Consider the following 144,179-nt stretch of genomic DNA (forward strand, 5'->3'; position numbering starts at 1 on the left):
TTGACATGCTATGAGACAAGCTATGGAACATGGGCATTAGAGGCGCTGATTATGACCTAATAAAGTGTTATGTGAGCAATAGAAAACAGTTTGTTCTGCTTAAAACGGAAAGTGGTGTCTCCAAATCAGGGATCACTTGCATAAAATATGGCATGCGCCAGGGCTCGGTGGTGGGCCACCTTCTGTTCTTGATCTATGTAAATGATATTAAATACTGTACTATAAATTCCAAAATTGTTCTTTATGCCAATGACATGTCCATTGTGTGTAAAAAGGAATCATGTAATGAACTAGAGGCCAAGTGTAAAAATGTGACAAAAGAAATTGTTCAGTTTTTTAATGAAAGCCACTTAAATGTAAGCACCAGTAAAACATGTTTGATGGAGTTTAACAGAAGTAGTTTGAATAATGAAATTAAATTATACATTGGCAACGAATTGGTAAAGAAAGAGTCTAGTGTAAAATTCCTTGGTGTAACAATCCAAAGCAGCCTGAAATTGGACACACATATTGACTTCCTAGCAACTAAGTTGTCAAAAAATATATTTGCAATCAGTACTATTAACAAGTTCTATAAAGACACTGTAGTCCTAAAAATTGCATACCATGCTCTTTTCTCCTCTCACTTGAACTACAGTATTGAAATTTGGGGGGCAACAACCGAAGCTAATCTAGATAAGCTACTCATTCTTCAAAAAAGGGGTGTGAGAATAATCTGTGGGGCAAAATATAGGGAATCTTGTGGCAACTTGTTTCCAAAAACAGAGGTGTTAACTGTTATAAACACATACATTCTAAAAGCCATATTGCTTGTGAAAAGACTGCACCCAAACACTTATTCATATTTCCACCAATACAATACTAGAAATAAGGAAAGATTTTACATTGGCAGCCACAGAACAGCACTTTATGAAAAGGGGCCTCAGTATGCAGGTATAAAATTAGCTAATGCACTGCCTAGTGCAGTCATGGCTCTTCCTACAATTAAACTGAAACATCAGCTTAAGAAATGTTTAGTAAAACACCCTTTCTACACATTAGAAGGGTACCATACTTATATGAAGAACAACAAATGCTTTGTGAAATCGTGTGAGTAGAAATTAGTAAACATCTTATTGTAATTTTGTTGTAAATTAATGACGTATTCAGAAGAATGTGTCTTGTGTATTGTACAAATAACTTTAATCATTACTGTTTCTTTGTACATGTGCAGTGTACCATTCGATGTTGAATAAAGCTATTATTATTTCTTTCTTGTCTCAGACGTTATGTCTGGTTAAAAATGGAAGGTGACGCGGACCATGATCAAGCGTGACTTTCTTTTAACTGTATGGTATATGTTACATTGCATTTAGGAACTTTCGGGTAATTGAACAGGTGTCAATAATTACAGATTTCTGTAGTTGTATATGTAAGTTTGTATGTAGCTGTATTGCATTGATGTACTGGTGGATATTGTGTGGTATGACTCCTGTAGTTGATAGTATAATTGGTATAATGTCAACTTTATCCTGATGCCACATGTCCTTGACTTCCTCAGCCAGTTGGATGTATTTTTCAATTTTTTCTCCTGTTTTCTTTTGTATATTTGTTGTATTGGGTATGGATATTTCGATTAGTTGTGTTAATTTCTTCTGTTTATTGGTGAGTATGATGTCAGGTTTGTTATGTGGTGTTGTTTTATCTGTTATAATGGGTCTGTTCCAGTATAATTTGTATTCATCATTCTGCAGTACATTTTGTGGTGCATACTTGTATGTGGGAACATGTTGTTTTATAAGTTTATGTTGTAAGGCAAGCTGTTGATGTATTATTTTTGCTACATTGTCATGTCTTCTGGGGTATTCTGTATTTGCTAGTATTGTACATCCACTTGTGATGTGATCTACTGTTTCTATTTGTTGTTTGCAAAGTCTGCATTTATCTGTTGTGGTATTGGTATCTTTAATAATATGCTTGCTGTAATATCTGGTGTTTATTGTTTGATCCTGTATTGCAATCATGAATCCTTCCATCTCACTGTATATATTGCCTTTTCTTAGCCATGTGTTGGATGTGTCTTGATCTATGTGTGGCTGTGTTAGATGATACGGGTGCTAGCCATGTAGTGTTTTCTTTTTCCAATTTACTTTCTTCGTATCTGTTGATGTTATGTGATCTAAAGGGTTGTAGAAGTGGTTATGAAATTGCAGTGGTGTAGCCGATGTATTTATATGAGTGATTGCTTTGTGTATTTTGCTAGTTTCTGTTCGTTCTATAAAGAATTTTCTTAAATTGTCTACCTGTCCATAATGTAGGTTTTTTATGTCAATAAATCCCCTTCCTCCTTCCTTTCTGCTTAAAGTGAATCTTTCAGTTGCTGAATGTATGTGATGTATTCTATATTTGCGGCATTGTGATTGTGTAAGTGTATTGAGTGCTTCTAGGTCTGTGTTACTCCATTTCACTACTCCAAATGAGTAGGTCAATATTGGTATAGCATAAGTATTTATAGCTTTTGTCATGTTTCTTGCTGTCAATTCTGTTTTCCGTATTTTTGTTAGTCTTTGTCTATATTTTTCTTTTAGTTCTTCTTTAATATTTGTATTATCTATTCCTATTTTTTGTCTGTATCCTAGATATTTATAGGCATCTGTTTTTTCCATCGCTTCTATGCAGTCGCTGTGGTTATCCAATATGTAATCTTCTTGTTTAGTGTGTTTTCCCTTGACTATGCTATTTTTCTTACATTTGTCTGTTCCAAAAGCCATATTTATATCATTGCTGAATACTTCTGTTATCTTTAGTAATTGGTTGAATTGTTGATTTGTTGCTGCCAGTAGTTTTAGATCATCCATGTATAGCAGATGTGTGATTTTGTGTGGGTATGTTCCAGTAATATTGTATCCATAATTTGTATTATTTAGCATGTTGGATAGTGGGTTCAGAGCAAGGCAGAACCAGAAAGGACTTAATGAGTCTCTTTGGTATATTCCACGCTTAATCTGTATTGGCTGTGATGTGATATTATTTGAATTTGTTTGGATATTAAGTGTGGTTTTCCAATTTTTCATTACTATGTTTAGGAACTGTATCAATTTAGGATCTACTTCGTATATTTCCAATATTTGTAGTAACCATGAGTGGGGTACACTATCAAAAGCTTTTTGGTAATCAATGTATGCATAGTGTAGTGACCTTTGTTTAGTTTTAGCTTGATATGTCACCTCTGCATCTATTATCAGTTGCTCTTTACATCCTCGTGCTCCTTTGCAACAGCCTTTTTGTTCTTCATTTATAATTTTGTTCTGTGTTGTATGTGTCATTAATTTCTGTGTAATGACTGAAGTTAATATTTTGTATATTGTTGTTAGGCATGTTATGGGGCGATATTTAGCTGGTTTGCTGTGTCTGCTTGATCTTTAGGTTTCAGATAAGTTATTCCATGTGTAAGTGTATCAGGGAATGTGTATGGGTCTGCAATGTAACTGTTAAATAATTTAGTTAGATGTGAGTGTGTTGAGGTGAATTTCTTTAGCCAGAAATTTGCTATTTTATCTTTCCCAGGGGCTTTCCAATTGTGAGTAGAATTAATTGCTTGGGTGACTTCATGCTGCAAAATTATCACTTCAGGCATTTGTGGTATCATCTTGTATGTATCTGTTTCTGCTTGTATCCACCGTGCATGCCTGTTATGTTGTACCAGGTTTGACCATATGTTGCTCCAGAAGTGTTCCATGTCTGTTATGTTTGGTGGATTGTCTATTTTAATGTGTGTGTTATCTATTGTCTGGTAAAATTTCTTTTGGTTTGTGTTGAATGTTTGGTTTTGTTTCCTTCTATTTTCACTTTTTTTGTATCTTCTAAGTCGTTTGGCCAATGCTTGTAATTTCTGCTTCTTTTCATCTAATTGCTCTATCACTTCTTGTTGTGAGATTCTACCTAACCTTTTTCGTTTTCTTTCTGACATTTCATTTCTTATAAATTGTGTTAGCTGTCCGATGTCTTTTCTCAGTTTTTCTATTCTGATCTGTAGCCTGTGTTGCCATGCTGGTTTTGTGGGTTTCTTCTGTGTGTTGGTTGGTTCTGATCTCTGCCTAGTGTGTATATTTAGTGTAGTGAGTACTCCTATATAAACCAGTAGTTGTAACTTTTCCATAGTTGTGTTTTCATTTATTTTGTTGTGTATCATTGTGTTGATAGTTTTTATTGTTGTTTCGATTTGTGGGTTATTTGGCGGTCTATGCAAGAATGGTCTAATGTCTGTATTTGTGTCTTGTGTTGAATAAAGCTATTATTATTATTATTATTATTATTATTATTATGAAGACTCAGTGATACCGACTGGCTGCCATGTTATCCTCAGCCCACATGCATCATATGGAGGGGCATGTGGTCAGCACACTACTCTCCCAGCTGTATGTCAGTTTACGAGACCAGCGCCGCTACTTTCAGTCAAGTAGCTCCTCAGTTTGCCTCACAAGGAGTGAGTGCACCCCGCTTGCCAACAGCACTTGGCAGACCAGATGGTCACACATCCAGCTCCCTAGCCCAGCGTGATAGAGCTTAACTTCGGTAATCTAACCGGAACCGGTGTTACCTCTGCGGTACGGCCGTTGTCGCCATTCTCACTTACTGGATGACTACAATAGGGTACTTGCACGCAGTCAATCATGCTACCTTAAGACCAAAACACAGTTTGCAATTGTAATACTCACAGGTCAGCACTTCACATAATCTGTGAGCAGTTTAACACAATTTTTCAAATGGCAACACAGTGAAGTAGCATACTTCAATAGGTGGACAAAAATATGCGAACACCACAGCCACAACACATTACCATGCCTGTTGTCATATAGGAAAACCCTTGGCATTCGAAACAGCTTCCAGTCACCTCGGAATGGATAATACAGGTCCTGTATGGTTTTTAAGAGAATATCGTACCATTTGTCCTGAAAAATAGTGACAACTTTAGGCAGTGATGATGAAGCTAAATAGCGATCGTGCACCCTTCTCTCTAAAGTAGACCACAAAGATCTGGTGACTGTGGTGCCCAGGGGAGATGTGAGAGTTCATTTTCGTGCTCACAAAACCAGTCCTGAGCTATTCGCCACAGTCTCCTTCAATCATCTTCCCTCATGATCATTCAACACACGCTTTTGTCCTCACTGTGACTTAGCAGATGATTTATTTCCGCTTGCCCTTTATGCAGTATAAAACTTTGATACAGTGTCTCTTGAAACACCAAACACTCCAGCTCCCTTGGTTACAGAAACACTCATCATACTATCACCAACTATTTTCCCACGTTTGAGTTTACTTAGCTCTGACATAATGTACTGACAATAACACAGAACACTGTTCTGACCATGATTGACACTTGCAGTGTATTGAGGGCCTTGCACAGATGCCATTCATGGACAAATACAACAGCATGACATGCAGGCTTGGCTAGCATCTGCATTTATGTTCAAGGATGCATTTCTCACTGTGTTTCAATATTTTTAGTCCAATCTCTACACTTTACGCTATAACTGCACAATCACGACTTACAACAACTAAATGATTTTTACATACTGAATGCTTGCTAGCCACTGACTGTGGTTTTATGGATGATGTCTGAAAACCCCAGTTGACCCAAAAAGTTTCAGGACTGGGTTAATAGAAAAAACAGAGAACAGTTAAGATGGCAACTATAACATTTTAGACATTCTATGTAGTCTCCCCTCAGTTGACTACAACAAACAGAACATTCATACCACCATGTGAAACTGTCAGAAAAGTCCTTCTTAGGGATACTGTTCAACTTGCATATCACATTGGCTTCAATGTCAGTTATGACTTCAAAGCATTGATGCTTCATGTGAACTTCTGCACTTTGTCATACTTTGGTAGGTTGGTGTTGATAACACCAGGTCTTGTCACCTGTGATGCTTTTTTACAGAATAGAGTTGCTCACATCTTGCATTTAGCCAAGTCATGGCAGGCATCCATTCATCATTGTTTTTGTTTTGGAGTCAAAGTGTGCCTGTCAAAGTTTGCGCACATCTTTCTCTGCTTCAAAACATTCTGAAGAATATATTGAGCACTTGATTTATAGACATTGCTCCATCGCAATTTGTGATACAACATTGTTGACATATTGTGGCTGCATATCCAATATTGAATGCTGCCTGCTCAGTCACTTAGTTATAGTACTTGTTCCATAGATCAAATTCACGATAAATGTTATGATGTGGAATGTGTCAACAGAACAAACATAGAACACTTATATGCAACTAAGTAAAAAATAAACAATAATTATTATATTGTTGCATACTGGCCATTTATGGTATTGTCATAAGTAATTATCTCTACTCAAGAATTCTTCTATGGTATAGAAGGAGTTGTTAAGCAGAAAACCCTTTAATCTACATTCGAAGATATTTTTGCTATCTGCCAGACATTTTATGTCCATGGGTATATTGTCAAAGAGTTTAATAACTGCATATTTGTTGCTTTCTGTGGCAGAGCTAGATTCAATAAAGGGTAATGCAGATCATTTTTCCCTCTAGTGCTGTAAATACGAATATCTTTATTACTCTCAAACTCAGATGGATTGTTGATAACAGATTATATAAATGAATAAATGTACTGTGAGGCCATGGTTAATATTCCAAGCTGCTTAATCCTCATTATTAAACCCTTACAAAATTTACAAACGCAGTAGAGTGTAACACGACATTTTGTTCTTAATTTGGAGCGCTCATACTGGTAATTAGCTAACAAATAACCAATAAATTGACTACCTTTAATAAAATGCGGAGTAGCAAACTTTATGATAGTTTAGTAGCAATGTTCTAGGATTAGAGGGACACCTGCAAGATGTATGTGTATGAACTCCACACATAATATCTTCTTTTGTGTGATGAATACTTTTAGCCTAAGTGAGGAGTTGCCATACAATATTATCCCATAAGACATCAGTGAACAAAAATACGCAAAATATAGTAACTTACATACTTCTATATCCCCAAAGCTGCTTGGTCTAATGCACGTTTGTTGTTTACAGTTGTCAGTTTAAGCTGCTACTATACAGTAGCTGTGTCAATGTTGCTTATATGCCAGGAATAAAAAGATGCACATATTACAGAAATCCTGAGAAGGGAAAGGACTGTACCATTTAATTTCAGACATTAACATAAAAAAACAGACAAAGAGAAAGTTTCAAAGATACAATAGATTTATTTAATCAGAATCTGTATAATTTAAAAATGGTACTACTTTACTACAGGGAAGTTTTAATATGCTCAGGGGTTCCCAAGATTTGCCAAGCATTTTCCAGACAAGGCCTGCCATTAGTGAAATTTTCTAAGTGGAATAATTTATAAACTGTCAGATTGTTTCAATAAGAGTATACATTTTTTGAAGTAGAAAAATCAGGGCTACAAAATTATACCAGTGGATGTTGGAAAGTTTTTTAAAATCAGGATATTCTGGAAAACAAACATTTTGAATATGAGTAACTTTTGGAATATTAAGTTTTTAGAAATTGTAAAACATTTGCTTGAATGAGAAGAATAAGAGCTTTCAAATAAACGAAGTCAATTTTAAAACAATTTCCATCAGGATAGAATTTTGATGATTATTTCTTTAAATAAAATGTTCCTGTATGAACTCCTTACACTATTGACATCAACAGACTGTAAATTATACTGTGTATAACAAAATTTAATGAAATGCAAATTTCGTAATTTCCTGTAGATCCCTATACGTTGCTGTGTCTATATGCATTATTAATGAAAACGGTTTCTAAAAGAAAAAAATAATTAATATTAGCAGCAAGAGTGGTATAAGATCATGGAGAATAATCCACCTTTTTCTATTACTGGCTGCAGACTGTGCCTGACGTTATTTGATGTGTACATTGAGCAAGCTGTGAAGGAAACCAAGGAAACATTTGTAACAGGACTTAAAATTCAGGGAGAGGAATTTAAAATTTTGAGATTTACCAATAACACGAAGTCCTGTCAGAGACAGCAAATGCCTTGGAAGACTAGCTGAACAGAATAGGCAGCATTTTGGTTAAAGGTTATAAGATGAACATGAACAAAAGCAAAACAAGCGTAATGGAATATAGTCAGATTAAATGAGGTGATGGTGAGGGAATTATTTTAGTAAATGAGACACTAATAGTAGTAGGTGAGTTTTGTTATTTGTGCAGAAAAATAACAAATGATGACCAAATTAGGGAGGATATAAAGTCCAAACTGGCAATAGCAAGGAAAGCATTTCTGAAAAAGTGAAATGTGTTAAAATCAAATATAAATGTTAGGAGGTCTTTTCTAGAGGTATTTGTCTGGAGTGCAGCCTAGTATGGAAGTGAAGTGTGGATGATAAACAGTTCAGTCTAAAAAAAAAAGTGAAATGTGGTATAACAGGGGAGTGCTGAAGATTAGATGAGAAGATACTGAACGAAATTGGGGAGGGAAAAAAAATGACAGAGCTTGACTAAAATAGGGAATCAGTTTGATAGGTATCATGGAATCGTCAGTTTGGTAATGGAGGGAATTGTGGAGGGTAAAAATTCTAGATGGGTATTAAGGCTTGACAACAGCAAGGAGGTTCAAATGGTTGTAAGTTGCAGTAGTTGTGCACAGATGAAGAGCCTTGCACAGGATAGATTGGTGTGGGATGAAGCCTCAAACCTGTCCTTGAAGTGACAACTGCAAAACAACAACCACTACCAATACCATCAACTTAGCTGTGGTCCAAAGTTGGTAATTCATGTACTTTAATTGCTTTCATGCAGCTACCACACCTAACCCTTTATTTTTCTTGTGTGCAGTTTGTTGCATTTTAGTGCACTGTTTGTAATGAACAGATATAATTAATGTAAATTATCTCCCTTGGCTGCTTAATAAAGCTATCATCTCATAAATGGCTTGCCCAAAGTGGGCCTAACAAGGAACACTACAAAATTTGACATAATGTAAAATAGTCCTTACACATTGGTAGGAAACTGCACTGGGATTCAGTTTCTGAGCCATCCATTGTAGAGAACAGTGTTGTTAGATAGGCAAAACAATGCGAAAGCCATGATTTGACCTCAGCTACTTCTGTGGCAGCTAGCATCTGCAGGCTTGCACCCTGTGAGACTCTGATGATACTATACATTAAACATCTTCCAGTATAGGATCTGTAAGTGTTAATACCTCACAACAGAATTCCGTTCACCATGAGTTGATTAGGTTGGCAAAAGGACATAAAATCAGCCTGATTTCCAGACTGTGTCAATGGTAACAAGCTGCCACTTGTGATCTAATGGCATCTTCTCATGTTGTATCATTCGTATGACCTAGTATCAATTGCAGAGTTTCCAACATTTTACATTCTTGCTTAGCCTAAAATGTAATGATTATTTATGAAGTGACCATAACCAGTGAGGTCATTGGGATTCACACTATACAGAACTTAGAGGCATGTGGTATGGGTCATATCACTGATCATAACCCACTGTCAAGTCATTCATCAGTCTTGTTGATAAGGAGGCCCAGAATTAATTTAGATGTATTTGGATAGAGAAAGAATTGGATCACAGGCTCCATTTATGTCTATGTATTATAAAATTTGTTTTTAAATTGTCAGCTGAGAAAATTGATAAACTGAGAAACAATTTCATTACATTCACATTTTAAATAGTCAATTAAATGCCTTCATCTCTGTAGTTTACAACTATGAATAAAGCTAAATATTTTCTGCTCTGTTTCAGCTCTGCCACATTCCTGCTGGCTCCGAAAATATGTTTTCCTCTGCACAGCATGTGGAGGACTGTCTGTACTCTTGGGAATACTGTTTCTCACAGTATACTTCATGCTACGATCATACACTTCTTCACTGAATTACTTTGAGACTGTACCAACTTATGTACCAGCAACTATGGTAAGATGTAATTGAATGTGTATATAAATTTTTATCTGTCACATGGCTCCAGTTTGATCATAACATATGAGTGGAAGAATTTCACTAATAAATAAAATTTTAAACTAAAAAATAACATATGAACACAGTTTGTAGAGACAATTTAGACTGAGGTGACAAAAGTCATGAGATACCTCCTATTATCATGATGGATTTCCTTTTGCCCAGTGTAGTGCAGCAGCTCAGTGTGTCATGGACTCAACAAGTTGTTGGAAGTTCCCTGCAGATATATTATGCCATGCAACCTCTACAGCCATACATAATTGTAAAAGTGTTGCCATTGCAGGATGATGTGCACAATGTGACCTCTCGATTATGTCCCATAAATGACTGATGGTATTCATGTTGGATGATCTGGGTGGTCAAACCATTCACTCAAATTGACCAGAATGTTCCCCAAACCAATCACAAACAATTGTGACCTGGTGACATGAAACTGTTGTTTGAGAATGTGAAGTCAATGAGTGACTGTGAATGGTCTCCTAGTAGACAAACATAATCATTTCCAGTCAATGATTCACTCAGTTGGACTAGAGGACCCAGTCCATTCCATGTAAATACAGTCCAAACCATTACAGTGTCACCACCAGCTCATACAGTGCCTTGTTGGCAACTTGGGTCTGTGGTCAAGGGTCTGTACCACACTCAAAACTGTATCATCAGTTCTTACCAACTGAAATTGGAACTCATCTGACCAGGCCATAGTTTTCCAGTCATCAAGGGTCCAATGACATGGTCATGAACCGAGGTGGGGCAGTGCAGGAAATGTCATGTCGTGTCAGTTTTCTGCTGTCATAGCCCATTAACAGCAAATTTTGTCACACTGTCCTAACAGCTAAGTTTGTCATATGTCCCACATTGATTTCTGTGGTTTTTTCACACAGTGTTGTGTGAATAACTGATAATTCTGTGAAAGTGCTGCTGCTCTTGGTCATTAAGTGAAGGCTGTTGGACTGTGTGTTGTCCATGGTCAGAGGTAATGCCTGAAATTTGGTATTCTTGGCACACTGTTGACACTGTGAATCTCAGAAAGTTGAATTTCTTAATGAATACCAAAGTGGAATATCCCATCCATCTAGGTCCAATTACCATTCTGTGTTCAAAGTCTGCTAATTCCTGTTTCATGGCCATAATGACATGGGAAGCCTTTTCACATGAATTAGCTGAGTACAAATGACATCTCTGCCAATGCACTACCCTTTTATACCTTGTGTACATTACACTATCACCACCTGAATATGTACATGTCGCTATCCCATGAATTTTGTCACCTCAGTGTATGTTAGGCACTTCAGTTCACAAAAAATTTTTTAAAAATTCAAATCTTGATATTCTCAACAGTGTTGAATGTCCTTGTTCATCTGCAGTTCCATGGAAAACACATTTTGAGGAACAATTTTTGTAACTAGTGAACACACAATGTATTCACACCACATTCTGAGGTCCTGTTTTATTTAGTACTAATTCCACATGTCCTGGATTTTTATCATTTACCAAAACTAGTTAGGCCTTTCCTTTTTGTTCTCATTTTATTTTGATAGTATGAGATCTGAGAGCAGTTCTTTTGACAAACATTACAAAATAAAGAAGAAGCATATTACAAAAGCATAGCATTTCACAGAATTATTTATTTGCAGCAACACAAGAATCTTAACACTTAAATATGTTCTGCTGGTGGGATTTTATTTGGAAAACATATTATAGTAAGCATTACTTATGTCTTGACAGCTGGATGTTCCCATACAACAGGAAAACGTATTAACTTGTTTTTCAAGTCTTCAGTTGCAATGAGATGCCTTCCTTGTATTTAACACTAACAAAAAGCAAATTACTCAGTGCTTTAACATACATTTTCAAAAACTATGATGACAACTAAAGAAAAATTTTTATGGATAGCAAACTGAAGTGCTGCCAAAAGTATTATACTGCAATAACCAGTATAGTTGAGATTCTTCAGGTGGGACATCTCTCCATGTGAAAATGATTAAATAACATGAGAAAAGACAAAGAAACAGAATATAAGATGAGAAATTAAGTCTCAGAAACTTCTAGGTTATTATTTTTTGGTACATTTCGCAGATTGAACCTATAATCTGAAATACTGGCTACAGTTATGTTTCTTTATGCAAACGATTTAATTATTTTTTGTTAGATAACCTAATGTTTTAGTAGTGGCTGCAAGTGTCCATGGTCAAAACATATAATTAAGATTGAGCTATTTTTTCATATGAACTGAGAATTTAGTGATAATTTATTTATACCATTTTTGTCACTTGATTATGATTAGTGGAAAGTACACACAGAAAGTGTGTATTGATTCAATCATACATCAATTTCTTGATGTTTATTTTTGTTGGTAGGTTCTTTCACTGTGGAGAACAATAATTCATTAAATTTTACGTGACTGGTTACATCACATTTAAAATAACAGGAATATCACTTCATGCATAATGCAATACAACTAAAACAAGCTTCCTCTCTTATTTCTTTCCAGCTCATTGTCACTGGATTAATTGTGATGTGTTTGGCAAGTAGGAAGAATCGTTACGAATACCTGGTAAGCAAAACACTGCACTGAAGTACCTTAAATGGCAGGGAACTTTTCCTCCTTAGCACCAATTATTTGTATTAGAAACTCTTTAGAACTACTTAGCGAATATTATTAAGTGTACGTAAAGGTACTTATAAATGTACATTATTTATATTGATCTGCCTAAAGCTGTGAGTGATTGCAAACATACAAATGGAGCCTGTGCACATGCAGGCACATGCATGTATGCATGAGCACATTCACCCAAATCTAATTTGCATTATATGTGAGTGTGCTGCATTCTGTATAAGAATGAAAGTTGGAAACTTGAGTTACATTGTTCAGCATTTTGTACTGGTCTTCCCATTACTAATATGTTTCACTAAAAGATGAGTAGTTGTCACCATAACATAATTTGTAATTGTTTGTATCCCGTCCTGGTTTTCTGTTATTGTGACAATGTGTATGATTATAATTGTTTCATCAAGTCTTTTAACCACAAGAATTTCCTAGTGGAAAAAATGTGGCCTTTCAAATTCTGACAATTCTACGAAAATCATGTCATTTCTGCTTCAGTTTAACAATAATGGACAGCTCCCATTGTATTTGCAATGCTAGTGATGTGGATACATGAGTAGGTAACTAAAGAGGCTATTGCAGCAATTTATTGATGATATAGGGAATGCACAAACAAGTGTAGCCACTATGTGAAGTACTGGTACTAATAAAAAATATTTGTCTTTAAATGCTAATAATTAAATAACTGGGGAATCTCTCATTGTTGTCTTCATTTGTATTGTGAGCTACACACAGTATAAATTTAAATTCCAACTTTATGATACTACTGACAAGGGAACATGGCCTCATATTTTGTGGAGAAAAAAGTGCCCCTGCAAGATATCAGCCCCGAGCAGTTGACCCCATGCAAAAAGTTGGGCCATAGTTTTGATACTACGTAGTTATGATGTGTAGTTATCATGGCTGTCAGCGCTGTCTGTGCAGTGTGATGCATGTGTGGTGTGATTTTTATGTTTATAAACTTTGTGCTGTTAAAACAATTTTTGCGCTAGCTTCCAGGACTGCAGAATTCCTATTATGTTTCCTATGTTCTGTTTATTCTCAGGCCTATAAGTTTTATGTTTTGTGTACACTCTTTCTTCAACAAAGAATTATCATTGTCTTGGGTCATTTTAGTTACGGTAAACAGAGCAGTTTTGTTCATTCCTGACTAGCACATATATCTGCATTCATGATGCTCACGAGTTTCACTGTTCTGTCCAGATTCAACAATGAACAAAGTTATTATTACTTCAGAATGAAGGTGTCATTTGTACAAATTAATCATAACTCTATGTGAGATTTACAGTTGGATTGGCAGGATCACAGCTCAATGGCTAAAGTGATGACCCCAAAATGATCTGCCTGCATAATGCATGAATTTGACATGTTACTATCAAAGGTAATTTGTGAGATGATGGAATGCTTGGTAGTGATGAATCCCCCTGTGTTAAGACACACAGCTCGATTGCTGCCCTTCTGGTCTCACAATCCAGCCCTCTGATTCACACAAGTTGAAACTAGCTTCTTCTACTTGGGTATCACTGCGGAGTCTGTGAAGTTCACATTGGTCAAGTCAACTCGACCACTGCTATGTCACTGAGGTGCAGGAGAACCAACAGTTCAAGGCTAACTCCTTCAAGGAAATTATTTAAACAGCTGAATATTCTACCCCTACCGTGCCTCTATATACAGAAAAGCGTAATTAATGTAAAACGAAATATTAACAATTTCCAATCCAACTCGGATCTACATACTTACAACACAAGAAAGTGCAATGACATTCATATAAAAAGAGTTAACAAGGCTTTGGCGCAGAAACAAACAAACATACAAGGAAGCAGATTGTATAACAAACTACCGGTAAAGATAAAAGAAATAAAAAAATTGTCTTCATTTAAAGAAGCAGTATTCATATTTTTAATGACCAACTGCTATTATAGTGTAAAAGAATACCTGGAATAGTTTCATCCTAAACAACTATATTGATGTACTCTGTGCCAATAGTAATTTTTATCTGACTGTTGCTATGATCTAAATAAATAATATGTACAAAAGTGCTAGAATTGTATGTGTTATATCTAAATGTCAACTGTGTATTCCATGTAAAAAGTCTTTCTCGTACATCAATGTAAATAATCAAAGTTGTACATGCTATTTCAATGTGGTCTGATGTTATGTAGTCCACTATGCACATCTGTATTTTGTATAGTATTGTTCACCCTATATATATATATATATATATATATATATATATATATATATATATATATATATATATATTTTTTTTTTTTTTTTTTTTTTTGACGAAATCCATGCAATGTAAATTGTCTCTGGATGAATAAACTACTACTACTACTATTACCACACCACCTGAAAGCAATTCATATGACTGGCTGAAGACATAGTTAATCAGAAAGTATCAGCTTCACTAGAAGAATGCCTCCATCAGGTTTTAACACAAGAGGGCATTGTGGACCACAAACCATCCCAGTACCTGCAGAGTAAGATCAATGCTGGTACAGATCCAGACAGCCTGCTATGAACTATTTGGAGTATCTGTTTGCTGTCTCCAATTAAGGGGATTATAGCATCTGAGTTAGATATCTCTCCAGATGCAGTGGTGGACCTGGTGGATAAAGTACAAGATGCTATGTCTGCGGCGCCCATCAATATGGTAACCATACAGTGCACAAGCACATGAACAACTGCATCGTGTGTAGACTATGATGCACTGACAGCTAAAGTGGACGTGTTGACCCAGCACATGAGTCAATAATTATCTCAGTGTGATGCAAGTAGTGATCGAGGCTGGCCAAGTCACTGAGGATGCTCCACCACTTCTGCACCAGTCACTGAACCACAACAAAAATTTGTTGGTATCATAGTAAATTTGGAAAACAGGTGTGCCACTGTATGTAGGTACTTCATCTGATCTATGCTGCAGCATCTGTTCAAAACTGCCCAACGGACAGGTTTGAAATATTTAGTGGACACAGGGTCCAATCTGTGCATCTGCTCCTGTACACCCGCGTACCATGATATGCCGTTGTAGGCAGCCAATGTCGTTCTGACTAACTGTTATCAACAGTTTCTCCATAGCAACATATGGCATGCAGTGTTTTTAATTGCATTTGGTTCAAAGAAGTGTGGCCCATGGCAGCTTTATGGTGATTACAGAGCATTCAATGCCCATACAGTGCCAGATTGAGACCCGGTGCCATTACTCTGCAACTACAACCATGTGATGAGTGGCACCTGCCTGTACAGTGTGCACCAAGGCCTACATACAAATATTCTGAAGACAGCCATAATAACCTTGTTCAGCCTATTTGAGAGCTAGTTCATGATATTTTGCCTCCAGAAAGTCATGCAAACTTGGGAGAGATCCATCAGTTCTATGTTACAAGGGCTCTCCTTTTGTTTCGCCTACTTAGATGACATGCTGATATTTTCAGTCTCACTAGAACAGCACTGTCAACATATCGTTGAGGTATTCAGGTGGCTAGAACAGTATGAGGTGGTACTGAACATGATAAAATGATCTTCAGTCAACCGCAAGTGGACTTTCCTGGCCATCATATTTTCCCGTCTGGCTCCTTGCCACTACCTCACAAAGTGAAAGCCATCCACCAGATCTCTTGGCCAACCACAGTCAAAGAATTACAGTATTTTCTCAGAATTCTGCATTTTCACTGCTGCCACGTGCTATACCAACCCAGATCTGGAGGGGTGGGAGGGGGGGGCACAAACGAAGGTATCTGCTCTGGGCAGCAATTTCAGGGGGTGCCAAATTAATATTCTTGAAGAAAAAGAAACCTTTTTTTGCAAAGCGCCTAGCATCTAGCACATGTTGGTCTATCAGTTGTTCATACGATATTCAAATGCATCCATATTGGATTTTGAACATCTGTGAACACATTCTAAGTTACTATCTGAACAGATCATAAGTTAATTTTTGAATTTGTGCATAGTTTATGTGACATCTCTGCCAAGGGAATCCCCATAGCATCTAGAAATAAAAACTTTCCTACAGACAAAAGGGGTAAGGTCTATAAGAGCTGAGCTGAATAAACCTGCATGGGTGAATGCTAATCACTGTTTGTTTATGTGGTTGATTGGGTATGAGAATGATCAACATTGCTATAATTACTAGCGAAATCCATAGATTCAGACTACTGAATGGAAATTTTAAGATTTAAGAAAGATTACATATGAAATGAAATTTTGACAGAAAATTTTTGCCAGATTGCTACACTACTAGGCCCCAGTTATACAGTCCATGGTTAGCAGCCACTTAAGTTCTATTCTCAGAATAGCATGGAAATGTGTTGTATGAACACATATTAAAAAAAAATTAAAACAAATGGAGAATAAATGCAGGATAACTAAACTGGTGATTCTGGCAGGGTTAGTGAAGCTAACCAGAGAATAAGTTTTGACAATGGCAGGAATATTACAGAATCACACAAATTGTATGGAAGAATTATGACAATTCCAAATTTATATAAAATTTTGTACTACTACTTTTTGATCTCATGCTTGATAAACTGGAGCATATGAATGAAATCTGAAACTGTTTCCTAACATAAAACTTTTTGCTTGTAGTAGGTCTATTAAGCATTTGATATTGGTACTTCATGAATTATATTCTATCATGTTATTTATGTAAATATGGTAGATAAAAATGACCATTTCTTCTGAAACAGTTTCGCTTATTTGGCATGTGTTACAATTGCTGCAATATTAGAAAGGCCTACTTCATTTTATCTAGCAACACTGAGAAAATAGACATAATCAAATTGAGAAACCACACCAGTCTTCGGTACTATTTGTATTAACAGCTTTTTCAGTATTAGACAATGACATTTTGATTTTTCATGTAGAAAAGTGTTTGACAAATGTTGATGAGATAAGAGGTTCTTTCACAGAAAGGAAAGCATGCTGTATAAAGCTGTAGCAAGATTACAGAGAGAGAAAATGCTGGGACATAAGGATTGAAAAAATGTCTACTGCCTTACCTGTCTCTTGTCTTTGCTGGTTTAATCTTTCCTATGAGGGTTTCCAGGAAGTAATACACTGCATTTTTTTCTCACCCAAAAACGATGCTAGAAATGCAAAACATTATGTATGTCTTATTTAAAGTCTCCTGAATGAGTGGACCAAGTTTTCATCACTACTGACAAATAGTGAAGCTGCTACAGTTTCAAAATGGCATCTGTAGGTGATGTATGTTACAAGCAATGTGCCATCATTAAAGTTCTCACTGCAGAGAAAGAAACTGTGGGGAATATTCACAAACACTTGTGCAAAATCTATGGAGCATCTGCTGTTGACAGAAGTACAGTTAGTCACTGGGCATGAGGTTGAGATCATCAGAAGGCAGTTTGTCGGAGCCCCACAATTTGCAATGGCTGGGGAGACCATCCACGTCCATCACACCTGACATATTGCTGCAAATCCTTGGGCTTCCACTTGCTTTGGCCATTAAAGGTTGCCATTTGTGGAAGACATTTTGAGGATGATGAGGAGGTGATTCACACAGTGAAGCACAGGCTCCAACACCAGGACAAGGATTGGTACCGACAAGGCATAGATGCCCTTGTTTTGCGCTCGAGAAAGGCTATAGAATGGGAAGGAGATTACGTGGGAAAATTGAATGTGTAGATAAAACATCATTCTTTCATATGTGTAATTCTCATTACATTCAATAAAGGATTGTTGAAGAAAAAAAATCCGTTCATTACATTGTGGGCAACACTCATATACTAAATTTTATGGCACTCAAAACAGAAAGTTGTTAGCTAACAGACAATAAAGAAAGCAAAGTTTCTGAAGATTTATTACTCTCCTGGTTACAAATAATCCCACCCAGTATTAATTATTAGTTTTTTTTAAGGGGGTTACAATGTCAGACCAGTCAATGGGAGCAGGAGAGGCACTATAGGACATTTTAATTTCCACTGTCCTGAATATAGGTTTCATGGCTTCCATTACAAAATATACATGCTTGAATTCCACAGAGTGAAATACAGTGATGTGAGATAGAAGAATGTTGTGTGAAGAGGCATAGCACTGCACTTTGGCACACTTAAGACCAAATAACATCTTCCATTTTCTTGTTTTATGCATCAAACTCTTCAGGAAGAAGTGGGCTACAAAGTGAACATATTTTTGAAAAATCAAATTTTTGTTAAATTTTGATGTCCTATCTCAAACACTCGAGGGGAAAGGGGGGAGGGGGGGGGGGGTGCCACTATCAAGTTTTTGCCCTGTTCTGAAATATACTAGATCTGGGGCTGCTGTCACATGCAACAAAAATGCAAGGACCTGTAACAATAGTGCTCACATGTCATAAATCCAAAGGAAACACAGCAATTTCATGGACAGACCACATGACTGCTGTATTCCTAATTACTAATGAACATGCTTTATGGAATGATTCACAGTTATTTCACTATAAAGAGTTTCCAACACTAATACTATTTTACATGGAAGTTGTTGGTGATCAAATATTATTAAGCAACATGAATAAAAACCTTTTTACGAATTTTCTATGTCATAACTTGCCGCAACTAAGAAAGTAATCTCATATAGTCTTTGAAAACTGGATTATCCACACCGAAAATTCACTATTATAACCATTAGGAGGCAAAACCACAACCTAATGGTCTGTCTCTTCATAACAGTTTATGTTGAACTGAGCTTTGTAAAGTCTGCAAATAGTACACTAGAAAATGATGGACTATATCAAAGCTCACATCATACAAAGTAAGACAGACACTGATCCTGGTGTTATCCTAGATTGTTATAAAATTATATTTACCATATGCTTGTTACATAAGTACTGCCAGTTGTGTCTGTAAAACAACCTGGGAAATAATGTACAAAGACTGTAGGAAAAGCAATATCATAAACACAACAGCGCAGTACTAAAAGCAAATGATGAAATAATAAATGGCCTGAAAGAAAGTTGTAAGAAATTCATACAAAAGTGCAGTATAATGGGCACAAATTAAGTACAAGACTTCACACCCAATTTTGAAATTTTTTTGGAGTCGTTAGTCTCCTGATTGGTTTGATGCAGCCTGTGAGGGATTCCAATCCTTCACTAATCTCTTGATATCAGGCTAACACTTGCACCCTATGTCCTCAATTATTTGTTGGATGTATTCAAATCTCTGTCTTCCCCTACAGTTTTTACCCTCTACAGCTCCCTCTAGTACCATGAAGGTTATTTCCTGATGTTGTAATACATGTCCTGCTGATGTGTCCCTTATTCTTGTCAATGTTTTCCATATGTTCCTTCCTTCACTGATTCTGTGAAGAACCTCCTCATTCTTTATTTTATCAGCCCACCTAATTCTCAACAGTCCACTCTAGCACCACATCTCAAATCCTTTGATTTTCTCCTGTTCTGGTTTTCCCACTGCCCATAGTTCTCTACCATACAATTCTGTGCTCCAAATGTACATCCTCAGAAATTTCTTCCTCAATATTTGATACCAGTAGATTTCTCTTGGCCAGGTATGCTCTCTTTGCCTGTACTAATCTGCTTCCTATGTCTTCCTTGTTTTGTCTGTGTTGGTTAATTTTGGTTCCAAGATAGCAGAATTCCTTAACTTCATCTACTTCATGATCATCAATTTTGATGTTAAGTTTCATGCTATTCTCATTCCTGCTACATCTCATTACCTTTGTCTTTTCCTGGTTTACTCTTAATCCATATTCTGTACTCATTAAACTGTTCATTGAGTTCAACAGATCCAGTAATCTTTCTTCATTTTTATTGAGACTAGAAATATCATCAGGGAATCTTATCATTGATACATTTCATGCTTAATTTTAACCAACTCTTGATCTTTTCTTTTATTTCTATAACTGCTTCTTCATTGTATAGATTAATACCTGCATATCTGTCTTACACCATTTTTAATCCAAGCACTTCGTTCTTGGTCTTCCAGTCTTAATTTTCCCTCTTGGTTCTTGTACATACTGTGTATTACCCACCTTTCCCTAAGACTTACTCCTGTTTTTGCCAGAATTGTAAATATATTGCACCATTTTCTTCCAGTCTTAATGTTCCCCCTTGGTTCTTGTACATACTGTGTATTACCCACCTTTCCCTAAAGCTTACTCCTGTTTTTCTCAGGATTGTAAATATATTGCACCATTTTCTAGATTGATGACCCTATAAGCATGCCTTGATTTTTCTTTGGCCTTGCTTCCATTATCAACTGCTCTGTCAGAAGGCTTCTGTGGTTTCTTTACCATTCTTAAAGCCAAATTGATCATCATATAATGAATACTTGATTTTCTTTTCCATTCTTCTGCATAATGTCCTTGTCAGCAGCTTGTAAAAATGAGCTGTTAGTGTGATGGTGTGATAGTTCTTGCACTTATCTGCACTTGATATCTTTGGCACTTTGTGAATGATATTTTCTGAAAACCTGATGGTATGTTGCCAATTTCATAGATTCTACACACCAACTTGAGTAGGCATTTCCCCCAGTGATGCCTTACAGTCCAACATCTAATTTTGGGTCTGACCATGACATAATCCAGCTGGAACCTTCCCATTTCTCTGAATCTTTTCCATGTATACCTCTTCCTCTTGTGATTTTTGAACACAATATTCATTATTATGAACTGAAATTTATTGCAGTACTCAATTGGTTTTATCCTCTCTCATTCCTACTGCCAAGCCCATATTCTCCCATAACCATTTCTTCTGTTTCTTCCCTTGCGACTGCTTTCCAATCTCCCTGGACTATCAGATTTTCATCTTCCTTTACTTAATGAATTATCCATTCATAATCGTCATATACTTTCTCTCTCTCTCTCTTCATCTGTGGCTTGTGACATTGCTTTGTGCACTGGAGCTACCACTGTTGGCATTGGCTTGCTGTCAAATCTGATGACAACAACCCTATCACTGAACTCTTCAAACTTGAGATCCACAAACATTTGAAATGATGATAATAGATAAAATCTACACATAAATACTTAGTTTTTTTATCATTGTTACTTACAAATACTTTTATCTGTGGCTGTTATTAAGTGTGTGTTATTGCACATCTTGAATTACTTCATTTACAAATGGAAGTCAGTATGCTGAAAGAGTTGTTGCTGAAAGGTATATGAGAGTTAAAAAATGTAATACATTTTGTTATACCCTTAGGAGTCCCCTAACAGCCCTCTCCTACCTGTTGTATCCTTTCTTATAATGAAATACAATCTGTAATTTACAAACTGTTGTCTTGTTTTAGATCAAGCTGTGTGGGATATGTTGTTTTGTTGGCGGTGTGCTGTGTATTGTGGTGACCATTAGCACAACAGTTATACATATGAGTAGGCTCCAAACTCTACGTGAATGTATGTACACACAAAAGACACAGACCTGCACATGCTATTCTGCTTTGCTACAGTCATCAGACAAAACGGAGGAGGGTGAGTTCCTTTAGTTTATCCAATATTTTAAATTTTTTGTATTTGATTGAGTAATATTTTATTAAACTTAAATAAAAAATTTTAAATGGTTTTTGAGTTTAAGAAGATATATAATTAATTCTTAAGGTTTATTTGTATACACATTGTCCATTATGTGAAACTTTTTTTTTTTGAGGGGGGGGGGGGGGACTCTTCTCTTGTTCAAAAAAATCTGCATCATCCAGAAAAGAATGAGTAGAATCATTGTTAGACTGAGTCCAAGAATATCTTGTAACAAATTATTTCAGCAGTTGGGGATGCATACCATTGCTTGTTTTCTCTCATGTGCTTTGTTCTGTATCCAGAAACATCCACCACATACAAGAATGACATGTACTATGAATCTAAAAGAAGTATTAAGTACACTGGCACTGAAATTTTCATCTCTCTTACCACAGAAATGAAATACTTGAGAAACAAGGGATTTATTTTCTAACCAAAATTACAGCATTTCCTACAGTTCACTTTTGCTACTTTGTCAAAGTATTTGTAAATGTAATCTTATAAAATGAATAAATATCTTAAATGATATTGCATTTATAAGTGCTAATATAAGTATTATATAGGAAATTTTGGGATTGCTGATTCATTCATTTCTGTGTCCAGTTGGCATTTCCAGAACACAGTAATTCTGATGGCCTTGATATTTGCCTTGATCAAGTCTTGCATTGTGCAAGGTTGTTCCAGCAGAGGGCATATGAGCAAGTGATCCAGATCTTGTGTTGTTCTGCTATTGCGGGGCATGTCTCCACCACCTGGAAGGATGCCCCATTTTTACATTTTCGTCTGTCATTGGGGAACATCCACCTTAAGATGACTGTGTGATTTCCAAACATATCATTTCCTGGGGCCAGCTCGTCCTCTGCAGGGTTATCCAGTGGCAGATTGCTCTTTCAACTGGTGATACAGCTAGACTCGGGTGTTTGCTCGAGTGGCTGTGTCCAAGTGATGAAGCTCTTTCTAGTTTTCAATCGACAGACTGCAGCTTGATGATCATGCAGTGGATGATGGATATCATTGACCTGCTTTGCCCTCTCAACATTGCCAGCAACAGCCCTTCTGACAGAGGGAGGAAACTATTCCAACAATCCTTGAACATATTCTGAGTTCAAATATAATAAATTTTCCTGAGGCTGAGAAGATCATGTCCACAAATCAGCATGGCTTTAGAAAGCACCACACATGCAAAACTCAGCTTGGCCTTTTCTCACATGATATACTGAGAATTATGGAAGAAAGGCAGAGGGGAGAGTCCATATTTTTAGATTTCCAAAAAGCACTTGACATGGTGGCCTATTCCAGGCTGTTAATGAAGGTATGAATAATGAGTGGCTTGAAGACTTCTTAAGTAATAGAAACCAGTATATTGTCCTCAATGATGAGTGTTCACCAGATACAAGGATATTGTCAGGAGTGCCTCAGGGAAGTGTGATAGGACTGCTGTACTTCTCTATGTACGTAAATGATTTAGCAGATGGGGTGGGCAGCTATCTGTGGTTGTTTGCTGATGATGCTGTGGTGTATGGTAAGGTGTTGAAGTTGAGTGACTGTAAGAGGATACAAGATGACTTAGACAGAATTTCTAGTTGGTGTGATGAATGCCAGGTATCTCTGATTGTAGAAAAACTATGTTAATGAGGAGGAGTAGGAACAACAAAGACTTGATATTCAGATAAAGCATTAGCAGTGTCCTGCTGGACCCGGTCACCTCGTTTAAATATATGAGTGTAACATTGCAAAGCAATATGAAATCAAACAAGCATGTGAGAACTGTGGTAGGTAAGGTAAATGATCAGCTTCAGTTTATTGGGAGAATTTTAGGAAAGTAGGGTTTATCTGTAAAGTAGACTGCACATAGGACACGGGTGTGGCCTATTCCTGAATACTGCTCAAGTGTTTGGGATCTGTACCAGGTCAGACTGAAGGAGGACATTGAAGCAATTCGGAGGCAGTCTGCTATGTTCGTTACCAGTAGGTTTGAACAACATGTAAGTGTTATGGAGATGCATCGGGAACTCAAGTGGGAATCCCTGGAGGGAAAGTGATTTTTTTTTTTTTCTTTTTTTTTTTTGAGGAAAACTGTAGAGAAAATTTAGAGAACTGGCATTTGGCATTTGAAGCTTACTGCCAAATGATTCAACTGCCACCAACATACGTTGCACATAATGACAATGAAGTTAAGATATGAAAAATTAAGGCTCATACGGAGGCATATAAACAGTTGTTTTTCCTTCACTCTGGTTTAAATGGTTCAAATGGCTCTGAGCACTATGGGACTTAACATCAGAGGTCATCAGTCCCCTAGAACTTAGAACTACATAAACCTAACTAACCTAAGGACATCACACACATCCATGCCCAAGGCAGGATTCGAACCTGCAACCGCAGCAGCAGCGCAGCTCCGAACTGAAGCGCCTAGAACCCCTTCACTCTGTCTCCAAGTGGAACAGGAAAGAAAATGACCAGTAGTGGCACACAGTACCCTCTGTTGTGCACCATACAGTGGCTTGCAGAGTATCTAAGTAGATGAAGATGTAGATTTACACAGGATTTGGACAGTCTCATTGACTAAAGTGTCAACCAACTTTTTGAAGTTATTATCAAGCAGTCATTGTGTGTAATGTATACACTATGTGACTAAAAGTATCCGGACACCCCAAAAACATACATTTTTCATATTAGGTGCATTGTGCTGCCACTTACTGCAAGGTACTCCATATCAGTGATCTCAGTAGTCATTAAGACATCATAAGAGAGCAGAATGTGACACTCCGTGGAACGCATGGACTTCGAATGTGGTCAGGTGATTGGGTGTCACTTGTGTCATATGTCTGTACATGAGATTTCCACACTCCTAAACACCCCTAGGTCCACTGTTTCCAATGTGATAGTGAAGTGGAAACTTGAAGGGACACATACAGCATGAAAGCATACAGTCCGACCTCATCTGTTGACTGGCAGAGAACGCTAACAGTTGAAGAGGGTCGTAATGGGTAATAGGCAGACATCTATCCAGACCATCACACAGGAATTCCAAACTGCATCAGGATCCACTGCAAGTACTATGACAGTTAGGCCGGAGGTGAGAAAACTTGGACTTCATGGTCGAGTGGCTGCTCATAAGCCATACATCACGTCGGTAAATGCCAAACGATGCCTCACTTGGTGTAAGGAGCATAAACACTGGATGATTGAACAGTGGAGAAACATTGTGCGGAGTGACAAATCATGGTACACAATGTGGTGATCTGATGGCAGGGTGTGGGATGGCAAATGCCCGATGAACATCATCTGCCAATGTATGTAATGCCAACAGTAAAATTTGGAGGCAGTGGTGGTATGGTCTGGTTGTTTTTCATGGAGGGGGCTTGCATCCCTTCTTGTTTTGCATGGCACTATCACAGCACAGGCCTACACTGATGCTTTAAGCACTTTCTTGCTTCCCACTGTTAAAGAGCAATTCGGGAATGGTGACTGCTTCGTTCAACACAATCAAGCACCTGTTCATAATGCAAGACCTGTGGCAGAGTGGTTACATGACAATAACATCCCTGTAATCGACTGGCATGCACAGAGTCCTGATCTGAATCCTGTAGAACACCTTTGGGAAGTTTTGGAAAGCCGACTTCATGCCAGGCCTCACCGACCAACATTGATACCTCTCCTCAGTGCAGCAGTCCATGAAGAATGGGCTGCCATTCCCCAAAAACCTTCTAGCACCTGATTGAATGTCATGAAGGCTAAGGGTGGGCCAACACCGTATTGAATTCCAGCATTACCAATAGAAGGCACCACGAACTTGTAAGTCATTTTGAGCCAGATGTCCAGATACTTTTGATCACATAGTGTATGTATTACTCTGCTGACAGGTGAGTTTTCAATTATAAGAGTACCAAAATTATCTTTCTAAAATGTATATTCAGTGGTAGTCTGGTGAAGTATATAGTGCTATATGAGTTACATTCAAATTTTATAACAAAAACATTGCCATATTCCACTTGCAGAGAAATATATGAATTTATAGAATGTGAATTCCCTGTCATTAATTACAGTTTCTTAAAAGGCTGAGAAACTTGACTGGATTACATTCTTCTTCAAATCTGCCTCCACAGTTTACTGAGTGGTTATAATTAAAGTGCAGTTAAAAAGGTCCAGTGTATTCTGTATTTATCATGTGGCAGAAAAACTTGATAGATATTCTAATGCATTAATGTGGACATGATTTATACTGGAAAAAAATTGGTTTCAGTTTTAGCCATCAGTTGCAGGTCTGGCACTGTGAATGCAAGAAAAGCATGTAGGAATGTTTCCATATGTAATGGATTAAGAACAGGATGTGAACAGGAACAGCCGAACCAATGAGAAAGGCATAACATTGATTTTACTGTTAACTGTCATATATACAGTTTGGTCAGTTTGTGGACAGGAGATGATGATGAGATGCTGCATCCATAGAATCTACATCTACATCTACATCTGCATCCATACTCTGCAAGCCACCTAACAGTGTGTGGCGGAGGGTACCTTGAGTTCTCCCTTCTATTCCAGTCTCGTATTGTTCGTGGAAAGAAGGATTGTCGGTATGCCTCTGTGTGGGCTCTAATCTCTCTGATTTTATCCTCATGGTCTCTTCGCGAGATATACGTAGGAGGGAGCAGTATACTGCGTGACTCCTTGGTGAAGGTATGTTCTCGAAACTTTAACAAAAGCCCGTACCGAGCTACTGAGCGTGTCTCCTGCAGAATCTTCCACTGGAGTTTATCTATCATCTCTGTAAAGCTTTCGCAATTATTAAACGATCCTGTAACAAAGTGCACTGATCTCTGTTGGATCTTCTCTATCTCTTCTATCAACCCTATCTGGTATGGATCCCACACGGCTGAGCAGTATTCAAGCAGTGGGTGAACAAATGTACTGTAACTTACTTCCTTTGTTTTCGGATTGCATTTCCCTAGGATTCTTCCAATGAATCCCAGTCTGGCATCTGCTTTACCGACGATCAACTTTATATGATCATTCAAATTTAAATCACTCCTACTGTGTACTCCCAGATAATTTATGTAATTAACTGCTTCCAGTTGCTGACCTGCTATATTGTAGCTAAATGGTAAGGGATCTTTCTTTCCATGTATTCGCAGCACATTACACTTGTCTACATTGAGATTCAATTGCCATTCCCTGCACCATGCGTCAATTCGCTACAGATCCTTCTGCATTTCAGTACAATTTTCCACTGTTACAACCTCTCGATATATCACAGCATCATCCGCAAAAAGCCTCAGTGAACTTCTGATGTTATCCACAAGGTCATTTATGTATATTGTGAATAGCAACAGTCCTACGACACTCCCCTGTGGCACACCTGAAATCACTCTTACTTCGGAAGACTTCTCTCCATTGAGAATGACATGCTGCATTCTGTTATCTAGGAACTCTTCAACCCATTCACACAATTGGTCTGATAGTCCATATGCTCTTACTTTGTTCATTAAATGTCTGTGGGGAACTGTATCGAATGCCTTGCAGAAGTCAAGAAACACCGTATCTACCTGGGAACCCGTGTCTATGGACCTCTGAGTCTCGTGGACGAATAGCGTGAGCTGGGTTTCACACAATTGTCTTTTTCGAAACGCGTGCTGATTCCTACAGAGTAGATTTCTAGTCTCCATAAAAGTCACTATACTCGAACATAATACTTGTTCCAAAATTCTACAACTGATCGACATTAGAGATATAGGTCTATAGTTCTGCACATCTGTTCAACGTCCCTTCTTGAAAATGAGGATGGCCTGTGCCCTTTTCCAATCCTTTGGAATGCTACATTCTTCTAGAGCCCTATGGTACACCGCTGCAAGAAGGGGGGCAAGTTCCTTCGCGTACTCTGTGTAAAATCGAACTGGTATCCCATCAAGTCCAGCGGCCTTTCCTCTTTTGAGCGATTTTAATTGTTTCTCTATCCCTCTGTCGTCTATTTTGATATCTACCATTTTGTCATCTGTGTGACAATCAAGAGAAGGAACTACAGTGCAGTCTTCCTCTGTGAAACAGCTTTGGAAAAAGACATTTAGTATTTCGGCGTTTAGTCTGTCATCCTCTGTTTCAGTACTTTTTTGGTCACAGAGTGTCTGGACATTTTGTTTTGATCCACCTACTGCTTTGACATAAGACCAAAATTTCTTAGGATTTTCTGCCAAATCAGTACATAGAACTTTACTTTCGAATTCATTGAACGCCTCTCGCATAGCCCTCCTCACACTACATTTCGCTTCGTGTAATTTTTGTTTGTCTGCAAGGCTTTGGCTATGTTTATGTTTGCTGTGAAGTTCCCTTTGCTTCGGCAGCAGTTTTCTAACTCAGTTGTTGTACCACGGTGGCTCTTTTCCATCTCTTACGATCTTGCTTGGCACATACTCATCTAATGCATATTGTATGATGGTTTTGAACTTTGTCCACTGATCCTCAACATTATCTGTACTAGAGACAAAACTTTTGTGTTGAGCCATCAGGTACTCTGAAATGTGCTTCTAGTCACTTTTGCTAAACAGAAAAATCTTCCTACCTTTTTTAACATTTCTATTTATGGCTGAAATCATCGATGCAGTAACTGCTTTATGATCGCTGATTCCCTGTTCTGCGTTAACTGTTTCAAATAGTTCGGGTCTGTTTGTCACCAGAAGGTCTAATATGTTTTTGCCACGAGTCGGGTCTCTGTTTAACTGTTCAAGGTAGTTTTCAGATAAAGCATTTAAAAGAATTTCACTGCAGTCTTTGTCCCTGCCACCCGTTATGAAAGTTTGAGTCTCCCAGTCTATATCCGGCAAATTAAAATCTCCACCCAGAACTATAACATGGTGGGGAAATCTACTCGAATTATTTTCCAAATTATCCTTCAGGTACTCAGCCACAACAGCTGCTGAGCCAGGGGGCCTATAGAGACATCCAATTACCATGTCTGAGGCTGCTTTAACTGTGACCTTCACTCAAATTATTTCACATTTCGGATCTCCGTCAATTTCATTCAATACTATTGCACTTCTTATCGCTATAAACGCACCTCCCCCTTCTCCGTCCAGCCTGTCTCTGTGGTATACATTCCAATCTGAATTTAGAATTTCATTACTGTTTACATTTGGTTTCAGCCAACTTTCTGTCCCTAGTACTATGTGGGCATTGTGACCGTTTATTAATGAGAGCAGTTCTGGGACCTTTCTATAGATGCTCCTGCAGTTTACTATTACCACATTAATATTGTTATTCCCTGTTGCATTTTCCCTACTCCTACCTTGCCACATCTCAGGAGGCGTCTTGTTGGGCCTAGGGAGGGAATTCTCTAACCTAAAAAATCCACATGTGCACCCCACACGTACTCCGCTACCCTTTTAGCCACTTCCTGTGTGTAGTGCATGCCTGACCTATTCAGGGGGACCCTACATTTCTCCACCCGATAGCGGAGGTCGAGAAATTTGCACCCCACATCTCCGCAGAATCGTCTGAGCCTCTGGTTTAAGCCTTCCACTCGGCTCCAAACCAGAGGACCATGATCAGTTGTGGGAATGGTACTACAAATAGTTAGCTCAGATTCCACCCCACGAGTGAGGCTTTCTGCCTTCACGAACTCCACCAACCGCCTGTATGAACTGCGGATGACCTCTGAACCCAGACGGCAGGAGTCATTGGTGCCGACATGAGCAACAATTTGCAGTCATGTGCACCCAGTGCTCTCTATCGCTGCCAGCAGGGCCTCCTCCACATCTCCGATGAGACCCCCCAACAAGCAGACAGAGTGAACACTGGCCTTCTTCCCCAACCTTTCTGCTATTTCCCCAAGGGGCTCCATCACCTGCCTAACGTTGGAGCTCCAAATCACTAATAAACCCCTCCCCCAGTGAGCCTGCTCAGACCTTGCTGAAGGAGCAGCCTGGCCACATGTCAACTCACAGGCGGAGTGGGCGATGCCACATGGCCAGCCTCCACATTGACCCTCCGCATCATGCGCCGTGCGTGCCGCTGAACCCGCCACTCCCATTTGGGAGAGGGTGGCCCAACCACGCCCGGTACCCGCGAAGCTGTCTCGACAGCAGTGACAGTGGGTGAAACATGTAACACCTGGGGTGTACCATGTGATGCAACAGACTCCCCACTGCCGCTACACTCCGAGGCAGCAGCCTGAAGATGGCTGACTGTGGCCATCAACACATTCAGCTGTTCACGAACAGTGGCCAGCTCCTCCTGCGTCCGTACACAACAGTCACACATCCTATCCATCCTAAGAAATCAATTTACTGTTGAGAGTTAATCAACTTTTAACTAGACTGCTAATTCACTAAAGGCAGTTGACAGTTGACTAAACTGTGGTTACTAGACACTTCTTATAGAAAACAATGAAAAGAAGCAGTACCTGTCTCTGGACTGTATTCAAAACAAACACTAGCACTACTGGCTGACTAAAGGGACTCTCTCTGACTGTATTCAAAATGAACACGAAATCTGTGGAACACTATCACTAGCACTCGACAATTAAAGCTTCCTAGAAGCAAAAACACACGGAAGAAGAAGTGACAAGTAAGAAAAATACAGTAATACTTAAATTAATGTAGCTCGCTGCACAGCAAATGTGATGCAGATGGCAGTTACGACGACACTGACACTACTGGTACTATGGCTGACTAAAGGGACTCTCTCTGACTGTATTCAAAATGAACACAAAATCTATGGAACACTATTACTAGCACTCGACAATTAAAGCTTCCTAAAAGCAAAAACACATGGAAGAAGAAGTGACAAGTAAGAAAAATACAGTTAATACTTAAATTAATGTAGCTCGCTGCACAGCAGACGTGAAGTAGACGGCAGTTACGACGACAATGCAATCAACAGTTTCTCACAGCAGATCCAGTAGAATCTGAGTAATTAGTTCCTTTACACTGGCCTATGGAACAGGGAGAGGCCAAATGTATCCCTGGTAAAGCCATTCTTTTAAATATCTCCAGCACCAAAAGTCACACGGATTTAGATCAGGTGATCTTGCCGACCATGCATGTGGAAAACCTCTGGAGCTAACATATTCGTGGTAGGTATGCATTAAACAGATCTCTCCCCAGGCATGTGACATGAGGTGTTGCCCCATCTTGCATGAAAACAGTGCTTTCAACACAGCTATGCTCTTCCAAAGCAGTAATCACCTGCTGTACAAGGAGGTCTCAATAATCACCAGAAGTCATGGTGCATCTGAGAGGCAGATTGTCTTCAAAGAAGAATTAGCCAAGAATAAAGGTGCTTGTGAATCCACACCACACAGTCACATACGCTGAGTGCAGTGGCTCTTCATGCACAACACAAAGTTTAATAGTGCCCCTAAATTGACAGTTCTGTGTATTCACTGCGCCCTGGAGTGTAAAATGTGTCTCATTACTCCATAGAATATTTCCTGACCACCCACGTTATCAACTTTGATCCATGCCAGAAACTGCAGAAACAGCAAATTCAGAACATTGTGCAGATCATAGGGTTTCAGTTGGTGCACCATCTGGATCTTGTACAGGTACCAGTGTAAAATAGACCACAAAACTTTTCATGCTATTGGTCGTTGGTTGGACAGTTTTTGTGACACTGCATGAGCACTAGCGCTAATCAGGGCATGTGCTGTGTGGTCAATTACAGCCTTCCTTCTCTAGGTGCCACACCAAGCTTGTTTGTGGATTTTGATTTCATTATCATCTTAATTCATTTAATGATATTGGGCCTCTCCTCAGGCCTTTCAGTCAGTTATACTCTCTCAATGCAACACTTTAATTGGTGCTTTTCACATAAAAAAAATTCACTAGCTGTGCACAGTCTCTCTTCTTGATTTCTCAACAGCCATACTTTCCACTCATGTTATGGCTTATCAAATGTCAGCATGGATGTCATACCGTCAAACAAACTGTGCATAGCAGCAGATTTGCACCTGATGACCAAAACTGGAACTAATTTTTTTCCAGTGTAAGTTACTCCACATTAATGTATTAACATATTTACCAAGTTTTATTGCCATATGATAATTAAATCCTGCACTGGACCCCCAAGAGTAGCTGCACTTTAATTATAACCACCCTGTAGATAGTACCATTCTTAACATACTATAACATTCCATGTGTGTCTGTATTTATATATGTTAGAATTTTAAATGGCACTGTGTAACAACAAAATAGAATTATCATCTCAAGTCTATATAATAAATGACAATACAAAATGAAAACTCAGATGCCAAACTTTTTATAATCTAATTTGTACATTTTTTCAATGCAAAGGCTCACTATCAGGAAGCAAACACTTTTTTTCTGTTCTGTCCCCCACACTCCTCCTCTCATCATGCTCTACATTGCAAACAGTATCACTAAATAGCTGGATATTGATGTACAGTTGATATGTTTACACTCTCTAGCAAAATTAATAATTCAACTAAGAAATATGTCTTAAAATGATTAAAGAAAAACACTACTGGTTGGTTTGGACAGTAACTGACACTGTGTGAAGAATAATGTCATATTTATTAATATCTATATGGAAAATGTTCACAAAAATTAAACTACAATTTGATTTACATAGAAAAATTTTTAGCTTCCAAGCAGCAGCACAGATAGGCATCAAATAGCTTTTGGAACCAGAGGATCCTTCATAGGATAGTGCAAAAAAGAAGAAATTATTAAATTAAACAAGAATAACCAGGATTTCATTACGAAAATCACCCACAGGTTTATCTCACTGTGTCCAGAGTCCTGGGTAATGTTTCTACTGATATAGGGCTTGATCTTGTTTCCTCTAACCGTTTCTTCACTTGGAAACCTCTGATTTTCAACCATAGTGTCTCTGATACTTCTTGGCAGCTAAGCATTTTGCCTCTATATATATCCTGCTAACAAAACTGCTTTAATGTGGGAAACAACAATTTCTTAATGAGCCTATATGAGCTTTTTGAATGATTTTTGGCATTTTTTAATTCATTAAAAAATTAAAATTAAATTTCCTAAGAACTAAGCAATGTTGGTGAGTGATAGAAATGTTTGAGTAGTTCTTTTATTGAAAAAATTAATTAGAAATCAATTTTTCCTTTCATGCAGGTGTACGGTATGTTTTCAACTCAACACCAGACTGTGATGTCATCCATGGAGCACTCTACTCATGCTTACGAGCTTTATTTGGATTATCTGTTATTGGAATTCTAATATGTATTTTTTCTTGTATGCTGGTCTATCAGCTTCTCAGGTAAATATAACCTGCACATACACAATTTTCTCATTCCCCCTCCCCCCACCCCTCACACACTCACACAATATCCAATAAATCCTACTGAAAATAATTTGGGCTGCAATGCTATGTAAAAGTAATTGAGTTTTAGGTCTTTACCAAAAAATGAAATTACTGCTTTTGAATTTTTGTAGCAGCAAACAAAGTACACTCCTGGAAATTGAAATAAGAACACCGTGAATTCATTGTCCCAGGAAGGGGAAACTTTATTGACACATTCCTGGGGTCAGATACATCACATGATCACACTGACAGAAGCACAGGCACATAGACACAGGCAACAGAGCATGCACAATGTCGGCACTAGTACAGTGTATATCCACCTTTCGCAGCAATGCAGGCTGCTATTCTCCCATGGAGATGATCGTAGAGATGCTGGATGTAGTCCTGTGGAACGGCTTGCCATGCCATTTCCACCTGGCGCCTCAGTTGGACCAGCGTTCGTGCTGGACGTGCAGACCGCGTGAGACGACGCTTCATCCAGTCCCAAACATGCTCAATGGGGGACAGATCCGGAGATCTTGCTGGCCAGGGTAGTTGACTTACACCTTCTAGAGCACGTTGGGTGGCATGGGATACATACGGACGTGCATTGTCCTGTTGGAAAAGCAAGTTCCCTTGCCGGTCTAGGAATGGTAGAACGATGCGTTCGATGACGGTTTGGATGTACCGTGCACTATTCAGCGTCCCCTCGACGATCACCAGTGGTGTACGGCCAGTGTAGGAGATCGCTCCCCACACAATGATGCCGGGTGTTGGCCCTGTGTGCCTCGGTCGTATGCAGTCCTGATTGTGGCGCTCACCTGCACGGCGCCAAACACGCATACGACCATCATTGGCACCAAGGCAGAAGCGACTCTCATCGCTGAAGACGACACGTCTCCATTCGTCCCTCCATTCACACCTGTCGCGACACCACTGGAGGCGGGCTGCACGATGTTGGGGCGTGAGCGGAAGACGGCCTAACGGTGTGCGGGACCGTAGCCCAGCTTCATGGAGACGGTTGCGAGTGGTCCTCGCCGATACCCCAGGAGCAACAGTGTCCCTAATTTGCTGGGAAGTGGCGGTGCGGTCCCCTACGGCACTGCGTAGGATCCTACGGTCTTGGCGTGCATCCGTGCATCGCTGCGGTCCGGTCCCAGGTCGACGGGCACCTGCACCTTCCGCCGACCACTGGCGACAACATCGATGTACTGTGGAGACCTCACGCCCCACGTGTTGAGCAATTCGGCGGTACGTCCACCCGGCCTCCCACATGCCCACTATACGCCCTCGCTCAAAGTCCATCAACTGCACATACGGTTCACGTCCACGCTGTCGCGGCATGCTACCAGTGTTAAAGACTGCGATGGAGCTCCGTATGCCACGGCAAACTGGCTGACACTGACGGCGGCGGTGCACAAATGCTGTGCAGCTAGCGCCATTCGACGGCCAACATCGCGGTTCCTGGTGTGTGTCCGCTGTGCCGTGCGTGTGATCATTGCTTGTACAGCCCTCTCGCAGTGTCCGGAGCAAGTATGGTGGGTCTGACACACCGGTGTCAATGTGTTCTTTTTTCCATTTCCAGGAGTGTATTTAAATACATTAAATTAATTTGGAATTGAAATTAATCACATCATGCTTCAGTTAATTACTAAACTGTGGGAAGTTCTTTTAATAATGGTTATAAATGGTGTAAGTTAATTTCTGAAAAATAATTTATTTAGTTTATAGAAGAAATTATGTATTATACTCTAATGGTTTCATGCATTACTTTCCCATCTTATATGAGACACAGAGCTTTTACAAAGTTTCCTGGGTTGAATAGGTCATTTCTGAATTTTTGGGAGTGGTATAAACCTACTAAGACAATTGGTCTACATCTAGTGCTATGGCTATGCATATCCTACCATCTAAAAAAATCTTAATGTTATTTGCTGAAAATATGACTAGTCACTGCAAGATGCTGGCCTGTCCCAAAGTTGTAATCAATATCACTGAAGATGTATTTTCATTATGTTTGTAACTCTGGGGCCCGTCTTTCAACTTATAGGTACATTTTGATCCTCTCCTGATCAGTTATGGCTAAAATCATTTCAGCAGGCCATCATCATCAATTAACTTTCAGCTGATCCTCTGTTATTTTTATAATGACCTTTTGACATAGCTTGGATAAGGGATAGGAATTGGGGAGTTCAATACTTCTTTGATTGTTGGAGTGCACTATTTTGGCAATGTAAATACAAATTGTTTGTCCTGATTACAAGTGAAGACAGCAGTATATAAAGTGTAAAACAATAAGGTAGTGGATCAGATAATTTCAGTGTAGAAACAATCAAAGCACTTGACGAGACTGGTCAGGAGTTGTAGTACAGAATACTCAACAAGGTTTGGAAAGTAAATATAACAATCATCCCTCTCTTCAAAAAGGGTTATAGGAAAAAATGCACTGACAGAGTTGTTACTTTGATTTTACTTCCTCTAAAGTATATGAGTCAATTCATGTGGTCAGGTTAAGAAAATCTATTGAATCTACACTGAAGGTGGAATAACACAACATTAGTCCTAATTGGTAAATTGTTGAACATGTTTTTCTGAAAACAGTGCATCATGAGAAAAGCTGGGAGACAAATAAATTACTTGTAACTATCTTTCTGAACATTGTGAAAGTATCATGTAAGCACATATTGGAATAATTTGAAGAGGGAAACAATTTTACTATGATAATAGTTAAAGAACAGAAGATCAGATACATCTGAAGCACAATCTCAGGTCTAACTTATAAGTTGTTTATCATCATTCCATAATGGATGAAGTACTAAAAGCATTCAAAAAAAAAAAAAAAATCTCCAATACCTAATCCCTTTAGCTATCTTCACACAATACATGATAGCAGATGTTATTCACATGATTTCCAATAACATTTGTGAGTGCTCAAATATCATCACTTTGTGGATGTTCATCAATGTGAGCTGCAACACCAGGTAAATTGTCCGTTATACCCAGAATTCCAACTATTCAGATTTGACTTCTGTAAATCAATACATATGAAGCTGCATTAATTTTAATCATGATTGCTGAAGATGCGCAGAGAAAATTCCAAAGGACATTGTGGATACATCAACAGATTCAAGACTGCTTAACATATTGAAAATGGGAGCTTTAAAAACACTCCATCTCCTTCTAGAAAAAACTGCTTTCACGAGAGATCTGAACATCTATGAGAAGTTAAAATTATATAGCCACTGGAAAATAGAACTCAACTCGCTGTATTTGAAGACAGTATGCTACCAAGATGTTTTTTGTGCACATCCCTTGAATTACTCAAAGTTTGTGCTTCTCACTTGTTTCACTCCAAACTTTCCAAGTTTAACTCAAACAAAATTTTAACTTCTACAGTCAAGATACATGCACCAACTGAGGGAGTAAAACACTGTGGGAGGTCATATTTCCATCCATATTTTTGAATGTAGTGATTCTGTAACACTTTCAACCACTGATGTGTAAAGTTTTTAATGCTGTATTATAAAATGTCATACTAAAAATGTGTTCAATAAGTCTTTATGTGACAGTGTTTTGAAATGCTTTGTTTTCATACAACACAAGTTCTGGTAGAAAAACCATCAAATAAACCCTTTATATTCAGACTGATGTATTCCAATGAGGTATCTGCTCAGTTCAGCTCCTAATGTAGAAAACTATCTTTTATTGCATTGGTTCGTGATTCACACAATATTTACAAAATCTGGCATTTCCAGTACTGCTGTTGATGCTTGGGAATACTCTTCATTGTGAAATATTGTGTTATCAAGTCACAAAACTAATCATGATGTGGTCTTTACTTCACATGTGCTGACAGAATACACTTTATCTATGATATAGTGGTATAGGGTGTGACACAAGCTGAAGAGATAGCTAAATTAAATCTATGACATGAAGAACTTATTGGGATGGGTCTCAAAATCAGAAAAACCAATACAATTGGTTTAGAGTTTAGCCAAAATTTACCAACAGTCTGTTCTGAAATTGAAAATGACCAGAGAGAGAGAAAGAGACAGGTAGGTAGCATTATAGTTTTAGATATACCATACACTAAAAGAATGGAAACAAAGTACAAATGTTTCCATATTCCCCCATCTAGCATGTTAGATATTGCAGTATTGCTTATGCAGAACATATTTTCTACCTATAGTGATGTTTGGATATAATCAAAAATTACTAGGCCACCAAAGAGTGATCTCAAGGCAACAATAGCACTTCCACTTTCTCATATACAAAGGACAAACAATGATAATATAAACTTTGAAGATATCCAATAACAACTAGGACCATAAAAAAGACTACTGTAAATCCTTGAAGTAGAATGACTGTAGTGGTATGTTCATATGACAATAGTGGTTCTATGTACATCTCCTTGAGTATGCTTTTATCAAAATGCACCTGAAAAGACAAAAAGAGAAAGACATTATGGTGATTTCAAGGAGAATCAGATCTTCAAGGTCCTAAAAATTATATATATAAATTGGCATCAGTGTATGAACAAGAACATAAATTGTGTATTAACTAAGCATAATACAACATATACTCAGATTAATGTGACCACTGTCTATGTTCAACATCATCATGCAATAACTACTCACAGATGGCATGTGGCAGCACTAACTGTGGAGGGTATAAAATGTGTGCCAGAGGAATGTGAAAAACAGTGCAGTCATTGTCATAAAGCGGAAATGTAGCAATTTACCTGATGTCAAAAAGGGCATTATCATTGGCTTTTGGATGAAGGGTGGAAGAATTTCCAAAATGGCTAAGTTTGTACACTGTTCGCATGCAGCCATGGTTAAAATATACCATGCATGGCAAACTAGTGCTATCCAAAACTGGTAATGAGGCAACTGTGATGTACCATGGGGCATAGATGACAAGGGTGAACAAAGGCTGTGGAAATGTGTATGGGTAAATACACATGCAACTGTTGCGCAACTGACTACCCAGATGAACCAAGGGGCTACCAATTGTGTCTGCTTAACAACCATTCAGCTAATGTGAATGGGACTAGCAGCAGGCACCTGATTCACACACCCATGCTGACTGCTGTTCATCAGTGACAAAGGCTGGAATTTGCATGCCAGTACTGTAATTGGACATCCACTGAGTGGCAACAGGTGGCCTTTTCAGATGAATCATGTTTTATGCTCCATTGGACAGATGGTTGTTGGTGTCTACGGTGTGAAATGTCTGAAGCCAATACTCTCCAACTAGGAAGGAACATTATAGCCTGGTAATTATTTTCACGGCATTGCCTCAGTGATGTCATCATCCTGAAAGGCACAGTGGATCAACACGAGTATGCATCTATCCTTGGAGACCATGTCCCCCCCTTACATGCAGTTTGTTTTTCCTCAGCACATTCACGTCTATGAACAGGGTATTGTAACATTTCACACAGCTCACAGTGTACATGTGTGGTTTGAAGAACACCAGGATGAGTTTACCAAACTCCCCTGGGCAAAACACCAAACTCCCCAGATTTAAACCCAACTGAGAATCTGTGGGACCACCTTGACTGGGCTGTTTGCACCATGGATTCTCAGCTGAGAAACCAAGCACAGGTGGCCATGGTACTGGAGTGGCATGGCTCCACATCCCTGTTTGTGCCTTTGAGAGTCTCAGTGACTCTTTTTGTGTATGTTTGCAGTGGTCTGCATTGCAAAAGGTTGTTATTCAGGCTTTTGACAGATGGTCACATTAACGTGACTGAACAATGTTGAAGAGAGACACATAGAATCTCACCCAGCTTGCTGGTCAAGATAAGTAATTATGATTACATTGAAAATATGTTGGTAAAAATTGCATAGTAATATTACTCAAGTGTCAACTTAATCTAGAAAATAGTTTTACTCATACAACAATTTAAAATGTCCATGCATTGTGTGTTTCATTAAAGTGAAAATCTCATTCTGGAAACATCCCCGAGGCTGTGGCTAAGCCATGTCTCCGCAATATCCTTTCTTCCAGGAGTGCTAGTTCTGCAAGTTTCGCAGGAGAGCTTCTGTAAAGTTTGGAAGGTAGGAGACGAGGTACAGTCAGAAGTAGAAGCTGTGGGTACCGGGCATGAGTCGTGCTTCGGTAGCTCAGTTGGTGGAGCACTTGCCCCCCAAATGGCAAAGGTCCCGAGTTCGAGTCTCGGTCGGGCACACAGTTTTAATCTGCCAGGAAGTTTCATATCAGCGCACACTCCGCTGCAGAGTGAAAATCTCATTCTGGAAACATCCCCCAGGCTGTGGCTAAGCCATGTCTCCGCAATATCCTTTCTTTCAGGAGTGCTAGTTCTGCAAGTTTCGCAGGAGAGCTTCTGTAAAGTTTGGAAGGTAGGAGACGAGGTACTGGCAGAAGTAAAAGCTGTGGGTACCGGGCGTGAGTCATGCTTCGGTAGCTCAGTTGGTAGAGGACTTGCCCGTGAAAGGCAAAGGTCCCGAGTTCGAGTCTCGGTCGGGCACACAGTTTTAATCTGCCAGGAAGTTTCAGACCTGAAAGTTGTTGGCAATGAGGAAATGATAGGGATCTGAGTGTGAACTGGTTGGAACATCCACCATGTTGACAACATTTGGCATCTTCTGATTTCTACCAACTATGATTGTGCCATGACATGTCCATTGTTAGAGGTATGAGGGATAAAACAAGAGCAAAACAAAATGCCTCACATGCAAGTGCAACATTAGTAGCAAACTCCAAGTGACAAACATCAGCCCTCTCATTGCTAGTGTGGTAGGTGGACCAATTCTGGTAGTTCAGGATGTAATGTTGGAGGTAGCTGACTTGCTTAAAAACTGGTGTAACATCATCTGGTGTGCTTATAGTACTCCCAGACCTAAAAAGAAATTGGCATGGGAAAATATTTTGAGTCACGGGAAGAAGTTAGAGTAGACATAAATGGGTTTATTGAGAACTTAAAAAATCACACTTCAGGGATGTAATCAACACACTGTGGAAATCTTGAACAAGGGGACAAATCAATAAGTGCATGATTTTTGATTTAAAAAAATCTCTCACTGGAAGGCCAAGAACCTTTTACCTTGCCCTCATGCAAATAAGAAAGTGAATGCCCACTGACCTGCTAAGAAAGCTACTGCAGTCAGCAGCCATACTTGCTCATATATAATATGCCAAATACAATCCTGGAAATTGAAATAAGAACACCGTGAATTCATTGTCCCAGGAAGGGGAAACTTTATTGACACATTCCTGGGGTCAGATACATCACATGATCACACTGACAGACCCACAGGCACATAGACACAGGCAACAGAGCATGCACAATGTTGGCACTAGTACAGTGTATATCCACCTTTCGCAGCGATGCAGGCTGCTATTATCCCATGGAGACGATTGTAGAGATGCTGGATGTAGTCCTGTGGAACGACTTGCCATGCCATTTCCACCTGGCGCCTCAGTTGGACCAGCGTTCGTGCTGGACGTGCAGACCGCGTGAGACGACGCTTCATCCAGTCCCAAACATGCTCAATGGGGGACAGATCCGGAGATCTTGCTGGCCAGGGTAGTTGACTTACACCTTCTAGAGCACGTTGGGTGGCACGGGATACATGCGGACGTGCATTGTCCTGTTGGAACAGCAAGTTCCCTTGCCGGTCTAGGAATGGTAGAACGATGGGTTCGATGACGGTTTGGATGTACCGTGCACTATGCAGTGTCCCCTCGACGATCACCAGTGGTGTACGGCCTGTGTAGGAGATCGCTCCCCACACAATGATGCCGGGTGTTGGCCCTGTGTGCCTCGGTCGTATGCAGTCCTGATTGTGGCGCTCACCTGCACGGCGCCAAACACGCATACGACCATCATTGGAACCAAGGCAGAAGGGACTCTCATCGCTGAAGACGACACGTCTCCATTCGTCCCTCCATTCATGCCTGTCGCGACACCACTGGAGGCGGGCTGCACGATGTTGGGGCGTGAGCGGAAGACGGCCTAACGGTGTGCGGGACCGTAGCGCAGCTTCATGGAGACGGTTGCGAATGGTCCTCGCCGATACCCCAGGAGCAACAGTGTCCCTAATTTGCTGGGAAGTGGCGGTGTGGTCCCCTACGGCACTGCGTAGGATCCTACGGTCTTGGCGTGCATCCGTGCGTCGCTGCGGTCTGGTCCCAGGTCGACGGGCACGTGCACCTTCCGCCGACCACTGTCAACAACATCGATGTACTGTGGAGATCTCACGCCCCACGTGTTGAGCAATTCGGCGGTATGTCCACCCGGCCCTCCGCATGCCCACTATACGCCCTCGCTCAAAGTCCGTCAACTGCACATACGGTTCACGTCCACACTGTCGCGGCATGCTACCAGTGTTAAAGACTGCGATGGAGCTCCGTATGCCACGGCAAACTGGCTGACACTGACGGCGGCGGTGCACAAATGCTGCGCAGCTAGCGCCATTCGACGGCCAACACCGCGGTTCCTGGTGTGTCCGCTGTGCCGTGCGTGTGATCATTGCTTGTACAGCCCTCTTGCAGTGTCCGGAGCAAGTATGGTGGGTCTGACACACCGGTGTCAATGTGTTCTTTTTTCCATTTCCAGGAGTGTAGTTTGAGTTTACTGTCAATGAGGAGAGTAGTCATTGCAGAAAAGAAGAGCTCCTAGACATGGTAGGGGACAATGAGGTAGTAGAAGAATATTAATTTGCAAGTGAGGTAACTATAAATGGAGCACTTGTTCATTTGAAGAAGGTTGTATGAGGGTCTAAGCCATTGATTTATAAAAGGACCATATTTCAAATTAAGCCATGTCTAAAAAAAACTATGAAGAAACTGAATCAGGGTGTGATACAAGGATTTAATCCCTCTCCAATATAAGTCTATGGGCTTAAAAATTATGCCATGTTGCTTGATTGTTGCTTAGTTATAGTTTAATGTCTCAGTCATTACTAGAGACAGCTGGAGAAGGACATGGGGAGGACTCTGCTGTAGTCTTTACACTTTACAGAAAACCATTCTGGCATTTACAAGAAGTAGTTCAGGAAAACATAAATCTGAATAGACAGACAATGATTTGAAGCTTACTCCTTCTAAATTTGAGTCCAGTTTGGGTTGAATACACTTGAATAATGCTCCTGATAACTTCATACATTTCTATGCTAACAAAAAACATTATATTCAGAAACAAAAATTCAAATACAGAAGTAATAATTCTGAATGGTTGTGTAGTAACTTCATAGTATGTGTCATGCATATGACAAATGCCATTAACAACCTCATTAACTTACTCATAACCATTGAAACAGCAATTCAACTGACAAATTCTATTATGGATAATGTTATATTTCATTTCCATAGAGAACAACATTCAAGTAATATAGCACAGTATATAGCCACTTGAATTGTAGTCAAGAAATCCCTATCTCAACATACTGATTTACTTTTGTCACTTAAAATGAAGGCAGAGGTGCTTTCTTTGACAAACACTTGGCTAAGACCCTTTCACATCCTTGTACAAATGAACTGGTGTTCCATCTCTAATACCTTGCTGACAATGAGATATTGAACCATAGAGTACACAAACCTTCCTATTTGTTGACTGTAGAGAAGTTAAATGACTCCCAGGAATGAAATTATTCTTATTTACTGAAGCAATATCATGACAGTGAATATGAACTTTCTCATGTTGTATTACTTTCAGTAGCAATTTATAGTATGTAAATGCTTTCCTCAAAATATCATTAAATCATTCTGATTTCATGTGCGACATGAGCACATAAATACACTACTGGCCATTAAAAATGCTACACCAAGAAGAAATGCAGATGATACGTGGGTATTCATTGGACAAATATTATACCAGAACTGACATGTGATTACATTATCATGCGCTTTGGGTGCATAGATCCTGAGAAATCAGTACCTAGGACAACCACCTCTGGCCGTAATAACGGCCTTGATATGCCTGGGCATTGAGTCAAACAAAGCTTGGATGGCGTGTACAGGTACAGCTGCCCATGCAGCTTCAACACGATACCACACTTCATCAAGAGTAGTGACTGGCGTATTGTGACGAGCCAGTTGCTCGGCCACCAATGACCAGACGTTTTCAATTGGTGAGAGATCTGGAGAATGTGCTGGCCAGGGCAGCACTTGAACATTTTCTGTATCCAGAAAGGCCTGTACGGGATCTGGAACATGCGGTTGTGCATTATCCTGCTGAAATGTAAGGTTTTGCAGGGATCGAATGAAGGGTAGAGCCACGGGTCGTAACATGTCTGAAATGTAATGTCCACTTTTTATTTATTTATTTTTTATTAATTTATTTATTGTTCCATGGGACCAAATTAAGGAGAAGTCTCCATGGTCATGGAACGAGTCAATACATGAAATTATAATACGATATTAGAAACAGATAAAATGAAATATAAAAAAACATATTCAAGTGACAAGTCGTAAATTTAAATAACAAAAATCAACACTGTAACACTGGAATTTGCTTAATTTTTTAGCTCTTCCAGGAGCTCCTGGACAGAATAGAAGGAGTGAGCTATGAGGAAACTCTTCAGTTTGGACTTAAAAGAGTTTGGGCTACTGCTAAGATTTTTGAGTTCTTGTGGTAGCTGATTGAAAATGGATGCAGCAGAATACTGCACTCCTTTCTGCACAAGAGTCAAGGAAGTGCATTCCACATGCAGATTGGATTTCTGCCTAGTATTAACCGAGTGATAGCTGATAACTCTTGGGAATAGGCTAATATTGCTAACAACAAACGACATTAAAGAAAATATATACTGTGAGGGCAATGTCAGAATTCCCAGACTATTGAATAGGCGTCGACAAGAGGTTCTCAAACTTACACCACATATAGCTCGAACAGCCCGTTCTTGAGCCAAAAATACCCTTTTTGAATCAGAAGAATTACCCCAAAAAATAATACCACACGACATAAGCGCATGAAAATATGCTAAGTAGACTACTTTTCGTGTTGAAGTGTCATTTATTTCAGATACTGTTCTAATGGTAAATAAAGCAGCATTTAGTTTCTGAACAAGATCCTGAACATGGGCTTTCCACAACAGCTTACTATCTATCCGAATGCCTAGGTACTTGAACTGTTCCGTCTTGCTTATAATATGCCCATTCTGTCTGATCAAGATATCGGTTCTTGTTGAATTGTGAGTTAGAAACTGTAAGAACTGAGTCTTACTGTGATTTAGCATCAAATTATTTTCCACAAGCCACAAACTTATTTCATGAACTACATTATTTCATACTGTTTCAATATTACACACAAGATCCTTCACTACCAAGCTGGTGTCATCAGCAAACAGAAATATTTTTGAATCACCTGTAATACTAGAAGGCATATCATTTATATAAATAAGAAACAGCAGTGGCCCCAGCACCGACCCTTGGGGAACGCCCCACTTAACAGTGCCCCATTGGGACTGAACATCACTACCACTCTCAATATTGTGGAGAATTACCTTCTGCTTTCTGTTCTTAAAGTAAGAGGCGAACCAATTGTAAGCTACTCCCCTTACTCCATAATGGTCCAACTTCTGCAGTAATATTTTGTGATCAACACAGTCAAAAGCCTTCGTTAAATCAAAGAAAACACCTAGCGTTCACAACCTTTTATTTAATCCATCCAAATCCTCACAGAGAAAAGAGAATATAGCATTTTTAGTTGTTAAACCATTTCTAAAACCAAACTGAACATTTGACAGCAAATTATGTGAATTTAAATGCTCCAGTAACCTTGTATATACAACCTTCTCGATAACTGTAGCAAACACCGATGGCATAGAAATAGGTCTATAGTTGTTAACATTGTCCCTGTCTCCCTTTTTATAAAGTGGCTTCACTACCGAGTACTTTAATCGGTCAGGAAACCGACCACTCCTAAAGGAAAAGTTACAGATATGGCTAAGTACTGGGCTAACATACATAGAACAATACTTCAGTATTCTGCTAGATACCCGGTCATATCCATGAGAGTTCTTGGTCTTTAGTGATTTAATTATTAACTCAATCTCCCTCCTGTCAGTATCATGGAGGAGCATTTCAGGTAACAGTCTCGGAACACTTTTTTCTAAGAGCACTATATGATTCTCTGTTGGGACTAGGTTTCTACTTAGTTCACCTGCTATATTCAGAAAGTGATTATTAAATACTGTACATATATGCGACTTATCAGTAACATGGACATTCCCACTATGCACTGATTCTATATCCTCGACCTGTCTCTGCAGACCAGCCACTTCCTTTACGACTGACCATATGGTTTTAATTTTATCCTGAGACTTATCTATTCTATCTGCATACCACATACTTTTCGCCTTCCTAATAACATTTTTAAGCACCTTACAATACTGTTTGTAATGGGCTGCTGCATTTAGATTTTCACTGTTTCTAACGTTTTGATATAATTGCCACTTTGTTCTGCAAGATGTTCTTATCCCTCTAGTCAGCCACCCAGGCTGCCTGTTTGTGCTAGTACCCTGTTTTGAACATTCTAACGGAAAGCAACTTTCAAAGAGCACGAGAAAAGTCTTGAGAAAAGCATTATATTTATCGTCTACTGTATCAGCACTATAAACATCTTGCCACTCTTGTTCCTTGATAAGGTTTACAAAGGTCTCCACAGCAACTGGATCAGCTTTCCTAAACAGCTGATGACTATATTTAACACGTGTTGCAGCACAAAAATCTTTTAGAGTTAAAATTTGTGCATCATGATCTGAAAGGCCATTCACCTTTTTGCTAACAGAATGCCCTTCTAGTAATGAGGAATGAACAAAAATGTTGTCTATGGTTGTTCTACTGTTCCCTTGCTTTCTGTCATCAGCGCACTCCCAAGTCTCATGTTATTACGCCTGACGGCTGTATTAAGATGAAACCGATCGTGACGCTGAAACAGTTCCACGAAATGCACATTCATGTTGCCAGTCTGAGTGGCTATCTTTTCCAGGTCACCATCTATGTCATACTCCCCATCCCTATCAATACTATTACCAGCCCCACACACAATCACTACCTGATCCTCTTTAGTAAAATCCCTACATAACCCCCCCTATGTTAACAGTCACCTGAGCCAATCCTGCATTAGGCTTCACAATGCTGGTGACCTGGTACTCACTCCCCAGCACTTCCTGCAACTGCTGGCCTACACCTCTGCCATGAGAACTACCTAACAGCAGAACCTTCTTCTTCCTCTTTGACTTTGCAACTGTTCTAGCCACCGCAACTACTGAGGTCTGCTGCATACTTCCTACATCTACAGCTACTAGAGATTCCTCTCCACTAGACTCTGACAGCTGGTCATATCTATTGTAAACACCAATAGTAAAACTATCTGAAAATCTTCTTCTCCTAGCAGATCTCTTGCCAACAGCCAGCTCCCATTCCCTGACCCCCTTCTCCCTCATCCTATCTAGCTCCTCCTGTGCGTTTTTCAACTGCACCTGAAAGACCTAGATCTTACACTCCTGCTCCTCTATCAACTTACTCTTGCTACATAACCTGCAGTTCCAGGAGAGGAATTCATCAGAATGCCCACTGACTTCCCCACTGCATTCCCCCCAGTGAAAATACTTTGAACAAGTCTCACACCGCAATCCACTACTCATGAACCTACGGCAAAGCCCACACTTCTCACTCATGGTAAAATTTTACTTTTTCTGAGTTCCGTTACTACAATAAGAAGATGTTAAGAACCTGACTGCAATAAACACAAACTTACTCTACAAGGGAAGTAACTACTATTATTAACAGTATTAATAAACAACAAATGTAAATAAAACAAAAGACTAATACAGAAAGAGAATCGAACATCTAATGACACAGTAACAAAGCTGAAAACAGTTCCCAAAAGGTTCTTCTGAAATTATTTCACCAGAAAACACAAAAAACGCCGGTTGAAGACTACTAAAGTTCCTAAATAAACCACTATACACAAACAGTTAATTAGTACTTAGCTTTCGATGCGCCGCTACAGCTGCAACTGGTCAGCGCTGAATGTAAACACAGGTAAGAGGTTATGTTGCTTGGTACGAAACACTCACAAATATCAGGTCACAACACAAGAAAGGCAGAGATGAATGAAGAAACCACTAATAAGTCATATCTATTGTAAACACCAATAGTCAAACTATCTGAAAATCTTCTTCTCCTAGCAGATCTCTTGCCAACAGCCAGCTCCCATTCCCTGAGCCCCTTCTCCCTCCTCTTCCTATCTAGCCCCTCCTGTGTGTTTTTCTTCTGCACCTGAAGCGCTGGCAGTTCGAAGAAGAGGTGACTGAGATGTGTAACCAATGGCACCCCATACAACCATGCCCAGTGATACGCCAGTATGGCGATGATGGATACACACTTCCAATGTACATTCACCACCATGTCACCAAACACGGATGTGACCATCATGATGCTGTAAACAGAACCTGTATTCATTCGAAAAAATGATGTTTTGCCATTTGTGCACCCAGGTTCGTCATTGAGTACACCATCACAGGCGCTCCTGTCTGTGATGCAGTGTGAAGGGTAACCACAGCCATGGTCTCCGAACTGATAGTCCATGCTGCTGCAAAACGATGTCGAACTGTTCATGCAGATGGTTGTTGTCTTGCAAACGTCCCCATCTGTTGACTAAGGGATCGAGATGTGGCTGCACGATCCGTTACAGCCGCATGGATAAGATGCCTCTCATCTTGACTGCTAGTGACACGAGGCCATTGGGATCCAGCACGGTGTTCCGTGTTACGCTCCTGAACCCACCGATTCCATATTCCTCTAACAGTCATTGGATCTGGATCAACGTGAGCAGTAATGTCGCGATACGATAAACTGCAATCGTGATAGGCTACAATCAAACCTTTATCAAAGCTGGAAACGTGATGGTACACATTTCTCCTCCTTACATGCGGCATCACAACAACATTTCACCAGGCAACGCTGGTCAACTGCTCTTTGTGTATCAGAAATCGGTTGGAAACTTTCCTCATGTCAGCAACCTTGTGTGAATGCTCTGAAAAGCTAATAATTTTCGTATCACAGCACCTTCTTCCTGTCAGTTAAATTTCGTGTCTGTAGCACGTCATCTTCATGGTGTAGCAATTTTAATGGCTAGTAGTGTAGATCATCTGTATCATTAGTAGTAGTTGCCAGAAAAGATGCTCTTTATGTTACATTACATATTATATTATGGAGCAGCATCTATTGGAAGAAATAGTGTTTTCCCTTAGAAGTAGTGCATAAAATTCATTTATGTGAGTTCTTAGTTGTCTAGATGCAACAGATGTGTACATTTGCAGTTCTATTGAACAGACAGTGTAGTTTTTCTGCTCACTATATGCTTAATAGCCAGTTAACACTCTTTTCCACTTGTAGAAATGCCAAATTTTCAAGTTCTTATTATCTCTTAAAGTCAGATGATTCCAGTTCTCCTATGTGTTGAATATGGAAGGACAACTTTTGTAAATAATCTGAAGAGACTGCTAACCAACTCCATATGAAACACCTGTTCATCATGAGAAATTTCACATGTACCACTTTCCCCACATGGAGACTCTGAACAACCCTACACAGATGTTTTGAATCTTCACATTCTTGAACACCCCTCACTATACTAAATGATAGAAGCAACATGTTACATTTGCACATTTGGATTTCCGATTATATAACTTCAATTTAATGGAGTGTTGAGCTCCAATTTAAAATGTCAAATGCAGAAAATTAACCTAAATATTCACAGCAACAGTAATGAACATTACTAACAGCCAAGTATTGCACACCAAAATCTACTCACACTTGCTACTAAATGCAACAGTTAGAAAACATGTCTAAATAATAACTGGGATTCCCAGAGTGCTACTTGCATGTAAAAAAAATAATACCTATCATGGCAATGTTTTCATTATTAATGCAATGTCCAGCATATTTCTATACATTTCTGTGAGAAGTGCAGCTTGGTTGTAGTGAGATTTTATGTTTTATTGATGTTTTTGTTTCTTTTGAACAGTTTCTTTTGGATTTCCCATTACAGTGATAAAATTTACTGAAAATGTTTCTTTAAAATTATGACTTCATGACTATAATTGTTGAAATTAAATAAATACAATCTTAGGTTAAGTGTGCACAGGATCAACTTTGATTTAAATCCAAAGCTGCAGCTCTTTCAGCCAATCTCTGTCACCTGAATAAATACAAAACAATCCAAGCCTTTGGAAGATGTTTTCATCAGCATGGCTAAGAAAGCAAAGTATCTGAGAACCACAACACAGTTAACCAATATTAATAAGATCACTGTACAAAATATTAGTCAACTTCCCCACTCCTCTCCTCCTGCCCCACCCTCCATGTCAAGAGAGCGACACTTTCGAGCACTGCAGAATTGGTACCAGGTCATCCACTACTGACATAAGCTATATCAATGAAGTGGTGTATATGTGCCAGTTGGTTGAATGGAATCAGTGCAATTCCATGGATCACCATGGTGACATGACAGAAAGGAGCTAACATGATGATTCCCACACATAAATGATGCTGCCAGATCTGTTAGTGTATTAATATGGACTGTACAATGTGTCTACAAGGAATGATATACCATTCAGGGCCATGTAATATGGTATAAATCAATGATCATAAACAGATCGTAACTGAAAAATGTCACACCTCAGCAATGACAACTAGTTTCAAACTCTACTGACATTTTGTTGCTGTCATTGACTTCAGAGCCATCTCAACCAGTTTCCAAGGGAACCTTGTGAAGGGAACTACATGTAATATGACATTTAGAGTTGGGTACCTGGCAAAAGACCATCACTCAAAGCATTTCATAAAGCTGCCTATCTTCAGTGTGCCAAACAACACACAAACTGGATAGTAGCTGACTGGAAGCAGATGTTTTTGAATGATGCAAGGTGACAAGTGAACTGATAGTCCAATAATGCATTTAACCTGCAGTGTGAGGAGAGTGTATACTATGATCAAAATAATGAAGTAATTGACTGTTCAGCATGGGAAGAGATGATGTTGTCAGTTCACCTAAGCCTATGCATGCAATATGGCAGTGACAGCAAAAGCTGGGCAATTCCATTCTGAATACATTCACATGCCGCTCATTAATGTGCAGTACTGGGTTTATTTAAAAGAAAGCAATGGAGACAATGAAAATTAACCATGATTATTACATTACTGGTTGCAAGTATCATCCACAGCTGGCTGTAGCAACTAGAAACTGATGATACAGCAGAGAAATACAACAACAGTGAACAGAACGCATGACTGAGCTCATTTTTTGACTGATTGTTGCTGTCCTGTAATCAAACAGCTGTCAGACACCTTTTTTTATTCTGATCCAGACGTAGTTCAGGTCAGAGTTAGTTCCATAGTTTTTTGAAGATGTTTTTCACAATGTGACTTTAGCCCATTTATTCAAGTTACTGTGAACATTCTTGGTGACCAAGGATAGCCTTTTCTTCTACATCTTCATGATGAGTATGCTGTGGATACTTCAATCCTCCAAGATGACAACACCCATTTTCACAGAGCAGCATGTATAAATTCTGGTTTGATAAACACTCAGGCACCTTATTGAATTTCAACTGACATATAAATTACCCAATGTTAATCCCATAGAAAATGTCTGGGACCATTTGAAACAGCAGGTGAAATCTAGCAGTCAACATCCCCACAATTTTGTAGCTCTACAGGTTCTAATCACAAATGGGTGGTTTGAGTTGGATGTGACATACCTAAAGAAATTTGTGGACTCTCTTCCTCACTTTTTGAGCCCATTGTCAAGATCAGAGACTGTGTTACCCAGTATTAGTATAACACCTTCCGAGAGTGACTAGTTTTTGTCCAGTGTGCGTACCTTCAAATACTAAAATGACTGCTTGAGCCAATACAGCAAAAAAATTGTCCACATTGTAGTGATCCAAGGTTCCTCCAAAATGACAATGTTCTTGATCCTATGTCATGAAGTATTAGACAGTTCATGGCCGAAATGAAATGCCCAAAATTTTGCACCCACCTTACTCAGCAGGTCCAAACTCCTATGTGACCTTTTCCTCTTCTGTAGAATGAAAAAGGCCTATAAGGCAAAAGTCCTCAGAACTTAGAAGATGTGAAATCAGAATACACATGAAAAAGAATTTTTGAAAACAAGCATTGAAATCGAACTTCATCATTGATGGGATGTTAAACTCTAATCTTCCTTTCTTTTTCTTTGTAGCATGGCTTCATTTATACCTCATTTAGGATGAAAGATAGGAAGTATAGGGTTTAACATCCCATTAACAATGATATGGGACCAATGACCAAGCAGTTTGGTCCCTCCCCCTGCCTTTAAACTGACCAACCAACCAACAACAAAATCATCAGAGACAATAATACTGAGTCCATGTGGCTCAAAGGTTTGGTGTGAGTCTTTCAATTGGATGACTCTTCAGAAACTTACATGTCCCTAACCTACCCTAGTAATCATATGAGGGAAAGCTGAAGCACAGTTTAATGTGGAATCCAAACCACCTGTCAGTCCTGGTGAATCTTCACATCATTGAGAGGTGAAGGATAGTTAAAGGCAGATGGAAATACTTTGTGGTCTGGCCGAGATTTGATCCTGCAACCTTTCAGTTTCCAGATATGTCCTTCACCATTAGACCATCAGGCATGACTATTATTAAAAATGGGCCATTCTAGGAGAACATTGAATTGCAGATGGATGGAAACCACTCACTCCATTGTGGCCACCCATTGTCAAGAAATGAAGTTAACAACATTAAAAAAATACTTGTTTTCTGGTTGTCATGGTGATTAGAAATAAACCACAAACATATGCCATCAAACCACAAACACAATTTTTTTAATTCATTCAAAATTTCATGTATCTCAGTTACTGTCATAAAAGCACAAAAAATCAACATCCACCTCATAAAGTGGAAAATATGATTATTTGGAAAAGTCATCAGTCAACACATCCCAATTTCAATACCATAGAGCTAATTCAAATCTTTTTTTCTGTGTGTATGGACATTGAAGTGGTGAATGAGAATTTGTACCAAGGCCAGGATTCAAACCTGGCAAACCTAGGCAGATGCACGACCACTATGCCACACTGGTGCAGTGGCTTTGCACAACAGCATGGACAACCTAGCACACCTCCCTCCTCAATCCAAATTCCCATTCACACCTCGGCCCACTTGGTATTCCCCCCAAAACTTGAACAACATTGCAGAGTCTCTCCCGCTGTATTGGAATAATACCTCAGCATCAAATAAAATGGAGAATCCTGTCTGAAATCCAATCATAGGTGCTTTAATCAAATAAAACTGTTTTTCATTCATTGCTTCAGTCTGCAAATATACATCATAGATATTTGAGACTTGAAAAAAGTTGCCGGAACCATATGGCTTCATTTGATCAAATTTTTTTCTGTTTGTGCACCATTTTTAGCATGGTTAAAGTCCATCTGTCTCCTTCAGTAATCTATATACAGCAGAATTCACCAAAAAAGTGTGGTATACATGACTCTTGTTGTCTCCTGGTTGTCCCTCTATAGTATGGTGGTAGGTCATAATGTATTAGTGTAGGCAACATAAACTGTGGACATGGTGCCCTGCAGTTTTCTCAAAAGCTATTCATGATGGTGCTGCTAGCCCTCTAACAAGATATTTTCATCACAGAGCTATGCAAGCAGTTCACAAACTTCACTTAGCAAAGCATATAAACTGACAGTTAGGGTCAAATGTGCCTCATTTGTAACTGAATCTGGATTATAAATTTATAGGCAAATAGAAAAAGAAATGAAAAAGTTACAATTCTAACTTAACATTTATTGGAGTGTGTTTTAATTTTTCAGTCATGAAAAAAAGAAAATGTACTGGGAACAATTGGAGATGAGGTGTCGTTATATGTATCGACAACAGCACACAGCACGCCACTGCAACTGCTGCGATGATTGCCGCTACCCACTTCCACATGAAGGATTCCCTTGGGAGGTTATGGATGAGAGGTAACAAACCTTTAATTGAATTTATGTGTTAGAATAAAATATTATTAAAAGTATACAGAAATAACAAAACCATCTACATACAGATTACACCTACAGCTCTTAAAATATACCAATACAATATTCCCCTTTCACAGTGGCATGAGGGACTGTTGCCAACAACTTTAACATGGATAATTACTTGGTTAAATTGTAAAATATATTAAGTTACATATAAGTTACTAACAAAAACTGAAAAATTTCATTTATCATCAGCAATTAAGATATGAAACATATAGCAGTGAGTGAAATTCATACGAATACCCTGTCCATTCCCTTATGTACCTACTTGACCAGTGGGCATCAAATAACCTTCATCATGAACTATGTTTCCTAACATCACATCTAGGTGGTGATAAATGTAATATGATTGACAATGTATAGTAGTTCTGCCTTTATATAAAACTGCCAATCCCTAAGCATATAAACTGACAGTTAGGGTCAAATGTCGTTCATTTGTAACTGAATATAGATTATAAATTCACAGGCAAATGGAAAAAGAAATGAAAAGGTTTCAATTCTAACTAAAACACCATCATCAGCTGTTCAGTATATTTTGATACAACTAAAGAGTGGAAATGGAAAATGTTCTAGATGCCAAATTTCACATATGTCAGGAGAATGAAAAATCAATGTGTATGCAGTTCACTTGCAGGTCTCTGGTTCTGCAATGGTCCATTTACTTTGTAAGTGTATTGTACAAGAGTATTCACTGTCGCCCCTTATTTTCACTAAAATGAATTACCAGAACACAACCCTTGATATAAAAATATGTTTATTCTCGTAATACACAAGATGTGCACTCACTGTTGCTCTTGACTTGACTGAGACACACCTGTGACGGAGTCTCCAGGCTACCTGTTACTCTAACACATGGCAAGATAACAATGCTTGCTGCTCACTGCAATACTTACCAGGATGAGACATAAATCTGCTAACTGCAGTCTCCAAAGTAACTTATTCTAACATAAGGCAAGACACAATGCATCCCACTCAGTGAAGTGCTATCCAGGCTGAGACACATCTGCTTGCTGCAGATTCTCCCAGATAACTCTTTTGTTACCTTGATGTGGCCCCTCAGCCATACCTGCCTGTCCCAAGCAAAATGACAGGTAGGTGGTCATAAATGCAGGAGGGAGGAAGGAGAAACCATTAGGTAGAGGGTGTAGGGACAGTACCTGCATTTCAGCAGCTGCCACTCCTTGCACACCAACAAATCACTCCCATACAACCATGGACAGCATATCTGCACTGATGAGAACTTCCTTGCCCAGTATGCTTAAGATCTCATGAGGGCCTTCACAGGCAGGCACTACTCCCCAAACCTACTCCACAACCAGATTTCCCATGCCATATCCCCACACACCTAATGCCTCCACCACCTCTGAGAATCAACCACAAAAGTGTGCCCCCTCATGACCCATTATCACCCTGGACTGAAACAACTGAAGCATAATTTTTGCCAGGACTTTATCACAATGCCCCAAAATGAGGGCTATCTTATCCAGGATTCTTCCCACTCTCCCAAAGCCGTACTCCATTGCCCATCCAAACTACATGACATCCTGGACCAACCCTATGTCATTCCTACTCCCATCCCATTGCCACAGGCATCATACCAGTGTGGAAGGCCCAGGTGTGAGACCTGCCCAATCCACCGACTCAGCACATCCAATTCCAGTACTGTCACAGGGTTATCCTATCCCATCAGAGGCAGGACCATCTGTGAAAGCAGCCGTGTCATATACCAACTCTGCTGCAATCAGTGCACAGCATTTTATGTCAATACAGTCCTTGGCCAATTTATTAGATGCACTACAGTTTTTAAGTAAATTTTTTATTTATGTCTAACAAAATTTGTTTGTTTTTAATACATAAAGTGTGATAAAATGATTATGAGTTGTCTACTTCATAATTAAGGTGATATAACAAATAAATAAAATGTAGAATTTGTTGAAAATATTTTATTTCAATAATTATAACAAAAATTAAAATATTGTGAAAGTGAAAACATTAATTTTAATATCTTGTTGAGCCAACTTTTGGAGCTATGAGAGCCTTAATATGACATGGCATGCTGTCAATGCAGGACTGTACAGTTTCCTGTATTTGCAGATAATGATACCACACATTGACGATCTTCTCAAAGAGCTGTGTTTTGTTGTGATGACATCTTTTGCTACCTCCCTCTTCATTAGTTCCCATACTTTTTTTCTATGGGGTTCATGTTGGAACTATTACCAGGCCAGTCTAACAGAGGGATATTTTGTTCCTTCAGAAAGGATTTAATTGACCTGGCTGTGTGACAGGGAGCTCCATTCTGCATAAAAATAAATGGTTCCCCATTCGGGGACCATTCTCTGAGCTGTGGTATTAACTGTTTTTGTTTTTGCAGGACTTCCTTGAACTGGTCTTGCCTCATTATGCCTTTAACTATGTAAAGACATCCTGTACCCTTGCCACAGATGACAGACCAAATCATCAACTTAGTTGCATGCTTTATGGTGTGAATAATGCAGTTGGGATGAAATTTTTCTCTTGTTCGATGGCGCACATACTGACATTTGTTAGCTAAAATTTCAAATGTGTTTTCATCGCTGAAGCATACCTGTAAAAATCAAGAAACATAATTAATATACTATGAATAAATGTACATAGGTTATATCATATTGTAAATAATAATTTTAAAGTTAAATTACCAATCTCCAGAAATCCACATCCTTATCTCACCACTGTTTAACCTACTTCAGATGCTTTACTTTCATTGTGGCTGTTAACATTGGTTTTCTAGTGGGTTGACAGGCCTTGAAATCAATATCCTTCAACTTTCTGCAAACAGTGCATCAGATGCATTCACATTAGCCTCTTCCAGTTGAGATTTTATCTGAAACTTCCTGGTAGATTAAAACCGTGTGCTGGATCGAGACTCAAACTCAGGACTTTTGCCTTTTGCAGGCAAATGCTCTACCACCTGAGCTACCCAAGCAGACTCATGTCCCATCCTAACAGCTTCAATTCTGCCAGTACCTCGTCTTCAACCTTTCAAACTTCACAGAAGCTCTTCTGTGAATCTTGCGGAAGTAGCACTCCTGGGAGAAAGGATATTGCACAGACATGGCTTAGTCACAGCCTGGAGGATGTCTCCAGAATGAAATTTTCACTCTGCAGTGGAGTGTGTGCTGATATGAGACTTCCTGGCAGATTAAAACTGTGTGCCAGACCGTGACTCAAACTCGGGACCTTTGCCTTTCGTGGGCAAGTGCTCTACCATCTGAGCTACCCAAGCATGACTCACGACTCGTCCTCACAGCTTCAATTCTGCCAGTGCCTCGTCTGCCAGGAAATTTCATATCAGTGCACACTCCACTGCAGAGTGAAAATCTCATTCTGGAAACAACCCCTAGGCTGTGGCTAAGTCATGTCTCCGAAATATCCTTTCTTCCAGGAGTGATAGTTCTGCATGGTTCGCAGAAGAGCTTCTGTGAAGTTTTGAAGCTAGGAGACGAGGTACTGGCAGAATTGAAGCTGTGCGGACAGGTCATGAGTTGTGCTTGGGTAGGTAAGATGGTAGAACACTTTCTTGCAAAAGGCAAAGATCCTGAGTTCGAGTCATCATCCAGCACACAGTTTTAATCTACCAGGAAGTTTCATATCAGCGCACACTCCACTGCAGAGTGAAAATCTCATTCTGGAGATTTTATCTGTTTTGTTGTTTGAAATTTGTTTTCTAGGCAAATTCTTTTGAGAAAACTTTCTGACCTTGGAGTGAAAATTGGTTTTCTTCGACATTTATTCTTCCTTTTGGGGCTCAGTTCTTCACCTCAATCAATTTTCTTCTTTATGCGCCTCACACTAGCTTCTGATGTTTCCAACCTTTGTGAAATTTCATGACTGGAATACATTTTTGTGTTAATAAGATTTTTTATGTGGTGGAATATCCCCTCTTTTACCTATTTTTAAAGGTCACAGTTAGTAATATCTGTTTGTTAAACAATCAATTGTGATGTCGATATTACAAAATTGATAATAAAAGTGAGCAAAATATTACACCAGTTACATGCAAGGACACTATTGAGCAGGTCCTTTCCTGTATGCTGTACTCTGCACATTAATACCTACAATAAGTCAACAATCCAATGTCATGAAGCAATAATAGATACAAAATTCAACAATGTAATAAGTTCCCTGAATAGCTGTCATAATTTTTCTGATTAATCGCATTAAATATAGTACTCAACATGTAATTATTACAAACGACATTAAAAATGTGCAGTTCGTCTAATAATTTGGCCAGGGACTGTATGTCAACCAACCAGCTGTCCACCAGAATGACTGGTCACCACCAAACTGTGGCCAAGAACAACATCGACCACCCAATGGCACAACATTCAGCTGAGCACAACATGCCTGAGTTCAATGGCTGCTTCAAATCTGGGTCATCTGGAGCCATCCATCCACCATCAGTTTTTGTGAACTACACAGCTGAGTGATATCTGTGCAACACCTCCTCTGATCGCATAACCCTTCTGTCATCAGTTTCCATTAATCTCTGTCCGCTATTGTTGACAATAATTATTTCTCTTTTTCTCTCTATTTCTCTCCTTTTCCACTACTGCTCCCTCCTCCCTCCCCACCTCTCCCTTGCCCAGCCCACCGCCTAACCTGCAGCATCTCACTGTCTGCCATCCCCACCATACTATCTGTCTCCCTCCCCGCCGCAGCCTCCTCCTTAGCCCCACCCAGTTGTCACTCCCATCATGCACTGGTGCCACTGCTCGCAGTGTGGTTTCAGTTGCCTGAGACTGCAGTCATGGCTGAGATATGGACATAACCATGCACAATAAGTTTTCTACATCAAAATCTAAAAATACAACTGCACCCTGAAAATAACTGTGAAGTGCATGTGAAGAATGACTGTTTAAATACTGCTGTACACTTTCTAATATATATATAATGCTGTCTTTACAATCCATTTCAGAGGAATACATGGGAGTCTGTAGTACTTTCCGGGAACCTTGTTTAATTTTAGTGATTTCAGCTGTTTCTGAATGGCACTGATACTAAAATCTATATACCATTCACCTTGGCGGTGTTACCTGAATTTAATAGGGGTAGCACTGATGTATCTTCTTCCTCTGTAAAGGAATACACTACTGGCCATTAAAATTATTACACCAAGAAGAAATGCAGATGATAAATGGGTATTCATTGGACAAATATATTATACTACAACTGACATGTGATTACATTTTCACGCAATTTGGGTGCATAGCTCCTGAGAAATCAGTACCCAGAACAACCACCTCTGGCTGTAATAACGGCCTTGATAAGCCTGGGTATTGAGTCAAACAGAGCTTGGATGGCATGTACAGGTACAGCTACCCATGCAGCTTCAACACGTTACCACATTTCATCAAGAGTAGTGACTGGCGTATTGTGACGAGCCAGTTGCTCGGCCACCATTGACCAGACGATTTCAATTGGTGAGAGATCTGGAGAATGTGCTGGCCAGGGCAGCAGAGGAACATTTTCTGTATCCAGAAAGGCCTGTACAGGACCTGCAACATGTGGTCGTGCATTATCCTGCTGAAATGTAGGGTTTCGCAGGGATCGAATGAAGGGTAGAGCCACGGCTCGTAACCACGGCTCGTAACACATCTGAAATGTAACATCCACTGTTCAAAGTGCCGTCAATGCAACAAAGAGGTGATCGAGACGTGTAACCATTGGCAGCCCATACCATCAAGCCGGGTGATACGCCAGTGTGGCGAAGATGAATACACACTTCCAATGTGCGTTCACCGCAATGTCGCCAAACACAGATGTGACCATCACGATGCTGTAAACAGAACCTGGATTCATCCAAGAAAATGACGTTTTGCCATTTGTGCACCCAGGTTCATCAATGAGTACACCATCACAGACACTCCTGTTTGTGATGCAGCATCAAGGGTAACTGCTGCAATGGTCTCCGAGCTGATAGCCCATGCTGCTGCAAATGTCGTCGAACTGTTCGTGCAGATGGTTGTTGTCTTTCAAACATCCCCATCTGTTGACTCAGGGATCAAGACATGGCTGCATGATCCATTACAGCCATGTGGACAAGATGCCTGTCATCTCGATTGCTAGTGATACGAGGTGGTTGGGATCCAGCACAGAATTCCATATTACGCTCCTGAACCCACTGATTCCATATTCTGCTAACAGTCATTGGATCTCGACCAAAGCAAGCAGCAATGTCGCGATACGATAAAGCACAATCACGTAGGGTACAATCCAACCTTTATCAAAGTCGGAAATGTGATGGTATGCATTTCTCCTCCTTATACGACGCATCACTACAACGTTTCACCAGGCAACGCCGGTCAACTACTGTTTGTGTATGAGAAATCGGTTGGAAACTTTCCTCATGTCAGCATGTTGTAGGTGTTGTCACCAGCACCAACCTTGTGTGAATGCTCTGAAAAGCTAATCATTTGCATATAACAGCATCTTCTTCCTGTCAGTTAAATTTCGCGTCTGTAGCATGTCATCTTCGTGGTGTGGCAATTTTAATGGCCAGTAGTGTATATCAATGAAAATAATCAACTTTTGAAAATATAATGTAATTGGATAGATATAAAATCGACTCAACAAGTGGCAGCAGCAGAACACATGTATAAAATGTATTCAGAGTTAGCAAGCTTCCAAAGCTAGTGGCTCCTTCTTCTGGCAGAAGAAGTCTTCCTTCCCCTTCAACCCTTCTGCCAGATGAAGGATCCACTGGCTCCAAAAGCTTGTAAATTGCAATACAATTGATAAGTGTGTTTTCCTGCTGCCACTCCACTTGGTGAGTTGATTTTTTATCCATCCAATTACTTTATATTTTCTGTGAAGGAATGTTTGGAAACAATGAGATTGACAACCTCTACATTAGAATGGAATTTACACTGATATATGACTCTGAATATCAACATTGAGGTGATAGTCTGTTTGGCAACAGCACAATGAATCAACAGTATTTTCAGCACATGCTTCTGTCATATCAGCCACTTCTTTTCCCAGAATTCTCATGTGTTCTGACCCAGTGGAATAACACCTCATTCTAATCCTTTGTAGCTGTATAATGTTGACCAGTATTGTCTGGACTGTGTAACATATACAATGGAATCAGAAATTTAGAGCATGTGAAACATTTTGCTTTACAAATACACATCATCTGTTCCAGTTCCTCTAGGTTATATGTAACTACGCATGAGACAGAGTACACCAATTTCGTAAACACATTTTAAGAACATTCTCAGGAGAAGTTACAATGCAGCTATGAAAACCCATCTGTTTAGATCTATAAGTGAATATACCCGTTTAGTTGTGGAGTTTATTTAAAATTCTATAAAATAGAATTAAAAATGCTAAACTTAAATTTTTTTTGGCCTCTTCAATAGAGTGGTTAGAAGTCAACTCCAACTCTGGGTTGCGGGTGATATTTTCCTTATGCCACCTACCATTAGGCCCTGCTTGGCATACATATCAAATGGTTTAAGTGTTCATGGGCGATTCATTTAATGAGGTACAGTTTGGAATGTAGATGATCATGAAACAGCAAAACATCTATAGACATAACACACCACAAGGTGCTACCACCAGATTCCTAGTGGAGGCTGCCCAGCCACAGAATCTGGATGGAAGCAGCCATAGGTAGGCTCATTCCCACATGGTGGATGATACTGATGGTCTTGATATATGTAGGTCTCACAGCTCTGTATAATGTGAATGCAGAATTAAACTGCAACTGCAAAGAATAATTCTAAAACTGAAGCAAATGAATGATATCATCATCCAAGATCTATAGCTGAGGTGCTTAAGATCTTCAGCATCTTTGGTGATTCTTCCTATCAGACCCCTTAAGTGCTGTAACCATGAGAACTTCTCATCATTATGTCTGCCTTTGGACATCCAAGGAAAAAGAGACAACAGTTCTTCATTTCCTGCTGTCACTTATAATGAACAGAAACACAAAAGCACATCTCTTTAATTTTCCCACATATGTCTCAGTGATGAGAAGCACAATTTCTTAAAGAAGAAGCGATTGCATTTCATTACTTTGAAAATGAATGAGCCATGTATTTTCTTTGCTGCAAACAGAGATTTATTTTCCTTTTCTTGCCTTAATGGAATTTCCAACCAGCAATCTCATTCTGTAGAACCTCTTACTATTTTTTTAAAAAAAATCATCTAATGTTGCTTAAGATTAATATTGTTCCTTGGTACTGGTTATATTTTCAATACTTTGTGTTAAAATCAAAAACCCTTTTTTAATTATTGTTTACTATTTTTGCTTCTTCCTTTTCTTTCTGTTTAGTAAAGTAAATTCTGTGGACAGACATGCATATAAAATGGTTTTACACATTTTCCTCAGTTCAGTAGACAATCCTGATTAAGATATAAGATAATTTAGTAATCATTTTAGGCACCGGCATTTTCCTAGGCATATCAGTTATGTTGTATGGAGTTTCTATGCACCATTACCTTGTGAAGCTACTAACTTTGAAAATGGCCTTGAATCTGAATATGTAAATTGCAAAGCAGTGAACTTAGTTCACATCACCAATTGATACACCAAATTACTGTTGAACTGGTTAAACACAAATGCTGGATGTAAATATGTAAGTCTCAAAATTCTTAAATACTACTCTCATGATTACATCAGTTCTTTTCGATTTTGTTTGCTTTGTTTCTCATCAGTATTGTCATGAGCTGTGGTGCATGCAGTATGGCATAATTGTTAGCATCACTGACTGGTGTGCTTAGGATCACCAGTTCAAATCCAATCATCAGGAATTATTTCTCATATAATGTTTATCTGTTCTTGAAATATGTTATGTTTGTAATGTTTGTTTATTTTGAAATATTCAGTATTTGTATAAATACCAGCATTTGGGAATATTCAGTGTTTGTATAAACAGCTGCATTCTCTGTCCAGGAGTTTAGTTCTGTTCTGCCTATAAGCTGGTGTCAAGTGATGCTAAGTTTTGAACTTTCTTATTATCCTGCCTTCATATTTGGAGTTGATTATGGTTTCAATGTGACATTGTTTGGTGAAGGTAGGCCAAACTGATGAAAACATTTGGCAACAATCTGCAGCAAGTCTGATTATTAAAAGAACAATTTAAGAACAGGACCAACATAATGGGGAAATGACCTGCTCATACATATAGATATTTTGGCCCTATGCCCCATCATGAACCCCAGTATGACAGAAGTCAACAAAATCTCACACTTGATGAAAGGAGTCACAGAAGACATTTGCCAATATCTTCTGGTAAAGTATGTCATAACAGAGGAATTCACCAAGTGGTGCCAGCAAATTGAGAAAATGCTACAAAGAAGAACTGGATGAAAGAAATATGGTCAGTTGCAGAATGTGGTTTCTGTGACAGTTGTGGAATACCACCACGAATTCACCTCTCTCATATGCCAGATAGGAAGACAAGGGATACAGTAGTGTATGGCAGTCACAGTAACAAGAGAAAGCAGCCATCCATGTGGGCCCCATGCATTAGGAGGTAACAGGGAATGTTAAAGAAGGGTGTATTGATCTTTAGCACCAATCTCTGCCACTAGTCAAACACTCCAAGAATGGACTTGACAAACTCAGACTTACGCAGTGGCCAACTCAGACTTATGCAACAACCATCAAATGACAATGCAACATCTGATCACTGCAGATATGACCAACTCCACTGACAAGTACTGCATCCCATGGAAGAACAGATATTTGGAGGACAAAGGACATCATGCCAATATGTTTGCCCCATGGATGCGCTGGATATATTGTGCACTACTGCAGAGAGAGAAGACAAGTGCTTTATCACTATTACATGGCAATACACCAACCATCACAACAGTCTTCTCCGTGCCAGTCATAGTTGACCTGTGGGACAAAGCCCATTGTCATTCCCTGGATGTTGTCACTCCCAATACATTGCAGCTTTTTCCCATTGCCATACAGAGCTACCAGCCACATGCGTAGCCACCAACTTCAGGAAAACTAAGTAAGGTGACCACCTGTGAAGGTGAGACTGCCAGAGATGCAAATCCTCCATGGACAACAGTCACCAAAATGTCAGGAAATCTCATTGATGTCATCACTGATGACCAGCCTATCCAGGCACTTGTGGATTCAGGAGCTTCTTTTCTTGTAATATCAGGCAATTATCACAGTAGCTAAAGAAGATGAAAGCAATTGTGCTGAAGGTCACAAATGGGAAATATGTCCAGCTAAAAATAAATGTAAATGTCATGTGACTAGGGCCTCCCGTCGGGTAGACCATTCGCCAGGTACAAGTCTTTTGATTTGACGCCACTTCAGTGACTTGCATGTCGATGAGGATGAAATGATGACAATTAGGACAACACAACACCCTGTCTCTGAGCGGAGAAAATCTGTGACCCAGCCTGGAATCGAACCCAGGCCCTTAGGATTGACATTTTGTCACACTGACCACTCAGCTACCAGGGGCAGACATATGTCCAACTGACAGTAAAACATATTGCAAGAATAATTATCAATGACAGAACACAGCCGTTTAAATCTGTCATTCCAATAGAAAGTAGTCATAATGTTATTCTCAGATGGGACTTCTTGCAGGCACCATAAGCAGTCATAGACTGTGGAGGATCAGAGCTCCAGACTGATGAAGGAATTCCAATAAGCACACATAACAAAAATTGCTCTAGCTGGCTGTTTATCCTAAAGACGTTATCCAGCCATCATCAATGAGACAAGTGGTCATTTGAGATGCTCAGTTAAACTGTGAAGCTTTTGTCAATTGCACAAAGCTACCCAGGCTCACAAAAGAAAGTGACAATCATAAGCATTGTTAGGTGGTCTTGGAAAACTGTGAATCACCAGTTGTCACAAGCAGCCAGAACTCATCTCTAAAGGTATGTGTGAAGGGACAGCCAAATCAATCCATGAAGGACAGCTTAGTGTCATCAACAAAGAATCATTCTCTGCTACCATTAGAGATAATTCAGGGGGAGAAAGCTTCAATCAAACTACCCATAGGAAATAGCCTGACTGAGGAACAATGTTGGTGAGTGATAGCCATTCTGTGTAAATTTTCAGATGCTCTCAAATCCAGAGTGCAGAAAAGGTAGACCAAGCCATCCAAGGTATAACACTTTATCAGCACTGGGGATCATACACCAATTAGGCAGTGGTCATATAGAGTGCTGCCTGCTGAATGAATAATACAGGAACAAGTGTAAAAGATGCTGCAAGATGACATCATTAAATCTCCAGAGGGCTACTAGTCTTCTCCTGTGGTCCTTGTGAAAAAGAAGCATAGCACATGACATTTCTGAATCGACTATGACAACTGAACAAAATGAAGAAGAAAGAAATCTATCCATTGTCATGCATTGATGACACCCTAGACTGCTTGAAAGAAGCAAAATATTTCCAAACTATGGACGTGCAGGCAGGCTATAGGACTGACATTGATGAGGCTGACTCAGAAAAGACTGTCTTTATAATTTATGACAGACTCTGTGAGTTTAAGGTTATATAATTTGAAATGTGCAATGCTCCAACCACCTATGAATGTATGGTGGATATCCTCTTTAATACCTTAATTGGAAAATATGTCTCTGCTATCTAGACAACATTGTTGTTTTTTCAAGAAATTTGAAGAACATCTAAGCTGCCTGCCAACCATGTCAAAGTGCACTCAGGCTGCAGGCCTCTGTACGAATCCAAAAATATGTCTCCTAACTTCCTAACTGCCCAAGAAATAAAAATCTTGGGGGAGCTAATTCTAGTGCAAATTCAAGAAGGTGCTGAAAAAATGATAGTTAACATTTCCAGATTACCCTTAAAATCCAAAATGATCTATTTTACAACTGAGAAAGAGAACCATGGAGTTGTGTGGGGTAACAACAAGTTGCAGCTCTATTTATTTGGTAAACCATTCATCTTTGTGATGCGCACCTTTCTCTATGCAGGCTGACTAACCTAAATGATCCATCAGTTTGTCAGGTGAGATGGACACTGAGGCTTAAGGAGCACAATGTCACTGTGGTGTACAAAGGTGGATGCAAACACAAGATTATGACTGTCTTTCAAGGAATCCTTTGCTGGAACACAGAAGTGTTGATGGAATCTCAGTCATCACTGGATTAAATGGTACTGCTGCCCAGCAGAGGGAAGATCCAGCTCTGCTGAAAACCACAGAAGCCTTGAAAAAGGAGGAACCAACCAAAGGAGAATTCCAATTAATAAACGGAGCATTGTATAAGAGGAAATATGATCCATTGGGGCAGATATTGTTGCTCATCATCCCAGCTTCTACAACCAGCTATCCTGAAGCATTTCAATGTTACTCCAATGTCTCACAGAATGCTTTCATAAGATGTTGGCTAGTACACTCTTGGTGTATGTTGGTGTCAGATAGAGAGATAGGGATACAGTACTTCCTGTACTGACATTAACATACACCACAGCAAAGCAAGACACTACATGATTCACACCATTCTTTCTGCTCCATGGTTGTGAAGCCGAAATGACAATGGATACATTGTTCCTGTTTTAACCGGGTAATACTCAGGATGAATATGTGAAACACCTTATCAACAGCATCAAAGAAGCAAGGCAGATAGCTGGTTTAAGGAACCTAGACATGTAGGAAGAAGACTGAGAGCACTATAATGTGAAGCACCAGCCAGTGAGATGCAGCCCACGAGACTGGGTATGGATTTTTACACCAGTGCAGAAAGTAGGACTTCCACAAAAGTTACTAAAGTGCTTCTTTTGGCCATATCGTATCCTTTGTTGCTCGTTGGATGTCACATATGAAGTCAAGGATTATGATTCTTCATCAAGACGACAAAAGGACAGAGACATTATTCACGTCCTCTGCATGGAGACCCACTTGAGAATCACTAAGGTTCTATGGAATGGGCTACCTTCTATGCTCACAGTAGTGAAGACAATATAATGGCATGACCAGAGCACAAGGACCCACCAGTGCCACTACATAGAGAACCATTGACAAGATCTAGGTCAAGAGCGCTGTAGTTGGCTCCAATGACAACATCTGAAACAGTGGGTTGCTGTTTCTCCAGGAGAGTGATCAGTGCTATGAGCTGTGGTGCATGTAGTGTGAAATAATAGTTACCATTGCTGGCTTATGTGCTGCAGCTCACCAATTCAAGCCTGTTACTTAATATTTATCTTTTCTTGAAGTATGTTGTGTTTGTAATGTTTGTATATTATGGAATATTTAATCATTGCATAAAGAGCAGCATTCTGGAGTATTTGATGTTTGTATGAAGAGATGCAATCTTCATTCAGAAGTGCAGTTCTGTTCTGAATGTATGTTGGTTACAGTTATAAATGTGCTTTCAGTGTTAAGTGCTGTACTTCATTGATGACCTGCCTGCAGATTTGGACCCAATTGTGATTTGAGGTGAAAATATTTATTTGCAGTGAACTGGGTACTTTACTTGTGATACTTAACTCATTTTTATTTGTTTCCTACCTCTAGTTTCTCTTGTCATTTTTTCTCTGCACTTACATTCAAATGCAGAATAAATAATCCAATCTTTTAACTTTACACTATCTATGCTGTTTTTTGAAATCCTAGCAGATACTGGACACCACGCAGAGTGGGTAACCTATATTCACCAAACCCAGGTGAAGATGGGAATTCAAATACACACAGGCCTACATCTGGCTGGAGCTGGTGTCGTTTGCCCTGGGCTCGAGGCAATACAACCAACCAAAATACCAGGTAATGTCTGTTATGTAAGGCAGCAAAATAAATAATTCAGGTTTTCGGGTTGTAAAATTCCTGCTTTAATAAAATAAAATTATATATGTGTGCTAAAGCATTTTCAGTCACTGGTGATTTTGAAAATATATTTCACTGAGAACAAATAGGATTTCTCTTTTTAAACCAAGCTGCCACTGTCATACCAACAAATAAGCTCATTTCTACGAAAGAGAACATCATCTGTAAAGTAGCAAATGAAGCTCTGTGGTCTTGAGGTTGTTAGATGTTGTTTTGAGGGGGGTTGGGGTTGTTGGGGGAAGGAGACCAAACAGCAAGTTCATTGGTCTCATCGGAGTAGGAAAGGACAGGGAAGGATTTTAGCCATGCCCTTTCAAAGGAACCATCCCGGCATTTGCCTGGAGGGATTAAGGGAAATCATGAAAACCTAAATCAGAATGGCCGGACGCGGGGTTCAACCTTCGTCCTCCCAGATGCGGGTCCAGTGTGCTAACCATTGCGCCACCCCACTTGGTTTGTAGTTTTGAAAATCCTGTTCTGCAGAGTAATGCTTATTTTGGAATTCTAGTCATCTGGTATGAGCACAAAAAATGTTTGCTCGTAGTCCTTCTCATGTCCACACTGAAATTATTAAATAGAAAAACCCTTTCAGCAGCATCCATTCATAATTGCAGTAGCATAGGCAACTTACAATTCAATTATCCATTATCTAACAATAAAAGTACTTGATTACATCTCAACAACAGTCATATAAGTAGAATAATTCACAACCATTCATTTTTCCATATCTTTTGCATGTAAAATGTTAGAATAATCCAAACGTGAGATTTTTCTGAACTAACAGAACATTTCATATAGTATTAATAAGAGAATGATAAAAATTCATTTGGCTTAAATATAATTCATTTAACTCTGTTTTTATTTAAATTTTCAGAGAAAGCAGTCAAAATTACCGGAATACCACTAGCAGTCCAGACAGTCAATATGGTTTCAGCAGCCGTCCAAATCCAGACGTGCATAACCACCAGGCAGAGAGGAGAGTTGGTGTTGCATCTGTACAAGTGGAGAGTTATGGTCCAGGTTACTACATGTGGGGACCACCACCGCCATACTCAAACCATAGTAGTCCAGCTCATCGTGAACCTATCCTTGGAGTGCTCCCACATTCTAGTTCTATGAGCCCACCATGTGTCAGTCATGTTCACAGACACTGTCATGTACAAGGCCAGTTTCTTGGAGAGCAGAACTGCTTTGGCAATTCACAGCTCCAGGCAGCAGGCTCCAATGACACAAATGTGGAAGAAGTTAGGAAAAATGTGCTTACTGAAAATTATACAAATGCAGATGAATCAAAATTACCTGCTTCAGCTGACAGTAGCAGTGAAAATACTAAAAATTCATCAGTTAGTAGAGAAAGAGTAAGTAACACACTCCCAGTACGAAAAGCAAAGAAGAGGATAGATATTTCATCTGTGAAATCAGTTGCTAACATACCATTTTCTATTGATCAAAAGAAACAGCACACATCTCCAACTCATGTTGTTGCTATTAATACAACAGCCAGTTTCCCACGAAACAGTATACAAGTATTATTTGGTCAACAACGTCAGATAACAGAAGCATACCGCAGTCAAAGTATGTCTGAAAAAATAGCATTAAACGATTTTAATGTTGCTGATAAATTGACTCCACATCGTTTGGAAACGACTGATGGTCATTCAGAGCCAGAGGATGATGGAAGACTGCCAAATCACAGCTCACCACAAATGCAAGGTGTGGCAAGTTCAGCTTTTACTGTACATGAAGCTCCACATGGAAATGGAAATGAACCAACTGAATCTGAGGTTTATTTTGCTGATGTTTCTTCTTGCTGTAATGTGTCTGTTCACAATGATGGGCCAGATTCATCTTTCTATGATGAAGCTTCAGCTCCACAGAAACAAAATGTTACAGCTTCTTCAGCAGAAGAGCCTATTGTTCCCAAACCAGAAGTATTGCACCAAGTATCACAGTGTTTTGCCACATCAGATAAAAGTCATCATCTTAATATGAAGCAAACGGGCATACAGCAAAGAAGCAGTGTCACAACAAAGCATGTTAATTTAAAAAATACTTCAGAAAATGAATTGGCATTATCAGAAAGTACTAATCAATATCATAACAAGTGCAAGCATGAAATTATTGATTCTGAATGTAAAAATTCAACAGCTGATATTTTTAATCACCAAAAACATACTTTATCAAACAGTTGCTTTCATTTCATATTAACAAGACAGAGGAGCCTGTCAAAAGATAATTTGTCAGTGGGCAAGCAGGAAGCATCACATCATAATAATTTATTATGCAATAAGCAACATATTGAACTAAAATCTCATGATGATTATGACACTTCACAAAATATCCAACAGTCAGCCATGTCACTTTCAGACTGTGAAGCTGGTGTTACTTCTCATGTACCAGATAATAATGAAAATTGTTATACATGTCAGGTAACACACTCTCTGCCACAATGTGACAATTTTGTAGCAACGAACAATTACAGTCACAATTCAGTATACTGTAACAATGATGTTGTCATAGGAGATACCATTACAAGCCCAGAGCCCTCATCAGTTCTAAGAATACCCAATGATGAAGTATTAGTGAGCAACAAGAATAACCAGGATGAAACTCCTTGCATCTCAGCAGTGCTGCAGCTGAGTAAGCTTCACATACATCAGCAAAGGAACAGTATTCATAAAGCTAACAGTGAGCCTCTAGACAGCTTTCCCTTGCTACAAAGAAATAAACATTTTCTGGCTCCTGATGCACAGTATGAAACAATCCCTGAACAGCCACTGCAAATAGCCAAACCCCAGCTTTTACACACTCATAGGCATCACAAAAATTTTATTACAGTACATGACACCTTTAATGGAAATAATGTGGTAAACACTACAGGAAGACTTAATGCATCCCACTGCACAAACTTTAACTCCCCATCATCATCATCTCCTAGTGACAGATGTTTAAATTTTTTGGTCCCTACAGTGACTAATGTGGATAGCTCCATGAGACTGTCAAATAATCCAAACAACATCAACAGTAGTAGGAGCTTCGTAGAAGGATTGTATCAAGTAAATGCCAGTACTGAGGAAGAATCTGAGTCTCAGACACAGCAAACTTCAACCTGCTACAGTGATGCTACTTTGGACTCTGGATGCCATAGTGGATCTGAATTTGCTGCCAGTCACCAGAGTGGCAGCACAAGAGGAAGAAACCATAGTTCTAGATCAGAATGTGGAGGAGAAGTAATGGGTGTTGTCACAGTTCGTTCAGTTAATGTATAAAAGTACAAGAAGAGGAGCAGCTGTTTGGGTCAAAAACATCCAGCTGAATAAATTGTATATAAGACTAAAATGCAGATTTCTTTCAGTCATGAAATGATTCTTCCTAGCACATCAAAACTGAGATACAGATTCTAAAACTGTAACATATTCTATATTTCTGTGAGTCAGCTCAGTTTTTGTTCAGTGTATCATTTGTTATTACATATCACATTGATATTTTTGCTGCAGCTGTGTTGTTTCTATGTTGAAGCAAATAGGAGGATAATTCAGATGCCATTTTAAGTACAAAAATGCAAAAAAAATTATCTACACATGTTAAAAATTGTGTATTACATACTGTGTAAAAATGAGTATTTTTTAATGTTTTAAACAAAAGAATTTCTTATTGTTACCTCTATTTTGTTATTTACATGTGATTTTTTTTCATTCCCATCATTGTAGTGTAGGAAGAAACAAACCTGCATTAATCTGGTGAGTACATTTAGTAGAAGATCTATCAGTTATGTCTTGACTTGAATTTTGCAGCAATGGGTCTTCAAATATATGAATCACTACCTAACACAAATTTATGTGACAATGTTTATCCTGCACTTATTCATAAATTATGACTATGGAAGTCTGTCAGAAGTTATTTATATCTGTAAAGATTCATGATATTTTTAGTGTTGTAAAAAACACTGAAAATTGTCAAAGTGCTTAATGACAAAAATAGTACTAGCAAATGCCAGCTAAGACTGTTCTCTCATCTAAGTTCTTATACTGTGTTACCAATCCCTGTAACACTTATGAGCAGTCAGATTTGTCTGATTTTACATGACATAACAGAATTTTTGTGGAGCAGCCAGACAACAACAGTGACTGTGAGAAAATGTAATGAATAGTAGATTGTTGTCTCTAGCTGGACAAACACATAAAAAATTGTCAGGTTTGAAATGAAAGGGCTTGCAGAATAGCAATAACATTAGCAATAAATAAAAAAAATAAAGAGCCAAGATATTATAGGTCTGCAATTAAATATGAGAACATCACAATGTATCAAGGAGTTTAATAAATAGACTAAATGAACATTTAAATAATTGTAGGATTAGTGGGATGTATAGTGATTGTTGCTATGGTGAGTACTAAGAATAATAAAACAGTACAGTAGGAGGATTAGGGTTTAAAATCCCATTGACAATGATGTCATCAGAGATGGAGCACAAGCTTAGCTTAGGGAAGGATTGGTAAGTAAATCTGGATGTGCAAATGAAGATTTAATTGCCATCCTCCAAAATATGAGTCCAGTGTCTTATCACTGAACCTCCTCACTTAATGAAACAGAACAGGGGAATGGCTGAAGGTCTAGAGGTAAGGCAATGAACGTGAATGTGAACTAAGATGTAGTAGAAAAGCACCAAAGATCATCTGAATCTGGTGTGGCACAAGGAGAGAGGATGAGATGGATATAGGAGATGGGATAGAGGCAAGTATAAACCAGGGGCTAGTGGAGACTGAGTTCAGGAGGATGATGGGAATGCAACTTACGCTAAGAAATATATTTCACAATTTGACGTTCCAGTTGATCCTTGGGCACTGTATAGTGGTAACATTCATCTGGGTAAATAAATGGTCAAGAAATTAGCTTTTCATATCAATCAAGAGTTTGAAAAGCTAAGCAAATAACCTACAAATGTCTTGTGTTACTGTGAACTTCATTGAAAATGACAAGTATTTATCTTACACACTAACAGTGAAGCAGAAATATATAATTTTGGCAATTGAAAACTGATCTTACAAGGTCTGTTCAAAAAATTCTGGGACTTTGTCCACAAAATTTTTCTACACTTGCCTTTTAGTTATTGTGCATGGTCTCCTTTGTAATACTCTCCTCCACAATTGGTACACCACTCCCAATGCCATTTCCACTTTTAGAAGCGGTCTTGGTACGCCTCTTGCTGGATCATGTGAAGCGCCATCTGCATAGGGTTTTCTGCTTTGGAAATAGAAAAAACATCTGCAGGGACCAGGTCTGGAGAATATGGAGTATGAGGCAGCAGCATGATTTTTTTATGCAATAGTCATGCACCAACATGGATGAATGTGCAGGTGCATTATCATGATGGAAGAGTCATGAACTGTCTTGCCATATTTCAGGCCACATCCTTCTCACATTTTCTTGCAGGTATCACAACACATCCCAATAGTATCATTGATTAACAGTTTGTCCTTGTGGCATGAACTCATGATGAATCAATTCGTCAAAGTCAAAGAAAACTATCCTGAATGAGGGTCATCTTTAACTTCTGTCTGGCCATTTTTAAACTGTGTGAACCAATCCTATCACAAAGTGTGGCTTAAGCACTCATCACTGTAGGCTTCCTGCATGCATCATTTGGGGTGTCTCTGTAAAAGTTTTATTGAGTTTCACGGAAAATTAATTGCCGACGCGTTGCTCCTCGAACTCTGCCATCTCGAAATTCGCAAACTGTGTGACACAACAGCAGTGCATGATAACTGACTTACAACAATGAAACTTCTTGCGGTTAAACATCAAATACAGGTGTGTGCAGGGATGCCAACCGCATTTTGCTCCAACATGCCACCGGAGCGAAATTACAAATGTTCTGAAATTTTTTGAACAGACCTCATGCTTAGCAGTGACAAATATGAAAAGTACAGTAAACACAGAAAACTGTAACACATGGAGAAAGTTCACACACTTACTTGTTAAATTGTGGTAAAAAGCAATATTCAATACTTGGTTGACATTGTTGACTGAGTTCAGAGTGCTCAACATTATGAAAGTTATGAACTTCTGTTCAGTGCTTGCTGAGGAAACAGTATGCAAGCATATCCACTGCAAATGCCCTGGCCAATTTACAATCTATCTGGCCATTTGAACTTGTAGTAAGTATTTGCTAGAAGGTATATATACATTCTCATTAGTGGCCTTGCTGCAGTGGTAATACTGGTTCCTGTCAGGTCACTGAATTTAACTGCTGTTGGGTTTGGCTAGCACTTAGATGGGTGACCATCCAGGTCTGCTGAGCGCTGTTGGTGAGAGGGGTGCAGTCAGCCCCTGTGAGCCAGTTGAGGTGTTGCTTAGTTAAGAGAAAGCAGCTCTGATCATGAAAACTGAAAATGGTCAGGAAAATGGTTTGCTGAACACATGCCCCTCCAGATCAGCATCCAGTGATGTCTATTGGTCTAGGATGACACGGCAGTAGGTTTGTACCATGGGGCCTTCTGAGACCTGTTTGGACAGAGAGAGAGAGAGAGAGAGAGAGAGAGAGAGAGAGAGAGAGAGAGAGATGTAGACATTCTCGGAGGTTTTCTATAAAACTATTCCAAACATGGTCATTGATTAGTAAATTTAGTGGTTTTTCTATCATATTCAACAGTGACAAAGTTCAGAACATGGTGAAGACAGCATAGCTATTTATGTTTGTAAGCACTGAAGTATCAGTGGTGATGCACAAGTTTGGCTCAGAACAGCAGAACTATGGAAAGCACGCTTCCAGCATGAGTGATAGTTGCTAGCAAAAAGGCAGAAGCTACATTATCATAACAGAAGTTGAGAATCCAAAGTGAAATCCATAATGTGAACAAAAGAGAGCCAAGCTATATACAGATATCTTAATTTTATGTACTTACAGCTTCATAAACAAGGACTTAAGTGTGTATCAGAGGCTTGAAGCAGCCTTCTTGTTGTGTGCAAAGTGTCATAAGCCCGACATATCATGCTTAGTTAGTTAGTTAGTAACATGTTCCATAGATCATTTGGACAATTCTTTTACCAAAATTATGTGGAAAAAGTCAGTTTACACTTTACAGGATATGCATACACAATTAGTGTTAAATTTAATGTACACATTATCTTTTTTTTTGTCTTACTCACACAACTACACTTAAAAACATTATATGTGGACACAGGAGACACACACACACACACACACACACACACACACACACACACACACACACACACACACACATAGTGCGGGATTTGTGACTGTACACACTTGTACCTCTGAAGGAAAAAATCAGAACTGTAGATTTTGAACTGTGGTACAATAGAACTTTCACTGTGGTTGAAGTGATATAAAACATATGTTGTACTCACCTTTTTAAAATGCTCAGAAAAGCACTAAAATAGCGTTTTAAGAAGTATAAAATTGAAAAAAAAAAAAAAACTTGGAAGGTCACAGTACCGGTTTTTTTTTTTTTTTTTTTTTTTTTTTTTTTTTTTTTTTTTTTTTTTTTTTTTGCACACACACACACACAAATCAAGCATTATTTAAGATCACAGTATCGCAACTTTTTTTTTTATTACAAATCAAGCATTATTTGTGTTGAGACCCTGTAGGATCACACAAAGCATTTTGTCTCATTTGTTGTCCACTATGTCCCTTGTTTCTTTGGGACTTCATTCTCTGACCTAACATTCAACTTACATATCTTACCTCTGTATATGTTTCTGTCTTCAATATCTATAGGATTGATTTGCAATTTTTCTAGTGATGTTTAACTTCTATGATCCTTGGTATTGTTGACTTGACCCCATGTATGTAAGCCAGAATTCTGTTGGTGAGTCTTGTTGATGGTAGCCTGCTAATGTGCCTCTAGAACTTTAACCTTCTTTTTCTGACATCTGCTGCTACTGCTACGTTTGACATCTTTTCTGTGGTTTTCCTAGAATGTAATCTGTACCCCTCTTCTGTCAGCTTTGGGATGAGAATTTTCCTCCTGATTTTGTGTTCTTCCTTCAGTATGCTTTCCACATAATTTTTCATAAGGGAAATCACTTCCATACAGTATTTCAGGCTTAATGACTGTGTTGCAGTGTGTGACCTTTGTTTGAATAGACATGCATTTCTTTTATATATGTCTCACACTCTGCAGTTAGCTCTCTTAATATTTTTAGTCAAGTTTTCTGTGAGATCTTTTCTCCTCCTGTAGATTTGAGAATTTCGTGTAGATATTTGAAATGTGTAACTCTGTTTATCTTGCCATACTTTGCATCTAATTTTTATATATTTAATTTTGAGTAGAAGAATTCAGACTTCTGAAAAGAGATTTGCAAGCCAACTTTTTCTGGACATTCTTTTCGTATTTCTATTTGTTTGGTTGCTATTGCTTCATAATTAAAGAGTATGAAGTTCCATCAGTGACACATGAACATTTGTTTTTTAGTATTTTTGTATTTTTCTTAATTTCTGTGAAGGATGTTGGTGCTACTTCTAGCTGCTTAAGGTTTTGTGGAATGATATTTTTAATATATTCTCTTGCTTCTTGAAGCAAACCATTTAATCCTATACAAAGTGACTGTTAAAAGTGCCTGCTACTTTTGAATTATCAGTTACAACATTATCATTTAGTGTAATTGTTATGGTATCTTGTACACTGACTGGCTGTCCTGCCTCCCATTTGACAATATCCCATATGGTATTAACCTTATTATCTACTTTGTTAATTCCTATCAGGACACAGATTTCTTGATGTTTTAATGACTTTCCTTAAAATATTATAATATTTTTCCCTAGTATGCAGGTAATGTCAGATCTTGACTTATTTTGGTCTTTATATAAATTTCCCTCTTCCCTTTACATGAGTTTTCAGTTCCCTTAGTTATCCTTGGATTACATTATTTCTTTCATGAATCTTCTGGAAACTTTTTAGAAAAGCAACTTTCAAATATTTACACAAATTTACTGTGTAATATCATTAGCATCTCTTATATGTATACCCCATCCCATACCACCTCTTTTAACTTACTCTAAAAAGATTGTACAATTCTCATAAATAAGCTTCACTGCCTTTTATGAACCTGCCTCAGATTTTTAAGTTGCTGTATTGTTTACTTCCATTACATCAGCATCATGATCAGATAGTATATTAATAAATGGGTTCACATTAACTGTTGCAACCTGAGCACTGTCTACAAAAATGTTATCAATCAGTTTCCTATTATCTTGCTGAAAACTAGTTGGAAAATTGACTACTGAAATTAGATTGAAACACCCTAATAATAATTCCGGTTCATTTTTCTGGTCTACATCTTTTGAGAAATCTGCAGTGCAATCATCACAAACTACTAACTGTTACTTCTTGTCTGACAGGTAGCTCAACAATGCATCTAGATTTAATATAAACAGCTGAAAGTTTCCTAGAGGGGATCTCTAGACTGTTAAAATTATCAGAGAGATATTCTGCAGTAGCAAATCACAAGCACATGCTTCTACATTCTGATCAACACAAAAATTATTTGTTTCAAGATTTTCGACTTTGTGTCCACCTTTAACATATGTTGCAGCTCCTCCTTTTTTATGATAACTCTACACAAAAATGATGTTAGTCTATAAACGCTGATATTGAACTTCTCCATCCCTGTGAATACTTGGTGTTCAGAGAATTTAGAATTCTCGACATCTTGTAGGCATACAAGAAGCTCATGAACCTTGTTTTCCAACTCCCTAATATTCTCATCAAACAAATTAATTTTCTTTTTCTGGAAACTTTAACAAATATTATGGCCCAGTTCTGCTCAAATTTCTTTCAGTACTGTCTGTCTGTGGCCAGAATCTGACCTAAGAAATGTGCCCCTTTGACTCCAGTTATAACAGGGATTTTGTCTTGAGTGCCCCACAAAAGAATATTTCAAAGTCTTAAGCTTTGAAACAAATAATATTTCTTGCCATCTCATCTAAGTAGATATAACTGTCATGTGATATTAAATCACTCCTCCCTTAAATTAGCACATAGGATTGATGTTGCCTGGGGTTTTGCCAGGACCACTGGGGAAGGGTATGGCTGACACTGAGATCCTCAGCCTCATGATCTAGTGGGAATTCAGTGTCTCGACAGGTCAGTTGCAGTGAGGATGGTGGTGGTACAGCTGGTCAGTCTACACAGGTTGTGCTGAATTGCTAGGGCCTGTTTCCATTAGAGTGAGTAGTTAGAGTTGCTATGATGACAGATCAGAAACTACCTTCATTGGTGAATATCTCTACTCTGTATATTCCATAGAAAACATTCCTCTAGCTAGCTGGACTGGAGCTGGGGTCATAATATGGGTTTCCAAGTCTTTGACAGTCCTAAACAGGAGTGTGGTTTGTATCAAAGCTGTTTTGTTGTTAGATCAGCTGATCATATTCAGCGGCCATCTCAAAAACATGGCACTCACTGTGGTACCTACTGGCTGATCAACATAAGTATAATCGAACTTAGCTCATGCAATCTACCTTAGTTTTAACTGTTCCCTGCATTGCAAATTGTACTGGACATGCATGCCAAGTATACGACTGTTTAGCTGATTTCAGTAGAATACTTGCTTAAAATTTTTTTTGCACATCCTGCTCTGGGTGTAAACAATTATTAATATTCAGCGCAAGACTTTTCTAGGTTGCTAAATTGAATGGGAGATGGCTCTAATGATAGTGATTGTCAATTTAGTAAAAATGACCAACTCAAAATATTAGCTGTCACTAGCGAGTTAACTACATGAAGTATTTGTATTCTAGTAGCAGAATGCGTAAATACTTTATGAGTCATTTTGGCCATTTTAATGCACTCAAAATCTGAAATTAGTTTTGACCATCATATGTATTTTATTCTGCCTTATGCATTTTGGCCTTACACCATTCTACAAGAGAAATATATGAAAGGTATCAGTAAAATGCATTGGTACAATTACATAGAATGTACATTGTAAATATGGAGAAGCAAACACACAGTGAAAACCATTGATAAAGTACACATCGTAAAAAGCTAAGGAAGCTAAAACTCACAAAAATACAGAGTGTCTCAAACATTTTGGGTCAAACCAAAAGAGGTTATATTGGGTCCACAACTGATTATACTGAATTGGGGAACCAAGTCAGAAACATATGTTTATTGTATTATGGACATACACAGTACACATCATGTAACAACAATGTAGCTCATAGTGATTGTTGAAATTGATAACCACTGGTCTCAACAAAGGCATGGTAATGGTGCATGAAGTTCTGCTGCACTATCTCAAAGGTCCCTAGTGCCTGTTGGACCAGGAGGCAGGCATCTTGGACATTGGGAAGCAGGTCTTCAACCATTTCTGTAGGGGTTTCATACTCCAACATCTTGATGTAACATCAGAGGAGAAAGTTCAGAGGTGTTACATCTGGCAATCACACTGGCCATGGGACAGGACCTTCCCTCATAATCTAACGATGACTGTACATGTTAATGGCTGGGGCACCATTGTGTTGAAATTGCATCCTTTCATGGACAACAAGGGGTAAAGTCTCCAAACAGTGGAAGCACATCTTGCAGGAGCACATAATGTGGACCATTCAAATGGGAAGGCAGCAAATAATGTCCTGTTAGGTGATCTTGGAGAATGTCCGCCCATACAGTGACAGAGTCATTGCTGATGGCCACCAGTATGGATGGTCTGGGGATTGTCCTCACACCAGAAATGGCTGTTGCGACTGTTAAAAACACCATCATGGGTAATGAGGTCTCATCCATGAACAAACAAACTGTATGATGTTTGGCACTACAGTGGATAATCCATTCACAGACATGAATGCAGTGCTCAAAACCCATTGGTCCCAGTGCTTGTACATGCTCTTTTTGATAGGAGTGTAATACCTGTTCCACCAGTACTCTCTACACTCTTTCCTTTGAAGTGTGCATTTCATGGGCAGGTTGATGGGTACTTATTGCTGGATGGTTGGCCACATGATCCAACACTATCTCCTCAAAGCCTGGAGTTTGGGTGGCACTCTGTGCTGTGAACAATCCTGTCTCTTGTAAGTTGGTATCCAAAGAGATAAACATCTTCCAATTGGGATGGTGCCTGTTGGAAAAGCATTCTCTGTACATTTGAGCTGCTTTAAGGACACTACATCCTGCTGCACCATGCATTAAATACACGTCTGCCAACTCTCGTGATGTATAACATTCCATCTTTGACTACATGTTATGCACTGTACACAGTAACACACCTCACCATTGGCACATCACAAGCTGTGTGATGCAATGGACAGCTGACACGAGGGATATGGTTAATGTGTTGGAGCAATGCATGCGGTTACCACATGACATATATGCTATGGGCTAAATTGAGTGCAGTATGTCTATCTGGTGATCAGAGGTGTATGCTGTTTATTATATGCTGCCTGTTCCAGTAATCAACAGACACCTGAGATACTTACAAGAGAGCAACAGAACTGCATGGGCCATTGCAATACATGCATTGAGACTGGCAGTTGTCACTTTGAACAATAACTATGAGCTAAGTTGTTGTTATGTGTTGTACATTGTGTGTGTCCATAACACAATAAATATGCATTTGGTGCCATTGGTTCCCTATCTCAATACAATCAGTTGTGAACCCACTATCAACTGTTTGATTTGGAACCAAAAGGTTTGAGACAGCCTGTATATACAATGCTTTCATATGTAAAATGTAAAGTGAAGTTGTCTACCTTACATGATGTCATTTGAGTGTAAACTGACTAACTGTACATGCCAAAGTATTGGGTAAAGAAGATCGCTAGAGGATGGTACTGTTCAGCAGTTATGAAAGTCATATTGTTTTAAAATACAGAAATACTGATACAATCAATTCATATTATATAGTATTTATATACATTATATTTCATGTACTTTTACAATTTTTTTAACTGTGTGTTTGTGTCTTCCATTTTTGTGATAAAAATTTTATGTAATTTTACCAATTTTTCTTCACTGATGCCTTTGAGAATGGCACAAGTCTGAAACATGTAAGGCAGAATAAAATAAACATGGTGGTCAAGACTAATATCAATTTTTGAGTTAGTATTCTGCCTACATGCTTACATCTTTCTTTTATATTGATCTAGCCCATTAGTGGAATTTCTTGACACTTGTAAGTGACTGTCTATCGCTGAGATTGCAGTAGTGACAGGGAGCTGCTGCATCAGTATCCTAATTAATCAGGGACACAGCTGCTTCTGTTACAGCCTGGAACTCTACCTCATATTTATTAACAATCACCTTGATCACTATGTTAGTTGGAGCTCTGTTGACTGTTGATATTAATGTGGCAATGCACACAATCATGTTACACTGTTTTGTGTATACTACCTAACTATGCACATGTTGGCCAAGTGGCCAGACATGTGACAGATAAAGCACTCTGCATCCCATTTAGCCAATGACTTCTCTTGTGTTTGTTGTAGAAGTCAGGACATTACTACAGTAACTTATGAGTATCTGAAAGTGATAACATTGTGTGAGCCATGTCTTTCATGTGCTGCTTGTGCTGGAGATTGATGACACATTATAATTTATGCTCTTGTCTTTGAATGTCTACCAATACAGTGGCTTAACATGATTTGCCAACTACCTTACTTTTTAATTTAGGTCTTGTGACAGGGATGCAGCAAAATTGTAGGCTTGTGTTGGTATCCCCTGACAATAATTATGACTTTTGCATGTCATCAGACGCACTGCTAATTATCAGATTTGGCCACAAAGAGTTTGCTGAATAGAAGAAGCAATGTTGAACACTCATACTATTCGTAAAACTTCACAAAGAGGTGGTCTAATGTTTTTAGTACTTTAGCTCTTATATGTTTTTTGGGGAGTAAGCACTCAACTTCATTAATAAAACACATTGCATGATTCACATGAAAAATTATTCTGTCTGAATAAAGCCTGAAGATCAGTGACTCATGCTGTGTAAGATTTACCCAGTTACTTCATACACTGATTAAATTTCATAGTAGTGGCTATGCTATTGAGTTTTCTTACTGTACAGGCTAGAAAGTATATCGTAAGTTTCAGAAATTTATAGATTGCTAGGCTCAGCAAACAGCTGTAATTTTTTAATTAATTCATATATTTTACTACCTGAAGAAACGAAGGGTACAAATACTTCCCAACTTACATGAATTTAGTTGATACAGATAAATTTTCCACATTTCTTCTGCTTGGTAAAAACTGTCAACAGACACTTGTTGTGGTAATCCTGACATCAGTCTGTTGCTGAATTATGGAACATGTTTTATGTTCATGTATTACAACATGCCCAGAGAACAGAAATCTCCTCTATAAAAATCATCATGGATTCCACAAAGGAGACCCTGAGAAGCTCAACTCCTTATTTTTGTCCAGCTTGATTCAATGTTCCTTGAGTTCAGGGATGCATTTGATGCAGATCTGGACTGTTGTTTGGTGAACAGAATATGACATTATCACATACTGGACCAGGTATGTGGTGTATTTAGAACTTCCTTGGAGATATAACTCATCAGATGATTCTTAAAAGCACAAAACTGACAGATGTAAAGCTAATTTCAGGAGCATCCAAAGAAGTGTGATAGGTCCATTCTGCATACAATATATGTAAATGATCAAGTGGTTAACATCAGAAGCTCAATGAGGTTGTTTACAAACCATGAATTTGTCCACAGATAAATACCAGATCCAGAAGACTACTGAAATGCAGGAAGACCTGCAGAGAATCAATGATCGATGCAGGGATTGACAGTTGGTCTTGTGAGAGTTTAAAACAGTGAAGGTGGTCATTGTGCAAGACACAACTTGCCTGCATAACAGAGTTAAAAGAAAATTATCTTGTGTCATGTAGAATAATCACTGACCAGTATATGTGACCTTGGTCAGGCCTTATATACTGAGAAGAATAATGCATTGTATGTAATAAAGCTAGTACGCCAATGAAGTGTGATAGGGCTGCTACTGTCTACAACATGTATTAAAGATCTCATGGACAACATTGTAGGCTCTGTGAGGCTATTCGTAGATAATACTGTTATCAAAAGGAGGATTGCAATGTCATAAGACTGTAGCAAAATGCAGAAAGACATGCAGAGAATTGACATTTGATGCAGGGCTGACAGTTGACACCAAACAAATAAATGTAATGTATTGTGCATAAATAAATGAAGAAACCCACTACTGTTTGATTACACTATTAGGGAGAAATCACTAAAACATTAACTACTGTAAAATAGCTAGGGGTACCACCTGGAGTAACCTAATGTAGAATAACAACGTAAAACAAATAACAGGAAAAGCAAATGCCAGGCTCGAATTCATTGGAAGAATTTTAAGGAAATGTAGAGGAAGGTGGGATAAAGTATCCAGGATGGCAAATGTGGTCATTGCATGTTTTTTTTTACCTGGACAGTGCTGACGTCTAAAAAGAAGTGGTCAAACTAGTTCTAATATGCACCATCACTGTTGTCAGTGAGTTTGATACAGGAAGTTTGTTCCACTATATTTTAGTAAAAACATTTCTGATTTTCAGTTGTCTGATGTAACATACATAAGTTATACTAGTCTTGTTACCTCACTTATATTTACAGTAATACTTTTTTACTATATCAATGTTTCAACAAAGTCTTTTGGACTACAAATGTAGTTCCTTGTTGCCTTATTATATTTGATAGTTTCATCTGTAAACCACTAATGCCAGCATGGCATCTGATCAGGAAAAGTGGTCACATTACATGTCAGGAAAAGTGACCAAGTTGTTTACCCTGGTAAGTGTTAGATTACTTCCACATATCAAGCATAATACTTCAGGTTGACCGAGCAAGGTGGCGCAGTGGTTAGCACACTGGACTCGCATTCGGGAGGACGACGGTTCAATCCCATGTCCGGCCATCCTGATTTAGGTTTTCCGTGATTTCCCTAAATCGCTCCAGGCAAATACCAGGATGGTTCCTTTCAAAGGGCACGGCCGACTTCCTTCCCCATCCGCCTCTAATCCGATGAGACCGATGACCTTGCTGTCTGGTCTCCTCCCCCAAAAACCAACCAACCAACCAACTTCAGGTTGGATTCGTCGTTAGCCCATTTTACATTAAAAAAAATTATCTCCTGTCATTCCATCTCCTGAATTAATTTATATTATTTTAAACTGCATCAGTTCTATTATATGTGGCCTAATACAAAAATCGGACTGAAAACAATGTGGCCAAGGCAAGTCGTATTGTATCAGATACTAGGACATCAAAAGGTCTAGAAAGTAAGTCCAAAAATAAGAACAACAAACATGGGATTGCGATGGAACTTGCCAGATTACCCTGCTAGGTAGGGGAAAGTGGTCGCTTCATTAGACTTCAGAAGCATATAACTCCTATATATTATTTTTATTTTCACTTACAAATATTTGGTATGAATATTTACATTCGGCAGTAAGCTTCTATTGATAAGCATAATTTTGTGAAAATTCAATTTCCCATTTCCCTTACCCCACCCTCCCCCAATTCATTCATAAAAGAAGTGGCTTAAAAACACTTGTTTGACTGATTCTTGAGTATTACTCTTCAGTCTGGAACCAGCTTGAATTAATAGAAAAGACAGAGAAGGTCCAAAAAGAGTGATTCATTTCATCATAGATCATTTAGTTGGTTTAAGAGCATTACATAGATGCTCAACAAATTCCAGTGGCAGATGCTACAAATGAGGCATTATTCATCATGGAGGGGCTTACTATTGAAATTCCAAGAGGGTACATTCTGGGAACATTTGGGCAACATATACCCTCCTCCCCACCCCCACATATGCCTCATAAAATTAGCATGGTAAGAAAGTTAGAAAGCTCATACAGAGGTTTACTGACAGTCATTCCTCCAATATGCCATTTGCAGGTAGGGGAAAAGGTATTGACACCAGAAATCCCCTCTGCCACAAACTGTAAGGTGGCTTGCAGAGTATAGATGTAGAATTTGTCACAGCTGCTGTTGTATCAGTAGCTGTATCAGCTGCCAGTTCTACTCTTGTTGCTAAGCTAATCACAGCTGCAGCACCTGTTGTATTTGCTGCTGCAATTCCACCTGCTGTTTCCACAAATCCTAAAACTGTGGATTTATACTGAAATAATATCAGCAATTTAGGAGCTGTCATTGTTGCCACATTCTTTCATACTCAACAGTAACTAAGTCTGGAACATTGTGAAACCAATGAAGGTGTATAGGTAAATGAGTGCCGAAATAGTAGCAGAAATGTACAACTTTTGCTCAAAGCAGAGAATCTGCAAATAATAGAACATTAATGCAAGTGTTGCTTGCTAAAAGAATATTCACAAAGTTAAAAAAGAACTATACTGGTGTCCAAAATTAAAGCAACAAACTGTTCTTTCCCTGTCCTGTGTCTAATCCATAATATAATCATATCAACTGTTAACCACATGTCTGTATAGTCGTGTTCTGCATGGTAAGATGGCATTCTGGTCAGTGGATAACCAAGCCAACAATGATATCAGGGCACCAATGAAACGAGGTAGCATTTGCTGAGTAGCCCCACATCCACAATTGCTGTGTACACTGCCACAGATGGTGCATTATGTCACAGAGAAGTTGCCTACCAGGACTCTCTGCAGTGGAGGGTCATAGAAAGAAAGGGAGCAGAACAATTGCAAACTTATTTGGCCCCATGGCTTAATGTGAATCATTCTGCTGTTTCTCAGATGTGGCAACAGTTTATAGAGACCAAAACTATATCCCAAAGACTAGGTCAGGTCAGACCACTTGTGACTTCAGAACAGAGGACTGTTATTTGGCTGTAAGGGCACGACATTACTGTCTTAGTGCTGCACAGTAACTGGAATGTGAGCTTGCGGCATCCACTGGACATGTTGTAACAGGACAAACGGTGTGCAGAAGACTGTGGAAGAGTGGCCTTTATTGTTGGAGACATGCTGCAAGTGTACCTCTGCCATGTCTTCACAGAAGGGAAGGCCTGGCCTGGAGTCATCAACCTGCCACCTGGACAGACAAACAGTGGGCCAATGTTGCTTTCACAGATGAGACCTGATTTAGTCTGGAGAGTGATTCTGGATGGATTTTCATCTGAAGGGAATGTGGAACACAATTTTGGGACCCAAACATTGTGGAAAGAGACTGAGATTGAGGAGGATTGCAGGAGGTGTTGTAACAAGATCTTGGGACCTCATTTAAAATTGTTGCAAGAAGCTGTGGGCCCAGACGTTTTATTTATGGACAATAATGCTTGACCTTATGGAGCACAAGTGGTTGACGTTTTCTTCAAAATGGAAAATATTGCACACATGGTGTGGCCTACTCACTCTCCTGATTCGAATCCCATAGAGCATGTCTGTGATGCACTAGGGAGACAGTTTGCATCACGTCAGCATCCACCCAAGACTGTGAGTAACTCTGCAGGAAGAATGGGCATTAGTGCCACAACATGAGACTGATGACATCATTCACAGCATGCCCCATTATTGTCAGGCCTGTATTGCTGCCAGAGGTGGTCACACCCCATACTAAGCACATTAACCGGTTGTTGGAATGTGTGTGCAAATCCATCAAGTTTGCCAGCAGCTGTGGCCAAGTGGTTCTAGGTGCTTCAGTCCGGAACTGCGCTGCTACTATGGTTGCAGGTTCAAATCCTGCCCCGGGTGTGGATGTGTGTGATGTCCTTAGGTTAGTTAGGTTTAAGTAGGTAACAGATGAGATACTGAATTTGATTGATGAAAGGAGAAACTATAAAAATGCAGTAAATGAAGCAGCCAAAAAGGAGTACAAACATCTCAAAAATGAGATCAACAGGAAGTGCAAAATGGCTAAGCAGGAATGGATAGAGGACAAATGTAAGGATGTAAAGGCATATATCACTAGGGTTAAGACAGATACTGACCAGAGGAAAATTAAAGAGACCTTTGGAGAAAAAAGAACCACCTGTATGAATATCAAGAACTCAGATGGAAAACCATTCCTACGCAAAGAAGGTAAAGCAGAAAGGTGGAAGGAGTATATAGAGGATCTATACAAGGGCGATGCACTTCAGGAGAATATTACAGGAATGGAAGAGGACGTAGATGAAGATGAAATGGGAAACATGATACTACATGAAGAATTTGTCAGAGCAATGAAAGATGTAAGTAAAAACAAGCCCCTGGGGGTAGACAACATTCTATTACAGCTACTGATAGCCTTGGGAGAGCCAGCCATGACAAACTCTACCATCTAGTGAGCAAAATGAATGAGATAGGCAAAATACCCTCAGACTCCAAGCTCCAAGAAGAATATAGTAATTCCAATCCCAAAGAAAGCAGGTGTTGACAGGTGTGAACTTTACCAAACTATCAGTTTAATAATTCACGGCTACAAAGTACCAACACAAATTCTTTACAGACAAATGGAATAACTGGTAGAAGCCAATCTTGGGGAAGATCAATTTGGATTCAGTAGAAAAGTTGGAACACGTGAGGCAATACTGACTCTATGACAATGTTAAAAGATAGCTTAAGGAAAGCCAGACCTACATTTCTGGCATTTGCAGACATAGAGAAAGCTTTTGACAATGTTGACTAGAATACTCTCTTTCAAATTCTGAAGGTGGCAGGGCTAAATAACAGGGAGTGAAAGGCTATTTACAATCTGTACAGAAACCACATGGCAGTTATAAGAGTTGAGGTGCATGAAAGCAAAGCAGTGGTTTGGAAGGGAGTGAGACAAGGTTGTAGCCTATCCCCAATGTTATTCAATATGTATATTGAGCAAGCAGCAAAGGAAACAAAAAAAATTGAGTAGGAATTAAAATCCATGGAGAAGAAATAAAAACCTTGCATTTTGCCGATGACATTGCAATTCTGTCAGAGACAGCAAATGATCTGGAAGAACAGTTGAACAGAATGGACAGTGTCTTGAAAGGAGAATATAAGATGAACATCAATAAAAGCAAAATGAGAATAATGCAATGTCATAGAATTAAATAAGGTGATGCTGAGGGAATCAGATTAGGAAATGAGACACTTAAAGTAGTAGATGAGTTTTGCTATTTGAGGAGCAAAATAACTGATGATAGTCAAAATAGAGAGAACATAAAATGTAGACTGGCTATGGCAACGAAAGTGTTTCTGAAGAAGAGAAATTTGATAACATTGAGTAAAGATTTAAGTCTCAGTAAGTCTTCTTTGAAAGTATTTGTTTGGAGTGAAACATGGAAGTGAAAAATGGACAATAAATAGTTTAGACAAGAAGAAAATGGAAGCTTTCAAAATGTGGTGCTACAGAAGAATGCTGAAGATTAGGTGGGTAGACCACATAGCTAATGAGGAGGTACTGAATATAATTGGGTAGAAGAGGGATTTGTGGCACAACTTAACTATAAGGAGGGATAAGTTGGTAGGACACATTATGAGACACCAAGAGATCACCAATTTAGTATTGGAGGGAAGGGCGGAGGGTAAAAATCAGAGAGAGAGACCAAGAGATAAATAAACTAAGCAGATTCAGAAGGATGTAGGTTGCAGTAGTTACTCAGAGATGAAGAAGCTTGCACAGGACAGAGTAGCATGGTAAGCTGCATCAAACCAGTCTCTGGACTGAAGACCACAACAACAACATAGAGGTATCATGGCTCAACATGTCTACAGGGAAATGGCTTGTTGAGTCCATTTCACACTGAGCTGCTGCACTGCACTAATAAAAGGAGGTCCAACATGATATTAGGAGGTATTCCATGACTTTTCTCACCTCAGTGTAAAGCATAAACAAATTAGAAGCTATGTTGTGATAAGCCAGGTAAAGTTTACAATGTAAACAAAGATGAGCTTGCTCATATACCTATATCTAGATGTCAGATCACTGATGGCTTCATAAAAAACACAGCAGTGAGTGTCACAGAGTGTGCCTATTGCACTCATTTTATGTGCACATTGCGAGACTGTCTTAAAGTCTTCCAGCAGGGAGACTAGTGGCATCTCAGCCATCTTGTCCAAGCACTATTGCCAAGATGGATTATTAAAGATCTGCATCAAAAAAGTAAGAACTTCATAATGCACTGATTCACACAAGTCCAAGAATAGAAGGAATTAAATTAGGGGAACTCTAGGTACTAATGTAAGTGCAACATCATAGAAAGATTCTTGGTATGGCTGATGAAGATTAGTTCTACTATTTAAGACAGATGAAATATGATTTCATTGTTGGAACTTGTAAATTGTCATAACATCTTATACTGGGCAACCACAAATCTCAACCTTGTGCATGAGCATTCCCTACATGGAAACATAATTAAGTGTTGTTTTAGCCACATATTCTTTTAAAAAACTTGTTCTCGTGGGTTTTTACACAGATTATATAGATACATTTAAATTCCAACTGACAGAAAACAAGTACAAATACTGACTCATTCACAAATTTCATTTTTTTTGTAGAAAATGGCTGAAAGTATAAACAATACCCATATATTACTGTGGGTGATTAATGTAGCATCAGGTAATGAACAATATTAAGCTCGTACACTACATTAATACTTTAAAGACCCAAGCCACAGAAATAGTCATGGAAAACATTCATAACAGAAGTATGATTTTACATTTTTTCACTGTATGATGATTTTAAAATCTGCTTCAGTATTCAGCAGGGTGCCTTTATCCGGGTGATGCAACACTTTTGCAATTTACCTTATTGCTACCCTTTAGATGGAGACTGGGGGGGGGGGGGGGGGGGGAGAGGGGCGGGTTATGCAAAGTTGGGGAACAAACCATGTTCTCCAGCCCCTGTGCCTTGACCATAGGCCTCAAAATGATGCCGCTGTGGAAGAGCCAGATTTGTGAGATGTGCCCTTAGCTACTTAATTGCCATGATGTGAGTGAATCTTCCCACAGAGTGCCATTGTGCTTACAGCACACTCAGTAATATGCTGCAACCCTTACGGAGTTGGTAGCCACTATCTTTATTTATAAGTTCAACATACAACTAGATCTCTAGAGACTCTTACAGTATGCAGTCCCAGAATGTGTTAGCCTGTTTTAACAAATTGGTGCCTTGGTATGACCACTAGAGGTGGAGCAAACTCCGAGTTGACTTTGTCAATTGTTCTTTATTCAAGTGATGCGTATGCTATAGGTATCTTCTCTGCACTGTCAGCATAGTTTGAGCTTTGTACATTTTCCTGTATTTGCATGGCACGTGGTAATTCTGTGGTTTCCAGAGTATTAGGTCATACCTACAAGACTCCAAGTAGAATTCCATCTTGGGTGGTGGGCAGCCAGAGTAGTCTTCCAATTTTTGCTGATGTGTTCAGAATGTAACAAACACTATCACAACACATCTTTCCTTCCTCTGCAAGCTGTGATGCAAGTGCCTTCAGATTTATGGGATGCTGGATATCATGGTTGCTATAATTTTTCTTATGGAAAATGGTCTGTAGCTCTGCAGTTCCACTCTTAAACTCTTTTTTGTCAGAGAGCCTGTGAATCAAATGTACTAATGTGCTTAGGAGCACTTCTAAATCTACAGGACTACTCTGCAATTCACACTTAGCGCCTGGCAGGAAATTCACTGATACACCTTCAGAATATTTCTCTATGGTTCTGCTCTTGAACAGTGGGTGGGAAAAATGAACATTTAAATCTTTCTGAACAAGTTCTGAATTCCCCCAATTTATCATGATCCCATCTTCCTAAGTGGGTTGTTATCAATAAAATATTTTTGCCTTCAGAAGAGAAAGTTGGTATTTCGCTGTAATACAAAATGAGCTGCCCTCCTCTGGACTTTTTCGGTGTGCTCAGTCACTCCTCTCTGGTAAGGATCCCGTACCACACAGCAATACTATAGCAGAGGATGAGCTAGTGTAGCATAGGTAGTCTGTTTAGTAGACATGTTACATCATCTAAGTGTTCTGCCAATAAAATTCACTCTTTGTTTACTTTTCCCACAACATTATCTTTGTGATTGTTCCACATTAAGTTATTATGATTGTAATTCCTTGGTATATAGTTGAACTGACACTCTTTAGATTTATGTGATTTATTGTTTAATTGAAGTTTAACAAATTTCTTTTAATACTGATGTGTATGACCTCACATTATTCCTTATTTACAGCCAATTGCTGATTTTTGCACCATTTGGTTTTCATTTTCTAATGACATTAATATATGATATATGACAGCATCATCCACAAAAAATCTAAGATGGCTGCTAATATTGTCTCCTAAAACATTTATATAGATTAGAAATAGCAGAGGGCCTATGAGACTTCATTGGGGAATCCCGGATATCAGTTACATTCTATTCAATGACTCTCAATTGATTACTATGAACTGTGATTTTTCTGACAGCAAACTGTGATCCAGTCACACAGCTGTAGTGAGGATGCATAGCAGCTGGAAGCATATAACTATAAGCAGGGGCTTATGGTAAACACTTGCTGAGATGCCAAAACAGAATCATACCAACTTTTTTGAAGGTCATTCAACATATCAGAACTTCAGCCACCACAAAGGTCACTGGAAGTAACATCCCGGCTCTGGAGAGCAAAAGGGTCAACTACACATGGCACAGAGTTGCTGAACCACAAGAGAACTCTTCACGCTTCATCTTCAGATGACGTCAACCTGTGTCCCGATCTGCGGCAATGGGTAGACACAGTCAGTTGATCTCCAGAAAACAGAGCAGGGTACTCAGCAACATGCAGGCAAGCTACAAAATACAAATGCCTTGTACCTAAATCAAAGGAAGAGCCTCAGAGGACTTAAATCAATTGTAGAGGGAAAATAGTTGATGATGCGATCTTATCTGCACTCAAGAAGAGATTAAATTTTTCACCAACACTAACAGTACCAGCAGCAGATTTTATCAGTGCAGTGGAACAGGTTGCTCTTCCTCTCAATGCAGTAACAAAAATACAGCATGAAATATGATACACACTTACAAGAGCCAAATTGTTCCATGGGGGAGAGGAAAACACTTGAATGCCTCCCAGAAGATTCTGAGACAGAAATCCATTCAGCAGGTCTTGCTACCACTTCAAGAATACAAGCAGAAAATGTACAACCTACTAGAGGATAATGGGTACAAAAAATGATCCAACCAACCAAGTGAAGAGGGAGACTACCAAAATGCAGCAGATCACTATCAAAGATAAAACAATGAGGAAAACTTTGTCCAAAAGTGGCTTCTCCTTCTAGATTTTATGGATTACCTAAAGTTAATAAACAAGTGATACTGCTCTGTGTCATCATAAACAGTATTGTTGCAACAATGTATGAGGTGGCAAAAACTCTCACAGTGATGCTCAGCTGCTTTGTTGGCAATTGTCAGCATCACATGTAGAAGTTCATGCATTTCGTCCAGTGGCTTCAGAACTTTCAACTAGGCCAACATGATCTCATGGTGAGCTTGAATGTTGTTTCCCTCTTTACTAGGACATCTTTAAGAGACTCATTCCTTCAAAGATTCTTCTCTCGTTGATGGGCACAGTGTGAGAAAAATCATTGATAGCTTATCAGATCATGATGCACAGCTAGTAATACTGAAAGGGATAACCCAAAGTAGGAAACAAAAGATTTAAAGACATGAGTAGCTCTGCAAATCAAACATTAAAAAGCCAATCCCAAAGGACAAGAAGTCTACAATACAGACAGTTTGAGACAAATAAAACTAATTTCCACAAATCTTTACCACTTTCTTTGACAGCTCTTTCACATTAAAAAGTATGAATTACACCACAAGAATAGAAAACTGAGGAAAAAATCAAAACTAGATGGCCAATTGTGAAAGAGGTATCAGGGCAGAATGTGGACACTCAGTATATTACAGAATGAACCTATTAGTGATTTACCATAGTTGTGCCAAAAATTTAATAATCTTTCTTGACAGTAGTTGGTAGGTTAAACCAGAAGTTTATTGGTACAGATAAACAAGCAGAATTTATGAAATTTGATGGTCTGTGACAAATAATAGCTCATGCAGAAACACATAACAAACAAAGATGAAACTGAATAAGTTATTAAGTCACTAAAAAGTAGAAACTCCATGGATAAGCTGAAATATCAAGTATTCTTATGGAAATCAGTGCACAATGTATTAATTCTGTACTTGTTCACTGGTGCAATGTGTTTTTGAGGTATGGCCAGTTTCCTAACAGCTTGAAATACTCATTAATAAAATCACTTTATAAAGAGGGAGAAATACAGAATGTGTTGAATTACTGGTACCACCATATGCCTTTGCTAAGAGTGTTTCTAGAATTTTTTGAGAAAGCAATGTATGAGAGAGAAGTATCACATCTCAGTTGAGACAATTTGTTGTCTGACTCAGCAAATTTCGTATATTGAGATATGGCTTCAGGAGAGGATTATCAACAGAAAGGCAATATATTCTTATTTATGTGAGGCATTATTAGGAAAAAATGACAACTTAAGGACAGCAGGTATTTTCTTTGATTTAACAAAAGCATTTCATTGTATGCACTGTGCAATAGTTTTGCATAAGTTGGAACAGTATGTTATTAGGGACACAATAGTGGTTCACTTCATTACTGGCAGTCAGGAAGCAAATCATTGTCCTTCAGTGTTAAAGTCATGAGGGGGTGGCAGGCCACTTCTAGACAGGACTGGGCAGTGGTAGGGGGTCATGGTGGGAATGCAGGCCAGTGGTAGCTCGTTAAAAGATTGTCAACAAGCTAGTCACTTTATTACAACTTACGAAACTACACTCAGATGCTGTGGTGTAACAGCATGCATGGTGTACCATCAGCTGGCATCCAAATGGCAAGTCCTGATGATGCGACCCAGAATGCTGATGCCTATGGCTGTCTAGCAGCATGCACACCATTTCCATATGCCACACTCAGTGTTTGCCATTAGAGGCACAGCAGATGACCAGAACACCTGCAGAGGCTGCAGCTTTCTGGTGGGAAGTCCCACCTCTGCGAGTGATGGTGCAAGGTGTCAAAGTGCTCATACCAGCATCCAAGTGGCACTTGCAGCAGCAGATAGTACCATGGTGACAAATGGCTGAGCTCATGGTGGCTGCATGCTCTCCCATGGTGCGGCAGTGTGTGGCATAGCCCTTCATGACAGTCATTCAGCTGAGCTGTGAATATCTCTGCTAAAAAGTCACAGTTATTTATAGAAAATAGTGTCACATTCTTTGTGTTATGGCATAGCTTCCAGTCATGTTCCCAGCTGCATTTATCTGGCTCCCAACGGGGAAACCACTTGGCCCATTTTGTATGACCCTTGCCTTATTGCTGCACTTGCTTGTTCATGGTGCTGGATCTGATCTGTCTTGCATACAAGAAAACTCTCTTGCTATAATCAGTATGCTGACATCATGTGCCTGCAGCTTCTATGAGGTCTGTTCAAAAAATTTCAGAACTTTGTCCACAAAATTTTTCTTACTTATTGTGCATGATCTGCTTCAAAATACTCTCACTCACAATTGATACACTGCTCCAAGTGTTGTTTCCACTTCCAGAAGCAGTCTTGATATGCCTCTTGCTGGATCATGCATCTTGCCATCTGCGAATTTTTTTTTCATCTCATCTATCATTGCAAATCTTTATCCTTTCAATGGGGTTTTCAACTTTGGAAATAAGAAAGGTCCATAGGGGCCAGATCTGGAGACTGTGGAGGATGAGGCAGCATTGTGATTTTGTTTTTTGTGTAATAGTCACACACCAACAAGGATGAATGTGCAGATGCGTTATCGTGATGCAAAAGCCATGAACTGTCTTGCCACACTTCAGGCTGTTTCCATTTCACATTTTTCACAGGCATTGCCACAAATCCCAATAGTACCATCAATTAACAGTTTGTTCCTCTGGCACAAATTCATTATGAACTAATACTTCAAAGTCAAAGAAAACTATCAGCATGGCTTTGACATTTGACCTGACCTGATGAGCTCTTTTTGGTCTTGGAAAAACCTTTCCTGACACATTGTGAGGTTTAACTCATGAGCCATGAGACAAACTTGGCAGCAACATGTTGCATTCCAAGATGCTGTGTCAGGATTGCATAACATGGTCCAACTGAAATGTTCCATTCTTCTTCAATCTCTCAAACAGCCAGTCTTTGATTGGCATATACAATTTTGTTGATATTCCTAACATGAGCATTGTCAGTAGAATTCAAAAGGTGTCCTGAGTGAGGGTCATCTTTAACTTCCATCTGGCTATTTTTAAACTATGTGAACCATTTGTAACATCATGTATTGCTTAATCACTCATCACCATAGGCACCCTGGATAATTTGATGTGTCTCTTTAAAGGTTTTCTTGAGTTTCACACGAAATTTAATTCAGGTGTATTGCTCCTCTAACTCTGGTATCTCAAAATTCACAAACTGTGTGACAAACATTCTACTTAATACAGCACTGAACAATAACTAACAGGCATGCAACAATGAAACTTCTGGCAGTTACACATTAAACATAGGCATTTGCAGGGATGCCAGTCACATTTCATTTCCATTGTCATGAAATTATGAATGTTCCAGAGTTTTTTGAACGGACCTCATAGAGTGCTGTGCTGCTATGCTTCCACGGAATTGCCAAAAAAATAGTGGTGTTGCTAGATTACCAACCCCCGTCCCCCTTTCTTTCAAAGACCCAGCCCTTGGGCCACTACTCTGGACTGGACTGCAGCAAAATTCAACATCCACAGCCAACAATGTACAATATTTACAAAAATTTTCACTTCATAAGTACCAGGTAGTTTGACCCACAAGGTCCAGAGGCAGCAACTGTATGCTATGATGCTTAGCCCACTAGATCCTTACTTACAACAACAAGGTTACATCTTTGTCACACTGATTAGCAGTCCAATAGTCCCTGTGAGCATGCACAATACAACTTTCAGCTAATAACTTCCCATTAGCCATATCATCTTGGAAACTCTCTGTATACTGTTTAACACATCACCTCACCACATTCAAGATCCTTATGGCTTGTTCAATAGTCTTATAAACTCTTAAATACTGTGGAATACATTTCTTACTCATTACAATGTCGCACATACAATAATTATTTTTTACTTCTTACTTTCTACTTATAAAGAAGAATGGTACTGAAAAACTGTTTGCTTTTTAATAAATTATCATGAACAAAACTTCTTTAAAAGCACATTGTCTGGCTTTATTAAACTCTTATGCACAGAATCTCTTTTTGTCTATCCAGAGGTGTTTCAATCTGCTGTTTTGGAACTTTTCCCTGTGTCAACAGTTTCCCTCATGCTTTCCTATAAAATATACTCCCAGACCTTTCCTCACCCATGAATCACACATGGTACTACTACTCACAATACATCAACAGATAGTCATTGTAGCTTTAATCACAAACTGAATTCTTCCCAAAATGCTCAGCTTTCCAGTGCCCCTGATCACCTAAAGTAACTTTATGGTGCCTTGTGGCACTGTATCATATGAATTAAATATTAGCATATTTGTTCCCAGTTTAACCAATTTGTCCATTAAAATGGACAAACCTTGCAACAGGAATCTGCTGGTGACAGTTTGCCCTAGCTGGAAATTTGTCCCCCTCAATTTCATTGTTTTCACAAAAAGGTCAATTTTGCATGAAGTTTGGGCTGAAAGTTTACTCTCTGATTTTCTTCATACCCTTTACCTACATTACACTCATTGTGCGCATCAGACTGCTGCAGTGTTGTGAACAGGTCATAGCACATATCAGCAGCTTGCTCTGTAAGGTTGTGAACTAATGCTCACACTACCATAGCATTCTGAACCCCATGCATACCTTCCTCAGCAGATTCCACCTTGTTGATTTGATCACTAACTTCACAAACACATTGCTTCTTCCTTTTCATAAGTTGACCCTGATTCTGAGGAAATATATGCATTTGTACCATTTATTTCACAACATCTGCAGCACAACTATCAACAATAATAGCTATCTGTGCATTCCCCATAGTACCTACAACATCATCATTATTGGCTGTTGCACTCTACACAACCCAAGAATCAGTGGCATGTACACTCCCATGTGCATCTGGCCCAGACTCCATAGCTTCTAAACAACACCCATTATCACCCAATGGGATAGAAACTACTGCACTTAAATTACTTAGGTTGCTATCCACATGCTTATTTGCTTTGGTGCAGTCCACACTTGCTTCTTATGGCGCTACAGCTACCTTAGCCTTCACATTTCAATGTGATTTCAGAGCTAATATTCCCTCATTACTCCTTTCAACATCCATAACATTAGTACCTCTTGTAGTGAGCCAACTTTACACATCATCTCCCTCTTCACTATTTATCTTAATTACTCCATTCAAGAGACTATCTGACCAGATTCTGACCTACTCCTAACAGAGTTGAGAAGCTCAATTACATAAATGGTTGTTGGACATACTGCAGGAGCAGATAAACTAGACACAAACCTCTTCCCCTATCTTTCAGTTTTCTTCTTATTGCTCCTCTCTGTCCCTTCTCTCCATCCTCTCCAAAATCTTCCTATTCTTTATCTCCTCCCCCCCCCTCCCCCCTCTCCCCATTTTAACCCACCAGTCACTGAATCTTCTCTGCACCTTGTCTGAATACTCCAGAGTATTGTGGAAAGCTTTTTCATCAGAATTTTCTCTTCTTAATTTTTATCATCTTAATTTCCATTTCTTTAGCTTCCTTTCACAGGATGTGCTAGTACTTTCTAAGTTTATCTTGACTGCTTTGTTCATACTTTTTGCAATCTTGTATCAGTAATTACACAATATGATATGGCTAGGGATTGTGCTTGTTGTGAGTAGACACAAAGAGAACTGACTGCTGTCCATAAACAGCTGGATGCTACACTGGCAGTGGTCAACAGGCTTATGGCTAAGCTCAAAGCTGCCATAACAGTGGGGCACTGGTGATGAGACCTGTAACACCTTGGTGACATTGGAATCCACTGGTGATGTGGTTGTCACTGCATCTTTCAATATGCAACATCTGAATGTCTGTTATCACTCAAGAGTGAGTGGCAGACAGTGGTGGGTTTGCATGTCACCAGGTGGAAGGCAAAAGAGGGAATGTGCTGCATGACTGGCTCCTTATGTGTGAGTAACAGGTACAAGGTACTAATCCGAGCCAGCATGGACACCACTCCTGTTGAGCCAGTGGCCGATTCTCCCACCTGGTCCAGACAAGTGCTGGGGGTGAGGATTGGTATGCTAGACATTGGGAGCTGCAATATTAGGTGGAGCCTCTCAGGGAAATAGCATGCATGGTGGAAAAGAATGCCAATGTGGACTCAGTATGTTTGGCGGGACGTCTTGTACATGACATGGAAGAGGCTCTGTCAGTGGCTATCAAGTGCACTGACTGGCTGCAAACAGTGGCACATGGTGCCATGAATGATGCCTGCCATCATCAGCTCTTTTCAGCAGGTGGCTGATTTGGTGAAGGCAACTAGTACTGCACACAGGGTGCAGACTAAATTGTCTCCTTGTTGCATTATACCCGTGGTTGATCACAGTTCTCTGGTTTGGATCAGAGTGGAAGGTCTAAACCAGAGGCTCAAACAACTCTGTGATGGTATCAGATGTTAATTTCTCAGCTTTTGTTATTGGATGGAGAACTGTAGTGTTCCCCTTGGTAGGTCAGATGTGCACTATGTGAAAGAATATATTGGCTACTAGGGTAATGGTGTACATGTGGCAGGGATGTGAGTGTTTTCAAGGTTAGAGAAACTGTCCTTACGATCAGAGATGAACTGCCTGGTGCCAGAGACAGGACTTCATGTGACATTATTCTGAATGTCTTGTCTGAAAATTACTTTGAGCAGCTAGTTAGAGAACCTACTCATGAAGGTAACACCTTAGACCTCCTAGCAACAAACAGACCTGAACATTTCCAACCAGTTAACTCAGAGGAAGGTATCAGTGATCATTAGGCTGTAATAGCAACTATGACTACAGGTTTTATAAGGAATGTTAAGAAAGGTAGGAAGATATTTTTGCTTAGCAAGTGTGACAGGATACAAACTGCAGAGTTTCTGAGTAGGCTGCATCAAATATTCAGTGATGAGGATGAAGATGTGGAGCACAAATGGAAAAAATTCAAAAGCATTGTTCAATGTGCCTTAGAAAAGTCTGTTCTAAGGAAGGTCTTAGGGCATGGTAAAGACCCGCTGTCATTTAATAGCTCTGTTAGAAAAGTGCTCCATAAACAAAGAGAGCTTCTTGTAATGACATAATAAAATAAAAGACAGTAATGTACCAGGAAGCTGCTATAACAGTTAATTGCAATTACATTAGCAATAGGTCTATTTCAGCATTATTACAATCATCAGTCTATCTGCAACCAAATACACTGTGTTAAAAGTCGTAATATTATAACTAATAACAGTTCTGTTTTACTGTGTGCTAGTACTTACTTCTATATTTCATTGTGGCTCTGTCTTATAATCTCACTGTTGTTTAAGTCATTTTCAACTATAGCCAAGTTTTTAAATATTTATATTAATTTCTATTAATTGCTGTTGTTTTCAGATGTAAGCTAGGTCTTTTATTGCTTGTACATAATGTAGTGACAGCTAATCCAGCAATGCTGTATGGTTACAATTTGTTTATTCATTTGTAATTATCTATGAATTAGCTGTCAATTATAGCTGTCAAAACATCATTTATAAGCGATAAAAGGCCTAGATTACATCTGTGAAAAAAAGCAACTAATAGAAATTAAGATAAATATTTAAAAGCTTGGCTACAGTTGAAAACAAGCTATGCAACAGTAAGATTATAATACAGCAACAGCGCCACAATGCAATACGGAAGCAAGTACTAGCACACAGTAAAGCAAAATTGTATTTAGCTATAATGTTACAACTTTTAACAAAGTGTATTTGGTTGCAGATAGCCTGATGATGGAGATAATACCAAAATAGGCCTATTGCTAATGTAATTGAAATTAACAATTATAACAGCATTCTGGTATATTATCATCTTTTATTTTATTATGTCATTACAAGATATCTACCATGCTATGGACCCCAGAGAAAATAAAAAGATAAAGAGAGCTTCATCTCAGATTCAAGGAGAGTCAGAACCCAGCTGCAAACAAAAGCTGAATGAAACAAAAATGAGTGTACAGAGAGTAATGATAGAAGTAGTCAATGACATTGAAAGCAAAATTTTGTCACCTGATCTGGGAATAAAAAATGTTTTGGTCTTATTTAAAATCATTAAGTGGTTTGAAATCACTTATTCATTCACTCAAAAGACCATACCGACACTGAAATTGACAAGAAAAGAGAGAAGATTGAACTACTGAATTTGATCCACTTAAAATTATTTCACCATGAAGATTTAACAGAGTCCCTCTTCTCAGTCATCATATGAATGTTAAAATAGCAGATACTGAGATAATAAATCAGGGAATAGAAAAGCAACTACAGTTGCTTTGTAGGGGAAAGGCATCTAGACCAGATGAGATGCCTATAAGACTCTACAAAGAGTATGCAAAACAACTTGCTCCCTTTCTAGCAGCAGTTTATCACAAGTCACTGGAGCATTGAGGGCTACCTAGCAACTGAACAAAAGTTCAAGTCATTCCCATGTTCAAGAAGGTCCGTAGGATAGACGCACACAATTGTAGATGTATATAATTGACATCAATCTGTTGTACAATTATGGAACACGTTTTATGCTCAAGAATCATGATGTTTCTCGAGAACAAAAATTTCCTTGTATAAAACAACATGGATTCTGCAACAGAGATCTTGCAAAACTCAGCTCACTCTGTTCCTTCAATGAGACTCATAGCACTGTAGACAGTGGTGGCCTGAGCTCCCAGTTGGTGCACATCGACAGCGCAGAAAGATACGTATATAGATTATTTTCTGTGTTTACTTCATAGATTCTTAATTACATTGTGTGTGAGTTTCATATAGGAGGTGTAATTTCGAGTTTTAGTTACTGTAATCATAAATTCAAGCAGATTGTAGTGCAGTCGTTAGGCATTTGTTTTGTTTTGGTACATCAGTGGCACTTGTCTGTCTAGTAGGCACTCAGAGACCAGTGTGGCCTGAGCTCCTAGTTGGTGCACATCAACAGCACAGAAAGATACGTATATACACTCCTGGAAATGGAAAAAAGAACACATTGACACCGGTGTGTCAGACCCACCATACTTGCTCCGGACACTGCGAGAGGGCTGTACAAGCAATGATCACACGCACGGCACAGCGGACACACCAGGAACCGTGGTGTTGGCCGTCGAATGGCGCTAGCTGCGCAGCATTTGTGCACCGCCGCCGTCAGTGTCAGCCAGTTTGCCGTGGCATACGGAGCTCCATCGCAGTCTTTAACACTGGTAGCATGCCGCGACAGCGTGGACGTGAACCGTATGTGCAGTTGACGGAATTTGAGCGAGGGCGTATAGTGGGCATGCGGGAGGCCGGGTGGACGTACCGCTGAATTGCTCAACACGTGGGGCGTGAGGTCTCCACAGTACATCGATGTTGTCGCCAGTGGTCGGCGGAAGGTGCACGTGCCCGTCGACCTGGGACCGGACCGCAGCGACGCACGGATGCACGCCAAGACCGTAGGATCCTACGCAGTGCCGTAGGGGACCGCACCGCCACTTCCCAGCAAATTAGGGACACTGTTGCTCCTGGGGTATCGGCAAGGACCATTCGCAACCGTCTCCATGAAGCTGGGCTACGGTCCCGCACACCGTTAGGCCGTCTTCCGCTCACGCCCCAACATCGTGCAGCCCGCCTCCAGTGGTGTCGCGACAGGCGTGAATGGAGGGACGAATGGAGACGTGTCGTCTTCAGCGATGAGAGTCGCTTCTGCCTTGGTGCCAATGATGGTCGTATGCGTGTTTGGCGCCGTGCAGGTGAGCGCCACAATCAGGACTGCATACGACAGAGGCACACAGGGCCAACACACGGCATCATGGTGTGGGGAGCGATCTCCGTACACCACTGGTGATCGTCGAGGGGACACTGAATAGTGCACGGTACATCCAAACCGTCATCGAACCCATCGTTCTACCATTCCTAGACCGGCAAGGGAACTTGCTGTTCCAACAGGACAATGCACGTCCGCATGTATCCCGTGCCACCCAACGTGCTCTAGAAGGTGTAAGTCAACTACCCTGGCCAGCAAGATCTCCGGATCTGTCCCCCATTGAGCATGTTTGGGACTGGATGAAGCGTCATCCCACGCGGTCTGCACGTCCAGCATGAACGCTGGTCCAACTGAGGCGCCAGGTGGAAATGGCATGGCAAGCCGTTCCACAGGACTACATCCAGCATCTCTACGATCGTCTCCATGGGAGAATAGCAGCCTGCATTGCTGCGAAAGGTGGATATACACTGTACTAGTGCCAACATTGTGCATGCTCTGTTGCCTGTGTCTATGTGCCTGTGGTTCTGTCAGTGTGATCATGTGATGTATCTGACCCCAGGAATGTGTCAATAAAGTTTCCCCTTCCTGGGACAATGAATTCACGGTGTTCTTAATTCAATTTCCAGGAGTGTAGCTTCTTTTCTGTGTTTACTTCGTAGATTCTTACATAAATTGCGTGTGAGTTTCGTATAGGAAGTGTAATTTCGAGTTTTAGGGGGGAGGGGGGTGGCAGACAGGTGGTGCTCCTCATTTACTTCTATCAACTTTTAAAGTTAGATTTCTGCAAGTGAAAGCAATCAGAAAGAATTTACATATTCATTAACAGACACAACTATCTAGGATTTCATCTAAGCCACCATTTGATGTTGATGACAATGGATGCATAAATAATGGAGTCCGATATTGTCAGTAGATTAACAAAGTCTAATTAACCCATGAAAATAAACTAAAGCTACATCTACAAACACACACTCCACAAGCCACCGTATGATGTGTGATAGAAGCTACCTTGTACCACTACTAGTCATTTCCATTTCTGTGCAAGTCACAAACAGAGAGAAGGAAAAATGGCTGCCTATATGCTTCCATACAAGCCCTGATTTCTTTTATCTTACCTTCAGGGTCCTTAAGTGAGATGTATGTTGGCACCAGCAGAATCATTCTGCAGTCAGCTCCAAATGCCAGTTCTCTAAATTTTCTCAGTAGTGTTGCACAGAAAGGATGTTCTCTTCCCTCCACAGATTCCCACTCAAGTTTCCAAAGCATTCCTGTAATACTCTCATGTTGATCAGAACTACTGGTAACAAACCTAATAGCCACCTCTAAATTGCTTCAGTGTCTTCCTTTAACTTGACCAAGCAGTGGTCCCAAACACTCAAGCAGTACTCAAGAAAGGGTCACAGCAGTGTTCTACACATGGTCTCCTTTACAGATGAACCACTTTTTCTTACAATTCTCCCAATAAAATAAAGTCTGCCATTAGTCTTTCCCGTTACTAACATGATATGCTCATTCCATTGTATACTGCTTTGCAGCATTATAACTAGGAATCTAATTGATGTGATTGTGTCAAGCAGTACGCTACTAATGCTGTCTTTGAACGTTATGGGATTGTCCAATAATCACACCAACCAGAAATTTTGTCTATGTCATCTTGTATACTCCTAGAGGCAACCAACAATGACACCATTCCATACACCACAGCATCATCAGCGAACAGCTGCAGACTGCTGCTCACACTGTACATCTGTACAAAATAAATGAAGTTCAATGGTGAGTAAAATAAACTAAGTCTAAACTGTCCTCAAAATATCTGGTATCCAAATTACACAAAAATTATTCACAGTCTAAACTGTGCAACTATTGTGCTACATATACCAATGAAGCAACTGCTACAAAAAAAATTAAAGACTGCCCTCTCACTAGGAGCTCTTGCACAACACTGTTTACTCTGTGTTGCCCATATGTAGTGAAGGATCATATGAATACCACTGCAAATAGCCATAAAAGTTACATTTTTGTTACTTATTAGAATCTGTCACACTAAAACATGGCCATGTTGCAAGTCAATTGACATCATTTTTCCATCTGGCTAGGCTTCCAGAATTTTGATACAAGCAAAGGTATTTACATAATTTTAAATAAATTGAACCTTTTTTTGCTTTATAAGGTAGTGCACAAAAAAGCAAGCTTAATTTCGATGTGTGACTGTTCAGAGCACCGCCTTTCACATGGTGTCTAATACTGGGACTGTCTTCTCCATACTTTTTTGAACTGGCAAAATGCCAATTTTTCAGGCACAATTGAATGCACTACATCATGTGGCACATCCATCACTTTGTCTTATTGTAATTTCTTTTGCTGTATCAGGATTTTCTATTTTAATTTTATCTAACTATAATTTTTAAACACATACCAAGGTAGTACAAGATATTCACAATATAGATTAAAAAATAATGTTCTGCAACTGGATTCAAAATCTACATCAAACTATCTTTGAAAATGGTCTACTGCTCAGATACATTTGGCTTTTGTATAGAAAGTGATAAATTTTCTATATTTATGATTTTGATTGATTTATTTTGGGAAGGGTACCAAACAGCGAGGTCATCAGTCCCATCAAATTAGGGAAGGTTGGGGAAGGAAGTCAGCCATGCCCTTTTAAAGGAACCAACCTGGTGTTTGACTGAAGTGACTTACGGAAATCATGGAAAATCTTAATCTAGATAGCCGGATGTGGGTTTAAACCATTGTCCTCCCAAACGTGAGTCCATTGTGATAAGCACTGTGCCACCTCATTCACTTTATGATTTTCCATCTTTCTCTGATGTTTTGCAACTTCTGAACAAATAGTGCTATCATTTACAGCGTATCCTAGGTCTAGTTGTCTCTCTGAGATCTTTCCATGAGTAATATACTATCATTGAACTGTATTTATTTTGTGACTAGTGCTTTCTTAATTTGTGACTGGTGATCTCTTAATGTCCATGGGACCAAGCCAGGACAGGGAACATGGTCCAGATATGTCCCACAGGAATATCGGTCACTTACAACTGAAGCTGACCACCTATCTCAGTTGGTTTGGTTGTCTGCTCTTCATTTTAGACAGACACAAGAGAGGTCTTATTGCCTGCAGTTTTCATTGCAGCCACCTCCTCAGTATTGTTTTTTACTAACTGTCAGATGTTCACATGCATTGCCACACACTCCCCTCTCTTGGACAGAGGCATTCAATGAATTCCAAAGTAAAGTTCTATGTACTGACTTGGCAGAAAATCCTAAGAAATTTTGGTCTTATGTCAAAGCGGTAGGTGGATCAAAACAAAATGTCCAGACACTCTGTGACCAAAATGGTACTGAAACAGAGGATGACAGACTAAAGGCCAAAATACTAAATGTCTTTTTCCAAAGCTGTTTCACAGAGGGAGACTGCACTGTAGTTCCTTCTCTAGATTGTCGCACAGATGACAAAATGGTTGATATTGAAACAGATGACAGAGGGATAGAGAAACAATTAAAATTGCTCAAAAGAGGAAAGGCCACTGGACCTGATGGGATACCAGTTCAATTTTACATAGAGTACGCAAAGGAACTTGCCCCCATTCTTGCAGCGGTGTACCGTAGGTCTCTAGAAAAGCGTAGCGTTCCAAAAGATTGGAAAAGGGAACAGGTCATCCCTGTTTTCAAGAAGGGACGTCGAACATATGTGCAGAACTATAGACCTATATCTCTAACATCGATCAGTTGTAGAATTTTTGAATGTGTATTATGTTCGAGTATAATGACTTTTCTGGAGACTAGAAATCTACTCTGTAGGAATCAGCATGGGTTTCGAAAGAGACGGTCGTGTGAAACCCAGCTCGCGCTATTCAGCCACGAGACTCAGAGGGCCATAGACACGGGTTCCCAGGTAGATGCCTTGTTTCTTGACTTCCGCAAGGCGTTCGATACAGTTCCCCACAGTCGTTTAATGAACAAAGTAAGAGCATATGGACTATCAGACCAATTGTGTGATTGGATTGAAGAGTTCCTAGATAACAAAACGCAGCATGTCATTCTCAATGGAGAGAAGTCTTCCAAAGTATGAGTGATTTCAGGTGTGCTGCAGGGGAGTGTCATAGGACTGTTGCTATTCACAATATACATAAATGACCTTGTGGATAACATCAGAAGTTCACTGAGGCTTTTTGTGGATGATGCTGTGGTGTATCAAGAGGTTGTAACAATGGAAAATTGTACTGAAATGCAGCAGTATCTGCAACGAATTGACACATGGTGCAGGGAATGGCAATTGAATCTCAATGCAGACAAGTGTAATGTGCTGCGAATACAAAGAAAGAAATATCCTTTATCATTTAGCTACAATATAGCAGGTCAGCAACTGGAATCAGTTAATTCCATACATTATCTGGGAGTAGGGATTAGGAATGATTTAAAATGGAATGACAACATAAAATTAATCATTGGTAAAGCAGATGCCAGACTGAGATTCATTGGAAGAATCCTAAGGAAATGCAATCTGAAAACAAAGGAAGTAGGTTACAGTACACTTGTTCACCCACTGCTTGAATACTGCTCAGCAGTGTGGGATCTGTACCAGATAGGGTTGATAGAAGAGATAGAGAAGATCCAATGGAGAGCAGCGCGCTTAGTTACAGGATCATTTAGTAATCATGAAAGCGTTATGGAGATGATAGATAAACTCCAGTGGAAGACTCTGCAGGAGAGACACTCAGTAGCTTGGTACGGGCTTTTGTTGAAGTTTCGAGAACATACCTTCACCGAGGAGTCACGCAGTATTTTGCTCCCTCCTACGTATGTCTCGTGAAGAGACCATGAGGATAAAATCAGAGAGATTAGAGCCCACACAGAAGCATACCGACAGTCCCTCTTTCCACAAACTATACGAGACTGGAGTAGAAGGGAGAACTGATAGAGGTACTCAAGGTACCCTCCGCCACACACCATCAGGTGGCTTGCGGAGTATGGATGTAGATGTAGATGTAGACTCCAATTACACACACACTTTTGTGAATAGCCCAGAGGGCTGTCATTTTATAAAGGAGCGGTATACAGACAACACCCAACGGAAGTCAATCAGTCATCATAATTACATGAGGATGAAAACAAGTCAGCTTGCCAAAGTATGACACTGTCTGGATGAAAACAGCTAAATATATACCCAAGAAGAGTTCAGAACTTGAAAGAGAGGATACTTTAATTTTATTTGGTGGGGAGCCCACTTCATGCTGGTTACATGAGTGATATGACATGGAATGGACCTCATGACCACTTGAAAGCATTGGGAATCCATTCTATTATATGATTACTCAATTTCCACCCAGAAGACATAGAAACTTGTCAGAGCTTAGTCTAAGGAGAGCACATTTTGGTTGATGATATCTCAGATGTGCTCATTAGGGCTGATGTCAAGTGATTTGTAGCATAACCCCAGCTCCCTCAAAGACTTGGAGAGCTCTTCGAACAATTCTGGTCTAATTATGGAGTAATACAATGGTATATTATCTAGCTGGAACTACAGAGCACCTATAAGATGCTGTAGCCCATAAAATGGATGAACATGGTCAAATATGGAGGTTTCTGTGTTGTTCACAGATGGGAGACAATGGTAGATATACACCGAAGAGCCAAAGAAACTGGTACATCAGCCTAATATCGTGTAGAGCCCCTGTCAGCATGCAGAAGTGCCACAGCATGATGTGACATGGACTCAACCAATGTCTGAAGTAGTGCTGGAGGGAATTGACATCATGAATCCTGCAAGGCTCTCCATAAATGGTGATCTATTCTGAACATCACATTGCAAGGCAGCGCAGATATGCTCAATAATGTTCATGTCTGGGGAGTTTGGTGGTCAGTGGAAGTGTTTAAACTAGGAGGAGTATTCCTGGATCCAGTCTGTAGCAATTCTGTAAGTGTGGAGTGTCAGTGCCCTGCTGGAATTGCCCAAGTCTGTCAGAATACACAATGGACATGAATGGGTGCAGGTGATCTGACACGATGTGTATGTGTCGTCTGTCAGAGTCATATCTAGATGTATCAGGGTTCCCATATCACTCCAACTGCACATGCCCCAGACCATTGCAGAGCTTCCACCAGCTTGAACAATCCCCTGCTGACATGCAGCGTCCATGGATTCATGAGGTTGTTCCCATACCCGTACACATCCATCCACTCAATACAATTTGAAACAAAACTTGTCTGACCTGGCAACATGTTTCCAGTCATCAACACTACAATGTCAGTGTTGATGTGTCCAGGCAAGGCGTAATGCTTTGTGTCATGCAGTCATCAGGGGTACATGAGTGGGTTTTCAGCTCCAAAAGCCCATATCAATGATGTTTCATTGAATGGTTCATGCCCTGACACTTGCTGATGGCTCACCATTGAAATCTGCAGCAATTTGTGGAAGGGTTGCTTTCTGTCACTTTTAACAATTCTCTTCTGTCCTTATTGGTCTTGTTCTTGCACCATCTTTTTCCAGCCACAGCGATGTCAGAGATTTGATGTTTTAGCAGATTCCTGATATTCACAGTACATTCATGAAATGGCTGTACAGGAAAATACAAACTTCATCACTACTGGGGAGATGCTGTGTCCCATCGCTCATGCACCAACTATAACACCACATTCAGACTCACTTAAATCTTGATAACCTGCCATTGTAGCAGCAGTATCCGATCTAACAACTGCACCAGACGCTTGTTGTCTTATATAGGCATTGCTGACCACAGTGCCACATCCTGACTGCTTACATATCTTTGTACTTGAATATGCATGCCTATACCAGTTTCCTTGGCACTTTAGTGTATGATTGGCCCTATTTGATTCCCTGTGAACATCATTCACATGGGCATACTGGTGTCTCTTACTTGAACAGCGCCCAGATGTGTCACCTTGTCAGGTTGTAAACTCATCATCCGATGTCACCATGTGGCACTTCAGCCCAGGCAAACTTCTCCCATCCTTTGAGCATCAAATGATAATGATGCTAACATCTGTGCTACATAACACGTAATGTGTAGAAGTGCTGATATGGGGCAAAAAGATGGTTCTGTACAGTATGGCATCTCACTACCTATTCCTTTCCAGCACTGAATTAGTAAATGATATGCTGCTCAATCCCAAGACAGAAACATGGCAGGGTTCAGTGTTGATTCTAGCAGCCATGTTATAGTATCCTATGGGCACCATGGTTACTCTGCAAGATCACATTACTGCTAAGGATTATGTAATCATTGTAGCTGATCAGGTCCATCCCATGGTACAATGTTTGCTCCCCAATGGTGATTCTTTCTTTGAAGATGACAGAGTCCCTCTTCACACAGCTCAAATCACCCAGGACTGGCTTCCTGTGCACAAAGATGAACTGTTGACTTCCCACTAACCACCATGGTCACCAGATCTCAATAGTATTGAGTCTTTGTGGTCTACTTTGCAGGGAAGGGTGCGTGATCACTATCTACATCTATTATCATTACCTGAACTTGCCACAATTTTGCAGGAAGAATGGTATAAGATTCACTTGAAAACTATATAGGAGCTGTATTTAACCATTCTCAGATGACTGGAAGCTGTTTTGAATTCCAGAAATCTGCCTACACTGTATTAGGCATTGCAATGTGTTGTGTATGTGATGCTTCCATATTTTTGTCCACCTTCTGTACTTCCTTTGTTTTTAACAGAACACATTTCATCCAAAATTTTTAAACAGGCAATTCAGAAGAATAGATAAACAAGTGATATTTCTCCTGATATAATTTAAAAAACATTATTAATCTTTTGTCATTACTTTTATTTAAAACATACATTAGTAAGGTACCATAATCACATGATTTGTAAGTGTATGTTATGAGACTAATAAATTGCAATTCACAATTCACAATAGGCTATATGTGTGCTGTCCAGTGCAATAAATCAAAGTGTGCAGCAAGTCTGCAGTTTAAATATTTTCCGGTCTTTTGTTGTATCTTGTCTCACATAATGATTTTTCTGCCCTGCTCTGACATTAAAGCACCACAATACATTACTTCAATTTCATGCATTTATCAGTTCTAGAGCTGGAGCACATCTGAGGATATTCTTTGTATAAATGGCAATTTGGCCAAGTTTGTAATTATTTTACATCTCAACAGGCTTTTTTTCATGTGGAGAGGTAACTGTAGATTTGTTTCTTGTGACTGTACATTTGAAAAAAGCAGTGAGCTGAGTGAGTGGTAATAATAGTGTAGTCTGGCATTTCAAAGATGTAGGTTAGATGAGAGGTTGCAGATGAGAGGGCAATGAAGAATTTTAAAGGTGTAAATATCCATGAAGCCTTTTTATATGCAGGAATTGTAGCCCCCACATATTTGAAGCAAATGATAAAGAAAAAAGTCATTATAATGAAAAACTTCTAATGTATAGGTGGAAAATTTGCCCCAATAGTTACCTTACCATATTCCTGTCCTGTCACACAGCCATATTTTTCTGAAACCTTAACTTGAGTACCAAGCGATGTGGCACAGTCGTTAGCACACTGGACTCTCATTCAGGAGGACGATGGTTCAATCCCACATCTGGCCATCCTCATTTAGATTTTCCATGATTTCCCTCAATTGCCCCAGGAAAATGCTGGGATGGTTCCTTTGAAAGGGCACGGCCGACTTCCTTCCCCATCCTTCCCTAATCCGATGAGACCGATGACCTCACTATTTGGTCTCTTCCCCCAAAAGAACCCCAACCCTTAACTTGAATAAATCTTCAATGGAGGCACCATTTATCCTCCAATGTTGCAAATTTTATTCAAACATGTTGTTGGCCATGTGAAATATTCACAGCTGCTCAAAATGCATTGACAATATGCATAGCTACTCAAAGCCCACTGTCAGTTTTAAATCATCATGAATGGTTGCACATTGTAAATATGTTAACCGTCATTGTCACATTTTATCCACATTTATGTATGTTGTTATATTTCTAATTTCCTGTAACAGTTGATTGCAACTGCCATTCTATTCAATTTTTTGTGTTTACATTGTATTTGCAATGTGTTTACACTTGAAAACAGCTGCAGAAGCTGAAACTAGATGTTTATATATGACATAACCAAATGAGATCCTAATGAAATTTAGAGTATTGGTGAAAATAAATCACCTTTATTTAACTATGTTATGAAAAGGATAGATTCTTGCTCACCATAAAGAGGGCAAGATGAGTTGCAGACAGGTGCAATGAAAAGACTGTTACACACTAAGCTTTCAACCAAAGCCTTCTTTGGAAATAAAAGAAAAAACACACACATTCACACGAGAAGGCACCCCTCATGCACCAATCTACATCTACATCTACATCCATACTCTGCAAGCCACCTGACGGTGCGTGGGGGAGGGTACTTTGAGTACCTCTATCGGTTCTTCCTTCTGTTCCAGTCTTGTGTTGTTCATGGAAAGAAAGATTGTCGGTATGTCTCTGTGTGGGCTCTAATCTCTCTGATTGTATCCTCATGGTCTCTTCACGAGACATACATAGGAGGGAGCAAAATACTGCTTGACTCCTCGGTGAAGGTGTGTTCTCGAAACTTCAACAAAAGCCCGTACTGAGCAACTGAGCATCTCTCTTGCAGAGTATTCCACTGGGTTTATCTATCATCTCTGTAATGCTTTAGCAATTACTAAATGATCCTGTAATGAAGTGCGCTGCTCTCTGTTAGAACTTCTCAATCTCTTCTATCAACCCTATTTGGTATGGATCCCACACCGGTGAGCAGTATTCAAGCAGTGGGCGAACAAGTGTAATGTAACCTACTTCCTTTGTTTTCGGATTGCATTTCCTTAGGATTCTTCCAATGAATCTCAGTCTGGCATCTGCTTTACCAATGATTAATTTTATATTGTTATTCCATTTTAAATCATTCCTAATGCCTACTCCCAGATAATGTATGGAATTAACTGATTCCAGTTGCTGACCTGCTATATTGTAGCTAAATGATAAAGGATCTTTCTTTCTATGTATTCGCAGCACATTACACTTGTCTGCATTGAGATTCAATTGCCATTCCCTGCACCATGTGTCAATTCGTTGCATATACTGCAGCATTTCAGTACAATTTTCCATTGTTACAACCTCTCGATATACTACAGCATCATTTGCAAAAAGCCTCAGTGAACTTCTGATGTTATCCACAAGGTCATTTATGTATATTGTGATTAGCAACAGTCCTATGACACACCACTGCGGCACACCTGAAATCACTCATACTTTGGAAGACTTCTCTCCATTGAGAATGACATGCTGCATTCTGTTATCTAGGAACTCTTCAATCCAATCACACAATTGGTCTGATAGTCTGTATGCTCTTACTTTGTTCATTAAACGACTGTGGGGAACTTTATCAAATGCCTTGCAGAAGTCAAGAAACACGGCATCTACCTGGGAACCCGTGTCTATGGCCCTCTGAGTCTCGTGGCTGAATAGCGCGAGCTGGGTTTCACACGACCGTCTCTTTCGAAACCCATGCTGATTCCTACAGAGTAGATTTCTAGTCTCCAGAAAAGTCATTATACTCGAACATAGTATATGTTCCAAAATTCTACAACTGATCAACGTTAGAGATATAGGTCTATAGTTCTGCACATCTGTTCGACGTCCCTTCTTGAAAACAGGGAGGACCTGTTCCCTTTTCCAATCTTTTGGAACACTATGCTCTTATAGAGACCTGCGGTACACCGCTGCAAGAAGGGAGGCAAGTTCCTTCACATGCTCTGTGTAAAATCAAACTGGCATCCCATCAGGCCCAGCGGGCTTTCCTCTCTTGAGTGATTTTAATTGTTTTTCTATCCCTCTGTCATTATTTATTTATTGTTTTATTTACTCATCAAGTTCCATAGGACCAAATTTAGGAGCAAATCTCCAAGGCCATGGAACTTTTCAGTACATGAAATTACAACATAAACGTAACAACAGATAAAAATAAATGTTCATGAGCCTTAAAAAAGTCAGTCCATAAGTTTAAGTAAACACTATCAGCGATACAATAAAAATTAGCTTAATTTTTCAAGGAACTCCTTGACAGAATAGAAGAAGTGACCCATCAGGAATCTCTTCACATTTGATTTGAAAGTGCGTGGATTACTTCTAACAAGGGAACCTCCCCATCGCACCCCCCTCAGATTTAGTTATAAGTTGGTACAGTGGATAGGCCTTGAAAAACTGAACACAGATCAATCGAGAAAACAGGAAGAAGTTGTGTGGAACTATGAAAAAAATAAGCAAAATATACAAACTGAGTAGTCCATGGCAAGATAGGCAACACCAAGGATAGTGGGAGCTCAGGAGCGCCATGGTCCCGTGGTTAGCGTGAGCAGCTGTGGAGCGAGAGGTGCTTGGTTCAGGTCTTCCCTCGAGTGAATAGCTTAATCTTTTATTTTCAGACAATTAGTATCTGACAATCTCTTATGCTCCTGAGCTCCCACTATCCTTGATGTTGCCTATCTTGCCATGGACTACTCAGTTTGTATATTTTGCTTATTTTTTTCATAGTTCCACACAACTTCTTCCTGTTTTCTCAATTGATCTGTGTTCAGTTTTTCAGGGCCTATCCACTGTGCCAAGTTATAACTAAATCTGGGGGGGGTGGGAGGGGGGGGGTGCGATGGGGAGGTTACCTTGTAAGATGTTTGACTTCGAGTGGCAGCTTTTTGAAAATGGATGCAGCAGTATACTGCACATCTTTTTGCACAAGAGTTAAGGAAGTCCGATCCAAATGCAGATTTGATTTCTGCCGCGTATTAACCAAGTGAAAGCTGCTTATTCTTGGGAATAAACTAATATTGGTAACAAGAAACAACAATAAGGAATATACATATGGAGAGGCCAATGTCAAAATACCCAGATTCGTGAACAGAGGTCAACAAGAGGTTCGTGAACTAACACCACTTATTGCCCAAACCGCCCATTTCTGAGAAAAAAATATCCTTTTAGAATGAGAAGAGTTACCCCAAAATATAATATTATATGGCAATAGTGAATGAAAATAAGCATAGTAGACTAATTTTTGTGTCAAACGATCACTCACTTCTGATACCATTCAAATAGTAAAAATGCAAGTATTAAGTCTTTGAACAATATCCCAAATGTGGGCTTTCCACAACAGCTTGCTATCTATCTGAACACCTAGAAATTTGAACTGCTCAGTTTCACTAATCATACGCCCATTCTGTGAAATTAAAAGTCCGGTTTGGTTGAATTGTGTGTTATAAACTGTAAAAACTGAGTCTTACTGTGATTTAGCGTTAGTTTATTTTCTACAAGCCATGAATTGAGGTCGTGTACTGCACTATTTGAAACAGATCCAGTGCTACACACAACATCCTTTACTACCAAGCTAGTGTCATCAGCAAACAGAAATATTTTATTGTTACCCATAATACTAGGGGGCACATATATATATATATATATATATATATATATATATATATATATATATATATATATATATATATAAAAAAACAAAGATGAGGTGACTTACGAACGAAAGCGCTGGCAGGTCGATAGACACACAAACAAACACAAACATACACACAAAATTCAAGCTTTCGCAACAAACTGTTGCCTCATCCTTAGACCTACATCTTCACTAGCCTTGTTTAACACATTCGCATTTGCTGTTACGGATTCTTTCCTATCGCTAATGATGTTTAGATCATCTGCATACCCTAATATCTTAATATTTCCATTTAACTCCACACCCTCTGAATTATCTGCTGCCATTCGAACAATATATTCTAGGACTAAATTAAAAAGTAGCGGAGACAGGGCATCTCCCTGCTTAAGTCCGTTCTTTATTACAAATTCTTCTGACTTCAATTTCCCCATGTGTACTCTACTTTTGTGTTTTTCAAGCTCGCTTCTATAAGTCTAACATACTTCTTTGGTATTCCAAGTTCCAAAGGAATTTGGTACAATTTTGACTGAAATACTGAATCATATGCTTTTGTAAAATCTATGAAATGATTATGAACTGGTTTATTGTATTCCCATTTCTTTTCCAAAATTTGACGCAGGGTGAATATTTGGTCTATAGTTGATCTGTTCCTCCGAAAGCCGGCTTGGTAATCCCCCACAATTTCATCTGCATATGGTGTAAGGCTGCTTAGCAGAATATTCTAGAAAATTTTGGAACATACTGGTAATAGCGATATCCCTGTATAATTACTACAATCCATTTTGCCACCTTTCTTAAAAATTGGGATCAGAATCGACTCCTGCCACTCTTCAGGTATCATCTCTGAGTTCCATACTTTAGTTAGCACTTTGTGAACTACTTCCACCAATTTCTGTCCCCCATTTTTAACTAATTCTGCAGTTATGCAATCTGATCCTGGTGCTTTATGGTTTTTCAATTTGTTGATTGCATCTCTTACTTCCTTTAACGTTGGCTCAGGTATCTGGGGTTCTGCTGTATGTATTTCGTATGCCTGCTCATTTCCTGCTTCCTGGTGTACATTTAATAGATGCTCAAAATACCCCCTCCATGTACTTAATATAGCACTGGGGTCTGTCAGTGTTCCCCCAGCATCCCCTCGAAGTGCATTTGTCCTAGCCTTGAAGCCCTTCCTATACCCATTTATGTCCAGGTAAAGTTCCCTAATGTTTTTTGTTTTACTGTTTGTTTCCATTTTTGTAACTTGATTGTTCAAATAATCCTTCTTCTTTGCCTGTAGCCTACGACCAACTTCCCTTCTCAAGTTCAAGAACTCCTCTCGTTTTCTGTCTCCTATTCTATCCCAATCTAATCGCGCTTTTCTCCTTTCCTCTACCAATTTCTTGCATTCCTCATCAAACCATGGTTTCCTCCTGTTCTTCTTAATTTTACCTATTGTGACCTTCGCTGCCTCTTTGATATTATTCCTCACAGTGATCCACTGTTTATTTACATCCTCGTCTTGATCTTCGTGTGTCCTGAGAGCATCAAACCTATTTGTAATTTCTACCATGTACCTTCTTCTAAAGTTTTCATCATTTAGCTTGTCAGTGTCAAACCTAACAAGTTCTGTATTGTGACACCTTGATGTTGCTGTAGATAGCTGTTGGTGAACTTTGGCAACTACAAGAAAATGATCAGAATCACAGTCTGCTCCCCTGAAAGTCCTAACATTTTCTATACTAGTGTGCCATCTCCAATCTACAAGAACATGATCAATTTGGTTTCGGGTGTGTCCATCAGGAGAGACCCAAGTTGCTTTATGAATGTCCTTCCTCTTGAAATATGTGTTCTCAACAATCATGTCTTTTGAAACAGCAAAATTAACCACCCTTGTGCCATTATCATTCGAAATGTTATGCAAACTTTCTTTCCCAATTGTAGGCCGGAATGCTTCCTCCTTCCTTATCTTCACATTAAAATCACCTATGATTAATTTTGTATCATACGAGGAGAACTCATCCCACAGTTGATCTAGTTCTTCATAAAAGCTGTCTTTAACAACCTCTTCAGTGTCCTCCGTTGGTGCGTGTACATTAATTACTACTAGTCTATTCCACCTGCCGGACAACACTATAACTGATAGTTGGTCACTAATGAACCTTATATCTCTGATTGCGTGAAGCACTTTTCCCCGTATTGCGAAACCTGTTCCAAAACTGTGAGCTTCTGCACCTCTATAGAAAAATGTATAGTTACTCCTCTTTATGCTACCCTCCCCCTGCCACCGAGTTTCTTGAATAGCTGTAATGTCTACATCATATCTATCTAATTCGTCTAATAATGTCTGGAATCTTCCTGGACTGTTCAAACTTTTAACGTTCCATGTTCCCAACCTGAAAGTTCATTTCGGCCTGAATCTCTTCGAAGTAGGTTCCGCCCGGAGATCCGAATGGGAACCTAGTTTACCTCCGGAATATTTTACTTCAAAGGGACCCATGGCCATTAATGTTGCTGATTCTTGATGAATAGATTTGCTAGGAAGAGAAGAAGAAACAGGGATGGTTCATCACGCCATCGCCTGCATGATCACAAGAACTAAACACAAAAAAACAAATAGCAGTAGAAAATGATTACACTACCCATATGGTAGGCAAGTTAAACCAAAAACATGCAAACAGTACAAAAATGAACCCACCACACACACACACAAATCCTTACCCAGCACAGAACAACACAAAACACAAACAATGACCACATACAAGCCACAAAAGAGCAACAACACACACACAAAACAAAATGGCACATACTCACCTACAATAACAAGATTTTTCACAGAATAGGCAACATATTAAAGAAACAGGGACTCCAAATAGGATACAGGATGGAGAACACAAGACAGAAAAAGACCAGAACACAAGAAACACCCCTGGATAAATTTAACAGGTCAGGAATATATGAACTCACATGCCAGTCAGTATACATAGGACAAACATGCAGATACTTCAAAACAAGATATTCAGAACATCTCAGAGCTTGAAAAAGCAACAGCTCCCATAGCACATTTGCTGACCACCTTATAGCCAACAACCACCACCCAACCACAATAGAAACAGACTTAGAATACTAAAACCCAGCCACAGCCTATACAGCAAACTGACCATTGAGGAAAACTTCCATATAAAGAAGGCAATAGTGGAAGGAAAACAGGTCTTAAACGAATACACTACACTCTGCAAGGGCACACTATTTAACACATTAAAAGGAACTTTACAAATGAAAACAGCACAAACAGATAAAGCCTACACACACACACACACACACACACACACACACACATACACACACACACACACACACATGCACGCACGCACACACACGCACGAAAAATAAATACACTAAAATCTGCAAAGACGCACCATTTGCACACAAATAGGAATACCATATAAAAGACAATAAGGACAGCTAAGAAACACACACAAAGATAAAATGCAAATAAAATTCAAATTTGGCGCCAAACTCTCTGGAAAACAAATGAACACTGACTGGGCTGGGACACAACAAATCACAATCACACTGTGTTCTGGTGTAGTGAAAAGCGTTTTACTACGTAATTTGTGAAAAATACTTGCTATAGTTACGTATGCATCACAACATCTCAGCATGATGCGGAGAATGGAAGTGCTTGTCACACAAAAACGTAAGTAAATACGAAAATAGGCGCGAAAAACTAAATTACACTCTAGAATATTGCGTAACTCTCAGCAAAAAACTTTCTCATCAACATCGTTTGGTTGCAGATGACAAGCTACCTGTAATAATTAACACAAGAGTGGTCCAGTAAATTCATGCTCACCAAATGTAAAGGTATTTACAAAAAGAAACGATCTGTTGTTTGAACTAAAAATGCACTTAATTTTATAATCATGTAACAAAAATGTTCACATTGCAGAATAAATAAAAACGAAAACCCACAGATGATGGCACAGTGGTGCCGAAACATGTTTGGGTACTGAGAAAAACGGTGTTTTGCGTAACAGGCGGACCTCAAATCCCAAAAATGTTAACTGCAAACACGGCCAATACAAGGAGCTGCAAACCAAAGATGGATATGACTTTTTCATTCTACTTTCAATCAATTGGGACTTTTTAAAAGAGCTTAGTAATTGGTACTACATTATAAATCTATGTTTAAATAAATTAACAATTACTTTTCTGTTTAAATTTATTGAAGCTCTTCTCCTTTTCCTGTTGGTTTACACCCACCACCGATAATTCTATTTTGGTAATGCTGAGGTGACATGAGGACAAATCATATAAGATACATTTTTTTAATTGTTTAGTGATTTACTCACTTGCTTTTAAACCATATACTGTAACTTATTGGAAGTATTTTCTTAGCAAGAAAAATGTTTCATCATTAATTAATTTTCTTTGAATTTTTTTAGTTAATATAGTTTCATAATATGAATCATCCTTGCAAATACTGTATGTCACACTTTGGAACACTCCACTTGTCACCCAGTATTATCCTGGTCTTGAATGTATCAATCAGCTTCTTCGCCAAGGCCATGACTTCCTAAAATCATGGACTGAAGTGTGATCCATTCTGTGTGAGATTGTGCCAGCCACACCTAGAATAGCTTTTCGTCACCTGGTCTCCGCAATATCCTTGTCAGACCCTATGCTCCTTCTGCACCCATATCCCTACCCTGTGGCTCCTACTCCTGTGACTGTCCCCGCTGCACGATTTGCCCTATGCACCCTCCTACCACCACCTATTCCCACCATGTAACTGGCAAAAATATACTATCACAGGGCGAGCCACCTGTGAAACAACACATGCCATATACCAGATGTTGTTTAAACACTCTTCAGCCTTATACAGTGGCATGACTACTACCCAGTTATCAGTCAGGATGAATAGACACAGGCAGAGGGTGTATACAGGCAACAAACAATATCCTGTTGCAGAGTGTGCTGTACAACATGACAGTCGTGATCTCTGCGCCTGTTGCACCACACAGGTACCAGTTTCTCAGAACTCCACAGGTGGGAACTAGCAGTACATGTCCTTGGTTGTCGCAACCCACCTGGTCTTAATTTACATTAATTCCTTCCATCTCAGCATTTCTTTCCTGTAACTTGTCCTTTCTTCACTCCATTTTAGTTTTCTACATCTTCCATTTTCTGGCTTGTTTATTTTTTGCTGTCCTGCCTGCCACCTCTGTTACATACAGTGCACTTAGCTTTTCACTTTTGTTAAGGCATGCATGATGTTTTCGTAGTAACCTCTGTCTTGTGTATTACCCTGTCTTCCATCTTTAAGCTCCCAGATTTTCAAATCTTGCCCGTTACAGTCCCCAACAATCAGTCTTTCTTTCTCATCACGTCCTGTAAGTCTACCCTGACCCGAGGTTCTGGGTGACTTTTCTGAACTATACCCGTTTCCCTACATCTCTGCAGTCCTTTTCCTTCACCCCTCTTCCTTCCTCTCCAACTCTTCTGCCATAAAATGGAGCCACTGGCCCCGAAAGCTTGTAAAAGTTAAATCCTGTGTGTGTGTGAGGCAATAACAGAGTTCAGTCAACTGTAATAACCGACTCATAGAGGGATGATCAACAAAAATATAATAAGTTGTCTGGGTAAGAATTTTAACAAGGAAAGCCTGGAAACCTAGATGGAGATGTATCGGGCTTAATGCTTTCATCAGACAAATATGAGGTCACAAGCATTAAGAAATGAGTAATGACTAAATCATGAAAGGATTCCCAGCAAAAAAGTCATCTTGGTAGCAATTTTAACAATTACAGTCTGGAAACCTAGGCAGAGATGTACAGTGCTTGAAACTTTAGCGATATCAGTATGAGGTGACGAGCATTAAGAAACCAATAATTTCAAGCTGGCTGGTTGCAAATTGTGGGTAAAAATGTGACATGATCACGTACCATCTATAAGCAAACAACCACAACACAGTATAAAGATGCCACCAGTTGACGAGCAGGACGGAGTTGATTCAAGAGTTCCTGACAGCAGATGAGTCTTGGGTGACCATCAACTGACAGCAGAGAATTATGCAAGGGAAATACGTGTATTCAATTAAGCTTGTCCCCTAAGAAAGACTTGCATTCTTGCCTGTACATACCTGTGGGTAGTTTGTCTATCATGGCTTACTTCTAGCTATGACTATTGTCATTTACAGTGTGATGTATACAGGACCTGAGGGTTCAATTTGAGCAATAAGAAACTGGCTCCCTTTCATGATTCTAGTCTAAGTGATAGGGCAGGCAGGCTATTTGTTCTGGTAATTTGAGTGTCTAGTAAGCCTCATCTATGTTCTCCACTCATTAAAATTGTGACCCAGTGACTGTGCTCTTCAGCATGTTCACGTAAGCTCAGGAAGAAGCAATAAAATCAGACCAAGGTACCAAACCAGAAGCTCATTTCTTCATTTGTACCTCCCTAGTCTTATACCCAAGTTTGTATGCTGTCTCCAACCATAGAGACCTGATAAACCTCAGCTAAACCCTGAACCCTGTTGTCAACTTATTCCTTTGCATGAAGCCTCTAGTGTGCCAAAGCATTGGTGGATCTGAAAAATCCCACACCACTTGCTGTCTAACGGAGGGATTCATGTATGTATGTTGCAACCTCCATCAGGGTACAACACAACAATAATGTTTTAACAATGGCAAATTGATTGAATGTGTCTGATCAGAACTGAACAAGCTGGTCTGCATTGACGGTTTTCATTTGGTTGCTCCCACATACTGGTTTCACTCAAAAGACTGAATGAATGTTTAGTCCAATCAATTCGTAAAGCTACAACCGACTGATTAAATTGTTTTCATTTGTTTGCTCACATAGAGTAGTTTTGCTCAAAATAATGAATGAATAATTCTGCTGACACGTGAAACTACAACCAAATTAGATGACTGTTTTCCAGTAACCAACTGAATCAATTGTTTTTTCATTTGGTTGTTCCTGTCACTAGGTCTTCCAATGCTGCAGTAGTCCAATGTGGTCTGACTACACAAATAAATAAAGTTTATAAAATTTCACTTTTGTTTATAAACTACTCTTTATAGCACAGTCACACCAGTATGTAGTCACACATACTACAAGCATTACTCTGAGACAGCAAGAGTCTCAATTAGTTTTTTGACATTTAGCTGGATGGAATGGTTTGTCCTCTTCTATCTTGTCTGCAAGTGATGCATTCTTACTAATGTGCCATGCTGTCTCATACAATCGGTGCTTTAATTACTATCAAGAAATTTGTAACTCCATGAATCATGATTTACCAGTCTGCGTGAGTCGACCGAAGCGTCCGATCCCACCCGTCGGCTTTGACCTGTGACGTAAGGCTGTTGTTGTGTATGAGGTCACGATAGCGCGGAATTTAGTTAGTGAGAGTGGCGTGTTTGTAGGTGTCGTTTTGATGCAATCGGTGGTGCTCTCTGGTGGTGTGTTAGGTGATGTTTTTGGTTTAGTTTGCGAGTGTGGCGTCGTGTGAATTTTGGTAAATTGCTTTTTTATGTCTTTGGTAGGTATGGATATGACTGACAGGGTCAACAGTTTTTGGTTTTCAGCTACGATGGGGGACAGTGCGTTGTCTCTAATAAAATTTCTTCAACTATTCAGATTTTTGGATGAAGTCGTGAAGTGTTCGGTATGCTGTGAAGAAATGAGGCTTACTTAAAGTTCCGGCGTCTCGGACTAGGAACGGCTGTATGTGGAGATGTTGTAAGGATAACAGGTCAAGGGAAGTGTTCGATCCCAATGTGTGGCTGGGAATGTTGGTTTTGGTATCGGGAGATGTTTTTGAGCTAGATAGGTCAAGGGAAGTGTTAGGTCCTAATTTATGAGATCGGGAGCTGCTGTTGAGCTATATAGGTCAAGGGAAGTGTCCGATTCCAGATAATATTGTGTTTAGTGGTATTTGGGGAGTTTTGTGATGTTGGTTTTTTTCCTCGTTTTTGTGGTTTTGTATTGGGGTGGGTGTCTAAATTTGTTTATATTTAGTTTGTCCCCACCCAGAAACCCCTTATTTCCCGCGCCTGTCCCGTTAGTGTCAGACTTTTTGTGGAACGTGTGTATGTTTGCTTTTCGATGTATTTTCGTCCTCATAATGTGTACGTAACTACTTTATATGCACCATATTGGAATCGTGGTTTATGGTCGTTTCCGCCATATTTGTGACGTCATGGGTCAAAGCAGACGGGCGGGATCGGACGCTTCCATATTTCCGTCTGCGCTTCTTCCTTCAGACCTCCTCTCATGTCTACTGAATTGCTTACTTTCTGTTGAACATCCCAGCTGCGTACTTGAGGTTTCCTACATTTTTAAAATGTTTTGCATATGCATACTGTGTTTTAGACTCTTTGTTGATGTGATTACTGCCATCTGAATTTTTACAGAATTCTTTCTTATATTTTCGTCTTCATACTTTCTGTTTCTTCCCCAGACATTATCCTTCTTTATGGTCATCAATGGGATGTTAAAACCTAATCTTCATTTCTATTTTCTTTTTTATATCATCTCCTTGTTTTGCATTAGCCTTCCTTCTCTTTGAGTGACAGGGAACAATTACTACTATTTCGATCTCCCATTCATTCTTTTGCATTTTATTCTATTCTGCCTGTAAGCAACCAGTCTTAGTACTTGCACTTTTTCCCTTCATATTAATTTTGTGTGTCATCTGTTTGTGCCTGTTTCTTCTGTGCTTGTATTACGACAAACTGTTCTAGCTCAGTGACCATATTGTCTTGACATGCAGCGTCAAGTAAATATAGTATATTCCTACATAAATATAGAAGAGAACGTAGCTTACTTGTTTCAACTGTCCAAGTAATTAACAGTGTAAAGTAGAGATAGTGGTTTTAATTGGATAGTTGTTTTATATTGTAAGGCAGAAGATAAAAGAGGTAAAACTTACCCATCAAAGTGCACATGAAAAGGAATTATAAGGTACAGTCTTCCACATTGAATTCAACAATACAGAGTATTCTGGATTGAGTAGTAAAATACACTCCTGGAAATGGAAAAAAGAACACATTGACACCGGTGTGTCAGACCCACCATACTTGCTCCGGACACTGCGAGAGGGCTGTACAAGCAATGATCACACGCATGGCACAGCGGACACACCAGGAACCGTGGTGTTGGCCGTCGAATGGCGCTAGCCGCGCAGCATTTGTGCACCGCCGCCGTCAGTGTCAGCCAGTTTGCCGTGGCATACGGAGCTCCATCGCAGTCTTTAACACTGGTAGCATGCTGCGACAGCGTGGACGTGAACCGTATGTGCAGTTGACGGACTTTGAGCGAGGGCGTATAGTGGGCATGCGGGAGGCAAGGTGGACGTACCGCCGAATTGCTCAACACGTGGGACGTGAGGTCTCCACAGTACATCGATGTTGTCGCCAGTGGTCGGCGGAAGGTGCACGTGCCCGTCGACCTGGGACCGGACCGCAGCGATTCACGGATGCACGCCAAGACCGTAGGATCCTACGCAGTGCCGTAGGGGACCGCACTGCCACTTCCCAGCAAATTAGGGACACTGTTGCTCCTGGGGTATCGGCAAGGACCATTCGCAACCGTCTCCATGAAGCTGGGCTACGGTCCCGCACACCGTTAGGCCGTCTTCCGCTCACGCCCCAACATCGTGCAGCCCGCCTCCAGTGGTGTCGCGACAGGCGTGAATGGAGGGACGAATGGAGACGTGTCGTCTTCAGCGATGAGAGTCGCTTCTGCCTTGGTGCCAATGATGGTCGTATGCGTGTTTGGCGCCGTGCAGGTGAGCGCCACAATCAGGACTGCATACGACCGAAGCACACAGGGCCAACACACGGCATCATGGTGTGGGGAGCGATCTCCGTACACCACTGGTGATCGTCGAGGGGACACTGAATAGTGCACGGTACATCCAAACCGTCATCGAACCCATCGTTCTACCATTCCTAGACCGGCAAGGGAACTTGCTGTTCCAACAGGACAATGCACGTCTGCATGTATCCCGTGCCACCCAACGTGCTCTAGAAGGTGTAAGTCAACTACCCTGGCCAGCAAGATCTCCGGATCTGTCCCCCATTGAGCATGTTTGGGACTGGATGAAGCGTCATCTCACGCGGTCTGCACGTCCAGCATGAACGCTGGTCCAACTGAGGCGCCAGGTGGAAATGGCATGGCAAGCCGTTCCACAGGACTACATCCAGCATCTCTACGATCGTCTCCATGGGAGAATAGCAGCCTGCATTGCTGCGAAAGGTGGATATACACTGTACTAGTGCCGACATTGTGCATGCTCTGTTGCCTGTGCCTATGTGCCTGCGGTTCTGTCAGTGTGATCATGTGATGTATCTGACCCCAGGAATGTGTCAATAAAGTTTCCCCTTCCTGGGACAATGAATTCACGGTGTTCTTATTTCAATTTCCAGGAGTGTATGTACATATACTAACAAAATATGTATCCATTGAAAGAACTCTATCTTCTCCAATAAAATGTTGAGCAAAGTAAAACTGTGCAAATTCCTCCACTATCACATGAATGATATAAAACAGTGTGTTCCCATCTAGAAATAAGCAGTCAACTATGAAAGAGCTTAAAATTGTAGAAAGGTACTTCAAAGAGACCAGGGCATAAATTGTCCAATTGCAGAATTGAGGTTTTACCATATGCTGAACACAGTTATATAAATACAAGTTGAATGGCTTTAGAGGTTTCCCAGAAATCTCTTAAGAGTTCTGCAAATTCCTCCCCCAACTGCAACAGGTTCCTAAGCACAAAGTAAAGGGGAGAATGATACCTAGACTACATTAATAAGATTGTTCCAGTGTTACCGTTGAACACGAACAGGATCGAGATCCATATGGAAGGAGCGAGGATACAAATGCAGGTAAAATCTCCTTGCATTTGTCCCAAAGAGATGTATTGCAACACTCCTGTGGAGAGTGTTTACACCATCCACAAAAAAGGATTAACTTACAAGAGAGCTGTTAAAGGGTTAATAGCTTTACTTTTCTTGTTCTTCTTCTTTTCCCTTTTCCCATTTCTTCTACAGGGTCAGTATTTATAAGTGTTTGAGCAATGTTAGTGGTAAGTGTTGGCCAGATGCCCTTCCAAATGCCCCCCCCCCCCCCCCAACCAAGATAGAATTGGTGTACCCCACCTATCACCTGCCTCTAGATTTATGTTCAAGTGTAAGAATGTTTGCTAAAAGTTTGCATAGCATGTAGCTGAGGGAGAATGTGCGTACCAGACCAGCATTTACCTCGTTGGATGTGGGAAACAGTCTAAAAACCACATCCTGTCTGGCCTACTCAGCAGCCCTCATCATTAATCCACAAGTCAGATTAAATCTGGATCAAGCTCACCACCTCACATCCCAGAAGGGCTGCTTTAATATGCTCAGCTACCTGGTTAGGTAATACCTTTATTAATAAAGTGATGAACATCATGTCTTACTTGTTCTCCTCATCACAGATTTGCAAACAATTTCACTCATTATACATGTTTATGAGAAGGTAACAGTATGCTCACTGTAGCTTCCTATAAGTTGTTCTGTGGATTGGCCCTATGAAAGTATATGTCCTCTTCCCTTTTTGTCATCAGCAGGTCATATCAGACTTATGTTTATTTTCATACAACAGGGTGATTATAATTAAAGTTCCAGGTTCAAAATGCCATAAAAAAAGAATAGCTACTCAGAACGATGTCAAATTTGAAGGGAATATTATCAAAGAAATGGGAAATTGTTGTGACTCACTGATCTTTCAAAGTGCCACCGTGCAGTTACGCGCGTCCTCTACATGTGGTGCTGTCTGCCAGCCATGCAGCAGCAGCACCACCTAAGCGGCCAACCAGCCAGCGACCGCTAGATTTGGACTCAGTTATGATTTGACTGTTAAAGTTTACACACGTCTTACTCTGTTTACTTGATCTGTGACTTTCATGTATTGCGTCTTCCTTGAAATATATTTGTTCAACTTGAAGTTATTACAATTGGTGATGTAGTGATTTTTCTTTTCCATCGTTGATCCACATGTTTCCATGGCTACTTTAGAGCAACTATTGCTAGGTCTTACAGAACAGCAAACGCTTCTCACAAATGCGATTCGTGATTTCGTCGCGGCATCAAATGCGGGGCGTCTCTCGCCGTTGTCTCTACCTACTTTTCCTCCTTACGACGAGACGGCGGCAGACTGGTCTGATTACGAAAAACGTCTTTGACAGCACTTCTTGGCATTTCATGTCGCGGACAAACAAACTTGTAAGTATCTGTTCCTTTAATGGATTTCACTTAAAATGTATCGATTGTTGTCGCAATCGGCTCCTTTGAAAGATCCTGCGTCCTTGTCCTTTGCTGAAATGTGCTCACTTCTGTCCGCCTATTTTCAAAAGCATACGCATGTGGTAGCCTCTCGTGTTGCCTTTTATCGTTGTCAAAAACTACCAAATCAATCCTATCGTGCTTGGGTTGCTGAACTTCACGGCCTCAGTAGAAAGTGTCAATTTGTTACTGAAGTTCACAAAGAGTCCTACGCCGATTCCATGGCACGGGATGCTATTATCCGATCGGCGCCCGACATAGAAGTTTGGGAACGTGCCTTCGGTTGGCAAATCCGACTCTAGATGAAGTCCTATACATCGCTCAGTCTTTTGAAATTCCTCGCATTGCTCGAGCGCAAATAGAGGACTGGGGTGACGTCGGGGGAATACAACCGCTGTGCACTGTTGATGAAGCGTGTGGCGTGTCCCCGCCGTCCGACATGGCCGCAGTACGCTCCCAAGCGCAGCCTCGGCCTAACCGTAAACAAACCTCTAAGAAACTACAGCAAAACCCACGGCAACTTCCTTCATGTCCGTGGTGTTTTACGAAACATTCACGAGAAGATTGTCCACAATGTTGGGCCGTGTGTCACAAATGCAAAAAAAAGGGGTCATGTGTCATACGTTTGCAAATGCGACCGCATATATGATGTTCATGAACATGACACTGATTCTGATTCTGTGTTGTCTGTCAATTGTACTTCTTCCCTTTCAGGGAAGTTATTCCTCACTGTCCAAATACTTGGTCAAGATGTTCGCATGCAGGTGGATACTGGTTCTGCTGCCACTATCATCAATTCTCAGACGTATCTTCAGTTGGGTTCTCCAATCCTGTCACCTGTCACTAGGCAATTACGGACTTACAATAAACAGAAGATTTCTCTCTTGGGACAATTTGATGCTGAGGTATTTTACAAATCTGTTGTTCGCACTGTTCCCATATTTGTGGTCGACCATAGTAACGCGGAGAATCTTTTTGGTTTCGATGCCTTTCGTGTTTTTGGGTTCTCCATAGATGACTCTGTCAATATCGTCTCTGATGCTATTCCTTATTCTCAACTGGATTCCTTGTTGACGACATTGTCGTCCCTTTTTTGTCCTGGGTTAGGCCATGGAAACGACTTTGAAGCTCATATCACGCTCAAACCCACTGCTCGGCCCAAGTTTTTTCGGGCTTGACCCATTCCTGTGGCCCTTTGTGATAAGGTCAAACGGGAGCTGGATTGTCTCACTGCTTCAGGGGTCTTGCTTCCTGTCACTTCCAGTGAGTGGTCCTCTCCTGTCATTTTTGTTGCTAAGCCAAATGGTGATATTCGTCTCTGTGGCGATTTCAAAGCCACTGTAAATGCTCAATGCCTTATCGACACTTACCCTATGCCTCGACCTGAAGAATTGTTCACTAAACTTGCTGGAGGCCAGTATTTTTCTAAGCTTGACCTGTCAGAAGCTTATCATCAACTTCCTCTTGACGCTGCTTCCCGGCAGTTTCTGGTCCTTAACACGCCTTTCGGCCTCTATCAATACCAACGATTGCCATTCGGGGTTGCCAGCACCCCTGCTTTCTTTCAGCAATTCTTGGAACAATTATTGCTCACTGTCCCTGGGTGTATAAATTACCAGGACGACATTGTTGTCACTGGCTCCACCACTGACGAACATCTTCAAAATCTCTGTACACTTTTTCATGTCTTAGAGACAGCCGGTCTTAAGTGTAATCTTCAGAAATCAAAATTTTTTCTGGCATCTATCATGTACTTGGGGTTTCAACTCTCTCGGGATGGTATTCATCCGCTTCAGCAAACTGTCAATGCGATCGATGCTCTTCCTTGCTTTACATCTGTTAAGGAACTGCAGGCCTTCTTGGGGGAAAATAGCATACTATCACAGGTTTTCACCATCTGCTGCTTCGGTGGCTCAGCCGTTGCATCACCTGTTGCATCTTTCAAAGTGCCGCCACGCAGTTACGCATGTCCTCTACATGCGGCGCTGTCTGCCAGCCATGCAGCAGCAGCGCCACCTAAGCGGCCAACCAGCCAGCAACCGCTAGATTTGGACTCAGTTATGATTTGACTGTTAAAGTGTACACACGTCTTACTCTGTTTACTTGATCTGTGACTTTCATGTATTGCGTCTTCCTTGAAATATATTTGTTCAACTTGAAGTTATTACAGAAATGTGATGGAAACAATAAAAATTTATGAAAATTTTCCCACTATATGGTGCTGAAAATGTCATAACGTAAATGGATTCAGCTACAAATTACAGAAGAATTGCAATATGATAGCTATGGTGTGAGTTCCACATTAAACCAACTGTACTGTGCAGTGTGACATTTGACAGTAAAACAGTGGAAGTGGTCAAAAGACATCTGTCATATTTTTTCCTTCATTGTCGTATCTGATTTATTTACTTCATTAACAAAATCAAATGAATTTTCCTAATTTTTTTCTCCTCTTTGCAGTCATGTATTAGGATTTGCAGAATACTTATATTTTTTTCAACATTTCATTCAATATACCTAGAATGGCGGAAGGGGTCAATTCGAACCCACTGTAATTTCCTTTTTTAATGTATGTAGATCATCCAACAATGGAGTGGCAACAGTCAGCAGTCATGCAGCGCATTTGCTTCTCAGTGTTGCAATTTGGCACATGGAAATTCCAGTCAACCATAATTTATATCTTTTTTGTCCACAAAGCACGTTTTCGAACATGTGTCATCAGCGTAGACTTTCTGATGAACATCTCTTATTTATTTATTTCTTACTTCATTGATCCAACTGTGACAAACTCATGAGGGTATAGAGTGTGTCAGTAAACAATATATACATAGGTAGTATTAAAGCAGTCAATCATACTAAAGTAATATTCCATGTTTGCATTACACATATGTGGTTAGAATGACAGATTACAGCAAACATTAGACACAGTAAGTGGAAAACAAAGAAAATTATGAAGTTGAATTGGAAATTGACTTCACTGACGAAGATGATAATTATGTACATGACACAAGTTTAGATGAAGACACTGTGAATAAGGAGTGATTAGCAGAAGAGGATTCATATGCTGATCTATGTCAATCATCACTTCTTTTATTACAGCAGGCACAGCTGTACATGTCTGCAAAGATAACTGCTAGCAATGGAACCATGTGAGGGGTCGTGTTATAACTTCAAGTTGAACAAATATATTTCAAGGACGACGCAATACATGAAAGTCACAGATCAAGTAAACAGAGTAATACGTGTGTCACTTTAACAGTCAAATCATAAACTGAGTCCGAGTCTAGTGGCCGCTGGCTGGCTGGCCGCTTAGGTGGCACTGCTGCTGCATGGCTGACAGACGGCACCGTGTGTAGAGGAGGTGCGTAACTGCACAGTGGCACTTTGAAAGATCGGCGAGTCACAACACTTTCCCCCCCTTTGAAGTTTTTGCACAGGTCTTGATGGAGGTGGCCCGTAGATTGCTAACGTACATAGGTGTTGTTTGACTGGCCGTAAATTCTTGAGGAGGAGGCTTCCCGTACGGACGGAAGTGTCCCCGATGATAACGGGTCGAGATGACAGGAGACGTGGGGGTCGAATCTGCTGGGGCCCCGTGCACCAATCTGCCCATTGCGGCAAGTCCGGTTGTTATAACAGGAGACATGGGTGATGTGTCCGCGTCCGTGGAAGAAGGAGGTGAGTAGTGTTGCTCCGACAGATGATGGTCATCTGGTTCCTGCATGGGCATGTCTCCTGTTGGCGTCAGTTCTTGTGCTGGCACCGATATGATGGTGAGAGGACTGCGTTGTGAGCAATGAGAGATTCCAGGATCCCGAGCATCAGGTAGAGCCGATGGTGGTGTAGTGGCATCCGGAACAGGCGTCGTCGGCACATGAGGCTGAAGCTGGTCTGAATGACGCACTGCAACACCCGTGTCCGTCTGGAGTTCATACAGGCGTTGTTCACGGTGTCGTAAGATGCGGCCAGGACTCCATTTTTGCCGCTTGCCATATCCCCATACCCATACAAGGTAGCTGGCGGTGAACCGCTCAAGCAAAGGCACCCGCAGACGTGAAGTGGAAGACCGCAGAATATGAAGTAGCGTGCAGGGCTGTCGGCCGTGTAAGAGCGCAGCCGGGCTGTCGTCGCCCATGGGGGTGAAACGGTAAGAAGCCAGAAACTGGAGAAGGGCATCATCAGCAGCAGAAGAAGTCAGGAGTTTCCTCATCTGAGCTTTAAATGTGCGAACAGTCGTTCAGCCTCACTGTTTGACAGTGGATGGAACGGAGGGGCCGTGACATGCATGACGCCATGACGGGCACAAAAATCCAAAAAATCGGAAGAGGCAAATTGTGGACCATTATCAGTGACAAGAGTAGAGGGAAGGCCTTCCAAAGAGAAAATGCGAGCTAGGGCATTGGTGGTTGCTGCGGTGGTAGGCGACGTGCAACAGACAATGAAAGGAAAGTTAGAGTAGGTGTACCTAAAAAAGGTCCCGCGAAGTCAGCATGAATACGCTCCCAGGGCTTCTCAGGCGAAGGCCACAGTGACAAAGATGACTTCAGGGTGGTGGCCTGTGACTCACAAGGGCCGCAGGCAGCGACCATGTGTGCAATTTCAGAGTCGATGCTGGGCCAGTACACATGACGGCGCGCCAGAAATTTTCTGTGAGAGACACCCCAGTGCCCTTGGTGAAGGAGGCGCAAGACCAAAGCACGCAAAGACGCAGGTACCACAACACACGAAGAAGCATTTTCGGTGGAAAGGAGGATAACACCATCCCTAGCAGTGAGGCGGTAACGCAAAGTGTAGTAGTTCCGCAAGATCAGAAGTCTTAGCGGATGGACGATCTGGCCAAGCCTTCTGAATACAGCGTAAAACCCGGGAGAGGGTAAGGTCAGAACCCGTAGTAGCCACCAGCCGGTCCCCAGTGATGGGGAATCCGTCCACAACCCGCTGCTTGGCAACATCCAGGTGGAAACACAAAAGTTTGTCCCTATCAAATGCCAGATAAGGACCCATGGGAAGGCGAGACAGTGCATCAGCATTCGCATGTTGAGCCGTCGACCGGAAATGAATCTCATAATTACAACGAGACAAGTAAAGAGCCTAACGCTGGAGGCGGTGTGCAGCCTTGTTGGGAAGTGATGTTGATGGATGAAACAAGGAAACAAGTGGTTTGTGATCCGTACAAGATGAAATTTGGATCCATAGAGAAAAACACCAAACTTATGAAGAGCATAAATAATGGCCAAAGCTTCTTTTTCAATTTGAGAATACTTTTGTTGGGCATCTGTGAGCATTTTGGAGGCATAAGCAATGGGTTGTTCAGAACCGTCAGAAAAACAGTGTGCAAGGACTGCACCAACCCCGTATTGAGAGGCGTCCGTGGCAAGAACAAGACGTTGGCCAGGTCGATAAGCAGCCAGGCATGAGGCCTGTTTCAGCATAGTCTTCAATTTCTGGAAAGCCACATTGCATGGCGAGGACCAGTGAAAAGGCATGTTTTTATGCAACAGGCAATGCAACGGCTGAGCCACCGAAGTAGCAGACGGTGAAAACCTGTGATAGTATGCTATTTTCCCTAAGAAGGCCTGCAGTTCCTTAACAGATGTAGGGCGAGGAAGGGCATCGATCGCAGCGACAGTTTGCTGAAGTGGATGAATACCATCCCGAGAGAGTTGAAACCCCAAGTACGTGATAGATGCAGAAAAATTTTGATTTCTGAAGATTACACTTAAGACCGGCTGTCTCTAAGACATGAAAAAGTGTGCGGAGATTTTGAAGATGTTCGTCAGTGGTGGAGCCAGTGACAACAATGTCGTCCTGGTAATATATACACCCAAGGACAGTGAACAATAATTGTTCCAAGAATCGCTGAAAGAAAGCAGGGGCGCTGGCAACACCGAATGGCAATCGTTGGTATTGGTAGTGGCCGAAAGGCGTGTTAAGGACCAGAAACTGCCGGAAAGCAGCGTCGAGAGGAAGTTGATGATAAGCTTCTGACAGGTCAAGTTTAGAAAAATACTGGCCTCCAGGAAGTTTAGTGAACAATTCTTCAGGTCGAAGCATAGGGTAAGTGTCGATAAGGCATTGAGCATTTACAGTGGCTTTGAAATTGCCACAGAGACGAAAGTACCAGTTACTGTGAAACTACATTACTTTTTACCAACAGTAGGAAGCGCAGTTTTTTGCTTCATTCAGAAATTGTTCCCTAATGCCACTCTGAGTAAACTTTCCTATGATCAGGTTGAAGATTCTCTAAGTATTATGACCAACAAGTGAATGTAGTGGCAGCTAGGTACCATTCTTTCATTACAAGAAAAGGTCAGAAAAAACTTATCATCAGTGTGTAACAGATTTGATGGGTATGACGAAGAAATGCAAATTCAAATGTGCTTGTGGTGCTTTATATTCTGATGTTATGTTATGTGATGCGATCGTGTACAATGTAACTGATGTCAGACTTAGAGAACAGATTTTGAAACACTCATATCCATCATTTCAACACATGCAAATACAAGATGAGTATGATTCAGGTACCGTGTTCGCCGATAAATTTGAGCAGCCAGGTTGAGTCGTCCCTTGCTCATGACTGGCTCTTTAGGCAGAAACAGTTCATGTGCACCATGCCATGTAAACAGCTCTCTAAACAGGTTAATAGATCCCCTGTGGGTCTTGGGGTGAGAATAGGCCCGAGGTATTTCTACCTGTCGTAAGAAGTGACTAAAAGGAGTCTCACACTTTTCGGCCCTATGAGTTGAGGTCCCTTTCTATAGTTTGACCAGCCACTTTCAAAATTCTACAAAGTGCAGGCCATATGGGGAATGATGCCTTATGTGGTGCATAAGTTATCCATAGTGCCCTTGAATTCGATCTCCTGAATCTCTTGTCATGGCTTTGCATCTCCACCAGCGATTCAACTATTTGGGTGTGGACACTTTCCGGAGTATGTCATCTTCTTCCATTGTCTCCTGTCCTCTTTCACCCTGTAACAATATTGGATTTCTCTGCACCCAATATCCAGCATGGTAGCCAGTCCATTGTGGTGGGGCTGTCATTTACCCATTTGGTGGTAGCCTTCTGACAACAGAGGGATCACACTGCTGATGCCTGAGCTGTAAACTCCCTATGTATGCTGAGGAGTAGATGCCTGCCTTCCTGGGGCATCAGGACTCCCGGCAATGGCCATCATGCCAGTTGGCCTTTGCTGTGGCTGGGTGGTGCCTGTGGGGAGAGCCCCTGATCAGAGTGGGTGGCATCAGGGTGGATGACCCCCAGTGAAGTGGACTAAGTCATTTCTTGCTGGTGACCGTATGGCCCCAGCAGTCTCTGAGAAGGGCAGGATCGAGTACAGTGCCAACAGGTATCACCCTAAACCATTTCCCTCCCTCACTATATCATGGGAAGAATGTAGGGCTACAGAACGGACAGAGCCATATTCGCCTCGGATTTTAGTCTGGAGCAGAACTGATGGGGACTCCTTTCTACCTATGAAGCCTCAATTTTTCATTGAACACCTTGAGGAGCATCCCCACCCCAATCCCGAGTATTACTCGCCTGTGACATGCTGGGTGATATTCCTGTTTCCATCACTTCCCATAAAAGCCTCAACATGGTCCACGGGATCATTTTCCATTGCAATCTCCTCTTGCAGTCTGACAATGAGTCCACATCAATTTAGAGTGGTGGGGTGTTCATTTCACCTGGCGCATTTACAGGGGATCCAAAGACAACAGGGTTGCTACCGGTGCCTTCATCTTGGCCTTTGAGGGTGATTCATTGCATGAAAAGGTCAAGTTGATGGTTTACTGCTGTGATGTTAAGCCATATGCCCCTCCGCCTGTGCAGTGCTTTAAGTGCTGGAAGTTCAGGCACATGTCTTCCCGCTGCACTTCCAGTGCCACATGTCGAGACTGCGGATGTCCACTGCACCCACGTACTCCATGTGCGCCTCCTCCCACTTTCATCAACTGTGGAGAGCACCACTCTCTCTGCTCACCAGACTGACCAGCACTCCAAAAGGACTGGAAAATTATGGAGTACAAGACCCTGGACCGGTTGACTTACACAGAGGCTTAACGTAAATTTGAAAGATTACACCCCATTCAGCTGATGTCAACATATGCTGCAGCTACATCACCATTGCTATCCCAAGTGCCAGTGGTTCCTCACTCTGTGCCACGAACAGTGGGCCCTCTAAGCCACCAGAATACATCTGCCCCCTTTGTAGTAGGAGGCAAATCTTCCTCCATTGCTCCCAAAGCACCTACTTCGGGATCAAGGCCCCCCTGAACGCAGGGGATATCGGTCTCTTCCCCCCTGCCAGAGAAGCAACAGCCTCCTTCGGCTCCTCTTGTGTTGTGCAGAAGGGGTCCCTTGGGGCCCTCTCTCCCAAGGTCTCCAATTGTGCCACGACGGACACTCGCCAGTGGCTCAAGGAGCCAAAAGCTGCTGAATGAAGAGCTTCATGGTCTTCCTCCGTGCCTAAAGCTGCTTTGGAGACAGCTTTCCAGCAAACTCCTAAAGGGAAGCGAGACAGCAAGCAAACTAAGAAGAAGTTTGCTAAGAAACAGGACTCTCTGGTGGCCGCAGCACCACCACTCCCTACCAATTCTGCATCTGAGGGTGCAGTGGAGATCTTAGCATCCCCTGTGGACCTGGATCTCACTGACACCTCATCCACCATCACAATGGCTACAAATACACAATTGGTGGCAGTAGGTGACCCTGAGACATAACCTGCCTCCTTGCACTCTTCATGCCTTCCCAGCCTGACTATAAAATCATCTTTCATTGGAATTGCAGCGGTTTCTTCCACCACCTGGCTGAGCTACAGCAACTCTTAAGCTTTACATCTGCTTTCTGCAATGCCCCCCAGGAAATCTGGGCCCCAGCATTACAAGAACCATAGCGACTATAACAGAGTGTCAGGTGGAGTTCGTGTCTATGTCCTGAACTCAATATGCAGTGAACCTGTGCCACTTCAAATCCTTCCTGAAGCTGTGGTTGTCAGGATAAGGATGACGCAGGAAATGACTGTCTGAGACGTATACCTTCCTCCATATGGTGCAGTACCCCTAAATGCATTGGCTGCACTGATTCATCAAGTCCCTAAGCCTTTCCTACTTTTGGGAGATTTTAACACTCATAACCCCTTGTGGGGTGGCACCGTGCTTGCTGGTCAAGGCAGAGATGTCGAAAATTTACTGTCACAACTCGACCTCTGCCTTTTAAATACAGGTGCCCCCACACATTTCAGTGTGGCACATGGCACATATTCGGCCGTTGATCTCTCGGTTTGCAGTCCTGGCCTTCTCCCATCTATCCACTGGAGAGCACATGACGAGCTGTGTTGTAGTGACCACTTCCCCATCTTCCTGTCACTGCTCCAGCGTCAGGCCCACAGATGACTGCACAGATGGCCTTTAAACAAGGCAGACTGGGATGCTTTCACCTGTGCTGTCACCGCTGAATCTCCCCCACATGGTAACATCAATGTGGTGGTTGAGCAGGTAACTACAATGATCATTTCTGCGGCGGAAAACGTGATCCCTCGTTCTTCAGGGTGCCCCCGGCAAAAGACAGTCCATTGGTGGTCACCGGAAGTCGCTGAGGCAATTAAGGAGCATCAGAGAACTCTACAGAGACGTAAGCGACACCATTCCCTGGAGCACATCATAGACTTTAAACAGCTTCGGTCCCACATTTGCCAGCTTATCAAAAGACAGAAACAGGAGTGTCACCTTCCAAAGTCTGGGAAAAGATCAAACGAGTTTTTGGGTACCACACCCAAACAGGTGTTCCCAGTGTCAACATAAATGGCGTGTTATCTACCAACATAAACGCGATTGCTGAGCACTTTGCTGAGCGCTGTGCTCGTGCCTCTGCGTTGGAGAATTACACCCTCCCCCCTCCCCAGCCTTTTGCACTCTCAAACTATGGATGGAAGGGAAAGTCCTCTTGTTCACTACACGCCACAGTGAACCCAATAATGCCCCATTTACAGAGTGGGAGCTCCTCAGTGCCCTTGCAAATTCCCCTGACACAGTTCCTGGGCCAGATCAGATCCACAGTCAGATGATTAAACATCTCTCATCTGACTACAAGCGACATCTTGTGATCTTCAACTGGATCTGGTGCGATGGCATCTTTCCCTTGCACTGACGGGAGAGCACCATAATACCAGTCCCCGAACCTGGCCAAAACCTGCTTGATTTGGACTGCTATCAGCCCATCAGCCTCACCAATGTTCTTTGTAAGCTGTTGGAATGTATGGTGTGTCGATGGTTGGTTTGGGTCCTGGAGTCACGTGGCCTACTGGCTTCATGCCGGGGCTGTTTCCGCCTGGGTCGCTGTACCACTGATAATCTTGTGTCCCTCGAGTCCGCCATCCGAACAGCCTTCCCCAGACGCCAGTACCTTGTTACCGTCTTTTTTGATTTACGAAAAGCATATGACACCACCTGGCGACATCATATCCTTGCCACATTATGCGAGTGGTGTCTCCGGTGCCCGCTTCCGTTTTTTATCCAGAATTTCCTGTCGCTTCGTACTTTCCGTGTCCAAGTTGGCGCCTCCCATAGTCCCCCCCCCCCCATATCCTGGAGAATGGGGTCCTGCAGGTCTCTGTATTGAGTATATCTCTATTTTTAGTGGCCATTAACAGTCTAGCAGCAGCTGTAGGGCCATCCGTCTCACCCCCCCGGTATGCAGACGACTTCTGCATTTCGTACTGCTCCATCCGGTACTGGTGTTGCTGAGAGGTGCCTACAGGGACCCATCTACAAGGCACAGTCATGGACTCTAGCCCATGGCTTCCAGTTTTCAGCCACAAAGTCATGTTTTATGCACTTCTGTCGGCGTTGTACCTTTCATCCGGAACCAGAACTCTACCTTACTGATGATTCCCTCACTGTAGTGGAGACATATCAATTTTTAGGACTGGTTTTTGACGCCTAATTAACTTGGATTCCTCTCCTTCGCCAGCTTAAGCGGAAGTGCTGGCAGCACCTCCGCTGCCTGAGGAACACCAACTGGGGTGCAGACCACTGTATGCTGCTGCAGCTCTGAGAGCCCTTGTTCAATTCTGCCGTGACTATGGGAGTCTGGTTTATGATTTGGCGGCGCCATCAGCATTGTGTATACTCGAGCCAGTGCACCACTGTGGCGTTCGACTAGTGGTGGGAGCTTTTAGGACGAGTCTGGTGACCAGCGTCCTGTCAGAGGCTGGTGTCCCTCTATTGCAGGTCAGGCATGCGCAACTGCTCGCCAGTTACGTTGCACACGTTTGTAGTTCTCCTGCTCAACCAAATTACCATCTCCTTTTCCCACAAATGGTGGTTCATCTCCCGCATCGGCAGCCCAGGTCAGGGCTTACAATTGCAGTTCGCGTCCAATCCCTTCTGTCTGAACTGGAGTCCTTGCCTTTACCACCTATACGCAAGGTCCATTCACATACATCTCCATGGTTTACACCCAGGCCGCAGCTTTGCCTGGACCTTTCGCACGGCCCGTAGGACTCAGTTCACCCCGCAGATCTCCACTGTCACTTCCTCTCGATTCTTGACATGTACCGAGGCAATGAAGGGGTTTACACCGATGGCTTGATGGCTGATGGTCACGTCGGCTTTGCATATGTCCATGGAGGACATATTCAACAGCATTCCTGCCCAATGGCTGCAGTGTTTTCACTACAGAGCTGATGGCTATATCTCGTGTTCCTGAGCACATCTGTTCAGGCCCTGGGGAGTCATTTCTTCTGTGTACTGACCCCTTGAACAGCCTACAAGCTATCGACCAGTGCTAACCTCATCATCCTCTGGCAGCAACCATGCAGGAGTCCATCTATGCCCTGGAACAGTCCGGTCGTTCAGTGGTGTTTGTGTGGACCCCAGGACATGTCGGAATCGCAGGCAATGAACTTGCTGACAGGCTGGCCAAACAGGCTACACGGAAACCACTTATGGAGATTGGCATTCCAATTACTGACCTGCGTTTGTTTTTGTGCCACCAGGTTTTCCGGCTTTGGGAGACGGAATGGCATAGTCTTAGTAACCACATCAAACTGTGTGTCATTAAGGAGACTACGAATGTGTGGCAGTCCTCCATGCGGGCCTATCACAGGGACTCTGTGGTTCTATGCTGGCTCCACATGGGCCATGCTTGGGCACAACTACCTCCTGCACCGTGAAGGCCTGCCTCAGTGTCAGTGCGGCACCCGGTTGACAGTGGCCCATATTCTGGTGCACTGTTCCACTTTGACTGCCCTGTGACGAAATCTTCGGTTACCGGACTCGTTGCCACTTATTTTACCTGACAATGCCTTATCGGGTGATTTAATTATACTTTTTATACCTGAGGGTGGGTTTTATCATTTGATCTAAGTTTTAGCGCATGTCCGTTGTCCCTCTGTGTCCTCCACCCTAGTGCTCTTAGGGTGGAGGTTTTAATGTGCTGCAGAGTGGCTGGCATCTCGTAATCTGCTTTGTCGTTTTAATATCTTCTACCTATTTATTGTATTTCTGTGGTTTTCTTGTCCCCTTTTGTCCATTTAAGTGTTTGTCGCCCTTTGTTCATCCTTGTGGTTTTTCCTTTCTCTTCGTTTTGTGTTGTCAGTCTCGCTTGTTTTATTCTCATTCTTGTGGCATTGTTTTATTTGGAACAAGGGATCAATGACCTAGCAGTTTCGTCCTTCCCCTCTCTTTTAAACTAACCAACCAACCTGGCAAATAGAATTAAGTCATACCTTTGGTGCTATTCGTGGCACAAATGCCAAGACTGCCCACCCAGACAAGCACAGTGTTGCACTTGGAGCAAGAAAGGTCACGTACAATCCGTATGTTTGCAACGGAACAAACAAAAGAATTCTGCCCACTCATGTAATCAATGCAGTGTATTCAAAGCCTGCTGCAGTCATTAGCAAAACTAGCAAGCAAACACTTTCTTCAGTGCTATGCCAGTCCAACAAACTTTTTATTCAATTGCATATAAGTGGGAAGCATGTGAAATTTCAGTTGGACATGAGTGCCTCTGTTGCATTGCTGAATCGTGACACATATGAACTGTTAGGCTCCCCACACCTTTCTAAAAGTAGCACACACCTCACAGCTTATAATAGACAAGTCATCCCTGTTCTCAGAAAATGTACTTTGCCTGCCATGTATCACTTGTGTACGCAAACTATGACTTTCATGTGCTACAATCATGCGATTGTGAGAACATATTTGGCCTTGATTTATTTTATTTTTTTGGTGTTAACATTCAGGAAACACTGTTGTCAATGACTGCATTCAGTGCCAAAGACAGTGTAGGTAGCTTGCTGAAAAAATTCCGTGAACTTTTTCTGAAGCTTTATTCAAGGCTAACAATTTTGTTATTTTATTGCACATATTACTATGAAAGACAATGCTCAGCCGAAATTTTGCTGGGCAGAACTGTTCCCATTGCATTATGGGACAAAGTGTCCACTGAACTTAAAGAATTGCAAGATAGTGGAGCTATTGCGCCCATACAAGCTAGTCAATGGGCAAGTCCGCTGGTTTTGCTCCCCAAACCTTCAGCTCACATTCGCCTCTGTGTTGACTTTAAATCTACAGTCATCCTACAAACCGTGATTGATAATTATCCATTGCCACCCCAGAGGATCTCACGAATGGATTAGGCACTGGTCATTACTTTTCAAAAGTTGATTTGTGCGATGCCTATCTTCAAATACTAGTAGACGAAGCATCTCAAAACAAATGTCGTGAACATTCATTTGGACTTGTTTAAATATTTGCATTTGCCTTTTGGCAGTGCTTCTGCACCCACCATTTTCCAACAGTATTTGGAACAGCTGACTGCTCAAGTACCAAACTGTTCAAACTATTTGGATGATACTGTTGTAGCAGGTCATACACCTGAAGAACACACTGAAAATTTGTGTAGTTTGTTTCGTGTGTTATCTGATGCAGGACTAGAGTGTACACTGGACAAGTGTGACAATTTTAAACCTGAGTTGCTGTATATTGGTCATGTCATAAACAGTCAAGGTGTACATCCTCTTTAGTCACATTTGTTAGCCATACAGGACCTGCCAGTTCCTCACAATGTCACAGAATTGCAGTCAGTCTTAGGGAAAATGAACTATTATGTTCAGTTCATATCAAATGCTACACAAATCGCAGCTCCATTGCATCAATTTCATCGTAAGAACATCCCCTTTGTTTGGATAGATGAGCGCCAAGAAACTTTTAAAAAATATAAAGATGTATTTCTCAGTGATCACTGCTTGGTACACTTTTATCTTGACCTACCTGTTGTGTTGCAAGTTGACGCTTCCGCTTATGGAAATGGTGCAGTGCTATGGAAATGGTGCAGTGCTTTTGCACAGATTTGGTGATAAAGACAGGCATATTGCTTTTGCATCAAAAGTGCTGTCCAGATCTCAGTGTAACTATTCACAAATAGAGAAAGATTGGCTATTGTGTATGGTGTCACCAAATTCCACCACTATTTGTATGGCAGAAAATTCTACTTAGTAAATGGATCACAAGCCACTGCAGTCCTCGTTTTATCCAATGAAGCTGGTTCCTGTACAAACTGTCCAAAAATGGTAAAGATGGCCTTTGTTGTTGTCTCAATAACAATATGAGAGAGTGTATCTTCCAACAGCTCGACATGGTAATGCAAATGCACTTTCACGTCTTCTGATTGACCCTGATACAGACTTTGATGCTTCTGCTGCATCTTGTTGTCACATCAATGCTCACAATTCTGAATTGCTTCAGTCATTTCCTCTGAATTATAGGAAAATTCCTCAGGCCATGGAAGCTCATTCAAATTTGAACATTTTGCTAAAATATATTCGCACACCTTGGCCTGACTCATTGCAGTAGCGCGCTGATACTTTGCATGTCGGCATAGCCTCGCTATACGGAAAGGAGTGATTCTTGTTCAAAATGACAGTGGACAGTCACATGTGCTGATCCCCAAAGCTTTGCAAAAAGAAGTATTGCAGTTACTTCACCAAGGACACTGGGGATTGTTTGTATGAAACAGTTAGTATGTCGACACTGCACTTGGCTGGGTATGGACACCCAAATAGAACAAATTATGTCACAGTGCCATGCATGTGTTGAAAATCAGTTTGCTCAGCCACAAATGTTTTCTGCTTGGCCTAAGTCACAATCATCATGGCAATGTGTGCACATAGACTTTGCGGGATCTTTTTGGAACACTCGTTGGTTGATTGGGTTGACTTTTATAGCAAGTTTCCTTTTGCTGTGCCAGTGAACTCAACGACGTCACATAGCACTTTTTAGGTGTTGTCCTCAATTGTTTCCTTTGAAGATTTGCCTAAACTCATAGTGTTGGACAATGGTTCTCAGTTCACATCAAATGAATTTGAATCATTCTGTGAATACAGAATGAATGGCATACAGCACCTAACTAGTGCACCATTCCATCCACAGTCGAACTGTGAAGTGGAATATTTTATGAGAATCAAAAGAAGGTTGGAAGTATCGCTTCGAACTGCATGATTTTATGTTTTACGGGGTTTTTAGCAGCAGCAGATGGTGGGTGCAAGGCGAGATCCTTTGTCGAATTGGCCTATGCATGTATCTCATTTCAGGCCCAGACGGATTGCAGCACCGACATCACAATAAAATTCTCCACTGCCATGTGCATAGTTATCCTTCTGTATCTCTTCCCCCAGATTCACAGATCCCGAGGACAGTGTGGCCACAGCAGTTGCCAGAAGGTGTCATCACAACACCAAAGGACAACCTCATCCAGATGGAGCCTTTGCCGCCTCTGCCAGCTCTCGTTCTACCAATGGAGCTGGACCCACAAATGCCGCAGTAGCCAACGCCTTCTACATTGTGGTATGGGCCTCAGGAAGTGGACATGTACCCTTCTGGATGTCTTCCGGGGGATATTTCCACCAGTGCACAGGCCAGATAGTGGGGTATGACTGGAAGTCTCACGTCCCCTGCAGCCACAGCTTCCAGTCCATTAGTGTGTCCACCCTGCTGCCTCCCCCACTGTTTTCGTGCTCCATATACAATGACAGTCCATCACCTTGGTGGGGAGCAATGTAACGGCATAAAGTCAAGCACCAGCATGCTATTTGGGAATGATAGAAAAGAGGTGGCTGTGAGAAGACGTCAGCCAGTCGCACGCTGATTGACCCCTCTCCAGGAAGACTACAAGACAACAGCAGCCCCTATGTGAAGAGGACATAAGTGCCGTGACTGACTGGTGGTGCTCCAGTTGAATAGCCACTTCACGACCAGCGGCTGGATAGAAGCGGCAGTGCTCATTACTTTGCTTGTACACTCTATGTAACACAGACATGGGAACTGTTATACTGAAGAAATTGCTTATTTTGTATGTCACTCTTTGCTTGTGACACATCTGTGTAATTGTCAGATTTAAGTATTGTCTTTTAATTTTTTGTAATAAAACTCATTAATATGATTTGTTTGAATTGTTTTTCTAGTGAACTGAGTAGGATTCCTGGACTTCACATATTTGATGACAAACTTAGAGACATAATGAAATTTGCCAGTGATGGTACAGGTAACAGGACCTCCACAACCCATCTCCTCAGAAAAATACAGTCCTATGTAAACAATGCTGTCAACCTGCACCATACTGTTCACTTTGCAGAATAAAGAGATGCCAGCTGATGTGGGAGCAGATTTTCCACTGACCATTTTCTGCAGTTCTGTGTACTGACACGTCCTTAGAAGCGGAAATGGGCTTCATCTGTCCACAGAATGTTCCATAGTCATTCATTGTCCACTTCCATGCAAGTAAGAAATTCTAGAACAAACATGTGTCTTACTGCCAGGTCAGTATGAAACAACTCCTGAACATGAGTAATTTTGTATAGCAATGCAGGAAGTATCGAAGAATTTCATGCACCATGCTCAAAGGCATGTCCAGAGTTTGGGCAATTCCCTGTGCACTGCATATTTTCACACCACTTCTCGACCCCTCCTGCAATGTTGTGGCCACACCTTCTACTGATGTTGGATCAATTGTTTTCCTCCCTGTTGCAAACTGCAGTTCAAGCAAACCTATCTTAATGAATTTGGCAATCATATTCTCCACATCCTTGGCAGACATTGGACCTGCACCTTTTTTTCATACCCTTGAGTGCCTGAAGTTTCTGCAGAACTACTGGTGTACGGTCAGTCACAAAAGAGCTTTACCAGCAGCAAACGATCCTGCATTGAGAGTCATGCAGAGCATCTCAGATACGAACTGGGGAACAGCTGTATACCTCCCATCTTTTATTTTGCATATTCTGCTGCTTACTGTGACACATAGTGGTAAAATTTTCGTTCAGATTTTTTTTTCCATAACATTTCATCCTCCTTTAATAATATTCCGTTCAAATTTGACGTCTTTCCAAGCAATGGTCCTTTTTTTTTCTACAACTTTTTGTACTTGGAAGTTTAATTATAATCACTCTGTATAACAGATGCCATATTACATTGACAATTTTTCTAATTTTTTCAGCATAATATAAAAGTATAAAAATGTAAATACATTTCTAAAAATACAAAAACATGTTCAAATATAATATACAGAGGATGGTCAGAAACAGTCTGAAAAGCTTGCAGGGTGTCCCAGGATAGGTTGTGCTGAGAAATAATTATTAAGGAAAAAATTCTGTGTGTTGCACTGTTTCCTAGTTAATTAGTATTGAAGTTAGCCAATCAGGCTGTTGCATGTGCAAATTCAAGTGGCCCACCAGAGATGGTGTCACAAAATATGTTCTTCATTTGGTTTCCCCAAACCAAACTAGAGAGCTTTACAAAAATTGGAAATGGGATGGTAGTAAGGATCGAACCCAAACCAAAGGCTGAGCAGTCACATTCACTATCAGCTGCACTCTGGGAACAACTGACACTAATTGTAACTGGTGGACTGCTTGAATTTTCATGCATGATGCCTTGATTGGCTAACCTCAGTGCTATTTAACTTTGAAGTGGCACAACATATTGAATTTTTTTCTTAAAAATTATTTCTCAGCACAACCTGCACTAAAACACCATTACAAGCTTTTCAGACTGTTTCTAATCACCTTGTACAAGCCTTCATCATCTATGAACTTGAACACTAGTGTCCTCTGGTTTTATGCTGGCCTCAGAAAAACTACAGTCTTGGCACATACTTTGTGGTTCATAACTTGCTTTTCTTTTTTGTTTTATCATCTGTATGATGCATTGTTTTTGTGGAATTTGATAGAATTAAAGTACGATGTCCATGTGAAATGCGACCTCTTTAATTTCCTCATATTTGATGTTCCACTAATGTAGTATATTTCTGTTGTCTAAAGTTATCATATAAAGAAAACAACAATAAGTTACTAATAATGCTTTTGCTGATGTAGTTCCAATGCTACAGTTAGTTTTAGAAGCACATCTCTCTGC

The 144,179-nt window shown here is 40.3% G+C and overlaps 1 protein-coding gene across 1 annotated transcript; it reads left to right on the forward strand.

The window, feature by feature from the left end:
- The first annotated feature begins 254 nt into the window (after positions 1-254).
- LOC124556385 lies at positions 255-70,770 on the forward strand. Its single transcript, XM_047130348.1, has 8 exons — positions 255-1,089; positions 9,731-9,900; positions 12,434-12,496; positions 21,796-21,976; positions 33,115-33,259; positions 53,133-53,285; positions 66,953-67,096; positions 68,031-70,770. The coding sequence occupies exons 1-8, from the start codon at positions 255-257 to the stop codon at positions 70,423-70,425; spliced, it is 4,086 nt and encodes a 1,361-aa protein (XP_046986304.1). The 3' UTR covers positions 70,426-70,770.
- Positions 70,771-144,179: the final 73,409 nt, after the last annotated feature.

The sequence above is a fragment of the Schistocerca americana genome, chromosome X, assembly GCF_021461395.2.
Source record: "Schistocerca americana isolate TAMUIC-IGC-003095 chromosome X, iqSchAmer2.1, whole genome shotgun sequence".
In the NCBI taxonomy this organism is placed as follows: Eukaryota; Metazoa; Arthropoda; class Insecta; order Orthoptera; family Acrididae; genus Schistocerca; species Schistocerca americana.

Bases quoted from the DNA above. Each gene is read 5' to 3' on its own strand.
- LOC124556385 (XM_047130348.1), top strand. From the start codon at position 255: ATGTCCATTGTGTGTAAAAAGGAATCATGTAATGAACTAGAGGCCAAG. The intron at 1,090-9,730 runs GTGAGTAGAAAT...GCTCTGTTTCAG, and splicing joins CAAATGCTTTGTGAAATCGT to CTCTGCCACATTCCTGCTGG. The intron at 21,977-33,114 runs GTGAGTTCCTTT...CCTTTCATGCAG, and splicing joins ATCAGACAAAACGGAGGAGG to GTGTACGGTATGTTTTCAAC.